The sequence below is a fragment of the Thalia democratica genome, chromosome 5 (genome assembly GCF_965202585.1).
Source record: "Thalia democratica chromosome 5, ktThaDemo2.hap1.1, whole genome shotgun sequence".
Lineage (NCBI taxonomy): Eukaryota > Metazoa > Chordata > Thaliacea > Salpida > Salpidae > Thalia > Thalia democratica.
In genome coordinates this window covers 46,324,329-46,468,507 of record NC_139169.1, presented here as the reverse complement: position 1 = coordinate 46,468,507, position 144,179 = coordinate 46,324,329, and the positions used below count along the sequence as shown (strand labels likewise).

The 144,179-nt window shown below is 25.1% G+C and overlaps 7 protein-coding genes across 12 annotated transcripts in view; 2 read left to right on the top strand and 5 right to left on the bottom strand.

The window, feature by feature from the left end:
* LOC145835843 (smad nuclear-interacting protein 1-like) overlaps nt 1-7,325 on the top strand; it is an 11,848-nt gene extending 4,523 nt beyond the window's left edge. The window contains exons 2-7 of the mRNA XM_082943578.1: nt 2,379-2,557; nt 3,655-3,723; nt 4,144-4,316; nt 4,567-4,679; nt 6,444-6,557; nt 6,778-7,325. Coding sequence (XP_082799704.1) covers nt 2,379-2,557; nt 3,655-3,723; nt 4,144-4,316; nt 4,567-4,679; nt 6,444-6,557; nt 6,778-6,907 — 778 coding nt within the window. The 3' untranslated portion in view covers nt 6,908-7,325. The remainder of the gene's footprint in view (nt 1-2,378; nt 2,558-3,654; nt 3,724-4,143; nt 4,317-4,566; nt 4,680-6,443; nt 6,558-6,777) is intronic.
* A 6,692-nt stretch (nt 7,326-14,017) lies between these two features.
* On the bottom strand, nt 14,018-24,875 carry LOC145835527 (ankyrin repeat and SAM domain-containing protein 3-like). The gene is made up of 14 exons (XM_082943171.1): nt 24,745-24,875; nt 23,737-23,821; nt 23,383-23,581; nt 23,021-23,142; nt 22,316-22,397; nt 22,029-22,152; nt 20,398-20,529; nt 19,677-19,744; nt 19,324-19,448; nt 18,956-19,106; nt 16,624-16,796; nt 16,080-16,155; nt 15,330-15,397; nt 14,018-15,013 (listed from the first exon to the last, which is right to left on the bottom strand). The coding sequence occupies exons 1-14, from the start codon at nt 24,818-24,820 to the stop codon at nt 14,905-14,907; spliced, it is 1,590 nt and encodes a 529-aa protein (XP_082799297.1). The 5' UTR covers nt 24,821-24,875; the 3' UTR covers nt 14,018-14,904.
* A 20,345-nt stretch (nt 24,876-45,220) lies between these two features.
* Nucleotides 45,221-51,813, bottom strand: LOC145836015 (ferroptosis suppressor protein 1-like). Its single transcript, XM_082943800.1, has 8 exons — nt 51,568-51,813; nt 50,908-51,026; nt 48,754-48,879; nt 48,170-48,262; nt 47,837-47,945; nt 47,040-47,192; nt 45,783-45,983; nt 45,221-45,682 (listed from the first exon to the last, which is right to left on the bottom strand). Exons 1-8 carry the CDS (start codon nt 51,728-51,730, stop codon nt 45,528-45,530), a joined length of 1,119 nt encoding a protein of 372 aa, XP_082799926.1. The 5' UTR covers nt 51,731-51,813; the 3' UTR covers nt 45,221-45,527.
* A 2,938-nt stretch (nt 51,814-54,751) lies between these two features.
* On the bottom strand, nt 54,752-61,497 carry LOC145837066 (uncharacterized). 2 transcript variants are annotated; one of them, XM_082944832.1, is made up of 6 exons: nt 61,453-61,497; nt 60,865-60,960; nt 56,732-56,856; nt 56,522-56,677; nt 55,384-55,528; nt 54,752-55,099 (listed from the first exon to the last, which is right to left on the bottom strand). In XM_082944832.1, exons 2-6 carry the CDS (start codon nt 60,953-60,955, stop codon nt 54,951-54,953), a joined length of 666 nt encoding a protein of 221 aa, XP_082800958.1. In that variant the 5' UTR covers nt 60,956-60,960; nt 61,453-61,497; the 3' UTR covers nt 54,752-54,950. The 2 variants fall into 2 exon arrangements, with proteins under 2 accessions (XP_082800958.1, XP_082800959.1); XM_082944833.1 differs by having other exon boundaries at nt 56,732-56,853; nt 61,453-61,495.
* A 16,159-nt stretch (nt 61,498-77,656) lies between these two features.
* On the bottom strand, nt 77,657-82,453 carry LOC145835822 (uncharacterized). Its single transcript, XM_082943552.1, has 10 exons — nt 82,306-82,453; nt 81,175-81,281; nt 80,858-80,966; nt 80,383-80,571; nt 79,943-80,131; nt 79,455-79,612; nt 78,854-78,953; nt 78,571-78,667; nt 78,190-78,254; nt 77,657-78,045 (listed from the first exon to the last, which is right to left on the bottom strand). Exons 1-10 carry the CDS (start codon nt 82,358-82,360, stop codon nt 77,789-77,791), a joined length of 1,326 nt encoding a protein of 441 aa, XP_082799678.1. The 5' UTR covers nt 82,361-82,453; the 3' UTR covers nt 77,657-77,788.
* A 511-nt stretch (nt 82,454-82,964) lies between these two features.
* Nucleotides 82,965-140,072, bottom strand: LOC145835821 (uncharacterized). 5 transcript variants are annotated; one of them, XM_082943549.1, is made up of 34 exons: nt 138,877-140,072; nt 137,638-137,765; nt 134,519-134,619; nt 132,673-132,798; nt 128,605-128,772; nt 128,025-128,186; nt 119,497-119,577; nt 118,022-118,180; nt 117,046-117,225; nt 115,037-115,078; nt 113,848-113,925; nt 113,473-113,580; nt 113,099-113,266; nt 112,934-113,029; nt 112,164-112,232; nt 109,672-109,761; nt 108,923-109,234; nt 108,681-108,746; nt 106,743-106,962; nt 104,896-104,997; nt 104,228-104,335; nt 102,227-102,356; nt 101,591-101,775; nt 97,648-97,771; nt 96,558-96,614; nt 94,201-94,404; nt 92,593-92,739; nt 89,497-89,581; nt 89,040-89,192; nt 87,075-87,288; nt 86,659-86,800; nt 83,896-84,023; nt 83,553-83,819; nt 82,965-83,150 (listed from the first exon to the last, which is right to left on the bottom strand). In XM_082943549.1, exons 3-34 carry the CDS (start codon nt 134,616-134,618, stop codon nt 83,048-83,050), a joined length of 4,374 nt encoding a protein of 1,457 aa, XP_082799675.1. In that variant the 5' UTR covers nt 134,619; nt 137,638-137,765; nt 138,877-140,072; the 3' UTR covers nt 82,965-83,047. The 5 variants fall into 5 exon arrangements, 4 of the variants coding, with proteins under 4 accessions (XP_082799675.1, XP_082799673.1, XP_082799676.1 ...); XM_082943547.1 differs by lacking the exons at nt 137,638-137,765; nt 138,877-140,072 and adding an exon at nt 132,880-132,981 and having other exon boundaries at nt 134,519-135,042; XM_082943550.1 differs by lacking the exons at nt 108,923-109,234; nt 137,638-137,765; nt 138,877-140,072 and adding an exon at nt 132,880-132,981 and having other exon boundaries at nt 134,519-135,041.
* On the top strand, nt 136,975-141,607 carry LOC145835823 (uncharacterized). The gene is made up of 4 exons (XM_082943553.1): nt 136,975-137,567; nt 137,660-137,783; nt 139,498-139,965; nt 141,362-141,607. The coding sequence occupies exons 1-4, from the start codon at nt 137,487-137,489 to the stop codon at nt 141,418-141,420; spliced, it is 732 nt and encodes a 243-aa protein (XP_082799679.1). The 5' UTR covers nt 136,975-137,486; the 3' UTR covers nt 141,421-141,607.
* Nucleotides 141,608-144,179: the final 2,572 nt, after the last annotated feature.

Below are 144,179 nucleotides of genomic sequence, written 5' to 3'. Positions count from 1 at the left end.
TTGAACAAAGCCAATCTTTTTCCTGAAAATATTTTCCTGAAAATATTTTTCCTTAAAACTTTTTATATATTTTTTCCCATTAATTGAAGAAGGTTTACTTAACTGAATCATTAGTGTTGGCCTCCCTCGTAACTTGACATTCAATTTTTCCTGCTTACAAAACCTGTAAAAATTAAGTGCTTTTAATTTCTCAACTGTCATTGGTTCAGTTAAACTAAAACCACTCATTTTTTCTACAATACAATCTGTCTAAAATATAAATAAATAGTTTATTTAATATTTCATTATGATGTTGTTTGAAACTTGACTATCAAACATGATACTCTGAAATTAGCTCTTAGGGTTAAAATATATCTAAACATACATTGCTACCATGTCAATTTAAAAAAAACTGTCCTGAGTGACCTTTAACTGTCTGAAAAATCCTATTTTTTTCTATATCATTGAAATAAGACTAGCTTTTCAAATTTATCAATATTTTTTTTACAAAATTGGTTATAAAATAAAAATTTATTAAAACTAGCCAGCAAAATCTCGTTCAAATCTAGAAAAACATCTGTTCTGACATTATTAACAAACCTAAAAATGTCCTTAGTTTTTCATAGATAAAATAAAACTATACTGAGTCAGCCTGAGTTCAAAAATAAAACTCTAAATATCCTAGAGTTATCCAGGATACTTTGAGTGTGTGGTAACAATGTACAATTTAAATCTTTCAACTTTGCTAAAAAATGCAATAAAAACCTTAAATAAGGTAAGCATTTATAAAATCTTTAAAAAATAAAGTTCTAAAATACAATAAAAAAAGCTGCAATTTGTTTATACTAATCTTGATAAAATAAAAACTTAAACTAACCTAAGCATTAATACTTTAAAACAAGTTTTAAATAAAAAATAAAGTTCTAAAATAAATAAAAAACTATAATTTGTTGTTCAATTCTGGAAAAATTCTTGAATAATTCTTGAAAAATGTGTATATTATTGAATTTTTCAGTGTGTTTTCTTGTTGCAAGCTATTTGTCTTATTTTGTTAATTTTCTGATTTAATAGATTCTAATCTTCTTGATAAAACTTCAGGAAATGATATTATCATCACTGTTTCAAAAGCTATTCATTTTTGTATATTTTTCAACCACAGGGATTTAATCTTAAAATATTCAACTCAGAGAGTCAATTTGATTTGAACAAAAGTTAATTCTTCATGTTAGTTTACTTTGAGGTTCATCTACTTTAAAATTCATATTGTTATATATCTTCTATCTGTATTTGCTCTTTTGTAACACAAAAAAAAGTAAATTTCAAAAAATGTTAAGTTCTTTTTGACTCACCACAAACATTTCAAAAGTATGAGATCCTCTCTCACACTTACTTTTTTTATTCTCTCACATCATTTAAACCAAATCTACAGCTTCTAAATGGATTTTTTTTACAATAATTTGCTATTTGATAACAGAAATCTACACAAAGCAATTTGTATACAATTTAGATGTATTCAATTTGTTCAATATTTACGACACTAAAAGTGTTAGAGAGTACAGTAAATGTATTATCTCTCAAGAGTTCAAAACTAAGTATAAACGAATACTGAAAGCTAAAGAAACAAGGTCTTAAAAGCTGAATAATCGAAACAAAAGCAAGTTTTTTTGCACGAATGTTTATGTTTCTGTAGATTTGCAGAAACCTACCAAGCTACGTGTCTGGTGCTTACTATATGATTTCTACATTATTTATTTTGCTTATAAAATTTCATTCAATTATTTTAGTACAATTTTTAAAAGTATGTGACTCATTAAGATATTTCCATCAAGTCCGCCCTGCCTAAATTTTTTTGGTAAATCCGGCCTGACCTACTTAAACTAGTTTATATTGTTTGAACTAAACTGAAAAAAAAAATCATTTTGAAACTGATAATGTTATTGTTTAAAAATATTGTGTTACTGATATGATATTAATAAAACTAATGTTTTATTTTCATAATTATTTTAATAACTTAAAATATTTACTTTTTGTAAAGATCTGTTTTGTAGAAATAGTTTATAAGTTTTAGAACTTATCATAAGTAAAAGAATATACTTTATTATAAATCTAATTATTAATAAATATTACACTGTAGTTTTTTTAAATTCAGATTTTCCTTAGTTGTTTTACTAAGATATTTTTTTCATGAAATATACTTAAATAAATATAACTTAAGTTAACATGTAGTTAGTAGTTGAATTTTCAAAATACTGTTTCAATAACATATCCTGTAACATGTTTATTCTAGCAATAAATTTATCTTAAACCTAACTATATCTTCAGTTTAAAGGTTATAACTTTTTTGAAAGTATGAAATAGTTAATTTATACGCTCTTGAATAATTATCATTTGAATTTCAGACGTAAAAAATCTAATAGACATAGATCAAGGTCGCGGGAGAGAGATCTTGCGAGGAACAAAAAAGAGTATCGGTCGTCAAACAGACATGATAGATCAACACACAGAAGAGAAGTTGAAATAAAAAGAGAGGAAGATTTTGATAGGAGACAAGAGGAAGCAAGAAGAAAAAGATTAGATGGTTTGTATTTGTAGCTAGTTTTTTATTACTTTAAAGATGGATAATAATCTAAATTCATTTATGTAATTAAATACTTTTATGTTAAAAGTTAATGCGCTTATTTCTAAATGTGGTTAAAAGTTAGTTGTTAACCTAAAAAACAGCTAATTTAGAACAGAACTAAAAATAAGTAAGATATTTGTAATTTAAATTGTATAATATATACTATATACCAGGGTTTGGCAGCCTTTTAAGTCGCAAACCAAACTAGAAAAAGTTGCTCGCTGGACGCAATTATTATTGTAGTAATCTTCATAAAATAATGTATTTTTAAATCAAAAGTGTGATTATATGATTGTAAATAGTAATTATCGATAAAAATGTTAGTTGAAAGTTTTGACCACAAATTTTTTTTATTGCTTAAAAAAGTATTTTACAGCAGGTTTTTGTTTTAAAAACTGCTGGTTAAAAAATAAGGCATGGACGATGGACATGCTTTCACCTAATGCAGTAGAATTATGTTCAAGCATATTTGTTATAAAAGTTTAAAAGTATGCTCATTTTCGCTTTCAAGCTAATTTATGTTTATTTAGTTCACAACTGCTTATCTATATAAAGGGTTGCCAGAAAAATTGGAAACTCTGTAAAACCATGAATTTGACAATTTAGGCTAAAAACCTGGAATTTAAGAAATTTAGAAAAAAATCTTGAAAAACCTGTTAATTTCTACATGTTAATTAGAAAAATTTTGATTTGACACAAAGTATCTACCATTTAGATAATATTTTTTTGTCATAATCAAAATTTTTTTTAAATAAAAAATATAATTGAATTAGCTTTACAGTATCTTTTTAATGTTTTTATACTATTTAACACAGTTTTTTACCTTAAACTTTTTTTAAAAACTAAAAATATACTCAAAAATGTCTACTTTAAAAAACCTGGAGGAAATTTATGCCAAAAACATTTATCAACACTGTATATAATCTTAGTAATTATTTCAAAACTATTATGGCCTGCAAAAGACTTTTTTTAGTAAATCTGGATATTTATCATAAGATGCTGCTAACTTTTTGAAGTGTAGCTTTAAGTTCTTAAACTAAATTGCTTCTAAACAGCTCAAAACCAAAGGGACCAAGATAACCGAGATCGTAGTGGAGCTGATAAATTCAAACAAGCTATAAAAGGTAGGATATAATAAAAGTCTATTATAGGTTTGGAACTGGTATGTTAACATCTACACTTTAGTTGCTTAGTTTTCAAACTTATTAAAAAATTGTTGCATGTTTAATTAATTTATATATATTATATCTATGGAAACTATATATTACGTCTATGGAAACTTTACTTGTGTATCTATTTTGAACTCAATGAATTTACTTTTTCGCACTAAACCTTTTTAAACGCATGATTAGGGGTTTGTCGTAAAACATTGTAATGTTATAAAACGAAGAAAACTTGCATAAGATCCATACTTCTAATAAGTTAACGTGTATTTTCCTCAACTTGTAGTCATTCGTCTTTTTGTTTATATACAACTTTTTCGATTAAAAGAAAAAACCATTATTAAACTGAACGCTTTTATATGATAATTTATATGACAACAGAAGAGAAGAAGCCTGTGGAGAAAGAAAAGGCAAACTTGGGATTGAGTGGCAACCTAACAGCTGACACCAACACTTACAAAGGCGTAGTCATCAAGTACAACGAGCCTCCGGAGGCTGCAATGACCAAGAAAAAGTGGAGATTGTACCCTTTCAAAGGCGAAGAACAGTTAAAAGTTTGTTCAGTTTTGATTTCAACTGAAGTACTTCAAACGAAGTAATAAATGTAATTGTTTCTCTAGACTCAAATAAATTATAAGTAATTATTATAGTTTAAATTAAGCATTTAAATAAAAAAAGTTTAATTTAGCTCTTTTATTGTAGATTAATTTATTGTATAACAAATTTTTTATTACCTTAAAATAACCCAAAATAATAATTGCAACTCTCCTTGTAAATAATAAAAATATTTATTATTTTTTTCAGATACTTCACATGCACCGGCAAAGTGCATACTTGATGGGCAAAAATTATAGAATTTGCGACATTCCAATCGTTCACCCGTCAATTAGTAAACAACATGCTGTTTTTCAATACAGGTTTTTATTTTTTTTTTTGAAGAATAAGTACAAACGCTAGGTTTTTTTAAGGTATATAAAAATGTTTCATAATTGTGTTATTATTTATTTATTGTGTTATTATAGTTTCTTTGTGACTCTACATAAAGCTTAAAAATGAATAATTAAAAATTTATAGGTATTAAGCAAAAATTTGAGACAACACTCATTCAAAATCATTTTTATTGAGCAAACAAGTAGAATATATTTCAGCTTAGCCTTATCAACTATATTTTTTAGCAACTGTTTTTAAGATTATTTGCTAACAAAAGGAATTCGTTATTTAAAGAGCAAGGTTCTTTACGGCAATTACAAAGTTTATCTTTTATGGTGCTTTTATCGTCTATATTGGTTTTGTTTAATGATATTTTGTTTTATATTCAGAAGTAAAATATTAGCTCACAACAACAAAATATTAAACAAAAGCAATATAGACGATAAAAGCACCATAAAAGATAAACTTTGTAATTGCCGTAAAGAACCTTGCTCTTTAAATAACGAATGCCTAGTGTCAAATATAATTTATAAAGCAACAGTAACATCAAATAAAACAACAAAGCAGTATATAGGATCGACAGGAAATACCTTTAAACAAAGATACAGAAACCACAAACCATCATTCAACAATATTAACAAAAGACACACAACAGAACTAGCGAATTACATATGGAACTTAAAAGATAACAATACAGACTACAAAATTAAATGGGAAATATTAAACAGGACAAAATTAAAATTCAATACTAAATTCGGCTGCAAACTTTGTAACTTAAAAAAAATAGAAATCGAAAAATAAGATAAGAACGTAACACTAAACAAGAAAAGCGAAAGACAAAACATATGCATCCATTATCAAAAATACTTTTTTAACAAAATTAAAACCAACTAAATATTAAAACAAAATAAAATCGAAGCGGCAAACACGAGTATTTTATAACATTTTTCCCAACAATCTAAAAAATTTATTCTAATAGCTTAAATCATTTTTCCAAAATAACCTTTTTAAACTTTCCTAAAAAGCATAAAATAACATTCACAGCGTATTATTTCAAATTCAGCTAATCGTACAATAAACTGTACCATTACTTCGTCACAATTATTATAGTAATTTTAAAATCAATTTCTGTTCACTATTATAATAAACTGTAACTTACTGACGATCACAAGAAATTTTACATTTCAATGTGCGAAACAGCTGTTTAAATTATAGTTTTTATATAATTAAATAAATAGTTATATATATATATTTATAATATTAAAAAAACAACTAATTTTCAAATCGTTTACTTAGTTTCGATGCTTTATGCATCTCCTCAGAACGAATAAAGTTATATATTATATATATATTTGGTATAAAGATCTTGTTCAAAGTTGTAATTAGACTTTTATTTCTCTAAATATTTTTTAGTTCACATTATTTAAAGTATCAAATTGTTTTCCACTTGAACTTAAATTATTATCAAGTTTTATTTACTCCAAGTCATTTATAAAAGTAACTTATATTTTGTAGTAGTGTTTTGTGGTTCTTTTTTCGTCTAATAACATGGTAGGGGTTCAAATATGATGAGTAGTACCAATAAATTAAGTGTACCAACATCCATACCTACACTTGAGTTATTTTGTTTTCATTTTCATATTCTAAATGTTTTTGAAAAAATTCGGCTTTCTAAATAACAGACTTGAAAACTGTTATTAGTGAAAAATGTTTTATTACTGTATAGTTTAATTTTTTAAACAACGCAACAGAGCAGTGGAGAAACAAATACGAGGTGCGATGAAACGAGTCGTCAGACCTTATATTATTGACCTTAACAGCGCAAACGGTACCACTCTCAACGGCGAAAAAATACAACCGCAGAAGTGAGTTTTCAGAAGTGTAGTTTTTACTAAAACCATATTAATTTAATAAAATCTATTGTAGTGAATTTTTATGTCATATTAACAGCAAAATATATATTTTTTTTAAAGTTTTTATTTTTCTATTGATAATCAAGTCTTAAGTTTTAATTGTTTTAAGTATCTATTATAATTAAATGAAGCAGAATGTATTACCAGCATTGTTAATCGACTAATTTTGTAGGTACTATGAATTAAAAGAGAAAGATTGCCTCAAATTTGCCTTTTCAAGTCGAGAGTATATTCTATTGCATGACAAAACAGACACTAGTCAATATGATGAATCATCGGATGAAACATCAGATTCTGACTAAATAGAAAGATTTATTTTATTTTCAAGTTTGTTATACAAATATCAGGGTTGCCTGGAAAAACCTGGAATTTTTGTCATCATCAATTTTTTTTTTATTAAAAAGAAAGTAGCTTTACAGTATCTTTTCAATGTTTTTATACTATTTAACACAGTTTCTTACCTTAACTTAATTTTAAACTAAAAATCGACCCAAAAATGTGTACTTTTAAAAACCTGGAGGAAATTTTGAAAATTTAAAGAAAATTTGCCAAAAGCATTTGGCAACCCCGAAATATGTATGTTTTTATTTTATTGCTTGCTTATTTTCAACCACAAGCTTAAAAGATTAGTTAAATGCGCCAATTTTTTATTATTTAAATAATTTCTTGAAAAACTACTTTTAATAAACAGACTAAAAAAAATTGTACTCTTATTTTTGTTCTGCTAATGTAGTTATGTTTTTTTTGTGATTAGAAATATTTTTTATCAGCTTAAAACAGTGCAAGATTTATTTTATTTAAACTACTTATTTTTCATTAAAAAAAAAGATTTAAGTTATATAAATAATTTTTGTAATTTTAATATTTTTAAATATCTGTATAAAAGTTTTTGGTTAGATATTTTACTATATTTTTCAGGCCAATGTGTAAGAAGAGTAGTTAATACTAACGAAAAAATTATAGTCTAACTTGCTAAACATTAGACCAGACTATGATCAGTTCTCGTCACATGTATTTTATATTTTGACTAAGAAAAAAAAAGTAGTTGATTAATATTGTTACCTAATGTAAAATTTAATTCTGTCAAGTTCACGTTGTGTTGAAAGTTAAAATTACTTTTTAAGCTAGGTATATGTTTTAAAAAATGAATAGCTATTTGTTAAAAACGTGTCCAAAGAGAGTATTTAAATAATTTTCGTTAATTATGTAATAAACAGTTTTAGTTTACAGTAGATATATTATTAATTTCATAAATCGTATTAAATCTTGATGAATGAGGATCTATAATTAACAAAGCTACATGTAGTAATTTAATAACGGCATATTACAGTTTATGATAAGACAACTTTTTGTGGTTTTATTATATTTACTGCAAGGACTTATTTTAAGGTGATTGTAGATTTTTAGGATAGCAAACATTAAAATTTTAATTAATTTTGGTGTTCGATCAATAAACGTCTGATGACTACAAAATAAAGTTATTACTCCGGTGGAGTACTAACTTTAAAGTTAAAATACGCCTAGCTGTATTCCTTTTGTTAAGCATATTGTTTATTGAAGTATTTTAGATCTAAATATTAGAACTATAAATGTTTATTAAGCTTTTTGACAAAATATTTCAAAGGTAGTAAAAGAAACCTAAAAAATAAAAATAAATTAGAGTATACGTTTTCTTCAAACATAGTAATAGGTTAAGATTTAAAGAATATTTTATTCTTATCACTAACATTTAAAATTAATCAAGCGTTTTAAGTTTTTAATGAAACCGTATTATTTTTTTGAAAACTACACTTGTTATCTTATTTTATTTTTATTTAAACTTGTTTTATATCTGAAAGCTTTATTTTTAAATTTAAAAGCTATAGCTTTTTGAAAACAAAAGCTGTTAGTCTCAACAAGCATAAGAAAAAAACATGAACGCCATTTAGTATTGTCAATCAACTTGGTGGAAGAAAAACTTTTACACTTGCACTCATGTTAAGTGGTTGTTAGGTGTGATAATTCTAGGATTATTCATTTTAAAATACCAAAATTTATAATAAAAGTTTGTTCTAAAAGACTCTTGAATAATTAATTGTAAAAAAATGACAGAGTTTAGTCATTACAGAACTATTCAGAAAAGCACGGCATCACTTTAGCACAGAGTGACAATTTAGCACGGTGTAACACTTAAGCACAGAGCGACATTTTAGAACAGAGCGTCACTTTAGACCGGAGTGACACTTTAGAATAGAGCGTCTTTTTAGAACATAGTGACATTTTATCACATAAATTATTTTTTTTTTCCATGCTTGAAAATTTTTTTTAAATGTATTATGTTTAAAAATCATGAAATAGGGGTAGGGAGTACTTGGGTGATGTTTGCTAGATTTATGAGTCCATATGATTTGGATGTGTTTTTGCTTAATTAAAAAGAATTTGAAAAAAAAAGTTTGCCGCCTAAAAAACTAATTTCACCCCCAAAAATCACAAACTTTTTGATTTTTTGACTTGAACAGTAATAAAATCACTTATACATGTCCTAGACTTATAATTTATGTCTTAAATAAAAGCTTATACTTATTGACATATATTTAAAGACATATTAACTGTTTCTGATGTATTATGACATCAGTAGTATCTTTCTGCCTAGCTGACTCGACTAATTTTATATTTTAAATTAAAAAACTAAAAGTAGAACGGCAAAAGAACTTGCTTTTTATATTAGAAAAAAAAGTACGATTTTACAGACAAAATTTGTATATTTAGTGTAATAATGACGTCATAATACAACAAAAGCAGTTGAAATGTCGTTAATTTATGCATATAATTATAAGCTTTCATTTAAAATATGAATTATAAGTCTAGGACATGTATAAGTGATTTTATTACTGTTTAAGTCGAAAAATAAAAAAAATATGTGATTTTTAGGGTTTAAATCAGTTTTTTTGGGCAGCAACTTTATTTTTGGTAAGATTAGAATTTTTTTAGATTCTTTTAAAGTAAGCAAAAACACATCCGAATCATATGTACTTATTTGAATTTTACAATATGACAAAAAAAAATGTGCTGTAATCCCTACCCCTACATTTTACAGACAAATTTTGCACATTAAGGGTGAACATGACGTCATAATACATTAAAAGCAGTGAATATGTCTTTAAATATATTTCAATAAGTATAAGCTTTCATTTAACACATAAATTATAAGTCTAAAACATGTATAAGTGATTTTATTACTGTTTTAAGTCAAAATATCGAAAAGTTTGTGATTTTTGGGGGTGAAACTAGTTTTTTTTAGGCGGCAAACTTTTTTTTTGAATAAATTTTTTTTTTCAGATTCTTCTTAATAAAGCAAAAGCACATCCAAATAATATGAACTTGAATGATTATTACAATATGATCGAAAAATGTGCTGTACTCCCTACTTAAGTCAGCAGATACTGATGGCTCAGTATCTGCAAGACCCGTTAACTTATTTTTTTGTCATAAGTCCTTCTTAGTCTTAATCATTTCTAAAAGTATAGTAATCACTTAAATAGTAGCTTGAATTAAAAACAACTGGTTATAAGTTACACAGCACAATTTAATATACAAAATTTAATAACAAATGTAATTTAAAAAATACGTATTAACTCAAGTGAAATTGTACAAAAAGTTAATGAACCTAAAGAATAATTTGATATTTTGGTACTTTCTTTAATAAGCAACAAAGTTTAATCTATAATTTGGCACTTTCTTTTATAGCAACAAATTTACAAAAGTCCAAACGCTTAACTGAATTCCACTCAGAGATTCAATTCAAAGGTGGATGTGCTGTCATCAATCAGAGTTCATCAATAACTGAACGTTGCTACAACAAAAATAGCATTTTGTATTAAAAATTGGTCGTTAAGCAAACGTTATATTGCTTTAATAAATTTAAACTTCTCAGTGTTTACAACTACTTAATTTGTAAACTTATTCACTATTATTACAACGCAGGGACAAATAGTGATTTCAGTACACTACCTCTACATTAAAAAGAACTGTGCAACATGTAAACTAAAAGTTAACAAGCTTTGAGTAAGTTACAAGTTTAAGCTTTAGTTAAAACAAAAGTTAACTTACAAACTTTATTAATACATTTTACTATATAATTCTAAATGAAAATATTTTGATACTTTTAGTTTAAAGTTTTCGAAATAAAATTATTTTTATAAAGCTAGGAATGTATTCAAGCTTTAGGATTCTTAAACTTGTTTTAGAAGGATTAAACTAATTTTAATAAGGTTAAACTTTAAGCGTAAATTTTAAATAAAATGTGAGATATATAAAGCTTGAAAACTTAATTGAATCATTTAGAAAATACATATAGCTTAGAACATCAAAATGCATAAAGATTTTAAGTTCCTCTTATTTTTACTTGCACGCATCTCGCAACTTTTTTTATGGTTATCTAGGTGTTAAAAAAATATACTACAATACAAGGGTAAATAAAATTAATTCAAAAACTTTTCTACCTGTTTACCTTTTTATTATTTCTATTGTTTCAAAACTTAAAGAAACAATTTAATTTAAAGTGCTACTAGTAAAAACTTTATTTATAACTTTTATTAAGACGATACTTTCAGAAGTGTTAGAACAATTTTTTACTTTTATTTGTTTACTTAATAACTATAAACTAATTACAAATTATTTAAATGACCATTTTAAAGAATTTATGATTATTCCCTGCAAAAATTCCGCCGTGCCAAAATGACACTACGTGCTAAAGTGACGCCGTGCTTTTCTGACACCTACCCTTACAAAACAGTACACAAACAAAAAAAAAATTTAAATGAAAGTTAACAACACTTTGTAAAACTTAAGAAGCAATATCAATGAGAAAACGTTAGAGAATATCTTTTAGAATTTTAAACTAAAATTTTTAAGAAAGAAAAGCTCAAACCCAAAAAAAAAAAATTAACAAACAAAATGTGACTATTAATTTAGTGTTAAGTTTACATGAGTATAAAAGTTTTAAGTAAAAGCTAATCGAAAATAGAAACTAAGTCATTTTAGTTTTTTTTTTAATAATTTATATAGAAAGCTAAAATATAAAGTGCAATAGTTAAAAACTATGCGCTATCTATTTACAAAACAAAATTTAATTTATAGCCAGTAAAAACGTTAATAAAAGACGTAATTTTTTTAAATTAATTTCTCCATAACAAATGATTTAGTATGTTAAAATATTTTTAAAATTAATTTTTATCATCAACTACAGCTATAATTTAACTACTCAATTTTTTAATAACTTTAAAACACAAATTATTATTTTTTAATTAAAGAATAAAATACCTGTCTCAGAAACTAAGAATAAAACCTCAAAAGCATTATTAAACTAAATTTTTCAAGAAGTAAAAAAAAAATGTTATTGAAACTGCTTGATATATAATTTCTTTAAACAAATAACTTATATAATTGTAAATAATTATCCAAATAAAAAAGTAGTTAAATTAGAACAAATTGTCTATTAAAGCTATAAGGATAAGAATTTAAAAACTTTTGAACTACATTTTTATGTAAAAAAGCACTAACTAAAATTAGCAAAACATTTTATGAAAACAAAATTTTACTGAAATTAATAACTTTAAAAATATTTAAAAATATCCATTTATCAAATGAATAGAATACATTATTAATAAAAAGAATGAATTATAAAAACATAATAACACAAATCGTTTCTCCCTGTTCGGAGTTTACATAAACAAACTTGAAAGTCCATCATTTAGGCCTTTAAAACTAAGACTCAATTTATGAGCTTTTTTGATAACTCAGTAAAATTTTGTGCTTTTTGAAGCTTTAGTTTTATCTGCAAAAGTAAAAATTCAGAGGTTTCTATTCTAGTGACTGGTGGAAAAATATCTTAAAAAACTACTTATAAACTTTTGACAAATACTTTAACATTTTTTGAACATATTGCATTTATGTAATATAACAAGTTGTAGAAACTTAGTAAAATAAATGTTTGAGTGCTTAGGCAGTCAGATTAAGAGAAAATTAAGTAAGTATTCTTATGAAAGATGAGACAAATCAAAGTGTTATACAAACAAAGGTATATTAAGATCTTAAAGAAATTACATTTAATACGTATTTAAAAGTTTTCAAAATATTTTAATTTAACTCAAAATAAACAATTTTAAAAGTTGAAGTTTCGTTGAATAAAAGTTACTTTGGGTCTAGCATGAAAATAAATGTATCCTTAAACCATGGAGGTAAAAAATTATATTACCAACAAATACACAACTAAATTTTATTTTCACATCAAGCTTTAATTAATGAGAGTTAAAATGCTCTTTTTTAACTTATTTATCAAATTTATAAAGAAGCACAAAACTTCCGAGTAACAATAAATGTAAAGCACTGATTGTAGCTTGCGAATTTTGTTTAAATCGTAAAGTTGAGCAATTTGACAAAAACTAATTTCACTTAGTTAAAAAAATATTTTCCAATTTATTTATAAGCAAAATAAGTGTCAATTTATTACAGTTAAAAAGACTTATATACAATCATTAACCAATAATTCTTGCTCATACATCAATGCCGCTGACAAGGCCAATACACAATCAGGAAAAACGCCTGAGTTGTTATAAACTAGCATGAGTTAATAGTAATTTTAAGATGTAGTTCTAAGATAAAAAAGCAATATTATATATATTTTCTTAATTGGGTTAAAAAAGCTAAATAGTGGATTGTTAATAAAGAAACATATAGCAATTAAAACTAATAAGATTTTTTGGTAACACTGCTTTCATTTTAACGTACTAAAAAAGAGAAGAAACATTTGAAGTATATAAAAAAAAACGAGCTTGAAAAGGGTATTCAAGGTCAAATTTTACAGATTTATCTTAAATTTTTGACTTTAGCGGGCCAGAACCAATTAAAAGTATTCCGGTACACGGGTCTCATGTTGCTCACCCTAACCATTTGGTATAAGAAAATATTTAATTTAAACTATCGTTTATTTGTTAGGATTATTATTGCTGTAAGTAAAAAACAACTTTCAACAGTAAATTTAAAATAAGTCTTTAATAAAAGAGCTTAACGATTTTTATTATTATATATACCAAACTATTTTAGCTTGGTTTAGTAACTATAAACGGAAGGTACATTTCAAGGTAAAATTTATTTTATTTAACTGATAGAGTTTACAAATATTTCCAAAACGATATTTTAAAGTAAAGGTACAAAAAACTAAAGGCATTTGTATTTTATTACGATAGAAACTAGGACGGTAAAAAAAAACAATATTATAAATTTAGTACTTTCAGTACAACAATCAAAACTAAATGTGAAATCTATTTATTTACCTGTTTGATATTTCTCATATTTGGGCAGCTTATATTAAACAATACATAAAAAGTGTATTTTCAAATCAAGTTTATGATGAAAAAGCAAAGCAGTTAGAGTTAAAACATGAAAATTAATAAATGAAAAATAAAAACTTAATTGTATTAAGAAGAAATTTAAAATTAGCTTTCATAATAGTTTAAAAAACATCTAACACCTATTTTGCTATGTATAAACTACTGTTTCATTTTTAGGAAGTTAAGTAAAATATAAAATGGTTAATAAAGATTATGTTTAAAAACAAGTTAAATCAAAATCTATATCTTTTTAAATACTAATTATGTACTATTTGAAATTTTTTTATAATTTTTTCAAAAGTACTTACAGATTAGTAAGACAAAGTATGTAGTTTCAATTTCAGCTTTTGTTAAAGTAAACCGTTAAAAAAAAGTATACATGATAATTTTTTAAACGAAATAAATGACTAACTGCATTTAAAGTGACATAAAATATACTATTACTAAAAAACAAGAAAAATATTATATGTAAAACCAAAATTTTTATTTTAATATTACATTAAATAACTTTTTAAGTTTTGATAAAATTATTTTTTTTAAAGAATGAATTAAGACAATAATTATACAATTAAACAAAAGTGATCAATCTTAATATGTGCAACATATATTTTCCGGAAATAAAAATAAACCGATAAGTGGCATGTAACGTTGTGTAAAAATTTGTATGAGCGAAAACGATTGTCTTACAAACATTTTGGCCGAACCGTAGGAATTGATTAACTTTTTACAGTAACTAAAAATGACAGTACACTAGAGGGAAGACTTATCAAACTAAGAAAATCTAACTTAATAAGAAAAGTAATTTCTAAAATTTGTAAATCTAAATTGAATGAGACAAAAGAGCAAAGTATTATTACAATTTAACAATAAAGCATTGTAGCAAAGCAGCTATTAATAGCAATACATTATATAAACATCTTTTTCTAAGCTTAGTTTCTTTTACTGCTAGAAACAGAATTTTGTTGGTTGTTTTCATTTTTTATACTCACTTGAGACTTTGATTTGTCGCAAATTGACCTCAGTTCTCTTAATTGGTCACTACAATAAACATTATCAAATTAATTGAAAGGGTTACATAACTTATTGATAAATATATGCAAATATTTATAAAGATCTTGAACTAATCTATTCTTTAAAATTTTAAGCCTCAAATAAACCAAACATATATTTTTTTTTATGATTAAAACTTAGCAATTTTAAAAAAATCTTTATTTTTTAGTTTTCATAACTTTGCAACTAACACTTTGTACATTATATTTTCATTCAATCAACAATTTTTATAAGTCCTACTTACACCTTTTACAGTTTATATTTTAATAACAGTAAAAGAAGCAATTTTAGAAAAAAAACTTACTTTGTGCTTTTAGACAACATTCCAAGTTCTCTGAGAGTTGCTGAATTTACTGTTGCTGAGTTTTGATTCTGAAAAAAAGAGGGAAATTGAAAATTAAAATCTTTTACACTTTTTTGTGTTCAATAAATTTTTACTTACTAAAGCTATCATATGTTAAATGTAATTTACAACTTACAAACGCTTTTTGTGGACAATAGAAAATAATTAAGTTCTACAAAAAAAATGTTGGTCAGCAAAAATAATAAATCTCTAAGTATTTTTGGTTTTAACCATGTATATTTTTTACACTAATTGGAAACAAGTTTATTTGATGCAATAGTGTAAAATTTATTTATAACTTATCATTGTATAATTTAATATCATAAAAGTTTTAACTTAATGTAATAACTTGTTACATGGATCCAAATACTAAATAATAGAAAATATAAGAGCATTACTTAAATTAAAACCAATTTTTATAGAATTAAATATATTTACTTGAAAATAAAACTATTGTAAATAATTAAAAAATTTTAATTTCAAAGAATTAGGAGCTAACAAAAACTATAAAAAAAAAGTAAAGCTCTAAATAAATTTTACTTAGAGTTTTTTTAAAACATTTGTAAATAAAAACTTAACAACAAAATTTTCCAACTGTTTTTATGCAAAATTAGTGATCGTTTAATACTATATCAGGATAATATATGCTAAAAAGAAAAGTTTTAAAAAACTGATTTAAGCAGCATTAGAGGAATCTAATAATTCACTTACTTTTGTAGGAGGTATGAACCTGTAGTTTTGATTACCCAAATGCATTTTTTCAAAGTGTTTTGTAAAACTTTGGGCTCTGAAAATATAAAAACTTTACTTAAATTATTGACAACAAAATTCATACCTAAAAATAATATATCAAATGTGTTAATATGCTTTTATATTTACTATTAAGTATAATTTAAGATTATCTTTTTCACGGAAAAAGTACTTATTTTTTAATTAATAAAAGAGTTTTGCACAGACTTTAATTAAAAATTTATTAACAAAATAAAAGTTTAGTTTTTAGAAGTCAGGTACTTATATTTAAATTTTTTTTTTTTAATTTTCTTTAACCGAATTCTTATAGAAAAGCTCTTTTTAGCCGATGAAATCAAGAAAAATTCAAAACTAGTTAAAAACATTAAGTATTCTTTCCAACAAAACCTCATTGATAAAGATTTATGGATTTCACTACTTGACAAATTAAGATATTTAGAGTATTTAAGTAACATTGATAAAAAAGTTAAAAAACATGATAAATCGTAGTAATAATGTAACAAACGTGAGGTCATCAACGATGTTGGCGAGATGATGACCTCCTTGCTGCAGTTTGTCGCAACATCCGCATATTTTGCTGATGACGTGTTTGTGCTCCATCAGCAGCCCCTCCGTCACCTTCCTCAGTTGCCTCTCCTGCCCGTACATCTGCTTCAGTTCGTAGCTCTCTTCCTCCATCTACCGATAAAAAAAAACACAATGAATATTTGAAATTAAGACAACTAGTTTTTTTTTGAGATTTAGTTAATTATTTAATACCTAGTTCGTTATTTAGTAAACAAATTAAAAAAATACTAAAATTATCACTAAAAGATAACGTAATTAAAATAAGATAAACAACTTTAAAAAGTCAAATTTACAATATGAAACAAGTTAAATTAAAAAAATAAAGGTTAATCAGCCTGGATATATCTTAATTTATTTGTGCCTTTTTTTAATATCTGTTGAAGCGAATTCAATCCAAATTCAATAACTCTGTGCTAAATTAAAGAAAAGACAAACTAAAGTTTTTGACTGCTTGCTAATGATGTGTTGTAGATATTTATATACTATCTATACTAATCAATAACAACAAATAGCAATAAAATAAAACCAAGTACAAACAAAGCAAAAAATAAGTTGACTTGTACATAAGTTGTTTCAAAATAGGCTAACTAAAACTATTCATTTTTATTTAAAACATAATGTGTTTTTTTGTGTGATTCTTTAAAAATTTTGCTATGTACTTTATTTTGTTCTGAAGATACGTGTTTAACGTTGAAACTAAGTAAACGATACGAAAATTAGTTGTTTTTTGTATTATAAACAAATTAAATACTTTATTTACGACCAGGTTTCGGTGACAAAAATTTCGACCTCTTCAAGTAAAATAAAACAGTAAACTGTAAACTTTAATACTAAAAATTAACTAGTTAACATATCTAAATAGTTTTACAATTAAGAGAAATAAGACCATCGTAAAAGGTTTGTATTTTAAGTATACTATTACTAACTATAAATAACAAAACTACTAGCAAAAACATTAGAATAACTATTTCTAGAATCAAGCTTTTTGTAGAACTTTAAGATTTTTGTGAAAAAAGCTATAAAAAGTATTTAAATTAAATAAAAACATTATTAAGTTATTAGAAAAAGCAAGCACACATATTTTGTTTTGTTGAAAACGATTTTTTTTTATAATACATAAATTGTATTAAAACTTTGTTGTATTACTTTATATAAATTGTTAATTACCACCCAAATCACACTTATGACCAATTGTTGTCAAGTAAAATTTACAAACTTTCGAAAAAATAATCGCTCATAAAATATGAAGCTAGGAACAATAAAGTGTTTAAAGTCATAAACTATACGTTTCACACTTGACCGATACTGAAAGTAAATTGAATACTTTCCTAAAAAACATTATCATGCACAATTTAAACTTTACTTATCGCGATGCTATATTACGATTTTTATAGAAATATAAAGGTAACAATAATAAGAAACATTTATAAACTTTAATGAACTGTAAATTTTTGTCTAACATATTTTTAATTCACTATAGAAATTCATAATGTACTTTTAGATATTACTATGACATTTTAAATCACAGACAGTAATTTTTAAGCATTTTTTTCTAAATAAGAAAGTACCATTAATAACGCGTGATTGGCTGATACATGTGCCTAAAATCATTCTAAAAGTAAGTGTACCAAGTGTGTACAACTCACACTTTTTTAATGACGACTAAAAATTGGGTAGCTTCAAATTTCCACTACTGTTTTTGAATTACTTAAAAATTATGCAACTAATTTGCATACTTGCTGAGTCAGCGATTTTTTTGTTTATTTTAATAATAAAACTTAAACTTTTGAGTTATTTTTTTTTTATGTTTGGGTAAGGTGGGTTAGGGTTAAGGGTATAAATATAAAAAAAAATTAAAAAAAGCTTTAAAAATATTTCGCTGACTCAGCAAATATGCAAATTAGTTGCATGATTTTCAAGTAATTCAAAAACAGTAGTGGAAATTTGAAGCTCCCCCTAAAAATTTAAGAATCAAATTATAAATTAAAAAACTAACTCGTAAAAGAAACTTTGTTTGATTTAAAAAATATTTAATTAGAGACAGAATAATAATATAAAATGAAAACCACATTAATACAAAAGAATCTGAGTTTTAAATTATATAACAATTTTAAAAACAAAAGAGTATCTTATTACATGTACTAACGATTAAAAAACAGGTAGAATATAAAACTTCATAGACTTAATAGCAACATTCATAAAATAAATACAAAAAAAAAAACACTTAGGTATTTTACAGCTAAAAAGTAAAAAAATCATGCATAACTAACTTCTTTCATGCGTTCCTGCAGTTTCGCTAGCTTGGAATTGACTGCATCGGCGTAAGACATTTCAGGAGTGTTGCTAGAAACCACAACATTTCTAATCTCACTCACACTTCTAGTGATTGCTGACATCATTTTTCTTCTCGGTCCAAATAGACTAAAAATATGAGTGATGCCAAATTTTAAATTAGACACACACATTTTTTAAGAAAAGTCAGTATTAATTATTATATAAAGTATATTACATACAGGTTTAAAGTTATTCGCTAATAAAAGCTAAAAGTTCAATTTGATTCAATACAAAATTATTAAACATAAAAAAATACTTCTGACTTTCGCTTTTCAATTAAAGAATTTAAGAAAAAAAAACTAACGTAATTCCAACTTCTTTCAACTCAGGTTCAGTCAATGTGAGAAATACGTGCAGATCGATTCCTTGCTTATCGAAAACACTTAAATATTTCACGCAATCGATTTGTTTCAACAAAGTCTCCAAATTCTATTGAAATGCATTTTACGTAATCTTATTCAGCACAAAACAGATGGTGCTGAATTCACTTATCGATTTAGATAAGCGTGTAAGAGTATATTAGATTACTTAAGTACAAACACATTTGTCAAAGATTTAAAAAATGAATTTATTATAAAAAAATTGTAAATTTTTACAAAACATTTACGCACCATAAAAAAAAAATAAAAAAATAAATTAATATTTTGTAAAACGAACTTTTGGTCCGGTCCATTTAGCTTGTTGTTGAACATGTTCTACATTTGATTGTGGGTTATCTTGTAAAACTAAATAAAATATCGAGTAGAAAGCAAGTTTGAGAATACTTTAATACTACAAACATAAATTAATTTACTTCTTAAAAACTTCTAAATACTAAGTTTAACTTTTTTAATAATTTAAATAATATAAACTTATAATACTTAGCTTAAGAAAATTAGTAAATTATTTTCAGGTTTTTAAAAATACCAAGACTAATGCTAGACTTTTAACGTTGAATTGCTTAAAAAGTTATAAACTTCAAAAAGTAACTATGGAAGTTAAAATAATCCTTTATAATAACAATATACAACAGTAAGTATAAACCTCACAAAAGAACAATAAAAAACACCAGGTCGTCTTAACAAAACTACCTTGAAGCTAAGCACGTTTTATCATTACAAGCAACTTTTAATAATTTAAGCTCATTCAGTAGCTAACTCTATAAACTTTTCTTGGCATTCTTAGGTATTTAAAAATTAAATACATTTAATTATTGATTTGGTTGATTGTTGACTAATTTATCTATAATACCTAGAACGGTAACTTAAAAACAATGTGAAAATAAAGAATTAAAAAAAAAAAGTTTTAAAATAGTTTTTAGTTTTGAACATAATATACAAAAAAATCTAGATAAAGCTAAATGCAGAAATCATTGATACATTTATAAACTGTTACTTACAGACAGGAACATTGTTGTTGTTGTTTACATGCGGCCTTCCATCGCTACCGAGACCTGTCATTTGTGCGAACGCTTTGGGACCAGCAAGTATTGATGGGCCGCCACTGCTGTTGCACTTCTGGTCCGATTTGTCTGTTTGATGGTTTGAATTAAAATAAATTGCTAATTGATGCATATTTGCTAAATATGAAAAATCTTTTATTTTTTTATTTTTGGAACAAGACGATTGTTGCAGAGATATGCAAGAAACTTGTTGTTTATTCTAGGACAATGTAAAGTGCGTTTTCAGTTACTAAGTATTTATGGTTTCAAAGTAATAAATTATTTTTTTTCGACTTAAGTTTACTTTCACGCCAAAAGTGGAAAAGCAATCAATCATTTTATTTATTTCAGCTTTGTACACATTTCAAACAATTTTTTTTGGTTGATATTGAAAAAAAAACTATTTTTAGGAACTCAAATAATTATCTACAGAAGTCTATGCATAACTGTAAAACAACAACAGAGATAAAATAAAAGTATATATTTATTAAAAAATAAACGATTAAGTGTGAAAATAAATAAAATATTGATATAGTTTAAAGCAACCTAATTACTAACGAAAATCTTTGAAGTAAAACATTTTAACAAATTTAAGAATAAAATATAAGTATTTTGACCACGTATTAAAACTTAATAACCAGTAGTTCTCAAAACAAATAATAAGTTTAAATCAGCTAAATTCTTTAGGTTAAAATGTAATAAATTTATTTATTAACAATTAGGAAAAACTAATATAGATATAAAACAAAATCAAATAAATTTAAAGTTTCGTGTATAAACCGCAACAAACGATTGTTAAAACCTTTATGAAGTCAAAAACAATCGGCAAATTTGTTGCAAAATCATAAAAAGTTTTTCAAGTGTACGTTCCCAAATAAACACTCAGAAATTTTACGTCATAATGCGAAAGTGAATTGCGCGGAAGCACCAATGTTTAAGTGGAATTATGTAGCATTTTGTTTTCACTAATTGACCACTTCATGCTTATTCCCCTAAATTGTAAACCAGCACAAGTATTTTTTTATAGCTTGCATTTCAAATACTTAACTGTAAACTCATAATTGCCCTCTACATGTTCTAAACTTTAAAAAACATGCATGTTTTATTTTTAGATAAAAAAAGTCTTAACAAAATTAAAAAATTGTAATTTAACATTTTCATACAAATGTTTTTTTAACCGTTCATTAAGTCCACAACTACTCTTACATTGAACTTATGCTGTAACAAGTTGCCAGTTAAATGAAAAACTTAAATGAATAACAACAAAACTGTTAAATTTCTAAAACTTATATTTTTCTTCAAATGTCAGAAAATATCAATTGAAAAAAAGTAGTAAACTTAAAATAAGTTCAAATAGAGACATACTTAAAAAATTAGGTATGAAACAAACAACACTAAATATGCTTTAAAATTTTACTTTAATAAAATTTTTAAATATTTGGTAACTCTTATAAAACTTTATTTGAAATAGGCTATCTACTATTCAAAACTGAAATACTTAACAAAATTTACAATATAATTTGTAAAGTTTTATTACAAAAAATGGTTATCATAACTTCTAGCATGCTTGAACAAAAGAAAAAACTAACAGTTACTAGCCAAGTTAGCCTTCTTTGCATTTTCAATTATCTGTGCAATTTGCACATGACCATACTCCATAGCAAGAGAAATTGCATCATCTCCTTGTTTGTCCTTTGTTTCTGGATTTGATCCCTTAAAAAGAAGACACTATTTAGAAGAAGACCAGCTTAATAAAAAAAAACTGTTTAAGTGCCAAGACTTTATTCAGATTGCTGTTTTTACTTACTCTGTATATCAAACTTAATTTTTTTTTTAAACTCATGCTTTATGGCTATATACAAACAAAGAAGCAAACATTTTTAAGCAGCTGCTTAACGACGAGTTCGTGACCTGAAGCTGCAGCTTCCATCAACGGTGTCAGCCCTTGCGAAGGTTCTCTGTTAATGATTACAAAAAGTAAAATATTTTTTTAGTTGTTTATTATACATTAAAAATTATCACTTTTTTTAATTTAGAGCACAAAGTAAATAAAAAAATTCATGTTGCAATGATACTTTCGACTTATATGTACATTGAATTTTGTTTTTAATATTAGTTTAAATTTTTATCTAAATACTTAAAAATTATCTTTTATAAGAAATATTTTACAACTTTTTCATAGTTTAAAAGTATGTACTAACTAAATAAATCTGAGCATCCTGTGAAAATAGCCTTATCTAGTTTTTTTAATGAAGCAATAAATATAAATTTCTTAAGCAAGAATACAACATGAGCTCAATCAAATCATTTATAGATTTTAGAAAACTTTTAGATAAAATTGTAACTTTTATAAAACTTTACCTTAAATTATTGAAAATCAACTATAACTAGTTTAATAATAGGTAAGTGATTCAAAAATATTACTTTGCTTAAAAATAAGTTTTGCAAGTTATCAAATATTTGATCTTAATTTACATTTCATAGACAGGTACCAAAAGTAATTTCAGTTTGTTTACAAAAAAAAAACAGTAACGTGAACTTTTAATTGATACTAATTTAATGATAGTAAACAGGGACAAACTTGATGTGAACATTAGCACCAAATTGAAGGAGAAGGGAAGTTGCTTGTTGGTGTCCTGCAGATGCAGCATGGAACAACGCAGACCATCCATGGTTATCCACTGACTCTATGTCCCCCTTATACTGTTTTGAAAATTACAATAAATATAAAAACAAACCAAAATTTTACATCCATCTAAAAATTCTTAATTTGTTAGTTGTAGTGTAACTTTTAATTGCAGACTAGCCTATTTAAATACATTTCATTGTGTAAGCATCCTTTTTTACCTTAGTCATTATTTTTATTAGATTTTTTTAATATAAAGTTTTCCTTTAAAATTTATATTGTAACTTTTTCCTCATTTTTTCTTAAAAAAATCAAACTTTTGCGAGCAACTTGATAACAGGATCATTTCCACACATAGAAGCAAGTGTTAATGGGTTGTAACCACGTGGAGTCTTCACACCAGTGTCAGCTCCTATGGAAATGAGAGTGGCAACAGTGTCATGATGACCCATGTAAGCAGCATACTGAAGTGCGGTCCAACCACTGCTGTTCTTGTTGTTAACTTTCACTTGCTTCCTAAGTAAAAATATTTTTACTATATTACTTTTAAAGTTTTTACTTAAAAGTGTGTATATTTATTGAATAAAACATATAGGTGGATATAAGTTTGACAGAAGAAAAGTTATAACAAACACATATATAAAACTAATTATCTTTCAAATAAAATAAACCTGTCTAAACAGCATTTTACAATTTCAGTTTCTCCTAATGATGCTGCAGTAAAAAAGTCCAAAGGCTGAGTTACATACTTTGAATCTGTAATAAAATTTAAGATATAAACATGTGTCTAGACAAAAAATTTTAGTATACAAAAATATATAAAATGTATATACTAAATAAACTGTTCTTATTTTTATACATAAATAAATAAAAAAATATAATACAGTAAAACTAAAACTAGCTAGTAATACTTTCTGTGATACATCAATTTAAATAATAATATTTTTTAAAATTTAATAAACCAATAAATAACTGATTTTTTAAACAAACTATTCAACAAGAATTTTTCGAAATAAGTAATAATATATGTGTATTTACAGAACATTACTTGAATTTAGCATTATAGTGCTGTTTTTATAAGAGCTTATTTATTATAACAGAGAAAAATTTATCTAAAATAAAAGCAAGCTGTATATACATATCTTTCAAGTGTAATTAAAGTATAAACATTAATTTAAATATTAACAAAAAAAATCATAACACAAATGAAATATATTTTTATATTGGTTACCTGTAAATAAACAATTAAAAAATATATAAGACTATGTATCAAGAAAAATTACACATAAAAATCTAAAACAAAACTGTAAATAAAAAATAGGACAAACATTTTCATTATTAGAAAAAAAGGTAATTGCTCTGTTAACTAGTTTTATAAAATTGATTATAAATAACTTACTCTAATAAGGCATTTAATTACTAAAGAGCTACTAAAAAACAACCAAAAACTAGTTTTGAAAGGATTTGAAGATAAATAAAAATAAAAAGCTATTTAAAAAAAACCAAAGACTTACAAAAAATGTTAGACAACTTAATTTTATACAATAGTATTTATCTATAAATATATATAACTTTTATCTAAAACAAAATCTTTCAAAAATTTAAAAGTATTTTGATAAGAACTTTAATTTTAATATCATTTGAATAAACAAGGAAAAATAGTTTTTAATAAAATTTACCATGTTCCAATGTAAAACTGTCCCAAATGGAAAGGTCGTGATTAAATATTTGAGACTCATCAAAAAATCCATTCATGATTCCAAACAAGTAGATAATTAGTTTATTTACTATTTTACTCTAACATTTCTCTATTTTTAAAAATATTAAAATGTAGTAAAGTTTATACTCAAGTGAATATATTAAAATAGAGTTTATTTTTATTAACTTTTATTTTATTGCTGTTTGTATAACTAAATAAAAAGCTAACAAGTTCATTCTTCCTTTTACAGAAGTTACCAAGTTTAATCTTTCATTACCATCTGAGTTGATGAAGATCACAGTAAACCACACTTGTTTGTTTTTATCATTTTAACAAGTCATGATATTTAAAAAAAAAATTCTAATCAAAATCCCTAGCACAAGACTTGGGAAAAACTTATTTAAGTATTTTGGTTGGTCAAAAGTTTTGGACTAGTTTTCTAAAGAATTTCTTTTGAACTTCTAAAATATATCTTTAAATATTGTTAAAAATTATCATAATATATGAGTTTGGAATTCTTCTGATTGTATTCTAGTTCAATGTTTTGATTTTGCTAGCTTTAGTTGGGTAAAAATTGTTAGGTACCAGGGTTGAAACTAAAAAAAGTAATTTCAGTCAGCATGAGTTTTTTAACATCTTCAAAAAACTTTCAAAACCAGTGTGTGTATAATATATTTTAGTGTGCACAGGTAATACCCAACGTAAAACAATACACTTAAATATATGCATATTATTTTTATTTTGTTTTTCATAGTATTTAACAAGTTTTTGTAGTGCAAATAAAAAGGAAACTATATTTTTACTGAAAAAAAAAAAAAATTAAATTATCTACTATGCGCAAAACTTTTATCAGTTATTTACTGTGCAACACAAGTTATATTGATTCATTCACAGAGTTTCTTACCGTGCTGAAAATCACTGCTTACACAACTTACGTAAGCTTATTTTTAAATAACTAAGAACAGGAATGTTTTTATTTAATGTTTACAAAATGCTATGAAAAATGGCTTTGTTATAAATAAGTAGAGCTATTAAAATTCACAAACATAAAAGAGTACAACTTAAGTTAATTAGAACGTAAAAATATATTTAATTCATGTCTAGTATTACTAAAAACTATTTCTAGTTTAACAATAAACTAGCAAGAGTTCTTTTTAAACTTTTGAAATCAGACTGAGTTTCCCAAAGAAAAAAAAAGCCTAACTTTTATTGAACTTCAAAAAGTCTGAGTTATCCTGAGTGTTTGGCAACCATGTATTGCTAAATTTTAAACTAGTTTTAAGCAGAAACTACCTTTTAGACAGCTTATAAATTTTCATCATTGATTAGACATTCATACTAACAAAAACTTATTGTAATAACAGTATGCTATTTTCAGTAATTATTTAGCACTTTCTGATTTAAATATTTTATATGACAAGTGATTCTGAAATCACTTTAGTGGTTGTGACCACATTAGTTGGATTGTTAGTGTACTTTTTAGTTGCTGCCTCAGTAAACACTTGATTGGGAATTTTGATTTAGACTTTTCTCACACTTTGTGGTTTCCAATATTGTGAATTTAACCTTGTGAGTATTTAAAAATGAAAAGCAACCAAGGATTTTTTTAATTTTGGGTAAATAATTGGTAATCATTAAAAGAAAAGGTAAAATTAAACATGATAAACCTTGCTTGTTTTACTTTTGTATAACATTTGTTTTTGAAAACAAAATGTAAATACTCTAGTATTTTCACTAAAATGAAATTATGACCCTTAAGCTTTTATACTGAAGTATGTTTAAAACTTAAAAGAGTTAGATTAAGAGATCAATATTAAACAATTACTCTCTAGATCAGAAATTTAAAAAAAAATTTGTTCAATAAATGTATATTTTCTTAAATTCTATCAAAGTTGTTAATTGAAAAGAGCTCAATTCTAACTTGCAATCAACTCCCAGCAATAAATTTGGAGAACCGCTTAAGGACCAAGGATAAGGGTTATGGATAATGGTGATAGTAAACAAAAAAAAATATATAAAAAGGTTTATAAAACACTTTAAAAATTAAAAAAAAAAAAATTGGTGATAATTGAGCAGGTGAGAAATGGATAATTACCTAGTATGATGTTGCACCAATATCAAGTTAAAATTAGGTTAAAATTGAAACTTGATGTCTTTTTTGACCTTAATTTTAGGCTATGAATCAATGTTTTAAGCCTAATATGTTTAGTCTAGAAATATTCTTTGTTTTATACTAACTATGTAAATATAAAAAAAGAATTAATTAGTATATTAAAAACTAAAACAGCTAAAATACTTAATATCTTCTATTTTACAGTATTGTAGTCAATACAAAGTATTGCATTGATATAATTGTTTTATATTATCAAACATAAGCGATTAAATATTTATGAGCTATTAGCTATTGATAAGTAAGTTTAATTCTATTTATTTGTTTGTATAAGATTGATTTACAGCCCAAAATTATAGTTAAAAAGGACATCACAACAAATATTATAAAATTTTAGTTTGATATTGGTGATAAATTTAAATGAGAAAAAATAATATAAAATTTAAAAAAAGTCTGTTTAAAAATTTGGATACTACTATCAATTTATCTTAACTAAAAATTAAACTAAAATGATAAGTCTATAAAACAAAAAGTTGAACAATTCCTTTTGTATATTCTTAAAGTTAAATAACGAATAGTTCATGTAAAACTTTGTATAGTTTTATTAACAGTTATTTTTTTAAATTTTTGTTTTACAGTAGTTATGTTTGTAGTTTTATGAACCATTGATAATATAATTCAGTTTATTTAGCTTGTTTATCTACAAGTTTTCGCCTGAATGATTTTACTACATACACTCTTCATATTCTAGGTATTTTGTATTAGCTAAGTAACGCGGTGGCTGCAGACTTAAGGTCGCTTCTGATTGGCTAATATTTTACTTAATTTTATTCGAAGTTTTAAGAAATCAAACTTTTTCTTTCGATTTACTTTTTTTTATAATTGGGTAAGGAGGGTTAGAGACAAGGTTATAGTATAGAAAATAGATGCTCTTAATATTCTGCTGTTTTATCACTTTACCTCATTCGCATCACTTGCATAAGTTTGCATAAGTTTGCATAATGTAATATAAAAAAAAAACTAAAGTCTTACAACTGCAACTGACTCGCTAAGTTACTTGTTAAAAAACGGTGCGAATGCGGAACTATATATCTTCACACAAATAACATAAAAAAATTAACCAAAACTAGGCAGAGTATCAATCAACTAATGCATATCAAAATCAGATTTTGTAATTATTGTTTAGATTTTCTTTTATTTGGTACAATTTATTTCGTTTATATTATAGTTTATTGAACAACAAAAAAGTACGCTCAAAGCATTTGGTCCTAGGACCTGGTGCTTGAAAAAATCTTTCGGTTACTGAGTTCCGCACCATTTGGATACCTTTTAACGTCTTGTCCAGGACATATATAGTTTTTCTATGGCTTTAATAAACTATTCCAGTTATATGTAGGTAGACTTTTGGCATAACCTAATGTATTGTTAAATTAATTTTAAGTTGAAATAGATAAGTAGTTTATATTTTTCGAAAACAACACTTTTTTTTTCTAGAAAAACAAACGTTTTCGAAATTTACTTAAAATAAAATCAGTGGTTTACTTAATAAATAGAAGTATGAAAGTCAATACACAAAGCTGGTTTATATTAAAAATAAACTTTAACTTAAATTTTTTATTTCAAAGCTCTATATTTTTTGAGATAGAACATATTTAAGATGAAATAAATAAGTTTGTACCGTGATGTGAATGAGATTACATTATAAGACAATAAAATTCTTAACGTTTTGTAAAAATTAGTAATAAATATATAAAAGAAAAACTAAACAGCGCTGTGCTGGCAGCTTGATAAAACAATAAGAAAATTAAAAAGAAAGTTGTTAATATAGTTTTCTACAAAAATTACTGATGACTGATAAATAATTCTTTAATTTTTAGTTGTTTTATTTTTTTGGAGATACTTTGTAGACAGTCCTGGACAAGACATTAAACTGTATCCGTAGTATATTATTCGATAACTAAAAAGATTTTTTGTAAATCAGGTCTTTGAACTAAACTTTTTAGTGCTTTTTTAGTCGTTCAATAAACAACTATCTATATATAAAACAAATATTTAAAACATTTTTTATATTAAATTAAACTATTAAAATAAAATAAATTATAAAACATTGATAAACTTTTGCTAAAATATATAAGTTATTCATAGCTATAAAAGTAAGTGAATTTTTTTTTAGTGTACATTATCGTAACAAATTAAAGTTTCAAATGATTAGATTTAGAACTTAAATTTTTAAAAAGTTTAAAATAAATACTAAATTCTACAAATGCAAACGTTTCAAAAAATTTTTTGCCAAAATTATAAATTTTTTATAAAACAAATTAGTTTTGTACAGCTTAAAGTTTTTTATCTATGCCAAATACCACCGTTTTTTTTAATATAAACTAATATAAATAAATCAACAAACAAAATCAGAACTTAATAATCAATGGAAATTTTTAGTATCTATTTTGTAAACTAACATGCTTTACTTTTCCAATTCTTATAAAACTTTCCTATAAAAAAGCTCAATATTTTTTTTTCAGCTTTAAACAAATTTTTAATTAAGATAGCTTTGAGCCTATTTTCAATGATTAAAAAAGTTATAAAAAAAAAGTTAATAACAATAAAGTGATATCCATACTGTAAAATATGATTTTATTTTAGTTGTTTGAGTATCTCAGTACGTCCTGGACAAGATGTTAAAAGGTATCCAAATGATTTGCGTTTCGAAAGCCGATAGGCCCTTCGTGCACCAGGTCCTAGGACAGAATATTTTAAGTGCTTATTATTGTCGTTCAATAAACAATAACAATATTAAAATAAGTTTGACACAGTTGTACGAAATTACTACTTTGCGGAGTTTACTACTCTTAAAATTAGAATAAATATAAAGAACACTTATAACTGTGAAAGTTATAGTTATAACTAACAATCTGTAAAACTACACTGAAAGTATCAGCATACTTAGATAATATAAAACATAGAAACAGTGTAAAAAATATTTATTAATGAAGAGATTATTTATTAATAGTATGTATTAAAAAAATTATAGTAGAAAGATCAACACTGTCAAACATAATTACAAGTTTTGCGTATTTTAAATCAGTAAAACAGAGACACAATAGAAGTATAATAAGTTAGAATGATATAAATGTTAGTTATTATAAAAAAAAATTTTAACACTTAAGTAAGATTCTACTTACTAAGGTGTGTAGCTCAATGACATAGATAAAGTCTATTTTTCACTCCAGGTCGTTATTAAATCCATTTTTATGTAGGTCGATTTCTTATTATGTTCAAAAAACTAAACTAATACACATTTATTAAAAAAAATTATTATACTTAAGTTACTTTTTTCATTAGTATAATTTTTATTTGTGTTGATTAAAACTTTCTCTGTAAACTTAAAGTAATGTTTTATAAACGATAAAATAGACTCAGGTTTTTTTAATTGGCAAAGTACAAATTGAATAAATATTTTAGTATTTTTTGTAAAGATTATAAATATTATTGATATAGAGGTAATAAGTAACTTTTTTATTTTATAACAGAAATTATACTGTTGTTGAAAAAAAGATACGATTTTATAAGTATTAAATCAACTATTTGGACTCAATTAATTTGTTTCAGTAACAAAGTTTCTCTGATTCACGAAATTAGAAAACTAATTAGCTTCTACTTTAGAAAAAAGCATCAAAACAAAAGTAGTGTTAAGATGTACATAAATAAATGTATAAAAAATATATAAGTCGTGTCTTTTGTTCAGAAGTAACTTATTTTCTCGGTTAAATTAATGCTTTTCTCAAACATCATATTTGATAGTCTTATTTTGCAAAATTTGTGGTGTATTCAAATTGTAAAAAAACATACTCTTTCTACTTTAAGACTTTAAAGATAAAAGTACTTCCACAAGTACACAATGGGTCCACAACGAAAAATAATAAAAACAGAACTTGTCTTTACATATTTGTAGCAAAAAAACTGTCTATAGCAATAATAATGACAGTTTGCGCGATTTGAAAAGTTTTCGCATAAAACAAAACATAAAAAAATCATAAAATTATATGACTTAAAAAATAAACTATTTGAACATTATCTCTAACTAAAGATGTTAATTCTTATTTTTTGGTTTTATAATTGTTTTCAAAAAATTGTTATTGAGTTTAACTAACAAAAGAAATCAAATGATTGTTTAGAAAAATCTGCAACTTTTAATTCCACAACATACAAGTTTTAAACGCTTTCAGGTTCAAAACCCGTCTTTAATAAACTATCAATAAACTAATAGAACTAAAATACATATATGCAACTAAGTTAAATATAGTTTTAAGTACATAGTCGAAATTTTTTCAATTTTACCTACAAACGGTCGCTTCAGTACTTTGTACTTAATTCCGCTTAGGTAGATTTCAACAGCGGTTTTTAGCAACTATGCCTTCCTGATGAGTCCTAATTAGGACGGAACTGGTCGTAGGTTGTTTCGGATGCGGTTGTAGTTTGTGATGTGGTAAATTTAATTTTTATTAACGTAACACTAAAAAAATTCATCTATCAATATTTATTCAATTTTTTTTTTTAAATATCAATTTAATTTGTAATATAATAAATTTAATAAATTTGAAAAAATTGTTTTGGCGCACTAAAGAATTAAATAAAAATAGTTTTTGACTTTTTTTTCTAATATCATTTTAACATAAATACCTAAATTATATGATGTGTTTAAAACTTTTTAATGGATACAAAGTTAGTTAAAGTTTTTTACAAGGTTTCTTACTTAAAACCTAATACTTAATAATAAATAAAATCTAATGCAGACTTGCCAAAGGTTTTTTCTAAGTTTCTTCCAGGTTTTCTGAATTTCTTCCAGGTTTTTAGAAAACAAGTTTTTTTGGTCCATTTTTAGTAAGTTAAAGTTAAGTTAAAGACCTGTCTTAGTATAACAACATTGAAATGATATTGTAAAGCTACTTTAAATGTGTTTTTTAATAAATGAAAATTTAATAATAAAAGTTTTTTTTTTATCTTTCTGTTAAATTTTTTGTACTAGATTGAAATTTTGTTACTTTACATGTAGAAAAAATTTTAAAATTCTAAATTTTCCTGGTTATTTAGTTATTTTTGTTCGAAATTCCAAGTTTTTTCTAAAGTTTCTCAATTTCCGGGTTTTTTATGCCAATATTTGTCAAATTACAGGATTTTCCAGGATTCCAGGTTTTTTTGTAACCCTGCTATAGTTTTTGTAACTTATAAAAAAAAAATTGTAACAGTATAATTTTTATATTCCGTTCAAGATAAAAATTCTGAACTTATGAATTTAAAAGAAGAACTATAACAAAAATTACTTAAATAAAAATAAATTTTAAGTAAACATTTGTAAACGAGTATACTTTCGTTAATAGAAAATAATTAATTACAATGACTTCAAGTAACTTAAACGAAATCTAATTGTTTATATATATATATATATATAAGATGTAACGTTATAAGGCGTTAAATCCTGGAGATCCTGATAAGCTAAGCTTATCGGAATGTATATCACAGATGTTCTTGTGCTAAAACTTTATTTCAACTAACGGCGTTTCACTGCTCTCAAATAAATTTAAGAACAGATCTACGGAGTCTCAAAAAGCTCTAAGAATATTCTTAGAGCTTTTTGAGACTCCGTAGATCTGTTCTTAAATTTATTTGAGAGCAGTGAAACGCCGTTAGTTGAAATAAAGTTTTAGCACAAGAACATCTGTGATATATATATATATATAAAATAAGGTTAATGTTTAAACTTAAACACTTTCAACTGAGCCCACTTGAAGGGCTTTTAAATAATTTATTCAAATGGCGATTTGAAAAATTCTGGAACATATGTTTCACAAAGCTTTAATTTTTCATAAAGCTTTGATGAATGAATCAACAGCCGTTATGTATGCGTTAAAAAAGGAAGGTTGTTTAAATAAGAGAAGCGAATTTATATCGTCTTGTCGACATATAAAAAAGCTTCTCTTAAAACACAACAAATTTTGAAGCATTTTATAGTCAATTAACTGTTGTTTTCGTTAATTTTAGTTGTTTGATTAGTTAGAAGGTAGATCGATTTTTGTACTGAATATTTGTAATGTACAATATTACGTCATACTGTTTTTTGTTTTTTTGCATAACTTTTGTATCTTTGTTTAGTACAGTGCTTTTTATTTTGAATTTAACTGGCTGATGATCAAAGCTTTATGAAAAATTAAAGCTTTGTGAAACATATGTTCTAGAATTTTTAAAATCGCCATTTGAATAAATTATATATATATATATATATATATATATATATATAGTGTAATTGCTTTTATAATTAGTATATGATCTTCTTTTAATAAAAATAAATGCTTAGAAGTTAAATAAAGATTTTGTTTAAATGACATACTTGTTTTCAAACCTTTAATTTAGTACTAAAAATGGTCAAGCAAGTTCAGACTTTAACCAAAAGTAAATTTGTGAAACAAAAAAGAACTTTTTTTAATACAAGAAATTATCTAATTCATACTATTTGTAAGTTTTATTGGTAAAACTTTCAAAGAAAATCGTATAAACTATTAAAAATGAATACTTTATAAGTTTTTATAAATAAGTTAAAACAGTGTAATTCAAATTTAACTGGATTTAAACACAAATATAAATACTAGGGTTGGAAATAAAGTATAAAATGAAGCTTAAAGTGAATGAATTGGTTTTAGTTTACAGTGCATAAATTAGTTGTAGTGAAAACCTTTATTATATATACGTTTTGAATTATTTTACAAACAAGTAGTGTTGTAACGTTAGGATTTTTTTCCTAAAAGGACAAAATAATCATAAAACTTTAGGTATAACGTATGTCTTCTGTTTGAGTTTTTTGAGTTTGTGTTTCAGAGTAAATTTAGGTTGAACTGCAAGAAGGAACTGTAATAAAAAAACAACTGTGAGTCTTATTTGTTCTCCTTTCCTTACACTTTATTATTTGCAACCTTGTAGTCAATTTGTTTGATAATAAATTTAGTAATTTTGTAAAATTTATTCGTCTTTTTTAGTAGTATTTCAGTGATATTAAAGGTTTAAGTTTTCTGTAATTATTAATTGTTATTCAAAATAGTTGGTGTAGCAATTGATTAAGTCATATTGTTTTTTTTATTAATCCTGATAAGGGAAATAGCAGTATTTAAGCTAGAATTTAAGTTAAGTTGAGCTACTTGGTAATTTTATAGTTGTATATAAGTTATTAGTGATAGTTAAGGTTTAAGTTTTCTGCACTTATTTACTAATACTAACAATTATTTGAAATAATCGGTGTAATAATTGTTATTGATATTCATATAGTTTTTTATACTCATCCTCATATTGAAAATTAAATCCTCATATTGATACTTATATTGTCATTATTATATTTGTTATTCTCCTACGTAAGATTTTATATTAAGATGAGGCGCATAAGTAAACGCAAAGCAGAGAAGAAAACTAGCCAAACCCTTGCGATTAATAGGGTTGCAAGTGACTAGGGCTGTGCTACCAGGCCCTCCGAGCGGACAGTGTTTCTCAAAGTGTGCACGGGTTATATTTTAATTATATGGTTATAATATATTATTACCTAAAACTAAACTATGTTTTATACAGATACTTTATTTAAACTATGTTATTTTAAGCACTTTATATTTAATTAATCTGTAAAACTTGTTTTTATTAATAACTACAATAAAAAGGTAGTTTTTTAAAAAACTAACATGTTAGCGATGATCTATTGTGAACTGATTTTTTACTTTGATTACCTACTGTGCAGTTTTTAAACAGTCCGATAACTGTTTGCAAGGGTATAAAATACGATCAACATGCATAGTTTAATAACGTATAGACAGAATAACTACAAATATAAAAGCTAGTATGTCCCACTTTTTTAAACGATACTACCTTTAAATTTGATACAAAAATAGAAATTTTATAAAAAAATCAGCTTTTGTATTTATAATAAACATAAAGATTTGAACGTACCACTCCAATCACAGAACAAAAGCTTTTTGGCTGCGACTGACTGACGAGTTTCAATGAGAACAAAACCCGGGTCTCAGTCTACTGAAAGCTTGTGGTCTGATGATTGAAAACGTATGATCAAACATTTAATGACTTGAGCTTGTCTCACAGTATACGTAAGTCCAGACTCTATTAGACTTTGGCCGATGTTTTCTTTGATTATACATTTCAAATGATGTAAAAATTTTCATGATTATCCGAAAAATGGGAGATTAATTAAATGTTGAGGTTAAAAATTTGAGCAGGTAGTAAAAAATAAGCTTTAAGTAAAAAAAGGATGTCCAGCATTTCACACAAAAATATTAAATCGTAACCAGGCAATTAAAAAGTATGTGATAAATCTGTTTATGACGTCAGTTCAAAGATTTCATTTAACATTTGTTCTAAAATGCAAAACATAATCAAACAGTAAACATCTTGTATACGCATACTTTTTGTTTCAGAGAAAAAAATGTTAGATTATTTCAATTCCACAAGAAGAGCGAACTAAGTACTAGCAAGAATCGCAAAAACAGCGTTTGCATGTGAGGAAACAAAACCATTCGTTTGTAATGTTAGGCTTATTCGAAAAAGTACAAAAAAGTTACTTATTTCTAAGAACGCTAAAATTAAAAGATATTACGTAACGATGGATAAGTTTTGTTGTTTTTTGAAGACACTTTTTTATATGGCAGATTTGAATGATAGGGCTTGAGTTGACATTATATGTATTGAAAGTAACATGTTAAGGCTTCAGAGAACTGCTATCTTGTAAATACTGTTTATCTCTCTTTATTATCTTTAATTGAAGTTTACATTTCTAATTTGTTTAATAATAAAATTTAGTAAAAATTAGTTGTTTAAAATATACTAGTGATTTATTTAGTATATCAGTGGTAGTTTAAGTTATCTGTATTTATATATAATTGTTTAAAATTGTTAGATCCTGTTAAATGTTCATATTATTATTAGTATTTGTTATTGTTATTGATTCCATATATTTATATTCCCTATGTTGATATGCATATTTGATATTCTGATATTCTAATATTGCCTAATATTGTAAGTAACAGTATTTTAAGATGATCTCAAGTTACTCAGAGGCAGTATCTGTTCCGTTGTGGCTGCCAGGCCCCGCAAACGGACATGGTGACCCGTACCAAACACTTGGCAACAATGTCATTGTGGAACACGACAACCCATTAGCAACTGACCACAAAATAGCTACAAGAGACACTTCTTTAGCAATAGAGCAGGGATGGGATCTTGAGAGAACAAAACAGAGGAGCAAACAGTTTGAAAGGTTAGTAAATGAGAAGGCATTTGAGATCAAGATGGCAAAGCAGGAGCAGAAGCAACTAGAAAAACTTATCTTAGAAAAAGAGGAGACAAGGCGTGAGCAGGAACGGTTTGAACGTCAAAACCAAGAAGTTGAGTTGATGCGTGAGCTCATGAAAGCAAGGCGAGAGGCAGAGGCACTTGAATCTCAACTACGACTTGCTAGATTGGATCAGGAGCTTCAGGAGGTGAAGAACAGGGTTAACAGACTGAAAGCTACACTCCCAGCAGTGAGAGGAAGAGTGATTGGGGGTTACCCATCTCACACTAAAGCTGTTTACTCAATAATTAAGACCACCCCCAGACAGCTAAACCCAAACGCCAGTTGCTACATCAAAAAACCAACCCTACCTACCCAAACAATCGTATCAGAAATATTATTGCCAGTTAAAAGATTAGATTTTTCCAATGTACCAGATGAGAAATCAGTTAAACCCGGAAGTTCAATTAAGGAAAATGAAATTTTTAGGGCATAGGAGCTGCCAAAGGAAACGGTGTCCAAGATTTGTACAAAGAGGAACCACAGTGACATCCAAAGGGCAAAGGTCTTGCCAAGGAATGTTAAACTTGGAAGTTCAATTAAGGAAAATTACATTTTTAGGGCAGAGGAGCTGCCAAAGAAAACGGTGTCCAATAGTTTTACAAAGAGGAACCACAGTGACATCCAGAGGGCAAAGGTCTTGCCAAGGAATGTTAAACCTGGAAGTTCAATTAAGGAAAATGACATTTTTAGGGCAGAGGAGCTACCAAAGAAAACGGTGTCCAATAGTTTTACAAAGAGGAAGCACAGTGACATCCAGAGGGCAAAGGTCTTGCCAAGGAATGTTAAACCTGGAAGTTCAATTAAGGAAAATGACATTGTTATTGCAAAGGAGCTGCGAAAGGAAACAGTGTCCAAGATTTCTACAAAGAGGAACCACAGTGACATCCAAAGGGCAAAAATTTCACCAAGAATAGAGACTTCAGCGTCGTGCACAAAAAAAAAAATGCAAGTGGTGGATAAGGAGTTTTCACCAATAGCAAAAGTTGTTAGCAAGCCTAATCTTGAAATTATGGTTGAAAAGCAAAATGTGAGAAAGTATTTAAGTTGGTTTACCTTTCACATATGGCCATACATAATTAAAGATGTATCTGATGTAAATAAAGCTTCATTCTCCATTTTTCACAAATGGCGGCACAAATAATCTACACTGATTAAATATTAGGAAGATCGTACATTAATTATTGTAACTAGTAACTTCTTTATTTAATTCTTATTATTATTAACTAAAATTAAAGTACAGTAATAGTATTATATTACATTGCTAGCAAACTAAAAATAATTATTATATTGTTATATATAATAGTTCTAATAACTAGTAATTTTTCTATGTTAACTATGGGGTTTCTTGTTTTATTGTGTTTTTTTTAGTTCATTCATTTTCCTACAATTTTAATAAATAAAAAGGATTAATAAATAGATAATAAATTTAAAATAAAATGCATAAAAAGACACTTGGTATTTTTGTTGGTAAATAGTAGTTTGTTGAAGTCCCTATTTTCTTCAGAGTGTTGTCTGAATTAGATGAATAGATATTCTTTGGTGGAAATTTTTTTTTTTTTTTTTTCTCAATTTTTCTGCAGTAGGCTTTGGCCTGCTGGTATATATATACTTTTTTGTGGTTTTTTGATTCAATGGGTTTGTTTTTTCTGTTTTTGTTTTCTTTTTAAACAGTTTTATCAATAGCAGTTCTTCAACTGGTTGAAAGTTGTCACTGACAGCCACTGAAAAATAACAGTAGCAGTTGCATTTCATTAAGAGTTCAACAGTAGGAGGGAGCAGCATGTTGTCACAAATAGCCACTGCAAGATGACGGTGGCAGTCACATTTCATCAGCGAGTCGACAGTATGCTGAAACAATTCTTTGTCACAGCAAGCCACTGCAAGATGACAGTAGCAGTTGCATCTCATCAACTGTCAGGAAGCAGTCCACTGTAAAACGATGGCAGCAGTCCAATACTCCAAACTATCAGCACAGCCGGAGACAATCAGGCTAAGACCGTGGAGATGGCCTGTGGAGGAGCAACAATGTTGGAGCCAGCAGCGAGTTACTGATCTGAGGAGGAGAGTCAGTGAAATGGCGTTTGGGAAATCCTGATTGGCTGCAGGATTTGGTGACATTTTGTAAGTTTAACACTGTAAATTAAAGATATTACTAATTTTTTTTTTTTTTTGCTGAAATTTTTTTTATTAAAATGTATAAAACTGAATTTTTATGCTTTAATTTCTTTATTTTGAGTTTACACCTAACATATTACTTTAAAATTTTGAAACATAAAATTGGTAAATAACAATTCATTAATATTTTTGTGTAAAGTAATATTTTTTTTAGTTTTAAATTCAAATTCACTGTTTCAATAGAGATTTTAGTGTTAATAAAGATTATCTTGAAACTATCTTTTATTATAGTTTAGTTGTTTAATTGCATTTAACACACCAAATTTTCTATATTTTAAGTTTTTATTTTTGAAGTAAGTGTTAAAATTTACTCCAATTTTTTAGGTACATAACAGCAATGTATTCCTATTTATTTTTGTTTACTTCGCAATTAAATTGATTGACTGCACCACATATTTTTTGTTGTTGGATTAAAATTGTTATAAAATTTTTGTTTCAAATGTAAATTCTAATTTTTTTATGCTTTCATTTTTTTTTAGAGTTTAATCTTACTTCAATTTTTTGTACTTAAAAGCAATGTATTCCTTTTTATTTACTTTTGCAATTTAATGATTAAACACACTTCATGCTTTTTTTTTTTTTTTTAGTATAAATATATATATTTTTTTTTTTGGTGCTAGTGATCATATTTTTACTTTTTTGTTTGAAGTGTTTGCTGTATAGAGAGTTCAAAATTTTTTGTTGCTTTAGAGTTTTTTTTAATTTTGAAAGGTGTACCAGATTAACACACATTTTAAAGTTTTTTTTTTCTTATTAATTTAAACCTTCTGGTTGATACTGAAATGTTTTAGGAAACCCTAGCAGTAATTCTAAAATAGACTTTTAAGGAAAGATAGTGTAATGTTAGGCTTATTCGAAAAAGTACAAAAAAGTTACTTATTTCTAAGAACGCTAAAATTAAAAGATATTACGTAACAATGGATAAGTTTTGTTGTTTTTTGAAGACACTTTTTTATATGGCAGATTTGAATGATAGGGCTTGAGTTGACATTATATGTATTGAAAGTAACATGTTAAGGCTTCAGAGAACTGCTATCTTGTAAATACTGTTTATCTCTCTTTATTATCTTTAATTGAAGTTTACATTTCTAATTTGTTTAATAATAAAATTTAGTAAAAATTAGTTGTTTAAAATATACTAGTGATTTATTTAGTATATCAGTGGTAGTTTAAGTTATCTGTATTTATATATAATTGTTTAAAATTGTTAGATCCTGTTAAATGTTCACATTATTATTAGTATTTGTTATTGTTATTGATTCCATATATTTATATTCCCTATGTTGATATGCATATTTGATATTCTGATATTCTAATATTGCCTAATATTGTAAGTAAAAGTATTTTAAGATGATCTCAAGTTACTCAGAGGCAGTATCTGTTCCGTTGTGGCTGCCAGGCCCCGCAAACGGACACGTTGAATGCCAAGGAAATTCTTCTAGTTCAGATTCTGGGAAGATTATTTTGAGGTTAAGCAAGTTGAATAGTACTAAGTGGAAAGTCTGTGCTCCGTTAGATTCCAAGAAAACTGGAAGTTTGGATGGAAATATCATCACTTTAGATGATATTTCTAATCATTTTGGTAAAAGCAGCAAAGTAAAGATAGCTAAGAAAAGAAAACTTAATGATGAGAAATTCCAAGTTCAAAAAGGTAGAACAGATGACGCTAAAATTCCTTACAAAAAGTGTCGCGTTGATATAAAAATAAAAAGTCTAGCAATAAAGGAGATGTTAGCGTCAACTGTGAGTTGAAAAATTCAATTAGAAGGTCAAAAAGGTTGGTGACAAAAGCTGAAAACAAACAAAAGGTCGAAAATAGTGCTAAAACTAACTTCAATAGTTCAGCAACTGTCAGTCATTTTAAGAGAAAAAACTCAAATAAACATCAGAGTTATTTGAAAGCGAATCCTCAGAAACGAATTCAATACTAAAGATCGAGTTCGAATATTTCAAGTTAGTTTAACTTGTTTTATTGTAATTTATTAGTTTGTTAAATAAAAATTATCTAATTGTAAATTTTTAAACTTTTAAATGATAATAAAAAAATTAAAAATTTATATATGATAAACAAAAACAAATTATACAGTAATCTTCCTTTATTCTACCAACATATGTTTCTGTGTGTCAACGAATTAACACACTTCAACTGGATTGTTAATGGGAAAGATAACAACCAAGTTGAAGTGTGTTGATTCGTTGACACACAGAAACATATGTTGGTAGAATAAAGGAAGATTACTGTATAATTTGTTTTTATTTATATTCCAGTGAAGTTACTTCACTAGGATCTTTTGTTAGCAAACAATTAAAACTATATTTTGAACAGTTATATGATAAATAACTATGTAAAATAAAATAGTTAAAAACTTTTTGAATGTACTTAATGTAGTAGAACAGTAAAAAGCTTAAAACTTATTAAAATAAATGTAATATTTTTTTGTTTTACATAATTTAAATTAAAAAAAAAAATTCATAAAATACAAATAACTTAATACTCTAGATATGTTTGTACATTATAGCGGGTTTACAACTAATTACTACTATATATAATATAAGTAAAAACATTTTTAATAACTTCTACAAATTTTTATTTGTTTTTTTATTATTTCAAATAGTTTTTACATCTCTAAAGGTCTTTAAATACCGTAGTTTTTTATTTTTACTCAGTAATCCTGTATAATAAGAACATGAAATAATCTAATAATTTTAAGATCTATCTTTCATTTAGTTGAAAGTTGACTACAAAATTTATATTTTACCAAGCAATTTAACCTCAAATTACTTTTAAAATAGATATAAATAATTTTCAGCTACTTTCACTAAAATAATTACTTTAAAACTGTATTGTTTTTTAGTTAGTATATCAACTAAAAGAGATAATGTTTTCAAGTAATAGTAGCTTAAGTTATAATTAAATATTAAAATTAAATTTGTTTTTCAACTTATTTTTTTGTTAGTTAAAAGAACAATAAATATTTTTACCTTAATTATGACTGTTCAAAATATAGGTTTAATCGTTTGCTAACAAAAGATCCTAGTGAAGTAATTTCCCTGGAACATAAATAAAAACAAATTGTACAGTAATCTTCCTTTATGGTACCAACATATGTTTCTGTGTGTCAACGAATCAACACACTTCAACTGGGTTGTTAATGGAAAATTAACGTTTTCTTTCCATTAACAACCCAGTTGAAGTGTGTTGATTCGTTGATACACAGAAACATATGTTGATACAATAAAGGAAGATTACTGTACAATTTGTTTTTATTTTATACCTTAATTATATTAACTTGTTCGTTTATTCTTAAGTAATAACTAGTTATTACTTTTTTACTTAAAGTTCTGTAAAACTAAAACTAATCTTAATTGAGAACGTGTAGCATTATTCATATATAATAATATTCAAAATGTTTGAAGTTTACATAGTTCAACTATTCAAACTTATGAAAGTGGATATAGTTTTTAATATAAAATCAGTGCGGAATATTAAAATAACTTAGAGTTTGAGTTGAATATTATTAAGTTTGATCCAGAAAAAGTGAATTGATTTTTTTTAAATAAAAATGAATTAATCTTTTAGACGTGTTCATTTGTTAATCAAAGTCTTTAGTAATTAGGGTTTAAATGGTATTATATATAAGTATTTTTTTTTCAACTCTTTTTCTCATGAACTTTTTTTTTTTACTTTTAGATTATCAAGAAAATGGTTTTTAACCATACTAAAGCCAATTAAAGAATTTGAGGTAATTTTTTAGATTTATTACTACTTAATGTAAAAACGGTTTTATATATACAAACGATGATTTAACTTTCAAACTTTAAACTTTTTTTTACTTGTAGGACATAAAACGTTTGTGATTTAACTTTTTTATTTTCAAAGCTTTCATCAAAAGTTTTTTACTAAATATTTGACCACAGTAGCCTTTTAAAACAACTTAAAAAACAAAAATTACTCTTAATGACTACTTCTACATTGTAGTAGTTTCACTAGAGTAAAAAAAAAGTAAGCAACTTAAGTAACCATTGAGAGAAATAAACTAAGGTGCTGTTTTTATTTTGATAACATTAACATTTATGAAAAGTAATTTACAGATTTTGTAAGAATTGAATTTAAACTTAGTGAAGTAGCAAAAAAAAGAAAAAACAGAGACTCAAGAAACAATTTTTACGCCTTTATTGTCTTACTGTTTTTATTTTACTGGAAATTTTGTATAATAAATTTTTTTAATGCTAACAACATTGTTTTTATTTTGATGAGTATACTATAGTTTTTTTTTTTTTAATTAATACAATTTTTGAAACTTTTACATAAATAATTTACTTTTGCTGTATTATTATTTTTTGAGTAATTTGTAAGATAGTTTAATTTTTAACAATATTTATACGATAACTAACTTAAAGTTTAAGTGTTTAATTGAATTAATTAATTGCATTTATAATTAACAAACTAAAACAAAAGTAATTGTAGTTTAAATTTCGTTTAATCTTAAATCATAACAAATCTTATTCGATAAAATAGACATATTTTTATATATTTACTTGTTTACCAATGAGTGTAAACCAGGGTTTCCCAAACTTTTTTGCTAATGGCCCTCTTTAAAGAGTTTGAAAAAGTTATGGCCCCCTTCAACATATAGATTACTCATAAACTACAATAAAATACACATTAGACCTTTTTTTTTTTTTTTTTTTTATGCTCTTCATCTAAAACTCAAGAATATCTAGTGTAAGTTTCTAAACTGCCATAAAATACACATAAGACTTTTTTTTCTTTTTTTGCTCTTCATCTGCAACTCAAGAATATCTAGTGTAAGTTTCAAGTTATGGCCTCATGGCCCCCCTGTGGCTCCTTTACTGCTCATGGCCCCCCCTCTTCCCCCTTTGCTGCTCATGGCCCCCTAGGGGGCCACTTGGCCCACTTAGGGAAACCCTGGTGTAAACCAACTCTTATTTTTAAGATCAAGTAATCTTTCTGAAACAAAATAAAACAAGTTTTATCGGTTACATGACATTAAAGGGCTAAAACTTAGAATTTAATAAATATTTAGAAAAAAAAAAGCCTATGTAAGTCTAATTAATACCTACAAACGCTTTTTTTTTTATTTTTGCAAAAAAAAAATTATTAAAAATTAGTTTTATTAAATACTAAAAATTATGACAATTTAAAACTTAGTATAGTCATATCTCAATTTTTTTTAAAGGAATAAAGATTGTATGTAGGCATTAATTATATCTACATACGCATTTTACATTTTTTAATAAATATATTACTTTTTAAAGAATTTGGTTAGTCGTTTACCCATTTTATCTATATATGAAAGTAATTAACTTGGTTTTAAGTAAAAAAGGTAAGATATTAGCCAAAAAATTAGCTCGAAAAAACACAAGTTATAATTATAACAAAACACTGACCAGTACTTATTTCGGCCATCATCAAAAAAAATGAGATGCTTATTTTTGATTTAGTTGCATAAATGTGTTTTAATTCTATTAGTTTATTGAAGACGGGTTTTGAACCTGAAAGCGTTTAAAACTTGTATGTTGTCCAATAAAAAGCTGTAAACTTATCAAAACAATCATTTTGTTTTATTTAAACATTGATGCCGTAGAATAATTACAAACAAATAATAGCCTGTGTCCTGGACTGATATAAGCATTGTATTTAGTATATAAATGTTGTCTGAGTTTAATTGTTAGTTAAAAAACTTTTTTTGCATAATCAAAAAAAGAATTCGTTTTGTTGTCCTAAACCTCGTAAACATTTGAAGATTGTGAAAAAATTGCAAATTCTAAGTGTTTAGAAGGATTTATAAATACTTTTTATATACTAAGTTTTATTACTTATTAACAGTTAAAGCGATTACGGCCCACTGAGGTGCATTCTGACAAACGAGTACTTTATTTTTTATCAATGTTCATAAAAGTGTGTTTAGTATGCTTTCCACCTTTTAAACTACTTCCTGTTGACCCAACATAGAATGTTTACTGATCCTTTTGTTTAAACTAAATATAAAGATTTTTATTAACAAACACTTTTTGTTATATATATTGTTTATATGTTTCACAACATTGAAAACCTTAAGCAGGTTTTGTACTTTGCTATTGGTAGGTTTAGTTGATTTTAAAGAACTATTTACGGTTATATAAATATGCTTGTATTAAAACTGGCTTAATATAATACTTACATAATTGTCATTACTTATGTATTTTTTAGTGACATACTAACTTTTGTAAAAAAAATGCTGTAAAACATTTTGCCTAAATACTATCATTTTATTTTCAGTAGTACTAGAAACTTAAACTTTCTATAAAATATTGATAGTTTTTATAAAACCTTCTAACTTAGTAATAAAAAAAACATTTCTCGTTTCTAGGTCAAAACTTTTATTTTGGTTTTAAAAGAAACAACTAATAAAAAAAAATCAATTATGTTTCACACTTTGAGAAAATTGAGATTTATTTTCATTAAATTTAAATGTGGAAAACTTTAGACATTTAAATACAAGGTTAAGTTAAAAAGGAATATAACTATTTAAATTTATAAAGTCATGATAGTTTAATAGTTTAAAACATGGAATAATATAAAATAATTAATTTGTTACCTCAAACTGTTAAACTTAGCTTTGTTTAATTTTGCAATTATGTATTTTTATTCTTCTAAAAACTTTTTTTTTGTCTTTTCTAAAATAAAATAATTAATAAACTTTTAAATAAAATAAACTTATAAAAACTATTTACAAAAAATACATTAATCAAAAAACGTATAAAAATCTTATAAATAAATATGTACTTTTTGTGTTCTAAACTAGACTACCATAATAAAATTTTAAATGATTATAGTATATTGTTAAAAGTTTCTTATAGTTTTTTCTTAAACTAAAAACAATAAGTTTAGTTAGTTTTATTGAATTCTTTCGCTTGCATTCTAATTTGAAACTAGTTTTTTTTTGGTGCAATTTACATTTCTTAGTTATAAAAAAAAATTAAACAAATGTATATTAATACATTGTCACATTATACTTCTTAGAATTTTTTGTCACTTTTAGACTATAATTTCTCTAAAAGGTTTAATGTGCTGTAAATTTTATTTTAAAGTGTTTTACTCGGGAACAGATAGTCCCAAATCAGACCAAGTTTGTGCAGTGAAAAGTCCTTCACTTTTGAACTGCTTAGTGACCTCATCCCCTTGAACTTGCCCATTCCAGAATGTAACTCCTCCATTTCTACCAAGGGGAAGAACCATAACAGGGTTTCCTTGAAAATGTATAGTTATTAAAAACAATCAACTGTAAGTTCTAGTGATGTAACAAAAAACATAGCTAAGTTATTTTAAATAAGTTTACAGAAAACAAACCAGTAACATAGTCGCTCAATGGACTCCCTTCAATTTCATTCACCATATTGTTGAAAACAAGATTTGCATGAAGCTTTGCTGTATAAGCCATTTTTTCTTCATTTATATTATTTACATCACCTATAGCGTAAACAGAGTCAAACCCAGCTACTTTCAGCTTTGAGTTTACGCTTATAATTCCATTTTCAGAAATTGAACTTCCTTTAAAAAAATAACTTAATATAAACTGCCTTTTAATTAGAAATAATTCCAAACACAGAATATATCTCATGATTGAATTTAACAATACTTCAATGAAACAAGACTTTACCACTTGACCTCAACAATAGTCTATATGACATTCTGTGACCTAGTTTTGTCCTCATGAAAACTCAACAGGCAGACTTAGTCGCGATGTTGTATCAGTGAAAACTAAACGTTGTTAAGTACTTTCTAGCTAAATTGTATTCGTTTGTGGGTATAGTCAAATTATTAACGCAACTTAATCATTCACCACTCAACTTCGAAGACATTGTAATGTGAGATTAAAGTTTACGCTTTTTTATTCAGTTAACTAATAAGTATTTCGGCTAGCTTTAACTTATGAGATTTTACGCCATCATCCAATAAGCTCTAGAGTGCACTGTTCGACTTTAATTCTTCTATTGAAACCGAGAATGTTTAAGACGTTCAGTTAGAACATTTTAGTTGCATCAAGCTTTTGTCTGTACCCACAAACTAACGCTTCAGTGCGAAAGTATATAATCATAAATTATTTTTGACTGATACAACAGCTGTTCGTAGCTATGTCTGCCTGAAAAGTGTTAATAAACAAAACCAGGCTCAGAATGTAACATGGACTATTGTTGATGGTCGAACGGTGCATTCTTGTGTTTGTTGAAGGATGCTGTGACATTTCAGCCAAGTAATTACTATTTGAGGTTAAATTTGAATAAGAAAAAACATGTAACTTATACGAACTTTAACGAAAAACTTGCAAAATATACATTCTTGAAAAATTTAAATCTCATGAGCTATCTAAATGATTAATTAAATTATTTAACATTTTATATATATTTTAAGCTGCTGTAAGTACACACTTGGTATGAAATTTATAAGTTAACTATTTGTAATTAATAGCTTTAAGACGACAAACTTATAAACACTACTGAATTATTTTACGGTTTAGAAAAAAATTAAAACGTTATTATTTTTAAAATCTAAACAAATCTAGACTGAACTAAAGTTTAGCAATAACTTTTAAGTGGAAATTCAAACCTAGAACTGGTTGTAAAAATTGGGTGTTCAACGTATTTCCAATACAAGGAATTATAAGATCTACTTTAAATTCTAGTCCTTTTTTTGTTTTTGCTCTTTGATTTTTTTCATAAGTGTTAAGTTTGAGCTCATCCATATTTATAACTTTATCTTCTGCAATAGATACTTTAATTTTTGTTTGAACTCTATTCATTTGTCATAAAGAGTTTTGATAAGAATTTAAACCTTGTCTCAGTTTGCAAAAAATTTTTCTAGTTAAATGTTTTTAAATTACATACTATTTTTTAAACTTAGATATATTCCAATTGAGTTGGTTTTTGAATTAAAATTTTCGTAATGATTTGTAAACAAATATAAATTGTATGTATTCTGGAAAATTTTTTAAATTTTATTAGTAACATATACTTTTATTTATATTTTTAAAGTTCATGACAGGTGAAGTTTTGGCAATTCTAAAACTTTTAGCAATATATTAATATGTTTAATGAAAAATGACGTGTCAAGTCGATTAAGCACTAAAATTACCTTTAACACTACTTAAAATTTTCTTTTTATCGTAAAAATTAAGTTGAGCAAAATAAAATTATGTTAGATGAGTAATAAAAAACCTATAAATATTTTTATTTTGCTGTACAAGCGTTCGTATTTCAATAATTTAAAATTATGAAAAATAACTAATAGAAAACTTAAAACATATTAATCTGCAAGTTTGAACTAAAAGAAACCATGCTATGTCACTTTTTTCATATGTCACTTACATATGATAAAAAGAAAAAAAAAAGAGAAAAAAAAGCTACCCAAAATCAGCTTTATTTTGCGATCAGAAAGTGCCTGATTTACTTTAGTTTGGAATTCTTCACTACAGCGGTTTGTGACTACGTAGCTTTGTGAGTTAATGACAGTGATCTGTGCATATCAATATTTTTTAAGCAACTGAATAGTACAACAAGAGTACAAGTTAATACAACAGACAACAAATAATATTTTTTTTTATTAGATAAATTTTAATGATATATTTAATTTCAATTAAAACTTTATAAATAACTTAAGCCCTTTTTTTTGATAAAACATTTATATAGATTTGTTTAGTAGTACAACTTAATATACAATATCATTAACTACACTCGTACATTTTTTTGAGAAAACTCGTTTCTGATTTCACCAGCCATTTCAAGACCTACCGCACCACCTCCTACAATTAACACATCTCTTGAAACTTCAATCTATTTATTTACGAATTTTATCAATAGTTTCTGTTAAAACTTGATTAACTTAAATTTACAACTAAAACAAGTCAAAGTATTTCATTAAAATATTTTTTATGCATTATTATGAGTTAGTTATCCAATAAAATACAATTTTAATATTGTTAGAATTCTATCTATATAGAACCCGTAAAAACCTCATAAAACTTATAATTACATTTTTCTAATTCTTGTAAAACAAAACTAAGTATTAGCTTGACTATGGTTTTTTAAACTCATAATTTTTATGGTTATTACTAGAAAGGTTATAAGTAAACAAAACTGTAATATACATAAGCATTTTACACGTAACTGCATTAAATTACAAAGTTTGGTTAGATTATGAAAAAAATTTAAGGTCTTTTTTATAGTAGTTTTTAACCTATAAAATTTTGAAAAAGTTGAAGAGCTTTAAGGTAAAACAAAAATTCATAATCTTAAAATGCCAGTTTTTTACTATTTTTAACTACCTGTTTAAAAAAGTCGCTATACATTTTGCACCCATCTTCTTTGCTGCATCTTTCATTTCTACTAATAATCTTCCCTGGAAAAGGTGAAGAACCACCTACTGCTATCACAAGTTTAGTGAAGAAAACCTGTTTTTTTATTACTTTTTTTATTAAAATAACTATACAATAGTTTCTAAAAAGGCTTTTTGTAAACATTGAAAATTTTGTAAGCTTTAGTTTTGTATACCTAAACACAATTTGTTTTTTTCTTGAAAGTTTTCTTACTAAAAGTTAGTTTTAAAAATAAGTTTTAAGAGTAAATAAGAAAGTTTGTTTTATTAAAAATGCATAAAGCTAAGCAGCTTGATGATCGTTTTATGATCATCATAGTAATAAATCGTTCTTTTTTTTTAATTTTCAGAGAAAAAGATAGCAACTGACTAATAAGTTTTAAACCAAAGTTATAAGATCAGTCCAGTAAAGTCTTGTAATCTAATAACTTTTTTGTTATGGTCAAAACTCGTGAAAGTTTCTGGATATATTTTTTATTTTTTTTACTAAAGACTTTATAATGTTTATAAACATAATATTCAGTAATTTTCCTTTTCATATTAGTATTCAAATTCTAAACATCTAAATCAGGGTTTCCTAAAGTGGACCATATGGCCCCCTTGGGAGCAATTTTAGAAAATTAAAGGGGCCATAAGGCCATAGTTTGAAAATTGTACTAGATATTCTGGAGTTGATAATGAAGAACAAAAAAAAAATGTCTAAGGTGTATTTAAGGGTAGTTTTTTAACTTACACAACAAATAACTGGATAATTAAAATTTACGCTAGATATTAAAAAACAGTTTTGAAGCTAACACTATATATTAAGGGAATATTTGAAACTTATACTACATCAAGCCTTCCCTGTGAGGCCATTTTAGAACGTTAAGGTGCCATAATTAAAAACTAACACTAGCTGATAGTTGATATAGTTGATAGAGAGCAAAAAAGGTCCTACGTCATAGAAGGGACCATTGCTTTTTTAAATTCTTCAAAGGGGCCTTATAAAAAAAGTTTAGGAAATTCTAATCTAAATTCTAAAAAGCAGTTTCTATAGTTAATCACGTCGTCATGATACTAATTTTGTTACAAACATTGACTCTGAAATATCAATATCGGTGACTCAAAATTTATTAGTTGAACTAATTCTAAATGTTAGCTTTAAAGTGTATGTATAAAATAAACATCGCCCTTGTATAAAATAAATTTAGCTAAATAATTAAAATTCAACAGTATCTTGTACAGTTATTTTATAAAATAGTTGGTACTATCATCACTACATTTTTTAACAAATAGGGCAATATTCCAATCCTTTAAAACCATCTAAAGTATTCTGAAACGGGTCTGTTAAATAGAATTTAGAAAACTACTTTTGTTTTACAATTAAACTATTTTCTGTGTTTACAAAAATTAATTTCACACACACTGGTTTTAGTATTAACTATGGACAGCAAGAATGTGTGGCAATCTCAGTAGCAAAAAACTAGCTTTTCTTATAAAAATAAGAAAAAACAATAAAAATGATAAAAAAGCAACCAAAAAACTTAGCATTGCTTTAAATTAATGCTAAAAAGATTCGACAATAACAATATTAGACTCCAATTAAATCATCTTTCCGTATGTTAAAAAAATTGTATTAGAAATGCTTTATTTCATATTTATTTGTTAAAATATTTTAGTATTTTTTACTACAGTATTTTTTTAATCAAACTAAAAAAATTGAAAAGTTAACTTATTTTTCAATAAAATGAAGGCAAATTCAAGGATACTTTATAACTTTTAGTCGCTCCCTCTTTTGTTTCTATAACTATTTTTTTCTCATTGTGTTTTAAAGTCACGCAAAAAGAAGGTGATAGCCTTGGTATGTATTAGTAATATAATTTCACTTTGTATTTCATTAAGTAAAATTTTTGTTTTATATAGACTTTAATTAATTTTGGAACTCAAAAAACCTATAATTATTCTGTGTTTTTGATTAAACTTTTAAGATTGAAAAACAAGAACACATTTAAAGTTATTAAAGTTTATATAATACTTTAGCTTTAGATATATAAAGAAAAAAACAAAGTGTACATTCTAAAATACTTAATTTAAACAACATTAGTGGTTAATATTTCAAAATTACATTTTTTCCGTTGGAAAGTATAACTTTTTTGTTTTCTAAGTTTACATTTTTAACTTTTCCTCTCACAAAAGAATCGCCTAAAACCTTTTGATAGGGAATAAACATCTTTTCAGCATAATCTGTAAGTAAACATATTAATATATTAAAAATATTTATTTTCTCATCTTCAAATACGTATCATAACATTTTTTGATGTATCATTAAAATTTAAGCTATTATTTTTTTTATGTAAAGAGTTCTTTACTTTTTTTAACTAATTATTGTTTTTGTTCTTTATGTTTAACATAAAAAGCTTATGAAAAATTATATAACAGAAGATAAAGTATAAGAAGTATTTTTAAGAAAATGATTTATTAAGTTTTAGAGTCACTATGAAAAAATATTCCACTAACAAAGCATATACTTTAAATTTTATTACCATTCAAATACTTAAAGTTTTGCTACTGACTTTTTAGTATATTGTAAAGCGTTTGACCACTTAAAAAAAAACCTAGCCATTTAAATAAAGATCTAAGACGAAAAAAACATAAAGAAGTTTAGTATTAACACAAAAACACATAAATACAAGGTTTTTAAGCAATATTTTATAACACGTAGGTAATTTTTTGATTTCAACATAGAAGCAAGGAGTTAATATATAAAACAAAATATATAAAATACCTGGCATGACAGACGATCTTAAAGCAGCAACATAGTGAACCATAGAATCTTTTAGATCAACGAGTGTAACCTTGCAAACATGGTTGCTTTTGATTTTGTGAGCTAGCAGTAAACCACCGTAACCGCCTCCTATTATTACAACGTGAGTATTTTCACACTTCATTGCAGTTTTTGTTTTATAACAAAAAATGCTTAGCTTGCTTTCAAACTTTTACTATAATAATTTTTTTTAAGTTGTATCGTTTTATATCTATAAATAAAAAACTTTTTGTAAAAACATTTGTACATTCAAACATTATTTTAAAATGTAATATGCAATAAATTTGTAGGTTTTTCATAACTATCTTTTGATTTTTGTAATTATTAATGCAGAAGAAAAATCACAGATAAAAAACTGATTCCTGTGTCCTGTACTGATTTAAGAAATTTTATATCAATCTTGTCTACATTCAAACATCAAAGTTGCTGTAACTAATTCATTTGTTTTATGTGAAAGTTTACATCTAGCCAAACTTTATTTAGCACCAGCTTGAAATTACTATTAATTTTAAAATAAAAATACGTAGTGTAAATAACAAAAAGGTGTTATTACAGTTATTTTTCTTTTAGTCTATCAACTAAAATCTAACTATTTCTTACAACAAAGGCTTTGGTTTAAAATATTCTAAAAATGCTTTACAAAGTAAAATGTTATAGCACATTGCACTAAAACGGAAATAACGCATAAAGTTACAGTTAACATCTACTGTACTCTAATAGTGCTGTAATAGCTTCCAAAGTTTACTGTAACTTTTGCTATATTTTGGGTTTAAAAATATAGTAAAAGTCTTCAAATAAATTTTAAACTTGTCGCAATTTTACTATCAAAAACTGTTATTGATAGCGTGTGTAGTATTATTAAGAGAATAAAATATTTAAGCTTCATTTACTTCTCATTAAACATGATTAATTCTCTCATTTACAAAAAATCTCGTTTAAATTGCGCTCTAGAAAAATTATTGTTTTTAGAAATTAAACAAGTGTTTCTTTAAAAGCGCACATGTGCACTGCACACTAGTGTGCTCAGGTTTTTATTTTTATTTTTAAGTAATTTAAGTTGTATCAAGCTTTTATTTAACTTTTTTTCATAAAAAATTTATAACATTAATACAAATGCTGTTGAAGTAATTTTTTACTATTTTTGTATTAGTTTCGTAGAATAATATTTGCTTAATGATTAAAGTTGATAAATGAATTTATTTTAATAAACAATTCTTACAAAATTTAAATGTGCTCTGTTAATTTTTTATTACAACAAATAGACATTAAGTTTCAAACACAATGGTATATTAAATTTATTCTGTACAAAAATGACTTTAAATATGACTTAGAAATAAAACAATTTTACAGTTAATCTATATTAGATTTTATATAATAGATTGAGTAAACTAATATTTCATATAGTGATCTAAAAGAGATTTTAGTTGCTTGTTAAATCTGAAGAATGTTTAAACAAATAAATTAATAATATTGTGAACCAAAAATAATAGATAAAAATAAATAAAACAAAATACTAAAAATCGTTAGTATTGTTGGTAAAATGAAAATAAAATTACTTGGATTTGGTTTGTAACTAATATCTAAAATTGTTTGTTTAAGGTAATGCTAATATAAATTGAAAAAATACAGAACAATATTATATAGTAAATACATATACTTTATAGTTTATAGTATACATAAATATAAAATATACAATTTACAGAAATTCAAAACTAGGCTAAAATCTTTGTTTTTTTTCTAATGTTGTAATGTTTATAATTTATTTACAAACTTATAATAAATTAAATCTCAAGATTAAAAGTATACAGAAGTATGGTTATTACTGTCGTATTAATAGTTACTATAAAATATTAATAATAACCTTAGCCATCACCTTATAAAAAAGTGATAGACGTTAGATACAAACCAATCTAAGTAACTTTTTTTAACCTTTAATAGCAACGATTTATGCTTTTTTAGTTTATTTGTTTTATTTTATTAGTACAATTTATTAATACATTTAACTTGTTTGTTTAAACATTTTTCAAATTTAATTGACAAAAAATATCTCATATAGATCACTATAGGAGTAAAATACTGTATTGCTTTTGATAATCAGTTAAATAAACTCAAACTTGTTTTCTTTATATGTATTGTACATTTGTTAGTTACTGTTTATTGTTAAGTTTAGAAACAAATTAAAATGCCATCTTATATTCAAAACTTTATAGACTATAAAGCAGTATGTAGTGGTGTTTGTTAAGGGTTTATGTAAAGGTTTCGAAGACGAAGGTACTTTTCAATAAAACTGTATTGTGAAATTTTTGTTTCAGTTACTTTATAAATATTTTATAATTAACGTTGGTTCACGTTTTGAATGATTGTTTAAAAACATTCAGACTAGACTAGTTTACTAAAGAATTAAAAATAATACATTCGGAATCTTTTGCAAAAAGAATTCTTAATATTTATCTTTTAACAACTAAGTTTTAGATTGAGATCTTTTGTTTTTGACTTTAAATTTACTATAAAAATTATTGATGTTTAAGCTGTTTTACTGTAAAATTAGAAAAAAAAGCTAAGGCTAACATTTTAAGTTTGAAAATGCTACTAATAAAAGTAAATTTGTCTATTTTTTGCAAGTGAAGTTATATGTTTCTATTTTTCTAAATTAAAACTATCCCGTTAAGTAATTAAAGTAAGAATATAAGAACGAAATACTTATTTAGAACAGAAATAACTTTTAATACTATTATCAGTGTTAATAAAATTTACAAAACACTAATAAATAAATTACAAATAAGTCTTTTACCTAAATTACTTAACAGTAAGTAATATGTGCTTTAATTTAAAGAAATGTATCGAACGCTAGCAAACTAGTAGAAAAAAGTACTGAAAAATAAAAAAATATCAATTTTTGACAAAACTGTTCTCAAAAACTACTAGTTTAATTGGTTAAATTGAATTCAGACTTTAACAAAAGTCTTTAAAAGTTTGTAAAAGTAAATTTTTTCAACTGCCAATAACTTTATATAAGAATGAGCCTACTTTTTAATTTAAACAAACGTCCTTACTGATTAAAAAAAATGCTGTAAATTAGTATTTACTTTAAAACGAATTTGTTTTACGTCGAAATAAATCTACACATAGGTAATTTGTGTTATAGTTTATTTGTGTAAAAAGTAGAACAAAAAGTAAATTTCTGTTGAAATTGAAATATATATTTTGAAAACAGTTTAAAAATACCTTTAAAGTTAAGATTTTAACATTTCTATTAGTAATTTAGAAAATTGGTATTAAACAAAAGACAAAAACTCATTTTTTAATCGAATAAATACAACAAAAAACCCATAATAATATAATGTTTAAGCAATATGAATAAAAGGAGGTACTTTTGTTTCATATTGACGAGCTGTGTTCCACCATTCTATAACGTCATTAAACTTGCCTCCAGCTCTGACCAATCCCAACCGGTAGGTAAGATCCGTATTTAAAAGACCGTAAAACTTTGCACCTTAAGTTTTTTAATCAATGCAAAAAATCAATAACTACAAAATAAACAAAAATAAACTTTATACAAAAGTTTCAGCTTAGTTAGTATTACTTTCAAAAAACTTTGTGTTTAAGTTGAAGTACTTAAAGGTATAAGTTTTTTAATACTTACTAATGAATTTTTTGATACTACTTTTAACAGAAGTTTATAAGTTAAAGAAATACTTAGTACTTATCATCAATATAAACTGACAACAACTATTTATTATAATCAATCGATTATATTTATACTAGCTTTCAACAAACTTTGTCGCGCAATGTTAGCTTTTACATTCCAAGACAATTTTAGTTGAACGGCAATTAGAGCGCTAGTTATTGCAGCTGATGCAGCTGGTATGGCAGTCTTTGCTGTGTCTGACAAGTTGTTGCCCATTATTATCAACAGAAGTGCCTTTAGGTTTTTGAATGACTTTTAGAACAGCAAATACTTATAACAGCTATTTAGAACGGTAATTGTTAAAATGTCTTATTGTAACAATTTACAATCGGTCTAGTTGTATATTTTATCTATGATGGATGATCAATTGCTAAAAATTATAAAGACTATAAGTTGCAAAAAGTATTAATGTTTTTCTTTGTTTTATATTATATAACATGCTGAAAAAATAAATAATGCCAGTTTTTAACAACAGTTACAACCAATGAAGTGTTCTACTAGCAAATGATGGTAGTTTTAATCTAATAAACAGTATTTTTAAAAGTTTAATCGAAAACAAACTATCAAAGTTCTAAAAAAGTTACTAAAAATCTTATGAACTTTTATAAAATTAAAATTTCTAAAAAAAAATTTTTTTGAGTTATGAAAGTCAAACTTCATAATTCATTAAAAAAGAGTTTAATTAGTCTTTTTATATACAATTTAAGTATATTGTAGTTTTAATTATGAAATAAAATTATGGTTGAAAAAGACTTTAAATTATAACATTTTATGTTAAAAATATTATGATTATAGTGTCAATTTTACGATGATTGGGTTATAATATTGTTTTTAGCAATGTATATTAAACATTTTTAAACCCTTCAAATTTAAGAATCATTGTTTCATTTTACGTAATTTGATTTATCGATAATTGCAAGTAATTTATTGAGATTTTAAGTTAGTTTTATATAAATATTAGCAATCAAAAATATTTTGTTTTTTGAACTTGAATTTTTTCTATTTTAAACTATTTTTAAGTGTAATTGGGACTCTTTAAAATAATATTATATATAAATTAACAAACCGCAATAGCTTAGCATAAACAACTAAATTTACTAGCTTTTTATTTTCTAATATTAAAATATTTTAGAATAATTTTTTAATTTAAAGATATAACCTAGACTCTTATTTATATTAGTACCGCAATATTTCATTTATTAAGTTTTTAAAAACTTTCAGACTTACTTGAACTAGTTGAATAATAATAACTGTGATAGTTACAACAAAATTAGCCCAATCAAGAACTCTTGCCTTTTTTTCCCAATTGTTGAATTTAGTTTGGAACCTTTGATTTAAATCTTCAAAAATTTTCTCTTGATTAATGTCTTCCGGGTTTCTAACCTGAGGTACATTAAGCTTTTTTTTTGTAGAAAAATTAAATACACAAAAACTAACTTCAATATTCTCAACTGTAAAAGGTGGAGACTGAATATCTGTTATAGTTGTAGGGCTATCAATATCAGCAACATTTTCTACGTTGTCATTAGCTTCTAAATTTGCACCACTATTTCTTTCTCCTACTTAAATTTGTCATTTGTTAACTGTGATAACAATGTCTATATGCAAAAAATATTCATCTAACATTAAAAAATTATTAAAAGAAAAACTTATTCTTTACAAAAAAAGCAAGAAAAATATATCATTCTCCAAAGACTATAAAATTAAATCAAAAGAATATGAATTAGCTTTTAAAAATAACATTTTGGAATATGAGAAATCCTTCTGCACTAACCCAAATTTAAAAAAGTTTTATAGCTACGTTAAATCTAAAATTAAACTAAACACTTCATTGCCTCCCTTATTTGATCACCATAAAAGTAAAACAGTAATTTCAGATTTTGAAAGAGCCACACTCTTCAATAAAAATTTTCAAAACGTATTTAAACAAAGTCAAAATTATCAAAGTTTTAAGCAACCTAAAAAAACATGCAGTAAAATGAAAAGTTTTATTTTAAGTTCTGAAGATATTAACACATCGACGAAGCACCTTAAAGATAAAATTATTAGAACGCTAGAGAAAACTCCACCTTATTTTATTAAGCATGTTATTCCATCATTAGTTTTTCCTTTATTATTAATTTTTAATTGCTCCCTAGCATTGTCAGAAAAACCTAAACAATGGAAAACATCTTATGTAATTCCAGTATGCAAAAAAGGTATCAAACACGACCCATTAAATTATAGGCCAATATCCTTAACCAGTACGTTTTCCCGAATTTTTGAACACATTATTTCGCAAAAAATATTTAACCACCTCTTCGACTTTAATTTATTAACACCAAAACAGTTTGGCTTTGTTCCCCACCGATCATCAGGAATTCAACTATTAACATGTTTACATACTTGGCTAATAACTTACTTAAACAATGAATCAGTCACAGTGGTCTATACTGACATCAAAAAAGCTTTTGACTCTGTGTCACACATTAGATTATTAAAAATTATGACTCAATATGGTTTTGATGATAACTTAGTGAATTGGTTAAGCGAATTTTTAAATAGTAGGACACAAAGTGTACTCATTAACAACACATTATCAGATCCTCTGAAAATTCACAGTGGAGTACCACAAGGTGGAGTCACTGGTCCTCTTCTCTTTTTAATTGACATCAACGATATCACTTTTTATACTCAAATTCAAAGCGAAATAAGTCTATTTGCAGATGACGCAAAAGTATTTAGCAAGTCAGAAACTTCTCTACAAATAACATTAGATAATATTCACGAATGACTAAAAACAAGAAAACTTGATTTAAATCCAAAAAAATGCCAAGTTCTAACCATCAATAAAAATAAACCCTTCCCTATTAACCTTTTAATTAATAAAACTAAAATACGAACAGTAAAATCTTTTAAAGACTTAGGAATACATATATCTGAAAATCTAAAATGGAACGAACATATAAGTTATTTATATAAAATTGCTCAAAACTCATCATATCAAATACTTAAAAGTTTTAAGACCAGTTCTGCTAGTATTCTTACTAAATTATTTAAAATCTACGTTCGCCCTAAACTCGAATACAATACCCCAATATGGTCACCCTATTTAAAAAAAGACATTATTAGGATTGAGTCTGTGCAGAGAAATTTTACCCGTTTTGTTTGTATTAGATGCAACATTTCAAATACCTCATACAAAGATAGATTGGTGAAACTCAGATTGGTGTCTCTAGAGTATAGAAGATGGCAGTTTGACTTGATAACACTTTTTAAAATTGTTAATGGTAAATATAAAGAATTTTTCAATCAGTTTTTTGTTTTTTCTCAGACCAATTATAATTTGAGAGGGAATGATAAAAAATAAAATGTAAATATAATTTTAATAAAAGTCAGTGGCAAAATTCTTTTTTCTGCAGAACAATAAATATGTGGAATAAGTTACCGCAGGATGTGGTTTCGTGTGGGAGGGTGGAACAATTTCGATTAAAACTAAAAAAATCGATTTAAATAATATAAACACAAGTAAAATACAGTGATTAACGAATACAAATTAATTATAAAATATTAGTATCACTAAGATTAATTTTTCTTCCTTACGCCTTCCCCCTACAGATTATAAGTTTTTATATATAATTTTTGTAAATGTGTAATCTTTTTTAGTGTATGCATAAGGTTTTATATGAGAATTTATTTCGTTTTGTTCTATGTGCATACTAAGTTATTATTTATCATACAGGACCATTTGTTTGTAATTTTTTTACTGTGTTATTTTTAGATTTTAATTTTCATTGAATGTAATTTGTTTGTTTCTTTTTTCGTGTGTTTTGTTTAAGCGGCTCATGTTTTAATGCCCGAGTCCATCTTTGCACAATAAACTCCAATAATAATAATAATAATAATAATAATAATAATAATAATAATAATAATAATAATAATAATAATAATAATAATAATAATAATAATAATAATAATAATAATAATAATAATAATGTTAATAATAATAATAATATTAATAATAATAATAATAATAATAATAATAATAATAATAATAATAATAGTAATAATACTAATAATAATAATAATAATAATAATAATAATAATAATAATAATAATAATAATAATAATAATAATAATAATAATATAAAGGTATTTCAAAACCTTTTTAGTTAAAAATGTTATGGTTATACACATTTTTTGTTAAAAAGCTTAAACAATATTTTGAAATAAAAGTATTAAAAATTGATAAGAAATTAATTTTTTACACTTATAATACAGCTTTGTATAACAAAATAATATAAACATAAGGAAATCAACAAACACAGTTTTTGTGAACGTTTTGACACTTTTAAATTTAAGCAGCACCTCATCAGAAACAATAATTTATTGTCAAACTAATGCTGCAAGACATATTAAATAAGTGAAATTTCAAGTTGATAAAAATTTATAAAAGTTTTATCAACTTACAGATGATTCTCATGTATAAACTAGCTGAATTAAATAAAAATAATGAGCTCAAAATCAAACAAGTAAAAACAAGGATATTTTAAAAAAGTTTTTTTTTTCATTTTTTTTTTTTATTATAAACTAAAACACTAATAAAACAATTAATAAGATTTTTTTTAATAGAAATTAATAAGAAGCATGAAAGAAAACTAAATTAAAATAATGTAAACCTAGTAAAAAATTTAGTTTACATAAAAGCTTTGTATCTTACTTACACTCTAGCAAAAAAAAAATCTAAATTTTACAATTTCCTTCAAAATTTTTCAACGAGATTAAAATATTTAAAGAAGTCTTAACTTATATAGAGTGTGAGTATTAGTTTAAAGGGTTAACAAGATGTAGTTGAGAATGACTCAATGACTGAGAGGTATGTTTGTACACCAGATCCTTAGACCACGTTTTTTAGCATTTCGTTTTTGTGTAAGTTTAACTTAACTTATAGTCTATGGTTTAGATCTTCATGAGTACACCATTTTACTTATTCGTTTGTACGCCGCACAATGATCATTTTGTAGTATTATACCGTATAAACTTTTTTTTTTCAATCATTGGTGGTTGATTAATTGATACCTCGCAAAAGTTTCAACATAATTGCTTCATACAGTAGTGTGAGTTCATCAACAGACCGAGTATATTAAGACTCCGAGTTCTTGAAACTTTTTGTCAATAAAAAAGAACAATAAGTTTTTACACTTATATAAAAGCACATCAATAAGACAACATTTTTTCTAACCTATCATACTTGCTCTTAGACTTAAATATTATTACTACGTCTCAATGACAATAAGTAAATAATAAATATCTAGTTATCCAATAAATTTCTTGTTATTGATAAGATACTGGTTTAAAATAAACACTTATCGAAACGGTCAAAAAAGTAGTGTTTGTTTTGTCCAAAGTAAAAAGTCTCATCTTAATAAAACATAAAAGAACAATAAAGCCAGTTTTTATTTTTAAGTTACATATTGATAAACAAACAAACTAATTAAAATCTAACTTCAGCAACTACAAAAAAAAAACATCACAAATTAAAGATTGTGTAAATTAATAGTTTTGCTCAACCTACAAAAAAAAAGTTTTACTTGTTATAGTAGTTGGTTTCATTTTATCTATATTACTGCTGTTATGATCCTCCTTTTCAGTTGAAGACATGCTAAATGCTTCGTTATTCATGGTAACTAAAAGAATAAATTAGCATAGGTCTAATACTGTTTTTAAAGGTTTTACAAAGACAAATTTTTTGTTTATTTTTATATTTTTACTATTTAAAATATGCTAAAAGTACTAATAGCGAAAGATAATATTTTATTTACTAATAAAACATTAATTCCTTGCTAAAACAATAAATTCTTGCACTACTTTTACTCATAAAACATATCTAAAGCTTTTATAGCACGTAATACGTAGTGTGACGCTTTTAAGTTTTGGATATTCTTATATCCGTATTTAGCAAAGAAAAAATGTTTAAATTCTACTTAACTCAATGTATTTTAAAATTTATATGTTTAAAATCATACTTTAGTATTAAGATACAAACATATTTTTACGATAATTATAATTTAGAGTTTGTAACAAATAAACTAAATAGTAAAACATTAATAATTTATATTTAAACAATTCCAAACAATCATTAATTTTATTTAGTATTAAAGTTTATGAAAATAAGTCACTTTAGCTGTGTAGCTTTGCTGTTTTTGAAATAACAATCACTTATAGATGTTTTAGCGAACTAGACTTAAACTAAGTATTAAAACAAACAAGACCAGTAGTTGTATCTTTGTAACTATTTGTAAAACTATAAAATTTACTACATGAATCATTATTGTATGACGTAACTAAGTTAATTATTTATTTTCTAGAATTAAAAAATACTTAATAAATAGATATATAAATACTAATACTTAGTTGGTGGTATAAAAAATTGAGTTTTTTTTTGACTTTTAGACACTAGACATAAAATATTTTAGTTTCTGAAAATACTTTTTTATAAAACTATTAAAACTTTCAATAGCTAACTATATTATTTTTAGTATTTATAGTACATCAAACACGTTATTTGTTTAAAACAGATAAGTGCTTTTACATCATAATATTACTTAAGCTACTTACTATATGGTTTAGTTTACAATCAAAATTTTAAGTGCTATAACGTTTATTTATCTTTTTAGTGCTGTATAGTTACTTGAGTAAGTTTTTTGTGTAATTATTATTTAATATATTAAGTTTATGATTAGTGCAAAAAACTAAAAAAAAAACAACATGTTACTGTAGACTGTATACTTTAGTTATTAAATTTTAATCAAAAATTGGTTGATTGGATGCATCTACAATTACTAACTGTATTAATGTTAAGATGTTTTAGATTTAAAAATAGCGTAGTTTCATAGATTATTTTTACAATAGAATAAAAATACGAATAAAATTTGTGAAATATTTTACGTAGTAAGTTATTTATATCAAAAATAAACTTAGAATAGTACAAGTTTTTTTTAAATAGTATAAAATTTTTTTAATAAATATGTTAAGCTGTCTGCTTTAAAATTATTTTAAAAAACTTAAGAGGTTAGTATAAAGCTTACTTATTTTTTTAGAGAATACATTTTGTCGTACTTTTGTTATGCTTTTATAAAGTTTTTTAGAAGGTAGTAAAAGTGAAGTTGTTAAATCTATCTGCACTAATTTCTTCAAATGGTTCAAAAATTAGGTATGTTATAACTACTGTTATTAAATCTGAAAATTTTCTCTAATATACTAACCACAAGTGACTAAACTCATACCACATTTTGTTCAGTTTATTAGCTTCTTTACTTTTTTGTATTGATACAGTGTTCCAATTTTACAATGTTTAACTATTACAATTTAAATTGTTTTAATTTTGTTTATTTAAATTGAAAACAGCTTTTGGCTTAGAAAATGCATTAATAAATAAAGCTAGATTAATTATAGTAAAGCTTTTTGAAAACATGAGTAGTACTTAAAAATTCTAGATAAGAAAAGTTGTGGGCATGATTTAAAACATTAACAACAATTTTTAGTGATATTACCTCACTTATCAGACCAAAGTCTCTACAGACTAAGATCTGGGTTTTGTTCTTATTTGAAACAGTCGTAAAAAAATAAATTTGTTTTTGTCAGCCTAAAATTAATTACAACTAAGATATTGTTTTCTAATCTGGTCACAAATGAACGTGTCAGCTGTCTTGCTAATAGAAAATTGTGACTTACGTTGTAAAGTAGATAAAAAACCTGAAATCATTGATCTTATTAACAAAAAATAGCTTCGTGTAAAAACAAAATGTATGCAAGTATATTGACGACTTTAGCTTGCTTTCTTCCGTTTTGACCTAGTGACGAGTATTAATAAAAACAAAACCCCTATCTTATTCTACAGTGACCTTTGATCTGACGATCAACGTAATACAATCAAAACTTTTCGTTAACAAATTTTAAGCTTGTTTAACGGCACATGAAAATCCAGACTTTGGACCAGATGACTTTTGCTGATGTATTATTTTAGAAAATTTATATAAAACACACTGAAGTAAGTAACACTTTAAATGTGCGTCTTTCTAGTTAAAGTAGAACCCACAGAAGTATTTTTGTATCCACGTGAACAATAGAGTTTTAAATGAAAGCTTATTAAAGTATCAAGAACTTGTTAATAAAATGTATGTTGTTGCTTTTTTTAATCATTTGACGCCTATAGTACAATATATATTGAAATAATAATGGCTTAATTTTCCCTCAAAGTTTTAAATTAAAAAAAAATGTTTCGTCTCTTACTAAATAGTTTCTTCAAAAAGTTTTTATATAAAAATTTCATTTAAAACTATCATGACAATAGCAAATAAAACTAACTATTTATATACTTTTAGTAATTAAGTTTTAAAACTAAGAACATAATATTGATATATTTTTAGTTTGTACAAGTCGAATCGAATCAACTGTTGTCTTTTTTTTTTACTGAAACGTCAAAAAAATAATTTATGTTGATCATTTTTAAATATTGTACTGAAATGTTGTTTATAATTTTTATATTCTCGTTTAAATATTTAGTAAAAAAATTCTTATCCTAAAATTTAGTTGTTATAAAAACATTACAATGACGGTTTTTTTTTGTACAGCGTCAATGTTGGTCGAGTTGTCTTTTTTACACGGAAATAATTTTGCATGGAGAGTCACTTATGTACATATGTCACTTTTCCACGAGTCGTCGTTTTTGTATGGAGTCAGATTTTCACAAGCTGTTATTTTTAAATGGTGTTACTTTTGCACGAAGGATCACTTATACACAAAGCGTCATTTTTGCACGCTTGACGTTGTGTAATTAAAATAAAATTTAGTTAACGTAAATAATTGCAAAAAAAATTAAAATAGTGATAATTTCAAGTAATTTTTACTAAATTAAAAGCTTGCTTAATAAAAAAAAAACAAACAAGGATTAGTGTTTAACTTTACTTAATAAAAACAAAACAAAACTTCAATATAAAGTCAAAATAAGTTAGAAATATAAAAAAATACACCTAAATAAATTAAAACAAAAATTTGTTAAAACTGTATTTAGTTTAAAAATAACTGAGTTTATTCAAAAATATATTTTAAACAGAATTGATTGAAATTTATTGAAAAATTATTAAAAACTATACACGATTCGAGAAAAATGTTTTAAATTATGTTACTGGTCATTTTAGAACAACTTTCCCTACGATATTCATTGTTTGTCTACTATTAGGTAAGTTTCCACACTGTCATTTTTGCTGTTAAACTCAACGTCTTTTTTGAAAGACAGTGTGATGAGATTACAACTCATCATTATGACACTAAATGTAATACAGCTTTATTAAAATCTTTCAGTCAGAATATAACTAAAAAGTCGGATACAGTAGAAACTTAATTTTATTATTTAAAGCAAGAAAATTATAGTTTATATACGGTAAAAGTTATAACCAATTTAATTTAATTTAAATGACATTGTAGAAATTTTGTGAAAGGCAGCAATATCCTACCGATACCTAATCTATAACATAGATCGAAAAGCTGCTGCCCACTGGCATGTTTTGTATAAATGTGATGTAACCCGAGAAAGTTAAATCTGCGGTTTGTAAAGTTTTGAAATTACATTATTCTGGGACTTGAACTGAAAAGTAAAAAAAAAAAGATCTCAGGTACAATTGAAGGTATTTAAAAAAAAGTTTTTTTAGACGTTTTAACTAAAAAACTTAAACTAAAGCTGTGGCCTAAGTTTTTATTTTCAAAATTTGGTCTCATCTACTAAATGCCTGCTGACCCCTGACCAATACTTTCGGATAATATTGTGTCCAGGAGAAAAATTTGTCTCATTTTCAATCTTTACAGTCAAGCAATGAGTCAGTCAGAAAAGTAAATCGACAATTTTCTTATAAACATATGTTTTTTAAACGTATCTTAAGTTAGTATATTTAATCTTTAAAATCCTACTATTATCGGAAAACGTACATAATATTCAGTTTAGTTTAAGTATTTTTAGAGACCTAGTATCCGTTTTACTTTAACATGTCTTACTTTAACATTATTAAAAACGATTGAATGAAATATTTTAACTTATATAATAAACTATATACATCAAAAAGCCTTTGCTACGCCGTTCAAAAGTAACTACTCGTGCAAAAAAGGATTATCGTGCATTTCTGAGACCTACCCTATAATTACATGCTAAGAGCTATTCTAAATTCGTAATTACTATTAAGTCAGTAACACTTAAATAACTTTCTATTATAAAAAAACTACACGCTAAAAATATAAACTTTAAGCATACTAAAAAAGTTAAACTTGGCAAAATTTTTCTACCTAAAAATTATAAATTCACATCGTATTAGTCAACAAAAATTTTCACGTTTTTATAGAAACAGTCGTTAACCGAAAGGTTCTTTGCACCAGGTCCTAGGACCAAATATTTTGAGAGTCTTCTTCTGTCATTCAATAAAATATAATAGTATTACAGTGCTACTTAAGTTTTTTCAAACCGTTGCCTTAAAAAAATGTTAAATGGTGCACAGTAGTTTACTACATTTGTATAGATTAAATTGTTAAAATTAGAGTGTAGCTATGTTTACTTGTACTGGCAAATACACAGTGATTAAACCAGAATAATTTTTTTTTTCAATAGTTGATTGGTTTGTCTGTACAAAGCAAAAAAAACACATTATTCGTACCGTTGTAGTCATGATAGCCAACTACTTACACTTATTTCATTTTAAGTTGTTTTTATCTGAATTATAAAATTCTTTTTTAAATAGCAAGTTGTTTGAAAACTTAACTTTGTTAAAATGAAAGTTCTACTTATGTTATACCATGCATGTTATCAAAAAAAATTAAATAAAACTTTTAAAACATAATAAAACCCAAGTTTATTTTTTCTCTTAAATACACCAAAAAAAGGTCCGCTTAATAACGTTCTCCTAAAGTTTAAATAAAATTAATATGATTTTATTCTAATAATGGCTTGTTTCTACTAATTTCTAAAATAGTTATCTATTTATTTCTTTAACTTCGCTATAGTTTCGTTTTTAAGTTTTTTAAGTATACTTTATCCTTTGTCTAAAGTTTTTTTGTTTCTAATAAGTTTATACAACGCGTAATCTTTAGTAGTTTTTATTTTTACTTAAGTTTTTCGAGATTTTTAGTTTAAAAACTAAATAAAAACTCAATTAAATAACATAATTTTTTTTTTAATACATTAAAGTCAGCTTTTTTTGATCATTATATTTTAGAAAGTTTGTGTTGTAGTAAACAAATAATTCAACTCTATATGTTTCATTCAACTAAATACGACATAAACTAACTTTTTTTAAATTTCAAAATTGATAAATTAATGAAATAAAAATAAATAAAGAGATCTCAACTACTAGAGGAGAAATAAATATATTAATTGTAAATAGTTTTAAGTCACTGATATTTACAAACTGAAGGTATTTAAAAAACTTGGTATATACTCTAATTACTAATTAGCATAGAATTTTCTCTAATACGATATAAAACTTCTTGTTTTGTAACTAGATAACAAAACCCTTGAACTTATTTTGCGTAATTGGGTATTATATGTTAGTTTTTCTTTGATTTATAGCAGTTTTATAAATCATACTTAACTTACCAAAACTTGTTTTAATAACTAACTTTTTTTTTATGAAAAGTAATTATTTAATTGTCAATAAGAGCATATCTCTTTGCATTTAAGTCAGTACTATTTTATGACCAACTTTGTATTTGTTGTTAGTCAAAGTTATTATTTTTTTTCGATATTTTCATTTTATTTCATTAATTTATCAACTTTGAAACTTAAAAAAAGTCAGTTTAACATTAAATTCTTACTTATTTTAACATTAAAGCATTTTAAAACTTTCACTTTTAAGCTACAAAACAAAACTTTTATTAAAACTATCTTAATTATTGAGAGAATAAAAACAATAACAGCTTAAAAGGTCTGATTGTTGACATTTAACATCTATCCTTTGTATATATTTAATTTTTTATAGTAATAAATTGTTCTAGCATGCATAAAATTAGTCATAAAGCTTAAGGATTCGTTAGAAAATAAATTTTGTTTACTTTATGACATTAATGCAAAAATTTAAATATAAAAAAGAGCAAAAATAGTAAGTAGTAGAAATGTATAGTTGATCTAAAAACAGCATATATTGCAAGCTAGAGATTTAAAATATTTTAAGAATTTGTACAATACTTTAGAAGTTACCAGACACTACATATCATACATATTAACTGTAAACTATATTATTTAGAAATAGAAGTGAGACTTATCTATAGCTGTTTAATCATCTTGATGAGATCTACATGTTACATCATGTAAGTTTATTAGATGAGATACTGTGTATAATTTCTTTAAATTAAAATTTTTTCTTAGTAATTTTCTAATATAGTGATAAAGAAGTCATTTTACAGCAGGGGTCGGCAACACGTGACCGGCGAGCCAACTGCGGTCCTCGAAGAGTATATCAGCTGCCCGCGAGCATGTTAATCTGGCACGTCAAGCTTGCTTTTGCTAGTGACCACGTTCATATGTTTTAACAAAGCAGACTTACTTTCTTGTCCTCAATAGAGTTTCAGTAGAGTGCTTTTCTCTGAAAGAAATGCAGTTTTCACTGTGTTTAATAAAGTAATACTTATTTACAATCCATAAAGCAGTCATTATTTTCCATTAGGGAAAGAACATATGTTTAAAAAAAACTACTGAAAATAACTTTTAATATCTTTTTTTTTGTCTTTTTTGTGACTCAGTATATTTTTATACCTTCTTTTATAGTTAGTAGTTAGTTTATGTTAATTTATTGAAAACATTTTTTATAAATTTTTGTTGTGTACAATAAATTTATTGTTAATAAACATTAAATTTCTACTATACTATTACATTTTTGTAGTAGATTTATACTAGATAGGGTTATCAAATATCTAGATTAGTTTAAAGTTTTTAAAGCACTAGAATACTTTAAATTACTTATTTTTATTTTTTTGGAAATCAGTCTTGCTTAAAACTTTTATATTGCAACAATAAAACTAATTTTCAATAAGTTCTTTATTTTGAAAAACTTTTATAAATTTTAATGTTTTATAACCAAGTAGTTAAGTAATCACAATAAAAATAATGGTATTAGTACTTGATTTGCATTGTTTATTTTAACTAGACTTAATGAAATTTGTTTACAATTTTAAGTATTCAGGTTAGACTACTTAGGGTAACTTTCTTGTCTCATAATGTTACCCTGTTTGAAAAATAATCAGCTGTCTGAAAAGTATAAACGTAAATTGTCGATGCGAGCCTTTTTTTATAATAATAAATTAAATAAATTTCAGTTTAATTATCTATTTTGGTTTATAGATTTCAAATTTTCTAAATTTATCTAAAATTGAAAGTTATTAAACATTAAGTAGGAAAGCAATATTTTAAAGTTATAAAAAGATATATTAAAAGGAGATTGATGAGGACAATTGAAAAAATTAGCCTAAAATTACCTTTTAAGCTCGTTTGTTTCGGTGATAGTTAATTTACTAAGCATAAAAGTGTTAGTTTATAAGGTAGATAGTGAGTTCATTAAGACTTAAATCGCAATTTAATAATTAAACCCTCTATGTATGTTTAAAATTCAGACTGACTCATGTATCATACTGATTAAAGTTAAAACTTAACAAAATAAAAACTCTAATTAAAACTAAAATTTAGCCGGCTTTGCTAAAATGTACCTAAAACGTTTCAAATTCAAAATTTAGCTCGCGAGTACTTCCAGCCTGCCGACCACTGTTGTACACAACAGTAGTTAAAAACGGTGTATGGATTTTTTTTTGTTTCAATAAAAATGCAAAGTATTTGACGTTATTTTTTATATAAATTTTGTACCCCATAAAATCACTTTTCAATATTTTTCTATTCAAAACTTTACTTAATAAAAAAGGGTTTATTTGAAAGTAGTGATGTACCGGACCCGGATCCGGACTTTTTTTTCAAACTAGAATCCGGCCGGAACCGGATCCGGACTTTTTTTTCAAATTAGAGTCCGGCCGGATCCGGATATCAGACAAAAATGGCAATATCCGGCCGGACCCGGACCCGGGTAGTGAGTCCGGTACATCACTATTTGAAAGCTAATTTTGGTATAAAGTTTGTTAATTTTTTAAATATTGACATAATAACAAGTCTCCCTAAAAATAGTAGAACCAAATTATAGTTTTATTTTGTGAAAACATAATATTTAAATAATTTATTGGGTAACTTATATTGCGTTACGCCGTTTTCCTGCAGAGCAGTTCATCAGACGCAACATAATATTTTTAATTCTATTATCACAGGAGTCAGCAAATTGCAGCCCGCGAGGTAAATTTAGTTAAAATGATAATTTTTTTAAACATTATTTTTGTAGTACAAACCTTGCACATAGATATTTAATTTAGTTTTAACAGGTACTATTTACTAATGCTCTGTTATTGCTTCTTTTATTGCATTTTTTTAAGAATTTTATTTTTAGGTTGATTACTACAAACATTTTAAATAACTGTAACCCGCGTAAGACTTTTTTCTATACTGTGCTGCCCGCAAGCAACTTTTTTTAGAAACATTTTATCCCGTTTGATATAATAGGCTGCTAACCCCTGTAGTAGTACGAAGTTTAAAATAACTTTTTCATATCAAAAAGTTATTTATTCTTTAATGTTATTTTAGATTGATTAAAAAAATGAAAATTTTCACAAATTATTTAATTATGACGTGTTAGTTTTTAACTTTGATTTTTAATTTAATATCGTTAAAAATACTTATAAATCATACTTAAACCGTTGGTGGAATAGTGAGTATTTTTAGAAAAAGTTGAAAAATGAAAAAGCAGCTCCAAAGAAAAAAGTCTAAACTTTTTGAGCTAAAAAAACATCTCGAAAGCTTACAAGTTAGTTTAATAAATCTTATCTAATACCTTCAGAATATATTTAAGAAATTTTCATTAAAAAATCAAGCTATTATACTTAGATTTTATCTTAACCAAAAAGTTTATACAAGTATGCTTCCAAGTTGTTTAATATAACTAGTAAATAAAATAATTTTTTATGAATATAATCTTATTTAAATATTGAAAGAAATGGGTCTGATGACTACCAGTATATTCCACATAAGTTGTAAGTTTATTCTCTAAAACAATTAAAAAACTATTTGTTATTCTTTATAATTCCTTTTTATTCAAAAGAATAGGAAGTTGGTTTAATTTTAATTATGACATTTATAATTAGTCTTTCATAAAAACAGCTTTCAGATTACATATTAACAGGAGTTATTTTGATAGTCCTGTTAGCTTTGTATATTTTTCAGGCGAAATTCGCTGAGGAAAAGCAGAGAAAAGACAAGGAAACCGAGAAACTGATAGAGGAGAACAGCAGGATGCATAGGAAGTTCGAGGCGGACCTGAAGAAGGACACGGATCTGATCAGGCACCTGGAAGAGGTCATGTCGAGGATTGACGACGACGAGGTGGACAGGTTCGAGAGGCAGAACGAGGACATGGTGCGGGAGCGCGAGAACCTGACCCGGGAAAACGAGGAGCTGAAGAAGGAAGTGGCTCTGAAGGAGGAAGAAAGTAAAAAACAAACGGACGCAGTTGATGGTCTGAAGAAAGAAAATGAGAGTTATAAGACGGAATCTGTTAAGGTAAATGAGGTAAATGACGATCTTCAGAAGCAGATATCTGATATTAACAAGCACCAGGAAGTTCTGGTGAAGAAATTTGATTTTTTGGAGAAGAACTTTAAAATTATCAACGACGAAAGGCAAGACCTGATGGAAAAAGTGCAAAAACTAGAAATTGAAAATTTTCATTTGCAAAGGTCGGTTACTGAAAATGGATTAAAAAAGTCGTTGTTGGCGGAAAAGAATAAAAGTTTAGAGCTGATGGTAAAACAAAACGACTTTCTCAAAGAAAGAATAACCGAAACGAATTCTAAGGTGGAGTTTCACGACTATAGAATTAAAGATGTTTTGAAACAATTAATATAAACTGCAGTTGTTATTGCTCCGCTGCTATTAATACTATAAAATAAAAAGCAGAACAAATTTGTTTATTAATTAATACGCCAAAATCCATTTACGTGTTTCTGTTTTTTTTTTTGTTTTGTAATTAATTTAAAGCTGAAAAAAAAACAAGTAAGTTTAGAGATTCCTGTATATGAAAAGTCCAAAAAAATTTAAACTGACCAAAAAACTGTTATTGATTATTAGCAAGTTTTTTTGAACTAGTTACAACTTGTTTTCGAAACCAAATTATTCTGAGTTAGATTTAAAAAATCCAATTTTAAACAACAAATTACAAAAAAATTGTTTGTTAATTTTGTTTTAATTTCCTAGTTATCTACTGCTAAGTTTTAAAGAAATGAAAAAGTTACCAAAGACTTTTTTCTCTTAAGTTGTTTTGTGTAAAAAAGTCACATAAACTAAGCAAAATACTTTTATTTAAAAATGGAGTTAATCATTGTTTTAAAAAAAATAGTAATTAAAAAGTTATGTATATTTTAAATTAAATTCTATCTATCTTATATTCTTTGATTTTTTTTTAATTTAGGCCCGCAAGCTACTTTTTCAAGAAAAATTGGCCCGTTTCTTATAGAAGGCTGCTGTATTGTTTCGTACAGAGCTTAAATAAACATTTTCATTTAAAAAGGTTTATGTTTCTTTAAAATTAGTGAAAACTTAAAACAATTTACTTTACTATGACGTTTTGGTTTTTTTAGCTGGACTTTTTGTAATTTAGTATTTTTATTTAAATACTTATATTATACTAAGGGGGTATTTTTATTTAAAATAATTAGTGTAGTAATTGTCATTGATATTCAGATTGATGTTCATATTGCTATTTATATTTATCCTCGTATTCATATTCATCCTTATATAGATATTCATTTTGTCATTCTAATATTTGTTATTCTGTAAGTAAAAGTTAATATATAAGATGAATGAGAGACACACAAGTAAGTACAAAGCAGAAAATAAAACTAGGCAGAGCCTTGCGACTATTTGGGTCGCAAGTGACTCCAAGGCTGTTCCGCTGGGGCTACCAGGCCCTCCGAGCGGACAAGCGTTCTACTAATTTCACCGCTTAAACTTAAAAAGTTTACAAGAAGGATTGTCTATTTATTATTTCTAACTAGTTTTTTACTGATTTATTAAACTTTTTTTTTCAGTTTTCGTTGTGTACAATTAACTTATTATTATTGAACTATATTAATTGTGTATTATATTATTACATTTTTGTACTAGTTTTATACTAAACAGGGTTGTAAAATATTTAGGTTAGTTTAACATTTTTGAATAACTATTAACTAGTATACTTAAAATTAGTTGACAAATTTTTATATCTTCTAGCCAAGTAGTTAAGTAATTATGTGATCACAATAATAACAATGGTATTTATTAATACCAATTGGTATTTTGGTTTTTATTAATAGTTAGCATTGTTCATTTTAATTAGCCTTTATGAACTTTGTTTTTGTTTTTAAAGTTCTCAACTAAGATTATTTAGGCTAACTTTCTTGTTTCACAATGTGGGACTGTTTGAAAATAAACAGCTGACTAAAAGTTTAAACGTAAATATTTTAAGTTTGCCAATTTTTTTTTATAACAGAAGTAAATTTTTTATTGTCAATTTATTTGTTTTATTGACTTTTAAGACTGAAGTTTTATCAAATATTGAAAGTTATTAAACATTAAGTAGAAAAAGAATATAATCAAGTTAAAAAAAGATTTATTAAAAAGAGATTGATAAGGACAATTAAAAAAAATGGTCTAAATTACTTTTTAAGCTCATTTGTTTTGGTGCTACTGCTAGGTGACAATTAAGTAGTTAAATAGTAGATTAACTATTAAATAGTAAATTAATTAATTTTGTTTACTAGACAGATAGTGAGTTCATTAAAAATTAAATCGTAATTTTACTTTTCAATAATTAAACCCTCTATATATATTTGAAACCCATACTGACTCATTTACCATACTGATTTAAACTAAATTTTAAAAATTTAAATGTGTGACTAAAACTAAAACTGCGGCCCGCAAAAAAGTTAAATTTAGAAATTTGGCCCGCGAGTACCTCCCACCTAACCGACTCGGTAGGCTTGAGATACTCGCGTTAAACCGACCCCTGCTTAGCAGTTTTAGCAGTAATTCTGTAAAAATTATAATGTTTTTAAAAATTGTTTGTGTCATAGTTTCTTGCATATCACTTTATAAATTATACATTATTTTATTCACAAGAAAGTATCTACGTTAACGGATATTTTTAAGCTTCATATTTAAGCCGTTTTTTTATATTAAAACAATATTTTTAAAAGACTTTTTTATCCGATCATTACTAACTAGATTTATTATTATTATTTTATTCACAATTAAAACAATTAGTAAAATTAACTTATTTTAGATATTTAATTAAACATTAATTTTATTTTTCCAAATAAACATATTTTCTATTTCCAACATTTGTAAATCGCATTCAGTTTAAAAAACGACAAGTATGATGTAAAGTTTACACCAGTAACTATCCTGAATGTGATCTGAAATATATTCGTCTTTTATTTTTATAAATGTACTAATATACCTTTATATAAGCTATAGATAAAATTATTTTATTTTTCTACATTGTCAATTCATAAGTCTTTTTTTTATTCAAAAAATATTTTGAAAAGCTCAATTAAAAAATAAAGGCAATTTAAAAATACAAATATAAAAAAGAACTGCAGGACTTAAAAAATTAGGTCATAAAAGCATTTGTATCAAAAACAATGATGTAAGTCAAAATTATTACCTACATTTCTCGGACATTGGATAAAAGATTGGGTAATTCGATACGCTACTTATAAGACTTTTTGATAACAGAAGGTAGCTAAGTGGTGTTAAATGAAAAAGAACACTCGATAAGGGTAACTTTATCTTAAAAAGACCTAAATTTTGAAGAGCTGCATGCAGTTATTAATCAATCCAAAGAAATGAAAACTAATGTAAAATAAAATACAAAATTATATAAAAAAGTTAAGCAAATAAAATTAAAACTTAAACTTTTAAACTGTAAGATTAGGTTAAAACTAAAAAAAATATTAAAAGTAAGTGTTTATTTCACATAAAAAAGTTTCGTTTGATATGTATATATGTAATAAAAATTACATTTTAACTTTTCAAGAAGCAATTTATAACAAAAGACTAAAAAGTACAACTATTTCTATAATCAATGACTGCACAATTTAAAAAAGTCTTTAAACACTGAAGTTAAAACAAATTACGAAACAACAAAACTCGTTTTCTTAATAGAAGTAAAAACTGAAAAAAACGATGTTTTTTATCAGTCAAAGTAGTAAAGTTAAATAGTAAATTATCAGACTACTTTTTTATAAAATTTGTTTTTTAGTTAGATTTTGTTTACACCAAAATATTTTTATTTGAAAGTTTTTGCTGTAGAAAAAGTTTAAGCACACAGAAAGTTTAGTTTGTTAGTTTTTATTTTGTCAATTTAAGAAACATAACTTACAACTACACAAAACGACTTGTACCGAAACAAAAAAAGTGAAATTAGAATAATAAAACGTTTCATTGACTTTTGAAAAGTATTTCTATCTAGCAGATCTAAAACTCTATAACATTGTTGTAAATCTTTGTTAGCTCATGGTAAAACTTTGACTAAATTAGAACCAACTATTATTGTGTATTTATTAGCTTAAAAGTATTTTCGATAGTATTTAAATTATTTTAAGCAAAATTGTTTTAAAAATACTTTAAAGTTGTTACTGACATAATTTTATAAAATCAAAATTTAAACTCAAATTACATTCTTTCTTTTTAAATTTTTTAAAAATGCCACATGTGATAATTTTAAGCATTTTAATAAATAGAATATAAGAAAGTTCTGCTTTAATTGTAAACGGTTAATCTTTTAATAAAAACTGTAAACTTATTAAACTAACAAAATCGTTTATAAAACAATAGTTTAAGCTTTGTTACTTTAAAATTCAACAAAAACATAAGTTTTAAAAAGTATACAAAGTTTACTTTAGCGTACCTTAAAATTCATAGCTATATTTTAATAACCTACAATGCTATCACTTGATGTATTTATAAAAAAAATATTGTTTTTAATTTGGAACTGTTAACGTTTTGTCAAAATACTTTGAAAGTTAAAATTTGGTATCGACTGTTGTAACTTTATGTATGTTTTTTTTTTAAGTAAAGCTTTTCTTAAGCAGTTAATTTTTAAATTTAAATAAGTATCTAAATATCTACCAAAACAAGATATATATATAAGGTGTTCATCTTTTGTTGAAAAATTATTACTGCTGCACTTTTATTTATAGAATGGTTAAAATAATTGTCGCAGACAAAAAAAACTTTTATGAAATAATGTTTGGTCATGTTTAAGTTTAAAAATATTTTCTTCACATATTAAAAATCATTTATTTGTTATTTTTTTAGGAAATAAAAATATTTTTCTTATAATGTAAATGATAATTGTTTTTGTAGTAAAAAGCGCTAAGTATCTTTGTAGTTTAATAATATTCTATTGTTTTCTTTCTTAAGTTTTATTTTTGATATTTCAAAACTACATTGTCTAAACAACTAATAACTGACTTACTTTATCTTTTACATGCCATTTGATGCTTATCTCTGTATAAATTAAATTTGATTGATTGCTTTTGCGTTAGGACTGATATATAAACTATTTAAACCGAGTCTTTTATTTTTATATAATGTATTTTAGTTTTGTACAATTCAAATTTTAAAATGGTCCTAATTTAGTCAAACGTTCTTAATATTAGTTGTTATTACTAGACGCAAATGTAAGCTTTTCTTGTTAGTAAACAATAATCTACTCATGATGAAACTTTTGATATAATTTTTTTAAGTACAGTAAAATGCAAACCAAGTACACACTTCAAACACAGCACAAAAGTGCGTACCTAGGAAATTATGGTCTTTAACTAGCCTAATACAAACATGTTAAAAGCCACTTAAGTTTACAAATAAAAATCTCAAAAAACAAATACTTTCATCATTAAAACAATTAATATTTGTTGAACGTTTAAAAAGTCTCTAGTATTAATTTAAATAATGCTTTTATACTATAGTTCTAATTTATTGAACGACAAAAAAAGACACTCAAAATATCTGGTCGTAGGACCTGGTGCACAAAGAACCTTTCGGTTATCGAGTCGCACACCACGGATACCTTTTAACGTCTTGTCCAGGACTTATATACTATATGTATGTATTTATGTAGTTTATATTCAGCCTACTTTTATTTAATCTATCTTGTATTTCTTTATACCTTTAAAACTTATATAGTACACATATTTATGTAATTACTAGTTCTAAATAAATAAGTATTTATGAAATATTGATCATACTTTTGTTTATTTTAAAACGCTAGTTTAGGGTTCTAAAACCTAAAAAAGCAACAAAAAATGTCTCTTAAACCAAAACGACAAGCCACACTAACAGAAATGTTTTAAAAGGCATCTAACTCTAAATAAATCTCAAATGCAATGTTCTTTATTTTCACTTGTATCGCTTTTTTATACAAATTTTACATTTATGTTTCAATCATCGAGTATTCAAATGTCAATTGCAATGTTTTTTAATTTCGTTTATATCTCTTTTTTATACGCTTTTTACATTTATGATACTTTCATAGGGTAAAACGTCAATTTTACTCTTCATTATTTTTGTTTATCTAAATTTTGTATGAATTTTTAAGTGGTTTTATTCATAACTTGTAATAATAAAATATGCAAATTTAAATTTCACGGTTCGTTATTTTCTTAAATAAATTAATTGTAACATATTTGTTTTAAATATTGGAATTGATAGACAGTTGTAAGTTTTTTTTTTCTGGTTCCTTTAGTTTGAAACTATTTTAACTTTATACAGTAAACTTTATCTTTAAATATAATGCTTTGATATTAGTAGTTTAAGGTTCTTTTTTAACTTCAAGCCTCATAAAATTGCACTTTGAATACAGCGTTTTTCGGCTAAAAAGTGCGTACCATACCGGCAGTTCGTACCTAGCAAGTGCATACCTAGTTGGCAGGTTACTGTGGTAAATATATGAATTATAGCATACATACTTGTAGGTATAAACTATCTAATATTTTATTTTTATTTTTACACCTTTAGTTTTTTTTAACATAGTAGTATTATTAAGTTTTAAACTCTAAGATTTTCAAAATTAACAACATTATATACGATTTAGTTACAATACTTTACTGTTATGAAATAAATTTTATTTAAAACATTAAATAATTTTTTTACTTAAAACTGATTAGTAAGGTCAAGATAAAACCTAGAAAAAAAATTTAAATATGATTTATAAAAAATACCACAAAAGCTTATTAATACTATTTTATTTACTCAATGTAATATTAGTAAGGTAGTGCACTTTATACAAAACCTAAGTGACAAAGTTATTGAGACGTAAACTTAAAAATATGCATCTGTCGCCTCCGCAATTATGGTTTAAAAAGCATTGTAGCGGCTTTCCACGAGTAAAAGTCGCGATGAATTCGTTGATCCCGCCAACTGATTCCTTCCTTGTCAATAAAACTTCCTGAAGCTCCTGAGTGTTGCCTCCCGGTCAGGTGCGTCAGGAAGCACGACCTGAACCACCATCCTCCCTTGTTGTACGCGCAGTTTTGGAAGAGGTGGCCGTCGACATCCCGGTCGATTGTGCTGAAGCCGAAGCCGTTGTGATAACTTAACGAATCCCCTTGAAAACAGTTTTAAGATCTCAGCTCGTTTTACAAGTGTTGAAATTGTTTGGCAATCAAAGTATTTATTGCTATTTCAAGTTTAAAAGTTACATATTATTTAAAACCTGTCGAAGTTTTACAAAATGTTTTAATGAACTTACTTATGTTACCTTGGTATCCATATACATACAACCTGTAATAACTTGGGGAATCTATCTTGAATGAACTGTTGTAAAAAATAGTTTTACTTTTTCTACTCAGTGAGCTAACTGTACGAAAATTTAAGCTATAGTTAATAATAGTTACGGCAACTATATTTACAACAAGTGTTAAGGTATAACTATAGAGTAACTAAAGAGACTTTAATTACCGACTACTTTTAAATCAATTATCAGAAAAAAAAACTTTAAATAATAATTTATTACTAATTTTATGTATTATAAAAGCAAACATAATTTGTATTTATTGCTATTTAACATACAACGCTTTATATTTCAATCACTGCACACAAGTTTTAAATGATAAAAACTGTATAAAGCTACCTGTAAGAAGCATAGTAATTTTTGTTGCTATGATCTTGCAACTCGACTCGAAGTTTATAAGGTTTATTTTTTGTCAGAACATGAGCCAGTCCAAGTCCTGTATTATGCTTTGTTGAAAACCATTAATAAAGTTTATATTATGCCTTTACAGTTATTATTTAGAGTTTTTTTCTACATTATTCTTAATTAAAAATACTATTTTTAGCTATTAATATATTACTCATTTAAAAACTTTAATGACTTAATTTCAGTTATTTTAAGATAAAAGAGTTAACTTTCTTACCGAGCCAAAAGTCTCTGTTTTGGTCACCAAATCCTTTTTCATAACTAGCTAAGTCTCGTTTAAAATTTTCACTTCCTCCAACAAATCTCTTTATGAGTACCTTTGATTTTATTATCTTTTGAATAAGTATTAGTAAAATAAGAGTATTATTTTTAACGTTCAAGCATATTTCAAGCACATTAAAATTTTTAAACGTAGAATAAAACTAAAAATAAATAAAAATGTTCTAAATAAAATAAAATGTTAAATGTTTTTACCAAAACCAAACTAGATAATATTAATAATGGTGCTAATTTGATTTTTTAATAAACAATAAATTGTTAATAGACAAGAAGTAGAATAACAACTCAGCTGTTTTTTTAAACACATTTTGCATTTATTAAGCAATTGAACTCGCATTGTATCTCAAATAACACGAAAAACAAAAACAATTAGTGAGGTATTAAAAAATTTTCAACAGTTTTTATTGACTATCGTTTCCTTATTTTTGCAACTACGGGTGTTTATTTTTTTAAGGTCGAAGTTTAGATAAGTACAGTTTTTCAATTTTTGTTGGTCACTGTTGTAACTGTTTGAAAATAAAATGCAAAATGAAACTCACAAAATATGTCTGACCGTCCGAACCTTTTTGTGCAGGAATGACGATTTTTCCTTGTTGATTTAAGTACCTTGTAAATACGCAGTTGTCTTCTTCGTTAGCATATAATACCGGATTTACGAGATCAGTTGATGCATAAACTCCACGATCAGAAGGCAATCCTTACATCAAAACTTATTGATATAATTATCTATTTAAGTTTGTTCAAAATGTAACTTTTCTGAATATAATAATTCTTAAGTTATCCCGAGACGTAAAAAAAAGTATCTCAAAAAAAATTACTAAAAAAGTAAAAACAGGCCCAACTAAAATTTTAGCATCCAGGTAGTAAATACTGTCAAGTAAAATTTTTTTTTCCTTATTAGAAAATTGATTATAAAAAAATCTTTTTAGCTGATTTGTTTTACAAAAAAGATAAAAACTAGATCTTAGGCTTACTTATTCTTAAAGTTATTAGTAAGTTGTTACAAAAATGAACTTAAATTTCTTACTGGGGCAACAAACTATTTTTTGGCTTCCAATGTTAACGTCCGGAGTTAGTGAACCATCCGAGCAAGTTCTAGTCAGTCTACCAGATGCAAAGTATCCATCAAAACATTTAAAAGTTACTTCTTCTTTATGAGAAACATAAGGCTTACTTGTTAAAGCAACCCCGTTTTCAATATCAGGAACTTTGCAGTCTTAATTAAATTTAATATGGTTTTTAGTTACCTACGGTCAAATTTTTTTTTAAAGTTTTATAACAATCTTTAAAAAGCTTAAAACTTAACTTGATTTGGATTTTGATACTTCATAAAAAATATTGCAAGTGAATATGTAAAAAGCTACTTGATAGTCACGAAATAGGTTTAGTGCCTATTGAAAATATTTTGATAACTATATGGAAAAAATAACCTTGGTCGTACTTTTATAAAGTTTCGTATAAAACAACCTGGAACGCATTTAAAAGAGCTGTCTGGAATGAGTCTTCCGTAAGTTGTACACTTTTTGGTACTTACTCCTTGCTTTGAATAGCCTTCATCGCAAAAATAGTTCATTTCCTCACCAATTTTAAAGTATTTTATATTGTAATATCTTGTTTCTCGAATGTAACCATTTTGAGGACTCGTTGGAGAACAATCTACACACCAAAACGTTAAAGTCTCAAAAATTATAATAAAATTATATATAAAGAGTATTTGAAACTTCGTTAATAAGTAATTTATGTTTTACAATCGAAACTTTGTCAAAGTCAAATTTAGTAATACCAAAATTTAATGTTATTTCATGCGTTAAAATTATATTTGAAATATAAACACTTAATTTTTTAATAAAACTAAAACTATAACAAAAACCATGTATTTTACAATTTTGAATATGATAAATTTTTGCATGTTAAATTAGAAAGTGACATTTTATAACAAAACCTCTTAAAGCTGCAGCTAATCTAGACTTTACTTCTTCTTCAACCTGCTTTTCAAGTTTTTCTTCTACCAACTTGTCTAGGTTAGAGTTGATATAGTTCCATAATTCTTTCTACAGTTTTTGTGCATTTTATTTAAGTTTATCAAACAAGTTTACAGTTAATAATATTTTTATTTTGCAATATCCAGACTTTATGTTTAATAAGTGCAAATGATTACTAAAAACAGTTTGTCTGCTTAACATACGGTTAAACAGCTTCTTATAAAATCACTATAAAAACATCGTTAAATATATTTTACGGTTAATAATACAAACAAACAGGGGAACTAAAATCTGGAGGATCTTGATCCTCAATGTGCTCTTCCCAGGTTTCTCTTTTACTTCGCTCCAAAAATGAATTTGCTTCCTCAGCCTCAATTAAGATATCTAAAGTGTAAATCTCAAGCAAATTAAATAATTTTAAATCTTTTTATAGTAATTTTAGCTACTACTTTTACAGTCAAAAATCCCGAAAAAGTTAAACGATGTTGCTTAAGATAACTATAGCAGTGAGAAAAAAGATTTTTAAAGTATTATTGAAGATAGTCTAGAAACTTTTTTGTTTTTCAAACTATCATCTAACCTTTAAATAATTTTTCCTTTATTTTTAAGAAATGCTTTTTGTTATTAGTAAAACGTACATGAAAAACGTTTAAAACGTAATAAGATTTAAAGCTGTTTACTTTCTATATTTTAAATTGTATGTAATTAAGGATTGCCAAAACATTTTTTTAAGTTTTACTAATTTCTTCCAAATTAAAAAAAAAAACTAAATAGTACAGTAACATTGAAATAATACTCTTAGCTACTTTAAACGTGCTTTTCCGAAAAAAAATATAAGCTTTTATGTGGTCGAAATTTCATTACTTTAAATGTAAAAATAGTTTTCGATTCGAGGATTTTTTCAAAGTTTCTTAAATTCCAGGTTAATTGCCTAAAATGTCAGATTTTTTTTAACCCTAATGACTGTACTTTTATATCATATACTAGTAGTTTTATAGCATCAAAAAACATAACATTATTAAACGATTTAATTTAAAACATAATTCCTTCAGGTTCTAAACACGTTATTTTGAACAAAGAATAAACAACATCTAAATTATACTATTATACGCACAATGCAGATGTTAAATAGTCTCTAAAATGGTTTATAAATTTTTAAAAGTTACTTTAATTATCAAGACTATAAAATATAACGTTAATAGAACTATTTTTTATTTTAGCGTTTTATAAAAAGTCGTGTGCACATGTAAAAATTAGCAATAATATTTTTGGTTCTTTACCCATTCACACTAGTCTGTATTTCTCATATATATTAAATAAAAATAATTGGTTTAATAACTACAGTAACTTGTTAGAAAATTAATTCTAAATAAAGTACTAAAACCTGCTGTTTGCAAGTTGCACTAACCTGCACAAACAAAAGTTATAGAACTAAAAAGAAGCAATAAACAAAACGACTTCATACCAGATTAATCTCAAATAACTTCTTTGATACTTTTAAAACACTGCTATATACTTTTCCAAGCTAATTCGGCTTATAAAAGTATGAAAATTGACGTATAAGTCCAGATGAAATATTGCCTTGAGCTAAACACTTTGTTTGTAAAAAATGTTTTACTGTGATATTTTAAAAAGTAGCACGCGACCATTACTTAATAGTTCGATAAAAAATTTTGCTGACTTTAATAGATATCTAACATAACTGTTTTAGGGTCTTAGCCAATTTGATCTTAGTACTATAGATCGCAAATGAACAACTTATAACAAAAAAAATTATTTAAACTGTATATAACAGCTTATCATACTAAACTTTCGTTACAACAAAACAGGCTGATTTTGTTAAGAATTTTTACATACAGTTTGTAAAAACGCATGACATTAGCTATCATAAAGCATCAACACTTTTATTTGTAAACTTTAGGAATTAATGAAAAATATTTTTAAACTTATCGACTATTTTCTTTACTTGTTGAATAAACAAATTCTTACGTAAAAGTGGAGAAAAAACTGTAAAATAAATAACTTATTATGGTGCTCGACAATTTTATTTTGAAATATATGTAACAATACACGGCATAAAAATTTTATTTGGCGTAGTTGATTACGCTTAGTAATAAAAATTGCATATCAAAAAAAGTTTACAAAACAAATTAAAAAGGTTTCAAAAACATCGGTTTTCGTTTTTCGTCCTCAGAATTCACGCTGGAGTACATTGAAATAATTGATGTTGAAGTATTCAAACACTTTCCTGACCTAAAAAAAATAGCTCATTAATCAAAAACCGAATATTAAGTTTAAAAAGATAAAAAGAAATTAAAAGTTAATAAACAAGTTAATAATAGAATAAATTCGAATCAAAGGCAAATGATGGGTTTCCTAAAGTGTCCTTTTTATTAAAAACATTTAATTTAGAATTGCAATAGCTATTGTATATTTATTTATGTTTTAAAACGAATTAAAAGAGGTATCATAATTATTTAAAATGCTTGTTATTTTAAATCGATTGCGCTTTAGCACAAAAACTTTATTAAGTAATTTAAAAAATAAATTTAAATATTGTTACAATGCAATAGTTCAATAAGTTTTGAGAAATATCTTATAGAAATACATGAACAGGTTTTATTTATTTCAAAGTAATAATAAACTTAAAATCACTTTGATTTATCAGCCAACTTTTTCGTAATTTTTGATGAACTTTCGCTCACTGATGACTTTGGGTCACAATCGGCTTTGGGTGACGTCACGATTGAATTCATAATCGGAGGCAGAGAAGCAATGACCCAGCTTGTGCGAGATTGCCGCAGATGACTCACTGGAGGCCCGACAAAAATTCCGGGATTTCCCCGCTCGTCCACACCCGCCCCTCCCATTTCTCCACCCCAATGAGTTCTGAAACCGGTCTTTCCCCGACTGGGTTGAAACCTAGACACATTTTAAAGTTGTGAGAATTCACATGACAAAATAAATTATCAACAATCGAAGAAAGTCTGTGTCAAACCTAAAATCATCTGGCAGGTAGTTGTTATCCATCTTGCAAATTTCGACTTGCTTTTTGAAGTCGGACTGTGCTGTTCCGTACCCGTTGAATATGTTGTTCGCAAACACTAACTTCTTGTTTTTGTATATCTAATTTTTTAATTAGGTTAAATTGTAATTAAGTCGAGTAAAAAACTATAGCAGTTAAAAAACAACACTGCAAGTGATATTGTTGTTCATTTTTTTACACAAAAAACAAATACAATAACAAAAACACGACTCAAATCTTTGCTTATATCAAGTTTCAGAAAACTACGGTCCGCGGCCAGTTGTAACGTACAAAAAAAACTTATGACCCGTAAACTCGTTTTTATCTGAAAACAACTAATGTAATTTCAGGAAGTTTAATTTTTAATAGTAAAATATACAATGTTTGCTTGTGCGTGTTGTCTGTTAAATGTTTACTTTTATTAAATATATGCCCGTATATACACTTTTACTATATCTTAATGTTTTTTTGAAATACCATGGCCAAAGAAGAAATTTTTTCCTGTAAATTTATGCCTACTAGTCATAAAAGACTTAAATTTTCCTCAATCACATTAACGGCAAGCGAAATAATTAATAGTTCATTATTAATATAAATTAATTAATCAAATTAAATAACTTTTTGTTATTAGTCCTTTTAATTTTCTTTGATGAACATTACAATAAAATTTCACTTAACCTTTTTTATACTGGTATTTAATTTGATTAGTAAGAGAAGCATCTAAAATTTAAAGGTAACTAAAATGTTTTATTGTTTTTATAAGAACTTTTTTAGCATTTACTATCTTTTTACTGGGAACTGGTCTAAATTGCACGAAGACAAAAATGCGTGAAGTTACTAAATTACACGAGAAAAAAATTGCGCGAGTGCACAAAATTGCACGAAGCCAAATTTGCACCAAGACAAAATTGCACGAGGCTACAAAATTGCACAAAGAAAATTCTGCACCAAGGGTCAATTTTGCACGAGTTACATTCTTGAACGTGAGTAAAAAAAAAGAAATAAATAAACATAAAAAAATGCTATTAAGTAATTTAATAAAAAAAAGAGAAACAAAGTTACTGACCGAGGGTAAGGGGTTACAGTGATAGTAAAAAAAATATATAAGTTAAAAAAATAATAATAATTAAATTAAAATAAAACATTGTTATTTTTTTTAAATTACTAACCGAGGGTAAGTGTTAAGGGTAACAGTGATAGTAAAAAAAAACTAAATTAAAAAAAAAAACTAAGATAAAAATAGTTAATAAAAAAGTAAAAATAATAACTTAAGCCGTGCAAAAATATCTCCTATCAAAATCGTCTTTGCGCAGAAATAACCCTTCGAGGAAAAGTATCTACGTGCAATTTTATCCGCTCGTGCAAAAGTATCTTCGTGCAATTTTGTGAACATGTACAATTTAGACAGCTACCCCTTTTTACTAGGTATTCATTGCAATAATAATAGTAATAATAATAATAATAATAAAAATGCTACTTTTATAATAAGGGTTGCCATAAAATATTTAAAAAAAATCTAGTTTTTTGTAAGTACAAGTTTTTAATGTTTTAACTTTCTTAATTTAATCTTAACTTAATAATAAACAGTCTTATTGTGAGAATTTTAAAATTTTGTGTTAAAACGTTATTTTCTTAATATATAAGTCAGACATTGATTTATTTCTTCTTTTGGTAATAAAATTTATATAAAGAATTATTTCTTTTGTTGCAAGGAACATTTCCTAAAAAATTTGAGGTTAATAGCTTGAAAAAAAGGAGCATAAAATAGATTTTTAGTGAAATTTAAATTTTTGAGTAAACTAACAGTGAAAAAATTGCGGCCTATACGTTTGAATAGGAAGCTTTTTTTCAAATGACTTTATCTCAAAAGTTATTTTTTTTTACTTTATAAAAACTGACTTATTATAGTTTATACTTTAAGCTTTAATATAAGAGTCAATGTTAACTTTTGTAAAAAAAAGGTCTAAAATAATTTTTTAACAATTTATATATACTTTTTTTTCCTTTTTGTTTTTTCTTAAAAAAATTTTTACAGCGAAACGTAGTAAGTCAATAAAGTTTTTGCGTACATAAACGGTTGTTTGGATTTTCCAATTGGCTCTGCTTGTTTGGGTCCCTAAGATTTAGCGCCCTTTTACGTTATATCTTATATTTTAAGAATTCAACTTTTACCTTTTAACATTACATAGTAATTTTGTAAATTTAAAAAATTAAAACAATGCCTAAATTTAGAATCATTTCACTGTGAGCTAGTTTCAGAGTTTTCGTTAATATCAATTTTAAACAGGGTTGCCAAAAGTGTTTGAGAAAGTTTTTCCAGGTTTTAAACGTACAAGTTTTTTGGTCTATTTTTAGTTTAAAATTAAGTTTGAAGTAAAAAATGTTTAAAATAGTATAACAACATTGATAAGAAACTGTAAAGCTACTTTAGATATGTTGTTTAATTAAAAAAAAAATTAATAGTTACATAAAAACTAATCTATATGATAAGTTTTTTGTGTTAAATCAAAATTTCATTACTTTAAATGTCAAAATTGTTTAAAACTTCAGGTTTTTCATGGTTTTATAGCCTAAACTGTCAAATTCAAGGTTTTTCCAGGATTCCTGGTTTTTTGGAAACCCTTTTTAAAGTCAATTTAACCAGACTATTTCAAAAACGACTTTGTTCAACCGTTTTGTTTATACTTGTTTTATTTATTTATTTTATGAAACCAAGTATTTTTGATACAAACCAACCATAGTCATGCCAGGAACAACATTGTGTCTGTCTAACAAAAGAGGGCTTCTTCTGTTGGCAGTTTGGTTGGCAGTGGCAATGTCGTATATGAACAGTCTATAGTCGTCTTTGTAACTTTGTAGGCACGGTATTGCTCTGTTTCTATATAATATGACGTTGAAAAAATTATATCTAAAAAACAGTTTGCTACTCAATACACACCAATAAACAGTACTAAAACAGACAACTTTCTTTCAAATCGCAATGAATGGTTTATTTACGTTTTTTAACACAATTTGTCTGCATGAAACTAAAAATTTTATTCTAACTAGGTTATTATACAAAGTTTAATCAAAATTTTAACAAATTTCATTACCGAATAAAACAAAGGGTCAAAAACGGTTCAAAAAATAATATACACTTAAATTATACAAACTTGTTGGCAGTTGCGTGTAGTTTTTGTAACATTTCTTCGTAAAGGCAACATTTCGGGTAAATTGAATTTGTCAGGTAAACTATGATCAGCTGATGCGGTGGTACCACCTTCTGAATGAAATAATCAAACTCGAGATCGTGGATGATCGGAACTTTGGTTTTGTGACATCTGCATCTGAGAAGGTGCTGACAGTTCATTCGCTTGTTGTTTGTTACTACAAGGATATGCCATAGTCTTAGTATCGAAAAAGGGCTTTCTCAGTGTTAAACATTTTTGATAAAAAAAAACTTAAGTTAAGGAAAGTAAAACTTTCTTAAAAAATGAGAAAAAATAGTTATCTTTATGAACCCAATGGACCCAAATCGCGCTCAACTACAGTTAGAGATTATCGAGTTTGAAATAGAATAAAAAATACATTTTCAACAACTATAATGAGGTTTCCAAAAAAATTATTAAAATAGTACTCAAAATTAAAAATATTCTAACTAGAGTAAAAGTTATCAGACATGAAGTAGTGTATATAATCTGTAGAGTGTTTTTTTTTTGAAAGCTGTGCACAGTAAATAATTTAAAAACAAACTCTGTGCACACTAGACTATTAAAAACATAAGTTATAACAAAAAATATCTTTCTATGCTTTCAGTGTCATAATTAACGTAAAAAACTGTTTATTATGTTTTTTCAAATCTAAAAGACAAAACAAGCGTAATTTACAGAATACTTATTTATAATTAGAATAGAATTTAATAAATTTTCTGTGCTAGTAAAATAAATTGCATGCGCACTATTTTACAGTGGAGCAAATAGTGACAATTTTTTAGTCATATACCTGAGTTACATGACAATTCTAATTCAAACAATTAAAGTTCAAAAAATTCAAATTCTTATGAAAAAATTTAAGAAACCACATCTTAAAAAATGATCTTAGTCAAAAAAATATACAAAATGTTCTTGTAGGTTTAATCAAGATTATAATGGTAAATAAAACTAAAAACATACTTATTAAAAAGAAAATAATTTATAAATTTCAAAAACAGTCATAGTTTTAAAAATGTTATTGACCATACCACAAAAATACTTTATGTTTGAAAAAAAAGTACTTGTAGGTCTAATTAAGAAGGTAAAAACAGCAGATAAAATTGATACAGGGTTGCCACTCGTTTTTTCAAATTTTTTTCTAGGTTTTTAAAAATACACATTTTTTGGTCTATTTTAGTTTAAAGTTACGTTTAAGGTAAGAAACTGTGTTAAATAAGATAAAAACTTTAAAAGATACTGTAAAGCTACTTTAAATAAGTTTTTTACTAAAATAAATGTTTGATGATGACAAAAATTTTTTATTTATATGATAGAATTTCTGAGTCAAATCAAAATTTCACTACTGAACATGTGAAAATTATTAAAATTCCAGATTTTTTTAGTGATTTTTCTTCAAAATTCCAGGTTTTTTTGCCTAAATTGTCAAATTCCAGGTTTTTCAAGGTTTCCAGGTAAAGTAGCAACCCTGTTGCTAACAAAATTTTATTTAAACTTGAATAGATAATTCACTACAACTCAGATTTATTAAAATTTAAAATGTAGTGCACTCATATTACCGTTTATTTGCAATTTTTGAGGTTTACGAGGAAATTAAGTTTACAAAAATACATTTTTTAGTATCATTATTTTAGGTTGTTTTGTAAAAAAGAGTAGGTTTAAGTTATTTATAAATGTTAATAAATAAAGACTAAAAATATATCTATAAAGCTATGAAAAAAGAAAGAAAAATAACTTGTTGCTTATAATTAAATGAAAAAACTGTATAAGTTTTAAAACCGCTAGAACTAAGGAAGCTTTATAATGGCTCGACTTTGAAAACAAATTTATAGTCCGAACGAAAACTGTGGTCAAAACGCAACTGTGAGTACAAGAAATAAAAAAATTTAAAGTAACCAAAGGAAAAATTATATTTTACTAAAAGCATACCAATATTTTCGATTTCTGCCCTGGTGGAAATAGGACACATTTGTTGGTTTGATATGAGTGTCATCCATTTATTTTTGCGTCTATTTTCAGTTTTGTGGATCCTAGCAAAAATAGATTCAAGACTTTCTTTGGAATCTTCATCATTTAATTTTGCTAAAATAAAAAAACAACTTATTTAAAAGTTTTGTTTTTATAAAGCTTTGCAATTGTAATTGTCACTTTCTAAAAAACCTTACACATAACTATTATTTAAAAAACTATTTTGGTAGCATAAACTAGAAAATGTTGCTTTGTTTGTAAATATAAATAAATCGTACTTTTTCATAACAAGTATTTTAAAACTCATCTTGTTTTTAAAATTTATAAAAAAATAATGTATTTACAAACTATAGTTGAATGAATAAACTCTGTCTTTGAAGTTAGCTAATTTGTTTATGTAAATAAAACTAAAAATAACTAGATTTCTTTTTCGATTTGCTTTTTTTATCTTTTTCGCTTTGGCCTAAACTTGATTGAGAATTTTCGGGGTACAAAAAATCCATCTAAAAATTTAAAATTGTTTAATTAAGCTTCAATAAATTCTATTGTAAAAGTATAAACTTAAAAAAACACTGCTTGAAAACAAAAGAATAAAATACTAGTAAAATGACTAAAAATATTGTTATTTATCGAGTGATATTTAAAATAAAACTTTGAAATTTAAAAAAAAGCAAAAACAAAGTTTGTTAATCATTATCTGAATTAGACTTTGAACTATGTTTAAATTTAACTGTAAATAAAATTTAACTTTAATAATGTATTTTTAATATAAAAAAGGCACAAAACTAAAAAAAATATTAGCTGAAAAGTAATGATACAAAATTGACTAACACAAATGATTTTAAAAAACACAAGTATTCATTAAAAAAATTACTAAGTCTCAGATTTACTAAACGGTTGAACTTGCTAACTTAAAACAGCCTAAAGAATAAAATAATAATTGAGTAAAATATTTTTAGAAAAAATATCAATATGTACGTAAACAAAAACCTAAACGGTTCAAAAACTAGATGATTAATACTTCAGCTTAAGGCAATTAGTTAAACTAGTGTAAACCTACAAATTTTAACTAAGCTTTGAAGCATAAACAGAAAAAAAAATAGTTGAAACCCAGCAGGGGTAGAACGACTTAAAAATAATAACAACACTAGTTCCTATGAGAAAGATTTTAAGATGAACTTTGGGATACTTTACCTAGAATACAAAAAAAATTGTTTAATATTTTTGGTATAAAGAGTTTTATAGAAAAAATTACTAAAAACATTTAACAGGATTTTTTTCTACTCACTTAAGATATTTTTTTCTCAAAGAATTCAAACTTTTATAAAATATTTCTTGGATGAATAAGAAATTGAAAGGAACTGCTGCATAAAAAAATAAGTATTTAAGAATAAAACTTTCAAAAAGGTATGTTATCGTATACATATGTTTTAATACTAATATTTTTTTTATATTAACTTATTGCGGAAATTTGAATTTAAAAAGAACAGAAAATATGTTTCATAAAAACAATAAAATAGTTTTTGATCATCATATTCAAGTAGGCTCTGTGGAAGGTGATTTTGTTTATATAATCACAATATTTTATATATATACTGCTTTTTAAACAAAAAAATATACTTAAAAAACCGTCCTATATTTTTATCATGTAAAAAAAATTGTACTGAAAATCTGAAATTAAGGAAGTGTAGAGTTTGTTAACGGAAAAATATTTTTTGTTATTTGAGATAGCTCCTTTCGTAGGAAATATATTAAGCTACCCGACATAATTAAAATAAATATTTTACTGTAAAAGTATTTAAATTAACTTTCTAAAAATAACCTCGTTAATTACAGGATTTCCACATCTAAACCAAAAACACTATTGTTATTTAGTAAAAAATAGTGATTTTATGTATAAGCTAAAATCACAAATACCATAAAGTTATTGTTTTTTTTTTCTACAAATTTAAGATTAAAGGTTATATGTTTTTGCACTCAATGTTTGAAAAAAACTAAAAATTAACATTTAAAAAATTCAACATGAACACAAGGAAGAATTTACTAAAAGAACAAAGACTATATTTAAAAACGAGAAATACTCTGCAGAACTAAAACTAAACCAAAAAACAACAAAACATTTTATTTATGTAGCTTGGAAAAATACAAATTGAAAAAAATAAAAAGAAATATCGTTAAACAAAAGAAAAGAAGACAGCAACCCAAGTCTTCATAATTAAAATATGTATTAAAAAAACATTAAACAATAACAACAATAGCAAGAAAATAAAACTAAAAATAAGAACAAACAAAACAAAAAATAATTTTACTTGAATTTTTTTTTTTTAAATAAGTACAAAAGTTGTTTTTAAGATTAGCTACCTAAATTTATTAGAATTTATTTGACACGTAATAATGTGTATTTTTGTTATTCTTTAAAAAGATTTGCTATAAAATTAATTATTGTTCTGATGATATGCTTGAAGCATAAAAACTGCAGTAAACAAATCGAAATTAGTTGTTTTTGTATTATTAACAAAATAAAGAATCCATTTACATCAGTAATCTGATTCTTCTCTTTATATATATATACACCTTTTATTTTGCTATTCTGATTATCAGCTACTATTCGAACTACCGCTTTTGAAAATTCTATTATCAAATATTTTTTTATTGCAATTTAGAACTTGAATTTAGAAAATTTTTATATAGTTTTTTGATTATACTCAAGCTATTGCAAACCTTAAAATTTTCTAAATAAGTCTAGATAGACAAAAAGCGCAGATTTTAACAAAGTAATTGAGTTTCAAAAAACTATTTACTTAAATAACGCTAAAACTTGAACAATTGAAGCTTTTACACATACAGGGTTCCACTTGTTTTTTTAAAAATTTTTCCAAATTTCTTCCAGGTTTTTAAAAGTACACATTTATGGGTCTATTTTTAGTTAAAAGTTAAGTCTAAGGTAAGAAACTGTGTTAAATAGTATAAAAACATTTAAAAGATAATGTAAAGCTACTTTAAATATATTTTTTAATAAAAAAAAAACTTAATGATAACAAAAAATTTTTATTTATATGATAGATTTTTTTAAGTCAAATCGAAATTTTACTACTGAACATGTGAAAATTGTTAAAATTCCAGGTTTTTTTAGTGATTTTTGTTCACAATTCCAGGTTTTTCTAGGTTTTTTTCAAAATTTCTCAAATTCCAGGTTTTTTCAGGTTATTTTTGCCTAAATTGTCGATATCCAGGTTTTTCAAGGTTTCCAGGTAAAGTGGCAACCCTGCACATAATAAAACAAAAGATTGACTGAACATCAAAATAATTTATAGTTTTATTTAAAATTACTTTTATGTCGAATATTTTAAAAAGAGAAAAATTAGTCGAGTTTTCCAAAATTACAAAACTAGTAAGAGTGAGCGGCGATATCAAAACAACAATAATAACATACATGATCTTATATTGTTAATATACGTACTTTTAATTGCACATTACCCTGATTGAAATTGCTAAAAAGCTGACACAAACAAACCTCCTCGACTTTTGCAGTATGCGAAATAGGAGCGGAAGGACATCTGTATGATTGCAGTTGTATTGTAGAATCATTTTCCCGGTAGTTAATTATTTTGTAATTTTCCAAATCCTTTGCACTGTTCACTCTTCTGAAAGGACTGCGAATCTTTTGAAAATATGTTTTAATTTGTAACTCCTTATTTTATTCTTTATTGGTTTTTGAATGAGGGAGTAAATATAAACTTTAAAATGTACATACTTTAATTTTTTACTTCTTTATTATAAACTAAAATTTTAAGCATACACCATTTTAACAAAACTACTTTTAGTATGTAAAGTATTTAAATTATAGAGAACGTATTGAAACTTTTTTTAAATTAATAAAAGTAGTTTGAAAGTTAATCAATATATTTTTTTTTAGTTATAACAATATATTACAAAGCCAAAATTGAAGAAACGTAAAAATGCAATTTAATTTTCTCTGACTTTCTTTGAAAAATCAAAAATAAAATTTTGTATGCTTATTTGAACTTCTGAGTGAGTTTATGATTTTCTGCTTTTAACCATAATTATTACTTGAGTGAATTTAATTTAAGTAAAAAAATAATGTTATTTTTGTAAAATTCAGAAATCAATATATTTATTTCACGCCTTATATTTCGTTGTGTAATCGTATGACACTAAATATTTAAGACTTGTAACCTGTAATTAAACATTAAATGGCTAAAGCTTATTTATATTCACGAATATTTCTTTTAGTTTCGAAATCTGTTTTTAAAACTTGACTAAAAATATTATTTTGAAGATTTTTGTCAGGTTTTGGGCAATTTTTGTTCTGCCAAAAATAAAGTATACAAAATGTATCAATATCGGGTTACAAATTTGATATACCTTTTACTTATCAAGTTATTTTAAAATAAGAAATCGCAGAAAAAATTATAACAAAAAAGTTCCAAAATTTATAACAACTATAGATGTTTAAAGTAATTTATGATATAATTTACTGACTTAAAAACATGTCTTCTATAACTTTTTATCTATACTGATCATTTGGAAAACTCTAAATAAAAACAAAAAAAGTTGTATACACAATATTTAAGAATTTTAAATTTAGTCCGTTAATACAATAACAAAATTAAAAGCTTTTCATAAACTAAAATTCAATTGACAACCATTTTAGTTATAATTTATCATTTTAATGTAAAACTATTGGATATAGTACACTTTCAGTAGTTGTAAAAACGAGTAATTTAACTATATCTAGCTATTAGCAAAGTACATTTTAAGTCTTTTCTACACTATTCAGTAGCTTTCTACTAATTTATACGTTAATTATTAATTAATTTACACTTAAATTTAAAGTAAATCTTTAAACATATAATACTTTTAACACAGCTCCAATTTTCAAAATATAACAGTGTTACAAAACTAGCAGCACCAATTTAACTTCTATACGTATATTTTGAAGTCACATTTTATAGAAATAAAGGTTGTACGTTACGAAACACAAACACTAGTGTTTTTTTAAATTTATTTCACAGATGATAAAAATCATAAACCATTTTACTATCGTAAATTTTTGAACCTTAGTTTCAGTGATTAGACTAAACGGAACGTAAAAACGTACTTTTGGAGTGGAAGTGATGTTTTTGAGATGAGGCGAAGACATTTTAAAAGTGTCTCTATAGAAATCCATCCATTTATCGACTACCCTTCTTGCTTGATTGCGCATATCGGCTAATTCGTCCAAACTGGGTTGGTCTAACTCAAATCTCTTCGTTGTACTGAACTTCAACTCTTTTTTAATTTCTTCAAATTTCGACTTTCTTCCCTATTTTTATTTTTATAAGTATAAACAGCCAGATCAAGAAAACCATAAATATTTTTGAGATCTTAAATAAAAAAACAAATTTTTTTTAAATAAATTTTATATAAGCCAAGTATAAAAAATAAAATAAAATTATTTTTATTAATTTCTCAATCTCAAAATAAAGTTTTTTTTTTTCTAACATATGCATTTGTATTATACTCAACATAAATACTATTCATTGTCTTTAAAACCTTTACATCAGGGTTTCCCAAACTTTTTTTTCAAATTGCCCACTTTAAAAAATTAAAAAAGCTATTGCCCCAAAAAAACCTAAGTTTTTATTTTTATTTTTGCTCTTCATCTGCAACTCCAAAATATCTAGTACAAGTTTCAAAATTACTAATACTAATAAAAACACCTAAGACCTTTTTTTTGCTCTTCATCTGCAACTCAAGAATGTCTAGTCTAGATTTAAAAATTTTTAAATTGCCCCCCAACTTACTAAAATTGCCTCAGGGGCGATATAGCCCACTTTGGGAAACCCTGCTTTACATAAATCACTAGTTTAAAGCTTCATTAATGTTTTCATTTAGTTGTTCATCAGAAAAGGTTTGCTAAAGCCTAAACTAGTAAGTATGGTATAAAAGTTTGTTAAAATTGTTAAAAATAGTTACGTAAAAAAGAAATATGTAAAACAAGTCCGTTATAAGATTATAATTTTTAAATTTAGTCATTTTCTACCGACTAAAAGATAAGTTTAAAATAGAATTGTTAGACTTGAAAAATTTGAAGTTATTGAATATTCACTTTAAAACTGAGTTTAAAAGTAAAGATTACAAAAACACACACTGTTTATACAGTTATACACATATAGTTGTTTATATATTATTGCCGTTTTTCGCTCAAGATAAATTTTGAATCTGCTATTGATGTAGTTATCAGCACAACGAGGATTGTTGAGAAAGTTTTCATGAATGGATGATTGTTCATATTTGTGATTATCGTCAAAAATAAACCTTTTTAGCTTTTGTGATACATGCTGTTCTCGTCTGATATAGAAACGTATACATGGAATTTTAGCAATGAAAACTAAAAACGTTGCGTTGATTAATTCGTGTGCAGTTGTAGCATCAGCAACTGTTCCATTAATCGGACAGTTAGTGTGATAAACAAAACGTAACGAAACACAATTAAGCTTGATTTAATAGCTAGTGAAGCTCGTCTTGTTCACCTTATTGAGTTATCACCCATGTAAGAATGACTGTGGTATACTGGGCAAGGATGTTGACCAAAAACAAGTAAACTATTCACCTTGGTCATAGTTGCTTTAGTTGTCTGCGTAATAACTTTTAAAGAATAGCCTATAGATGAGAAAATTTTGCAAGTATTATCAACTTTTTGTAAAAAAAAAACAAATTGTGCAGATTTTAAGTGCCGTGTTTGAAATGCATTGGAAAGTCTTTAAACTTTATATAGTTGGCCAAAAGGAATTCTAAAAATGTAATTTACTAGCAGATTTAAAATTTTACCTAGAGCGAGAAACACTTACCGCTTCTCAGTTCTAGAAACCCCATTCACAAGAACTCCGGCCAACAGTCTACAAACAACTAAATAAGTATAAAAAGTATGTTTTTGGAATAAATTAGTTTTAAATTTAGTATCAAAGTACATCTATCATAACCTTAAATTTTTTAAGTCTATCAAAATCTTTCTTAAACTTAACTTTAAATTGGTAAAGAAAAACTAAATTCAAAGCTAGAATCTGAACACAAACTTGTTTTACATTTGACTTTTTATGGTGTAAACACTTTTAACAAACTTAAAAATTAATAAATTAAAAAATTCAGTGATCTATGTATAATTTTTTAAACAAAATTTAGTACTAAGAAAAGACTTCATTGTCGATTATACCTTTTCTTTAAAGCCCTATTTAGATACGTGTTTAAAAAACATTTAATTATATTTTTTACCTTTTTTTTTTAATCTATTCAGGCTATAATAAGATATATTGTTGCATTAAAAAAAAACACAATATTAACTTCGTATGTAAATTTAATTTAAACTGATTATTTTTTATCTAAAACTGTTATAGCTACCTGCAACTAAGCAAGTTAACTAAGTTAAGCAAAGTTAAATATTGTTAAATTTAATTAAAAAAAGTATTTTGTACTAACTGTTTTTTTCATGGCGGACTTGATTTTTCTTTTTCTTTTTGTCTGCTTTTCTGTTGACTGTAGAAATGATATGTAGATAAGATTTTAGATACTATCTATCTTTATATAAAAATAATTTTGATTTTTCATTACATAAACTAGTTTGAATAATATGTTTATACCAATATAAGTTTTAAAGGTACCACCAAGATTAAAACTTGGCCCTCCTGTTTCTTTATAGGCGCTTAACCAACTAAGTCATAGCGCCACACGATCAAAAAAAATTATTTGAAAAAAGAAAGTTATTCGGGCTTATTCAAATGTAATTTAGCTTAAGACAATTATACTAAAATTGTTATTTGTATTGATTCTAGTATCAAAAATTAAAAATTAAGTCTTAAATCAAAAATTCATCTTTATAAACATTAAGTATACAGGGTTGCCACTCGTTTTTTCAAATTTTTTCAAGGTTTTCCAAATTTCTTCAAGGTTTCTAAAAGTACACTTTTTTGGGTTAATTTTTAGTTTTAAGTTAATTTCTATTTAAGAAAATGTGTTAAATAGTATAAAGATATTAAGATACTGTTAAGTTACATTAAATGTGTTTTATATTAAAAAAATTTTGATGATGACAAAAAATCTTAATTATATAATAGATTTTTTGTGTCAAATCAAATTTTACAACTGAAAATGTTAAAATTATTAAAAACTCCAGGTTTTTTCAAAACTTCTCGAATTCCAGGTTTTTCCAGGTTATTTTAGCTTAAATTGTCAAATTCCAGGTTTTTCCGGGTTTCCAGGTAAAGTGGCAACCCTGGTATAGTAAATTAACTGTTTACTTTTTCAAAATTTAAAACATCCTATTTTTTCCGTAACATATTTTCTTTAATTAAAATTCATTCAAGTATGATTTTATAGTAGTAATAATACTACTGAGCACAACTCACTTTTTAACGTTTTACTACAAAATTTTACTAAATTACTAATCAAAAATATATAAAATAGCTCAAACAAGACTGATCGTTATTTTGTGACACTAATTCTTTACTTAAACAAATTTACAGGGTGTTTGAGAGAAAACTATATTTTGAAATTTAGTTTAAAGGCTCACTTTATTTTCTTGTTTCAAATTTGCATGAGAACCAATTTGAATTTTAACGCATTCCCTTTCACAAGTGAAAAACAACACAATATCATGCTTGCCAGATATTTTGAAGTGCATTTCCTTATTCAACCTTCATATTAAACACTGATTAAGTAATTATAGTTTTATATTTTAATATATGACCAGTGTCATGTTCTAATTAAACTTGATACTGCTGTGGTTTTATAGTTACGAAAAAACTAATTAAACTATATGAGTAAACTAATAAACAAAAATTTATATTCAAAAATTTAGTTGATATGCAATTTATACTCTAAAGTTTATTTTAGTATTCTACATACTTCTCATTGTCATTTTACTTCGGACTAATGCATTAATCAAACCATTTTTTTTAATTATTCGGTTGTGCTTGTTTTATCTTAATTTTTATTTTTGGAATATTCAAGGATTTATTTTTAAAATCTTGAATACTACTTTTTGAAATTTCATTATTTTCTACAAAGACATTTTTCTATTAAATTTACTTGCAATAATTTTTCAAAAACTTTTAAATCAAAAATAATAAAACTTACTAATATGAAGAGAAATTGAACAATTATTTTTGTAAGTGTAGAGTTTTAAGTACATCACTAAGGCAAACATTTAAAATAAAATAAAAACATGTACACATACATCATATTAATCAGTATGAATATGACTTAGAGCAGTTTTTACCAAAGTAGGCGCTATTGCGGTTTTGGGGATTTAAGTAATGGTAACGGACTAACGGTAGTACTTGAAAAACTTTTGGTTTGATTTTGAAGAACAATATTGATTTCTAGTAGAAGACGTTTTTGCCTTCCATAAAGAACCTTTTGAACTCAATAACTTGCAGAACATGGACGTGAGTTTTTCCCTAGTCCCTTGCATTTATATATATATATATATATAACTTGACATAAGTTATGGTAGCTTATCTGTGGTTTTTGTAAACTTTAGTTGTTTGATTAGTTAGATGAAACATCAATTTTTGCACCGAACATTTGTAATATTCAATTCTTACGTCTTAATGTTTTTTGTTTTTTTGTAGAACTTTTGCATCTCTGTTTACCAAAGTGCTTTTCATTTTAAATTGAACTAGCTGATGATTAAAGCATTTAGCTTATGAAAAATATGTACTAGAATTTTTAAAATCGTATTTTTCTAATGAACTCTATATATATATAAAATAAGGTTATTATTCAAATTTGAACACCTTCTTCTGAGACCACTTAAAGGGCTTTTAAATAATTTATTTAAATGCACGATTTTAAAAATACTGGAACTGTTACCTGCCGTATCTGTCCTGGTATCCATTTTCTTCTTATTCGAGCGAGTCGTGATTTGTTGTAATGACAATGTTTTAAATTTATTCTTATCCTTATTATGATTTTTAGACATATACAATTTTAATTGAAGTAGGGTTAAGCTAAAATATATATTTTTTTTAGTTATGAAATTTATTTACAAAATTATAAGAGAAATAAGTGCATGCAAAAACTACAACACGTGATTGAAAAGTACATACAATAGACTAACAGTTTTCTCAAATTTATACTAACTATCGCCAAACAATTGTAGTGAATTTCCGAACTCTTAGTTACTTATGCGTTGATAGCAACTAATGATTTAATATCTTGAGTGATTGATTCTCCACGACGTTAATTCCCACAGTTTATAACAATGTTCAGCGACGGATGGTTTTTAGAACTGCCTTTTTTAAGAAAACGCGCTGATTTTATACTAATTCAAACGAAGTTTTACTCCTTATATAAAAATATGTTTGTTTTTTTAATACTGGAAGCACGTCACGAAATCTGCGTAAAACATTTTACAACATCCGCTTTTAAACAAATTTATCGAGCGTTCACCACGACAGAACATATGTTTCATAAAGACAAAAAAGATTGTCTTTAATCTTCAGCCAGTTCAAATTTAAATTAAAATGCACTTTAGTAAAGATGCAAAAGTTTACAAAAACAATATGACATAAGAATTGAACATAGTACATTACAAATATTCAGTACAAAAATCGATCTACAATCTAACTAATAAAACAATTAAAATTTACAAAAACAACAGTTAAGTGACTATAAAATACTTCAAAATTTGTTGTATTTTAAGAGGAGCTTTTTCATATGTTGACAAGACGATATGAATTCACTCCTCTTATTTAAACAACCTTCCTTTTTTAACGCATACATAACGGCTGTTGATTCTTTTAAGCACAGCCTACAAACAGGGTTGTTACCATCTGCTATTGGCTGTGCTCTTTTCACCTCCCAAGTTAATTTAAAATCAATATATTTATTACGACATAAGAGAAAACCCAATTTATAAAACTTAAAACATTAAAAATTAATACTATAACAACCCTTTTATCCAAGTTAGAGTAAACTTTACAAACACTAAAGACTAGCTGAAATTATCTGATAATTCTGAGTAGCTTAAGAAAGAATCAAACTGTTAAAACTTAATAGCTAAGCGTAAAAAATATAGCAAAAATAGCATCTGTCAAGACAAAATGTTGTAGTTTGATAACTATTGGTAGTGGTAAAAGTAAAATTAAAGATTATTTGTTGCCTTATAATGCGCTATTATTTCCTAAACCTCGAAAACATCTAGACAACTCTTGTTTATTTTTGGATGTAAAAAAAAAATATTTTATGTTCTTAAAGACTTGGAAATATACATTTCTGAGAATTAATACCATCATATTAACTATATACACTGAAATACAGCAGTATCATCCTACCAAATACTGAAAAGTTTTAAACCTAATTCAATTACCACTTTGTCATAATTATTCATACTATATGTTCGTTCTAAGCTGTAGTTCAACACTCCACTTTGGTCCCCCTATCTTAAAAGGTTGTTAACAAAACTGAAACAACATTACGAAAAGTCTCACGTTTAATATTCAATCGTTGCAACATATCTAATATATCATTTAAAGCTAGATTTACTAAACTTGGCTCGAAGTCTATGGAATAAAGAAGATGGAATTATGATTTGATAACTCTTTTTAAAACTGTAAACATAAAGTATCTTTTGTCCATTTTTTTATTTTTCTCAATAAAAAATTATTACAAAGAAGCGATAAGAAAATAATATGCAAAAATGATTTTTCAAACAGCCAGTAGCAAAGTTCTTTTTCCATATTATAATAGATTTTGTGGTATAAATTACCAAATAAAGTAATTTTGTGTGAAACAGTAGATAATTTTCGTTAAAAACTTTAAAGATTCATCTAAAAATTTGTTAATAAAGTTCAGTAAATCAAAAAAAATCTTAACAACAAAAAAATTATCTATAAAAAACTTATTTTTATCTTTATTAACTATTGCTAATGTCTAAAAATATTACAAGTTATTTTTCCCTACGCCTCATCCTAAGAGTATTTAATAGCTTTATTAACTTAGTTTAAAACTTTTTTTTTTGAAATTTCAAGCATCTTAACCTTTTGACTAATTAACTTTGTAGTTTATTTAAATTAAATTTATTATATATCTAGATATAATACTTATAAATTAATTTTGCCTTAAAATGTTATGCTCGTTTTGTACAATAAGTTTAAATTAAATAAAAAACTATGTTTTGAGTTTTTCTTTTTGAGTATTTTATTTTGCATTTATGTCTTATCTTTGATGCCCGAGTCTAACGTTGCACAATAAACCACAATAACAAAAACATTAGTAATAATAAATTTATTAAAAAAAAACAAAAATACTTTGACATTTCACAAGAAAGGATTAAAAACTTAATTGTAAACAACAAAAATATAAAACAACTATTAATTTTTTTAAATATCTAAGATGGTTTATGGAAAAAAAATACAGTTTTTGTGCAATTACATATCAAAACAAACTTATTACGTATCTTTTAAAAATACTTAAATTGTTAATAAAAAATAATGATTAATATTGCTAACCTGTAAATCAGCGGTTTTTCCAACACTTGGTCGTTGTTAGCAGGCCATAGCCAACTTTTGTTCTCCTCTTTACCTTCACTAACAATTTTTTTATCATATGTTTCGTCATAAGGATCTTGTTTTATTAGACCGCCCTCTTCATTTAGTATGAGGCCGAGCGACCCGTTTTTGCGATAACAACAAGACTGTAAGAAAAATTCTGATTATACTGTTAATAGAAAAAAAAAACTACTTCTTAATTAACTACATAGTAAACTAAAAGTGATAAGACAAGTTAGATTTTTATTTATTTTATATGTAAACGTATAAAAACAAACAAACAGAACTAATTTTTTTGTGCATCATTTATGAACATATTTAAATAAGTACAGATACCCGTGGAAATAATTAAATGCTTTTCTAATTACTAAAAACAACTTATTTTGTTAAAAGCTAATAAATTTCTATAAACTATTTGCAAATCTATTAAATATTTTTTGAAAGTTCCGAAAATGAAAAAATGGAACTAATAAAAACAATATAAACAATAATTTGTAAAATAAACGAAAGCTTTTATTTTTTACTTAACAAATTTAAAACTTCAACGCAAAAAAAGCAGCTTACAAAATATTTTGTTACAAACAAAGCACCACAAACTTTTCCATTTGGAGAAAATGTAGCCAAACAAGTTCTTTGTTGGTCTCTATCAAAGCAGTTAACATACAATTGGTGAGGATTAGCAATCACAGGACTCGCAACTATTGCAACATTTTCACTTTTTGGGTAACTACATCATAAAACAGTTTTAATGCGTTAAAAAATGACTCTGATTTTTAAAAGTGTTACATTTTTTAAAAGTTTATAGGGTAATACAAATATATGCCTAGCAGAGGTATAACATTAGAAAGTAATAAAATAAAACAATTTTCAGCAAAAATTCTAAAATAGTATGTGAACAATGTAAAATCTGTAAGTTTCAAAAGGTGAAACCTCCATTAGACGATAGTTGCTTTATTACAAATTTTGAACATAATAATAAAATTAGTGTTAATTGACCACTATCTGATGATTTATATTTTTTGGAGGGGTAGCTGTCTAATTTGCACGAGGGGATAAAATTGGGGTGCACGACTATTCAAATTCGGACAACTCAAATTCTTGAAAAAATATTGAAACGGCCACAAATAAAAAAGTTATGTATATTTGTCAAAAACAAAAAATACATATGTAGGTTATATTAATATCTACAAGCCGTTTTTTTTTTCTTTTCGAAAAAAGTTAAACAATTTTTGAGATATGGCCTAAATAAAGTAAAAATACAGTTATTTTTAGTAATTTTAAAATATTTTGAAAAGTATTTAAGATTTTGCAAAAAAGAAATAGAGGCTTATAAATAATAATAAGATCTACATATGTATTTTTTTTTTTTAATTCAAAACACTTACTGAGATATAGTCTTTTAATTATTTTTTTAAGAATCTGAACTGTCGGAATTTGAGTTGTCCGTATTTAAATTGTCATGTAACCACAAAATTGCACGAGTGCACAAAATTGCGCGAATATACTTTTGCACGAGGGCATAAAATTACACGAAGATACTTTTGCGCGAAGACACTTTTGCACAAGCAGACAATTTTGCACTGGTTATTTTTTTTTACTATCACTGTTACCTCTAACCCTAACCATCGGTCATAAGTTTTTCATTTTTTTATTCATTTATTTTTACTATCATTGTTACCCCTAATCCTTGGTCAGTAATTTTTATTTCTTCTATTTTTTATTATATATGTTTTTTTCTATTTATGTTTTATTTAAATTTTTTTTCTGTATTTTTAAATCTCGTGCAAAAATGTAAATCGTGCAAAATTGACACTTGGTGCAAAATCGTCATCAAGCAATTTTTGTACTTCGTCAATTTTGTTCACTCGCGCAATTTTGTTCTCGTGCAATTTTGTTTTCGTGCAATTTTGTTTTCGTCCAATTTAGACCCGTTTCCGCTTTAAGAGTATGTTGTTTTGTATATAAATATTTTGATAGATCCAATCGCATTAATAAAAAAGAAAAACACACAATTATCAAACTTCGTTTGACAGAAGTTTAACTGGTATAGTAATAAATAAGAGATAAAACGGAAAACTTTCTGCAACAAATAAAATGTTATTTCGGTGAAGCGAAGAAGACTTGTCAAATTTTCAAGTTAAAGCGATTTAAATTGCAGCTAAAAAAAAAAAGTGACAACTTAATAGAAGACTACTTTTCATATTGTTAAGTACAAGGCAAATAGACGACATGAGATATAGCTTACCTTATTGAGACCCAATATTATTTCTGATCGCTAATAAAGTTATAAAACTTATTCATTTAAGTTTTTTTAGTAATACATTGATCTTTATAGTTTTTAGATAACAAACAACGTTAATAATTTTTTATTCGAATCCAACTTTTTTTTTTAAATACAAAGCAAAACAACTTCAACACTGGATATTAAACAAACATGAAACAAACAACATATTGTATCTGGTAGTGACCCTGATATCAACATTTTGCATTAAACAGTTAAACAACAACTCTAGTTGATTTCATGACAGAAAAGTTTATCGTAAGGAACAACAATTAAAAAATATAATATATAACACAGTTTAGTCAATATTAACTCACTGTACTGTAACTGAACCATCAGCTAATTGAATCATTAACTTGTCGCTGTTTTCTTCACTGGTCAATTTCAATAAATCAGACTTGTATGTTCCTTTACCTGGTTTTCTTCTAATATTTTTAATTCACTTTTATAAACTTATTTTACGAAACATTCTAAATTAAATAATAACTAAAATTCTTAAACATAAAATTTTAAACTTATTTATGTTATCAAAAGAAAATGATTAAAAAATCTTGCCATGAAAACTAATTATACAAAAAAACTAATGAACAATTACTATATTTATGTAAACAGAAAAATAAAAAATTGTAGTAAATAATGTTTGAGCTTTTACAAACACAAACTAAATTTAAAAACTTAAGACGCTCAAAAAAATTATAATACAAATAACAACTTTAAGATAAAACAATAAGTTACAAATATCTTTTAATTTAAAAACTTTTAGACATTTTTAGCAAGCTACATTTGTTAAAAAAATATGAAACCAAACAATTAAATTGCATAAAACATAAACATATTTTTTTCTTAAATGTTAAGGATCACTCTAAACTTGTTTAGCTATTTTTAGTTAAAAATAGTTAAAAATCAAATATGGGCACAACTTTTTAAATTTTTACAATAAGTTATATTGTAACTCTTAAAGCTTTACGAATAAATTGTGGCTTACTGGTAATATTTCATTAGTTGTTCCCTTCTACTATCGCCATAATACCGAACAAAAGTCTTTCTTGTGTGATTATTTTTCTTTGCTAACTCTTGTTCAAGCTCTCTAAAAAAGTTATTTGTAAAACTACAGTATAAAAAATCATAAAAAAAGACCTTAAAAAAATAAATATTTGTATAAGTATTTACCTAGTTTAACTATGTTTTGTATTACAGACTTTATCATTCTTGTAATTAGTTTGTGAATAAACTCAACCAAGAAAGATATATTTATTTAATATTGTAATTATAATTATATTAAAAAAATTAATTATTTTAATACCATCAATATATTCACTTGTATATTACAAAAATCATTAAATAACTACTTATCATTAAAGAACTTTTAAAATTTATCATAAAATATCTTTCGATTAATTTTTTTCAGAACTGTAAAATAGAACATAACAAAATACAAAAACTATTTTTATAAAAAACATTTCAACTATAAATCTGACACACTATTAATTAGCATGGTTGCCACTCATCTAGCTGAGAAAAATTTCCTGACTTTTCCTGACTTTTTCCTGACTTTTTACCAAAATTTTCCTGACTTTTCTAAATCAAACTCTTAAATTAAACTTAATCTAAAATACATAATCTAACACTTGAAACTATATAAAACTTTCAATCTAATTTAAATACAGGTTAAAAACAACAGTTTTTTGCTGAATTCTATCATCAAACTTCCAGTACATCACTTAAACCATCTGTGTATGATTGATGTTTGTAATAAACAGCTCTATCAGCAAAATACTTGTATTATTACCTTAAAAACACAGCTTGTCTGAAAAAAGACACAAATTTTTAGCATTTACTAGCATGAATGTATCTAGATAAACTAACGACATATAAGGAACTTTGTCATCTATATATTTTTCAAAAATATAAAGATGTAAAGTATACACATTAACTTGTTACATAAAATACTAAACTAACTGCTTAGTTATAAAGAACTCAATTATTTACTTAAACAAAAAACACTTTGATTCTAAAATTATGCTAGATAAACTTTTGTGTATATACCACAGTTTCACTATGGAAGTGTCCTTGCTAAAGACCATCAATACTAAAAATCTTACAAAATCTGCTTGTTCAAGTAGGGTACTTGTTTAATATGTTAATATAAAATTATTGCAATTTTATAAAGAATATTTTTCTAATTTATACCAGATGAAGGCATTGGAAATAAAATTAAATATTTTTGTAAATTTCTAGGAAAATTTTGGAATTTTTTTCTGACTTTAAAGGTCTTTTAATTGATTTTTACCATTTGAAGACTATGGAAAACAAGGAATTTTGTAAATTTAAACTGACAAAATCTGACTTTATTTTTTAAATTTTATCAAATTTCCTGACTTTTCCTGACTTTTTTTCAAAACCCCCCATTTTTTCCTGACTTTTCCTGACTTTTGTGATTTTTTTAAATTTTTCCTGACTTTTCCTGATTTCCTGACTTTTCCTGACCGAGTGGCAACCCTGAATTAGTTAGTATACAGCACTGAAGCATATTTTCTTTTTTGAAACTTATATGACTAGTTGTCATTCTTAAATTCACTAGATTGTTTCCTTATTTAAATTTTTTAATTATAACAACATGAACTTAAAGTTATCAAATTTAAGATAAACAATTAAATTGCATGATATAGAAACAAAACTTCTTCTAAAACGTTAAGGATCACTTTAACTGTATTTATCCTATCTATATTTAATTTAAAATGTTATCAATGTGGATACTTTTAGGATAATTTTCAAAAATTTAAAGTTTTAAAGAATTACTTGGTTTTATTCTAAAAAAAAACTGTGACAAACTTTTTCTTGACAAGTCCATTTATTTTTTCGGAGAGCCACCGAGCAACTTTTTTCTGCCTCTTTTGCACCTCTGCCTCCTTTTCTGAACTCGCTTTATTTTGTTCCGGCAGCACCCACAAACCCTTGCTTGCGTCCACCGGTGGTAATTTAACGTTTTCGGACAGCTTCTTGCCATCCAGGGGATCTCTTGTGAGTGAGAAGTTTATGGAAGATCGAGTAACTGTTAATAACTTGCATAGTAATAAAAATTACAAAATCGGAATACTTAGTACTAAAAATTAAAAAAAAAAGTTATGTAAACGAAGTACAGTAGGTTGTATAAAAAACAATACTTGTTGCAAACTAAACTTGTTGCAAAAGTAAGTAAATTTTACTTAATAAAATTTTGCTTGTTTTCCTGTGTTTAACTTTTAATACCTTATTAGCTACATACTAACTTTAAAGACTTATAGTAGAAGCAGCTCCCCTACAGCGCTAATACTTAATTTATATTTAATTAATTTTAAAGATACTTATTAGTTTTTAGTTAACTAAAGGGTTTATTGTTCAACTAAACGCATTACAAAAGTTTAAACAACTCAACAGTAGCTCAATAAATATCTACAAAAAAGTTAAAAAAAGTATAACTAGAGCTAAAATAATAGTTTCAAAGTCTTTTTCAATAGAGCTTTAAGATAAAAATAAATACAAAAATGTTAAAATAATATTGAAAAATTAAAAATAATATTTATAAAACAACATTTTTATACAAAGTAAGTGTTCTTTAAAAAATATAACTCCAAAAATCAAATAAAAAGTAATAATTTATATCTAAAAAAGAGTTTAAATTATTTTTCTAAAAATCAAAATTTAACTAAATTTACTAGTTCAGGCCAATTCAGACTACGAATATTGAAATTGTTATAATAACTTTAAGGGGTTAGACCTCAAAAAAAAAATTCAAGAAAATGAAAATTGTATATTAAGTTATAATCTTTAAGATTATGATAGTAAAAAGCATTTTAGAAATATATATTCAATAGAGAAAATATAAAAACATCAAAAAAATCATACTTTAGTGAGCTTAAAACTTCTTTTTCACACGTAAATTTTAAAAAATTTGAAGATAAAAACTATTACAGACGGTTTAATTAATAAGATTATGATATTTAGAAAAAAAGAAAATTAAGGATATAATTTACAATAAATCAAAATTTGAATAATTGCGCAATTAGTTTTGTTGACTACAACTTTAAATTTATATTTCTAAAGTTCATCCCTAACAAGGTATGTGGAAGCCAACATCAAAATTTAAGATAAATATAGTATAGTATAAAAAAATACTTGGTATAAGATTATTCATTCAGACTTAACAATAAGTTTTGAGTATATATTTTTTTTCAGAATTTAGTAAAAACTACTATCAAGCTTTGTCCTTGGTGAGCATTAGTAACTTTTCTAAAATTAAAATTTTAGCATATTTTTTGTAATGAACAAGGTTGCCAAAAGGTTCTTTATAAATATTTCTCAGATTTTCTGATTTCTTCCGCGTTTTTGAAAGTACAAGTTTTTTTTTACATTTTTAGTATAAAATCAAATTTAAGGTAAAAAACTGTCTTAGATAGTATAAATATATTGGAAAGATACTGTAATGATACTTTAAGTGTTTTTTTGATAAATATAACTCTTAATGATACAAAAAAACTATATTATGTTTAATACATTTTTCATGTTTTTAAGAATTTTATTATTTTCGAGATTTTAAGCGATTTTTGTTCAACACCAGGTTCTTCAAGTTTTTATTTTTTCAAAATTTCTCAAATTCCAGGTTTTTCTATGATTCCAGGTTTTTTGGCTTGATTGAACTTAACTTAAAAAATTTGTTTAAAAATAAGTATCTGTTAAATAGAAATATATTGTAATTTTTTTAAATATTTTAATTTATAATATTTTTCTTACCGTCATTGCTTCTACTACGAAACGATGATATCATAGAAAGTTTACGAAATGATCTTTGGGTTGCATCTGTAAAAAATGCACAAGTTATTTTTTTGCTATATTTATCGTAAAAACTAAGCTGTATTTCTGAACTTATAACTAACATAACATTAACCTCTTGAAACATATATCAAAGAACAACTACCAAGAACTTTCTTAACAAAAAATATCTGTAAATGGTCTTAATCAAAAACGCAAACTGCCTCTATTAAAACTCTTTTTTGCTGTTGGGTAAGTATTTTTCTTTTCCCCTTTATCATTATGTTCTACAAACGCTTTTAAGTCGTACTTCACTGCCATATGGGCAACCTTTTTCACCATTTGCTTCTGCAAATTTCTGTAAAGCTTCTTATACTTCTGCACATAATACTCCGGCTTGCTCAATTTTGCGTAGGTCCTATTGATCCTGATGAAACTACTCTTGCGCCTTCTTTTCTTACTTTTTCGCTTTTTTTCTGTCGAGCTTTGCTCGACCGCCCATTTCTTTTTTAACTCGATTATTTTCTTATCTAAAACTGTTATTTAAGTTTATTACATATTTTGAAGTTTAGGAATTCAGTCAGTAAATATGTTTGTTTTGTTTAAATAAAGTAGCTTTTTTATTTATATCATTTACTAAATTCAATGGTATATTTTTAGTAAGTATATTAACTTAATGCTAATACTATATACAGTACCAAACTTTAATTACTTATAATAAACTTTTTTTTACGTACTTGGGAGTAAGCTAGATAATTCACTTAGTTTTATTAAAAAACATACATGAAATATACTTATTTTCTTTATTTACTTAGGGGTTGAAATAATTTTTTTGTAATTGTACTTTTTATTATATTTACAACTTTTCACAAGTGTATTTGTAAAACAAAACTACAAAAGGTAGTAATTTTTTTATTTAATTCCTGGTATGCAGATTATTTTAATAAACAGTTCATTTAATTTTGTTACGTACCACTAAAATTATTTATCAGCTCTTTACTTCCCATCTCCCTTGTATTAACATTTACCGTATCGTAGCTGTTTCTACTCTCGCTTTCTTTGACTGTTAAATATATATTAAAAATAACAACCAAAATAATAAAACAAGTTGCATAACACTGCAAAAAACAAAAACGCATAAATATTTTAATCAGAATCTTTTCATAAAAAAATCAGGCCCTATAACTATATGCCTAAGAAAAAAGTTAAAAACACTAACTGTTTATAAAATTTAACTTTTAAGACAAGAAATACATTACATTCTTAAAAACAAAAAGTCTTTCAAAACCATTTGCAACTTAAAATCGCTAAAACTTTCACCCTAATAAAAATAATATTTTTTAAATAGCTTTTCGAATTGTACTCAGACTGTTGCTCAAGATTAAATGAAATGTAGATTGTTTGGAAGAATATAAAATTTTAAACTGTTTATGACGTAAGTATAAAAGGCTATAAAAATGCAACCAGTATAAAATTCATTTCAAAAATAATTTATCGTCAATAAACCTATTTTTCTATATGCAGCTACTCGTGTGTTAATTTTTTTTTACTAATAACATCGATTCTAACAGGGTTGCCTAAGATTTTTTGAACATTTTTTCCAGGTTTTTGAATGAACAGTTTTTTTTTTGTACAAAACTAAATTTAAGGTTAAAAATGTCTTATATAGTATAAAAATATACTGTAATGTGTTTTGTAATAAAAATAAATAAATGATACAATTATATTCTATTGTAAATTATAGATTTTTTGTATATCAAAATCTCATTATTATACATGTAAAATTGCTTAAAATTCCAGGTTTTTCCAGGACTTTTGTTCAATATTCAAGGTTTTCCAGGATTCCAGGTTTTTTGGCAACCCTGTTATAAGCTATAGAGCTCACCTCAAGCACATCTCGTAAGAAATTTAGAATTATTCAAACAATAATATTAAATTAAGAAAATATTGATTGAGTTTTGACACGGTATACATTCATGCTCAAAAATAGTGTCTTTTTCTTTATAATCAGCAAATCTTCGAAACATTTGACGCAATGTCTCTTCAATGTAGGAGATGCTTTGGTCTACAGAGCAGATAACTTGAATATGACATTTACATCAAACATTTCTAAATACTTGCTATAATATTAGAGTAGTTATATCAATTTTTAGTGGGGTATGCTGGTATAAATTAAACATTGTGTTTTTTTAAAACAGTTTTTATTGGTTTTTGATTTCTTAACAAATAACTTCCTAAATAGATAGTTGTAAAATACGAACATTGATCGATGGATTTTCATCAATATTTTTTGGTTTGAAAGTTAAGTTGTTCATTTCATTGGTTTCAAAAAACAATATTTCAGTCCGTATAAGTTGTACGAACTAATAAAATTGTTTTTTCAAGGTTTATAGCTTTATAGCTTATAATCGATGCTAACCGTAAAAGAAAAACCGAAGTTAAACACACAAATAGTTGCAAATAGAAAGATAACTTAATTTATTACATATTTAAATTATTTTATTTAAAAATTTTAGTTTAAACTGCTTGTTTTCTTATAACTTTGTATCAATTTTAATATTATTCCAAACATTTTTACATATTATTTAACTTTGTCAAAGAATTCGTGTAAAACTCGAAATCTTTTAATATTAAAGTATTTTAAATAAAAATATAGTTATTTTATGTTTGAAATGGTTGTTGAATACAACAAAAACCATTCCGAAAATAGAACTATTGAATTTAATTGTTTCAAAATAAAGTTTTAAAATTTTTTAACTAAAATTTTAGTTGAAGATGAATTTTTCTATAGTTAACTACAAAGAATTAGGTTGTGGAATTTAATACAATTTAAGTTTTAGTTTTAAAAACAACTTAGTTCAAAAATTTATTAGAATTATTTTGAAGGAACGAGTCAAATATGCACGAAGGAAGACTTTTGCTTGACGGGGAATTTTAGCACAAAGACACTTTTGCACGAAAAATTGATAAATAAATTAGATAAATAAAAAAACAAAACATATATCAATAAAAATTAAAAAAAAAAAAAAAGTTACTGATCGAGGGTAAGGGTTAGTGGTAACAGTGAAAATAAGAAAATATTAAAAATAAAAAAAGTAGAAAAAATATAAAACAAATAAACAAACAAAAATTTTAAAAAGAAAGTTACTGACCGAGAGTATGGGTTAGGGGTAACAGTAATAAACAAAAATAATTAACAAAAATTATTAATTAAACTATTAAAATCAAGAGAATAAAAAATAAATTATAAAAAAAAATATATTTACCGACCGAGGGTGAGTATTAGGGGTAATAGTGATAGTATAAAAAAAAAATAATTAATTATGTCAATAAAATCAAATAATTATTAATTTTTTAACCGGTGCAAAAATGTCTTCGTGCATATTTGATCCTTCTTGATTTTAGACTCCTACCAATTTTAAACAATCAAAAGAAAAAACCCTTTAAAAACAAATATCGACTAACTCAAAGATACAGTACTTTCACCTTGTAATAAATCCAATATGCTTGCTTGAAAATCACTGTACTCTTTTTCTGTAAATTAAATATTTAGATCAGTAATTCTTAACATGGGGTAAACTTACCCCTAGGGATAAACTCTTTTGGTTTGGGGGGGAAAATTTTCTTTATTACAAGTTATGTAAATTAATGTTTATTTATTGTCTTTTTCATTTGAAAAAATAGTTTTCAACTGTAATTTTTAAATGTTAATTAAACTCTTTAAATTTATTACAACTTTTTGTAAATTTAACAAGCTGAAGCTTTAATAAAATCCTGTTTTATCAAAACTAATAAAAATTTATTCTGTTAGGGGTTGATTTAGTAATAACCATTTATAAAAGGGTAAATTGTGAAAAAAAAAGGTTAAGAACCGCTGATTTAGATAAACTTGAAAGTTTTGATATAAAACGTAGTTAAAAAAATTCTTTTTTTTTCGAGTATATAAAGAGAGAGCTTATATTTTTAACTACAACCAAATTAATATCTTATCTTTATAACAACTAAAATAATTTGTATAAACTTTATAGGTAAAAACTAAGTAAGAATATTGTTTGCAAACACATATACTAGTAGCATAAAAATGTTAGTAACATCTTTAATATCAAACTTACTTCAAAAATATAGTTTTTGTAATAACAAAATCTAATTATTTTAACTATTACATTAAATTATTAGAAGAACTAACTTTAGACCAACTATTTTAAATTTAAATTTTTATATAAAGCTTCTATTACCAGCTTCGACAGACTGTATTACACCACCATATATTTTCAAATGACTTTCTTTTTTTTCGTGACTGTTTTGTAGTGCCTGTAGAGATCTTATTTGCTCTGTTAGAATTTGGTCGTTTAATAACAGAAGTCTACAATTTGAAAAAAAAAAAAGAGGTTATATCTCACTTCTAAGTTCTACAGACTTTTTTCGCCAAGATTTAGCTTCTATCATTAGATTTTGATCATTGCTGGCTTTATTTGCAGCTAAGAAAACATTTTTCAAATCTTCTTTAGCAACATCGAAACTTTTTTTATTGTGATAGGTCCGTCTTTTTACAGGTTTTTCATCTTGGACTGTATATAAACATATATTTTTTGATCACTCTTTATAAATAAAAAAAGTATAACTTAATGGTGACAAATTATATACACCTAAATATTATTTTTTACAAATATCTAATTATATAAAAACACTAATTCAAATACTTGATTAACATATAAATAAACTTTCAATTTTAAATATGAAAGTTTTACAGGTTATAATAGAGGCTGAAAAAGACCTGTGTACACCAGCGGAACAGAATCTCTTCTAGCATCTATTTCGTCGTATAATGGCATGGATATTGAAGGTTTTAGAGGCGATTGCTCGTTATTTAATCCAAGGAAATCTAGATTTAGTAAGAAAAATTAAACTGTCAATTTTAACTTTTTTATGCTAGTTAGACAACTTCACAGAGTAAAAATGGTTAATAGAGTTAAAAAGTTTTCCTTTTTGAAATTATAAATTTAGTATAACAAATAGTTAAAGGAACTAAAGTTACTTTAAATTAATAATAAAAATCAAAAATACAAAATCCAGAAATTTTTATACTAAATAAAACTTAAAAAGCATACTATTCATTTTTTCTTTTAAGTGTTCGACTATAAAAACTTACTTTTTCCTTGAGACTTTTTAGTATTTCTTTCAAAATAACGATTTAGCACATGTGGAGTTGACCTCGATACAAATACTTCTGCATTTTAAATATTTTGTTAAAATCTTTCATAAAAACTTTAATTAAATACAAAGACATAATGTTCAAAAACATTTAATCAAAATAATATTATACATTATAAAAATATGATAAAGCAATAAAAATAGACCTTAAGTATTTTCATACAATAACATTTTAATAAATTTGTGACTAAAAAGTAATATATCAAACAAACCTTATACATACTTAGGGTAAAATAGTGAAACTCTCCTCTTATATAAATATGAGTGTGTTTTAGGTAGTTGAAATATTAAATTAAATGCAACTGGTATGAAATTTAATGTTATATCTTTTTTTAGTGTTCTTCTAACAAAGTTATACTTATTTCAATTTTTAAACAATTCTGATGGACTATGTGTGGCTTTTTGAGTTTTTAAAAAAAGGAAACCAAGACAAAAGTATTCTATTTTGTTACTAAAACTGTTATAATTTTGGCATCGCATACTTTTATTAAAAGATTTTTCAAATATAACTTATTTATGTTTGCCGACAGGAAATATTTGTGTTTAAATTTAATATAATTAAGAATTAGTAAGACATGAAGCAAAGAACATTAAGAAAAAATTCTCTAAATTTTACATTATCTAAAAATATTACAACTTTTTTCTAACTAGGTTACATTCTTGCGTTTAAGATAGGTGTAATACTTTTTGGTATTGCATGCTATTGAAATTATATGAAGATGACTAATTTTCATTCATAAAGTCTATTATTCAAAAACAATATGGACAACATATGCTTTAAAGCAGCGGTTCTTAATCTTTTTTTCGTTTTTTACTCCTTTTTGGAAGATTATTACCAAATTTACCCTCAATATACAAAATATTATTTAATTTGAGGAAAAATGATAGATTTTTTGAACTTAAAGGTTATTAAATCTAAAAAATAGTAAAATTTAAAGAGTTTATTTAATTTTAAAAAAATTACAGTTACACATTAACTTATAAATTAAAATAACAATTAAAATCATTGATTTTAAAAACTTGTAATAACGAAAATTTACCCCTAATACAAGTTAATTTACCCCCAGGGGTAAATTTAGCTTAAGAATAGCTGCTTTAAAGAGTGCAGAAACTAGATATAGACTAACCATGATTGCTGATGACTTTATGCTGATTTGGTGTTTTGATTTCTAAAAATGTATATGTCATTCAAAAAAAAACAATCAAAACTTTATTATACAGAGTTGCCAAAGGTTCTTTGAAATTTTTTCTGCAGGTATGCTGAAATTCTTCAAAATACTTTTTTAATAAGTTTTTTGAATAATTTTTAGTAAAAAAATTAATTGGAGGTAAAAAACTGACTTAAATAGTATTACAATAAGGAAAAGATAGTGTAAAACTATTGATACAAAAAAAAATTGATAGATTTCTCGTATTTTAACGAAATTTCATTACTCTAAATGTAAAAAATAGTTTAAAACTTCAGGTGTATCCAGGTGTTTTAGTGATTTTTGTTCAAAATTTCAGGTTATTCAAGGTTTCTTTTTGCCTAAATTGTCAAATTCAAGGTTTTTTGACAACCCTGATTTAACGTTCTTAAAAACATATGAAACTTTTTGTACACACATTTTATTATTTGATTTTGCAAACTTTTTTCTACTACAGTTCGAACTTTAAAATTTTGTATAAATTCAATAATAGTTCAGTTATGCTTATTAATTAAAACGTTTGTTAAAAACTAGTATATAGTTATTGCTACTAAATATGCAAATTAAATCTATTAAGGACATAGGGGAGGTCCAACTTGTTTTTTACGAGTTGATCTTACTTTGTAGAGTTTTAACTGAGCTATCAAAAATTTTTAGCCGGTTAAAAAATTAAAAGCAACTTTTGAGATATAAGTGATCAAAGCCGGCAAGTTTAATAGGTTCATATGGAAGGCGCAAACCAAAAACGCGAAAAAGGACTTTTTCACTAAAAATATTTCTTCTCCTTCATTTATTGACCTATCTTCTTCAAATTTTCACATAAAGTTCACTACTACTATCTAAATCAATTCAAAAGAGTATTTTTATAACTTTGAAATATAAAAAAATATATTAAACAAACCGGAAACAGGTCAAATATGCACAAAGACATTTTTGCACGAAGGGACACTTTTTCACGAAGACATTTTTGTACGGAGGGTCACTTTTGCACGAAGGATCATTTTAGCACAAGAGTAAAAAATAAATACAACGATAAAATTAAAAAAAAAATTAAGAATAAAACTAGAAAACTAACAAAGAGATAAACTAATAGATAAACAAAAGAGAAGAAAAATAATTTACTGACCGAGGGTAAGGGTTAGGGGTAACGATGAGAATAAAAATAAAACAAACAAAACTAATAAAACTTATTAAGAAAAAAACAAGAAAATAAAAAAAACAAAAACAAATTTTTAAAAACAAAAAAAAAGTTACTGAACGAGGCTAAGGTCTAGGAGTAACAGTAATAGTAAAAATAAAAAATAATAAAATAATTAATCAATAGAAATAAAATAATGAGCCAACAAAAAAAGTAGAAAGAAAGTTACCGACCGAGGGTAAGGGGTTACAGTGAGTGATAGTAATAATAAAAAATCAAATCCTATAAAAAAGTTTAAGAAATTTCAAAAGTATCTTCCTCCAAAAGTTTCTTTGTGCAAAAGTGACCCCTTGTGTAAAATTGACGCCATGCAAAAGTGACCCTTCGTGAAAAACTGTCTCTTTTTGCATATTCGACACCTACCCAAAAAAAACCACATATTTTTTATAATCTAAAATATCAGTTTTAAAATATTTTTTTAAATCGCAACATTCACAGTTTTATAAATTAAAAAAACTTTTCCTAAAAATTTTAGGTCTCTAGCTAAAAAAATAGAAAAAATATATTTTTAGTGAATTTTTCAAACTTCCGAGAAAATTGACTATAAAAAAATTGCGGTCTATACGTTCGTATAGAATTTTTTATAAAAACACCTATTTCTCAAAAACTAACTAATTCTTCTATATTTTATAAATTTGACATATAGTTTATACTTTGACCAATCTTAAGTTTAGTAAAAAAATGTTGAACCCCCCCCCATGCCCTTTAGTAAAAAAAACTTTAAGATTACTAATAGTCAAACAAATGTAACCATCAACAACTAATAATGGTAAGTTCTGCGAGGACTTTTCTCCAATTGAAAGACTTTTGCGACCATAAGACTTTTGCGATCCAACCTTATCTAAGGTAATTATAGGATTCTTAGTCTTTGACCTAGAACTGACAACTTTTTCACCTTTTTTTAACGTTTTCAAGACATCCTCAGCAATTTCTATACAAAATAAAAACATACACTTCAATGAGTTTTTAAGATTGTTTTTATAAGAACTTCTGCTTAAAATATAATTTTAATACTGTTAACTAAAAGGTTTTAAGTTGCACCATTATTTTTACTAGACTATTTGTCGTACAATAGCTGCTTTAACAAAAATGTTATTCGAGAAAAACAACTTTTACTTTTTGAATTAAATTAAGTATATATTTATTATATGATTATATAAAAACAATAGGTTTATAAGACCGTTTCGTATATGAGATATATAAGCTCATAAACAACAGTAAAGCTAAAGTTTATAAACAATGTTTATCAGAAATTTAGAATTTGAAAATTATTATATTAACTTAAATGAACTACAACGTAGTAATCATGAAGGTTTTCTTACAGTAAGTTAAGTTTGAAAAATACGCTGATCTTGTTAGTTTAAGAATTTATGCACTTTGAAAAGTTTGGAAAAGTTTTATTAGAAAAACAATAAATTTAGCTCAATTTCAATTTGTCAAGCACTATCGACTATAACTTTAAAAAAAAAACTATTAATATATATGTATATATATATATATTGCTGTTCAAAATTATTAATTGCTAACACGTTTGTTAAAAGAGATTCAAACAAAACAGGTTTATTGGAAAATCACAATAACAACAATTTGAAAAGTATTTGCTTTATTAAAGTGACATACGTTTCTCTGTGTTAAACTATATAGTTTCACGGAGTTTTTCATGGAGCTTTGTAAGTACTTAAATATTAAACAGAATAAAAAAAACTAATTTTTATCAAAATAAGTACCTTTCATTGATTTTTTTCTAGAACTTTTCTTTTTTGATATTTCAATCGCAGAAGACTGATCATTAGAAACACTTTTAATTATTTTATGTCTTTTATGCTTCTTACGTTTTTTTCTTTTAGTTTTATTAATGTGGTCGAATTCTTCGGCCGAAGAATGCCCTATAATAATTCATGGTTTAAATATACAACTTTAACTTATGACTAACAAAAAAACGTTTAATTATTTTACAGGATGGCCACAGATTTTTGAGAAATTTCTTCCAGGTTTTCTGAATTTCTTTTAAATTTTTGAAAGTACACGTTTTTGGTTCTAATTAAGTTTAAGGTAAAAAACTGTGTTAAGTAGTATAACAACATTGAAAAGGTACCGCAAAGATACTTTTAAATGTGTTTAAAAAAAATTTAGTGATGACAAAAAAAATTCATGTATATTGTAGATTATCATAGATATAGATTATGATAGACGATAGATTATGATAGATAAAAATGTATCTATATGATAGATTTTTTGTGTGAATACGAAATTTTCTCACTTAAAATGTAAAAATTGTTCCAGGTTTTTTAGTTATTTCTGTTCAAAATTTCAGGTTTTGCCAGTTTTTTTTCAATTTCTCAAATTTAAGTTTTTCCAGGGTTCCAGATTTAGTAGCCACCCTGGCTTCATTTTTAATTTGTTGCATAAACCAGTGACAAACTTTTTAAAAGCTGTGCACTGAAAAAAAATCCTGTTCACAAGAGTATGTTAGGTAAATAACATTTTTTTACAAAACTACTATAACTATTAGGGTGCTTATAAAAAGTCCGAACTTTAAGTTTTCAAGTAGGAAAAAATATATTTGACAAATATAACAAAAAACTATTGTGCAAAATTTTAGCAGATTTGAAAAAGAAAAATTTACAGAGTTTTTTTTTTTCTTTCTGAAAGAACCCGAATGTAAACTGCATGGGACCATAAAAATGCGACCTCCACCTTATTTTAGCTTGAATTTGTTTTGTATGAAGCAATTACCACTAAAACATATTTTGCAGAACTTAAGGCGATTTTAATAAAGTTTCACGGAAACATTTCTTCTTTTTTTTTTTTGAAAAAATTATATAAAATATTGAAAAGTTTATAAAAATTACATAAAATAAAGAAAAGCCTTTGTGAAACTTTCTCGAATTCGTATTAAATTCTGCACTATGTATTTTTGTGATATTGGCCACTAAAAAATTCTTGAGCCTCTGCACAATTTAAATTTATAATAACTGTGTAGTTTAGATTATATCAAAGAAGTTAAGAAAAAAATATTCAACTAATTTTAGAACAGATTTCTTTATATATCTAAGGTTAAGTTAAAACTTAAAACGATCATCAATAAATATTTAAATATTAGCTATAAAAATGTTAAAACCATTTTTGTAGTTATTTAAATAAAGTCTTATTTGGTAAAAACAAATAACTACAGTCAAATGATAAATTAAAGTAAACTAACTGGTAATAGATAAACATTCGTCACTTTTTACATCATCTTGTCTGTGAAATCTTAACCTGCGTTCTCTTACCATTGCAGAACCTGAAACATTGTCATAAAAATGCTGTATACCATAATAATAGAATAACACAAATATTCTCAATCTAAAACTATCTCGTTAAAAAGCTCATCTAGTACATAGCTCAATATAAGAAAGATAGAAACAAATTATTGTTATAAAATAACTATCACAATATAGATATATAATTTATTAAGAAAATTCGATTTGAAAAAAACCAGAACATTCGTTTCATAAAAACAATAAAATTGTTTTTAATCATCAGCTGTAGGTTTGAAATGAGTTGCACTTTGCTAAACAATGATACAAAAGTTATACAAAAAAATAGAAAAAACACTTTAAAGTGATTATCAATTATTGTACAGTACAAATATTCATTGCAAAAATTAATCTCCCACCTAAACCAGGGTTTTCCAAACTTTTTTCATAAGGCCCCTTTTAAAGAAATTAAAAAAGCTATGGCCCCCTCCAACAAGATTACTCAAAAAACCCCTAAGACCTTTTTTTTGCTTTTCATCTGCAACTCAATAATATCTAGTGTAAGTTTCAAATAATGACCTCATGGCCCCCTGAATATCTGTCATGACACACTTTTGGAAACCTTGATCTAAACCAGGGGTCGGCAAACTGCTGTCCGCGAAGGATAAATTTTCGGCCCGCCAGCACGTTATTTTTTTGAATGGAATGCGGCCCGCGAAAGAAAATTTTGCGGCCCGCGACCACGTAAATGTGGCCCGCTGAGCAAAAATATTTTTTAAGTTAAACTTGTTTGATTAATTTAGTTTTAAGTTCCTGTATAATACTTTAAAACAATTAAAAGACTTTACTGATTTAGCTTAAAATGTGAAAAAGACAGGTTAGCATTGCACCAGGTTTTTTTCTCAATTTTATAGTAAATTTCTTCTTACAACAGCAAATTATTTTCTGACAAAATAATGTAAAATTTGCGTTGAATAAGTAAGATAGTTATATAATACCTATTTGTAAACACTAAATGCAAATGATTTCCATTCCGTACAAAAGTAAGCACAGTAATTAACTAAATGTTATTTCTTTACAGTTTAGTTTTTTAACTTTTTTTTGTACCTAAGTTTCTATTACAGATGCTTTGTTACTGAATGTTATATTCTAGTGTGCAAAAAACATTAAAAGTAACATAATAACAATGACAAGAAATAAGGTTAACTTTATTTTGGTTTTGACATCTTTGATTTTTAAGAAGATTTCTTTGCATTTTAAATTAATTCCTATTCACACCAATGTACAAAGATGCTCATATTTTAAACCACTTTTTATTTAATACTTAACGAGATAAAATTTAGTTTAAGCATAATTTTCTATCATTATTGTTTCTACATGTAATATCTAAGTGTGTACAGACACATTTAAAACTAAATATATGACATAAACTAAAAAGGTTTTTAACAGGTATACTTTTTGATTTTTTAAACAATGTTTTTTGACAACATAAGTTAATTTTTATGCGTTGCATACTAATATAAACAGTTGGTGATTTTTGGAACTACCTATTTAATACAAATTAGATTGAGAAGTGGTAATTTATTAAGTTTGCACATTTGTAATCAAAATAGTTTAAATAAGATCAAATAAATAAATAAAAATTGTCACACACTCAGACTATGACTATTTGAAGACTTCAAATCTCAGGCCAGTTTAGTGATTTTTCAGTTTTTGCCTTGAATTGCTTTTTGTATGCTAAAATATCAAGCTTTTTTTGGTCACTCTGACTGACTTTTTTTGCTTTAAAGAGTGGTAAATTAAATTCATGATGTATGTTATGTTCAATGCACAGTGTTGGTTTAAATTAAAATATGTTTTAAATTTTAAGTCTTGCAGCTGATATAATTTGAATTGATATTATTTATTTAAATTGTATACATTTAAGTCTGAACAATTAGCGTTGCCAAAAAATCCAGGAAAAGCTTGGAACTTGACAATTTATACTTAAAAAATATGTAGAAGCCTTGAATTTGAGAATTATCGAAAAAAAACCTGAAAATTTAAACAATTTTTACATGTAAAGTAATGAAATTTCGATTTGACACAAAAATCTACCACATAAGTATTTTTTATTCAAAAACACATTTAAAGTAGCTTAAGTGTATTTTTTAAATTTTTCTATATTATTTAAGCAGTTTTTTTTAACTTTAACTTAATTATATACTAAAAATAGAAGCAAACTGTTGTACTTTTTAAAATTTTATGTTGGTGCATTGCACTTTTGCTTTTAAAGTGTCTTTACCTATTGTTGTGCTTTGTATTCGAACTAAACCTAGAAATTCTTCTAAAATGTCAAAATTATTAAAACACCTGTAATAAAAATTCTAAAATGAAAAATATCTGTTGTATCAGTTCAAACATCTTAACAGATTAATTTAAGTCCATATTTGGTTTATGCGACTTTATAATCTTCAGACTTTTCCTAAACACGACTTCATGTTGATATAGAAGAAATAAACAAAAATATTTTATTAACCCCAACATAAATTATTAAAATAAGTTTTCAACTCTAAACGATATATTTTTTAGTAATTAATTTTGCTACATTATAACTTGCCTTAATAGTTTTTTTCTGATCAGTCTGTAGTTACTAAAAATAATCATGTGCGTTATTGTAACTGACATAAGCAATTTTTTTTTCGTTTTTCGCAATAACTCGAACTCTAACGTATTATAGTTCTTGAAGCTCATCTTATAACTTACATTTGCTCTTTTTAAATACAAAATTTTAATGCAGATAAAGAATTGCGATAATACTCAATAAAAGATAGGTTTTCTAATTCTTTAATAGCTTAATATTTTTTATACAATTGTTAAAAATGTTTGAAATAATTATCCATTCAAGCTGAATAAAAATATTTCTTTTTAGTTATTTAATTAATTCACTGTTAATATACTTCGGTATTTCTTTATTTTGTGAACCTTTTTTTAAACAGGGCTGGCAAACAGGGCTAGTTTAAATAATTTATAAAATTCAGACTCGGTTAAAGCTGTTTAAGAAATTTTTATAAAACTTAGGAGTATCTAAAACTTTTGTTTCAAACGCTTTGAATAAGTCTTCGAATTCTCAGAATAATTTTTATGACTGTAGTGTAGTTTACTAATTGTAATTTTTTTTGTCTATTTACATATTGTGCTTTTTTATAAAATGATATATTAGTTATGTATTTAAGCTTGATTAATAGAAAGTTTCAACTATTTTATCTTTTAGTAAACTTTTGATATAATTCAGACACTTTTGCTTTTGAAGTGACAACCGTGTAAAAGACTAATTAATTACTTATAAGGTATTTTATTAAAGTATTCCAACATTAAATATGTTTAAAAATTTGATTTAGGATATCTAGAGTAAAAATAGGTATTAATTTTATTTAATTAACTAATTACTGAATTTTCTAAAGAATGCAAACTATTTAAGACGTAAAAATTTTTTTTAAAGTTTAAAATTTTTTTAGTATGAAAAAGGGGTTCATAATATAAAAAATGTATGAAAGTGACCCATAAATGTTTTTCAAGCTTGGTTTTTATAGAGAGTTAGGTTGTAAGTAAAAAATAAAAAATATTTTATCAAATTTAACTTATTAAGTGTTTAAGAAAGTACTTATTTTATTAAGACTTAAGTATATTAAACAATGTAAATTCTACTCAAACAGATATTTATATATTAAATAGGCATACTATGTGTAGCTAAAATTCATTTAAAGTAATAAAGTGAACAAATGTAAAACTATCCCTAGTGTGACCAAAACTAAATCCAAAAGATTATTCAATATCACTAAAATTAAAACTGTGGCCCGCGAAGATTTTAAAAACTTGAAATTTGGCCCGCGAGCACCAACTGCCTGCCGACCTCTGATCTAAACAAACAACTAAAATTCACAAAACTATAACCAAGTGACTATGAAGTATTTTAAAACTTATTGTATCTTAAGAGGATGTTTTTCATATGTCGACAAGGCGATATGAATTCACTCCTCATATTTAAGGAACCCTCTTTTTGCAACACATACACAACGGCCGTTGATTCTTTTAAGCACAGCCTACAAACAGGGTTATTACCATCTGCTACTGGCTGTGCTCTTTTTATCTTAAGTTATTCTAAAATCAATGTTTTTGCGCTTTAGGTCGCAAACGTATATAAAGTGCTCAGTCTCATTTTAATATACACTACCATTAAAAAAAAATTTATGTAATCATATTACATAGTTGAGCTTCATATTCAGGTAGTCAGTTGTCATCATTGGTAATTCAACAGTAATTCGTAACCCAATACGTTGAAAAACAGTTGAAAAAGACAACTGACTACCTGGATGTGAAGCTAAACTTGTATGATCACTTCTATATGCCTTATAAAAAGCATAACGCAAAAATTATGTATATTAATAAATGTTCTAGCCACCCAAAAAAGTATCATAAAAGAAGTACCAAATATAATCAATCAACGTATAAATAAAAGATCAAGTAACGAAGAAAATTTTTCAAAGACAAAACACGATTACGAATTAATAATGAAAAACGCGGTTACAATGATAAACTTTATTTTGAAACTACGGAGCAAAAAACTAAAACAAATAATTAAAATAAAAGAAAACGAAATATAATTTGGTATATATAGTTCAGTTAAAACAAATATCGGCAGAGAATTTATAAAACTAGTAAAAAAACATTTCAACAAAAATAATCCATTATCAAAAATCTTCAACAGACATAATATGCGAATTAGTTATTCATGTACGGCGAATTTGGAGAGACTAATTAAGTCACATAATCAAAAGATATAAAAAAAAAGTAATCTAATCCGGAATCAATGTAATTGCGCTGGTGACTGCAAATATAATTTGAAAGGGGGCAATTGCCGTTTGGAGAACAATATTTACAAGGCAACAAATAACTCTGACCCCTGAACTGAAAAAAATTCTTCATCGGCTTATGCTCAACTCAGTTCAGATTCCGATATGCTAATCATAAAGAATATTTTAAAGGTGGTGTATATGAAAATGAAACTGAGCTTTCGAAGTACGTTTGCGACCTAAAGCGCAAAAACATTTAATTTGAAATATCTTGGGAGGTGATAAAAAGAGCACAGCCAATTGCAGATGGTAATAACCCTGTTTGTAGGCTGTGCTTAAAAGAATCAACAGCCGTTGTGTATGCGTTGAAAAAAGAGGGTTTAGAAAAGCTCCTCTTAAAATAGAATTAATTTAAAATTACTTCATAGTCAATTAATTGTAGTTTTGTTTAGATTATAATCGTTTGTTTACATAAAATATTAATTTTTGCACTAAATATTCATGCTGTACAACATTCAATAACTACGTCATAATGTTTTTTAGTTTTTTTGTATAACTTTTGTATCATTGTTTAGCAAAGTGTCATTCATTTCAAACCTACAGCTGAAGATTAAAATCAACTTCATTGTTTTTATAATGTTATAGTTTTTTCAAATCGAATTTTCCTATTAAATTAGAATTAAATATATGTATAAGTAAAGTTACACAAAAATAAACTTTTCTGGAACAACTGTTTCTGCGTTCAACACGCGTGTCAGCCAACTACTATTTTATTCAATTAAATGCAAACTTCTTAGTACAGTAACAAAATTATAAAAATTAGATATTACGTAAGTTAAAACCTACAAAGAGATAAACTTTTAGTGAATTAATACTGAAACTTCCATTTACATAGTAACAACTTCATGTCATTGTTAGTTTTAAAAACTAAGACTCCTAAAATCTTAAAAACAAAACGAATTTGTTGTTTGTTTACAAACATCAGTTTCTGAATATATTTTTTTTAAATCATGAAATTTTGAATCTTTAGAATGCTTTGCATTGTATATTTTAACTTTTTTGTATTAAATCAGTAAGCGTATTTTTAGATTAGTGTGCTTTAAATTGATAAAAAGATTTTTGAAGATTAACAAGAAAACCTACTAACTAAAAACCTCTTAGCAGAGATATACTTATATATCATAGCAAAATGACCAAATTATAAATTAAATAATAAAACTTTTTTTTCTTTTTTTTTTGGAACATAATTAAGAAACTTTTCTGTATACGCTTATCAACTACTACTGTATACAATTAAAATAAAAGTATAATAATATTAACATTTTAAAAGGTTAATAAATGAGTTTAAATTAATATGTAGAATCAATACAGTATGTAAAGAAATTACTAAAACTTTATAAATAAGAATTTAAAAATTAAAACTAAATAAGTAGAGACTTGATACCTAAAAACAATACAATAAAAAATATACATATTACAAACACGTTTTAAATACAATTTAAAAAAACTATACCAAATTTGTATAAACTGTAGGTATAGAAATTTAGTCAAAGAGTATTTTTTAAATTAAAACTAAATAGTGTAAAACATTTTTATTGTAGTTTTCTTTAAAAATATCAAGTCTATATTTAATTTATTTAGCTTTGGTTTTAAAAGTATTGTTTACACAAATTCATCAACTTATTAACCATTCTGTATTGACTTCAAACATTCATTTAATTATTATATATCATTTATCAACCTTTAATTTAAATGTTAATATTATTATCATTTAAGTTTAATTATATACATACAGTGGTAGTTGATAAGCGTATACTGAAAAATTTTCTAACAAAATTCAAATAAAAATTTAAAAAAATATTAGTCTTTAGTTTCTATTATTGTACGCAAAGAAAGTAATTTATAGTTTTTCCTTAATTTAGTGATTTAGTTGAAATTATTTTAAGATAGGTGTCACATTTGCATGGATTGTTACTTTTTACAGTTTGTTGCTTTTGGGCGATTTTAAGGTATCTGGATTTAAAACAGCTAACTCTCAATGTTAATCAATCGTCATGCCAGAAATACATACTTAACAAAAGTTGCTAAATATTTTTTTTAATTTCCAGGTTTTCTAAATTTATTTCCAGTTTTTGAAAGTAAAGCTTTTTTTGTCAGATTTTAGTATAAAATTAAGTTTAAGATAAAACATGGTCTTCAATAGTTTAAGAATATTAAAAAGATACTGCAAAGGTACTTTGAAAGTGTTATATAACAAATATAAAATGTTACAACAAAAACTACTGCATATGGTATATAGTTTCGTACCAAATCAAAATTTTATCATTCTACAAGTAAAAATTGTTTAAAATTCAAGTTTTTTTTGTAATTTTTGTCAAAATTTAACCTTTTTCTAGTTTTTTTTTTCAAACTCCAGGTTGTTTACACTTTGCCTAAATTGTTAAATTTTAGGTTTTTCCAGGATTCCAGTTTTTTTTGCAATCATGCTTTAGTAAGCACAAAAAAAATTCTTTGAAAAAATTATACATTTTAAGAATCGAGATATAATTAGTATAAAACTTCATTCAACAAGAAAATTAAGTCAAATTAACTTTTATTTAAATATTACACATTTTGTTAATTTAAAGTTACTGTGAATTAATTTACTTTTTAACTATTTTCTACAACGTTTATTTCAGTTCCAGCTATAACCCTGATCATTAGCAAAATCTAAATACCCTTAAAGTAGGGGTGGACAACGTACTGCCAGCGGGCCAGATCCGGCCCGCAGAGTGAAAATGTTTGGCTCCCTAACGTTTTTAAAGTTTCAATGCAATCCGGCCCGCAGATGAAAATTATTGGCCCACAAAGGTGTTATTACAAAAATATTATAAAACTTAGTATCATAATTTTACAAAAAGAAAACTGTAAGAATTTGACTTTAGAAAACATATTTAAAAATTGAATTTTAATTTATGTATAGTGATAAAAATACCATTTTGTCTTTGCATTTTGTTTTGTTCAAAATCAGTGGTAATATCTTTATTTATATTGAATTAAATATCGTTGTATAATATGAAATGAAATATTATTAATATATTAGTCCAGCACAAGGATGCTGAAAATAGATGATTCCAAAAGCTTAATAAAAGTTGTAAGTTTTAGCTTATAATGTTACACTCGAGTAATTTTTTGTAATCAAATTTTTGTATTTATAAAACTAGTATTAATTCGGTCAAAGTTTATAATTAACATAGAATTCTAAATACTTAATAAACATTAATTTAAAATTTCATATTTGATAATTTTCTATGAAAAATGGACATCCTGCCGGATCAATTTTATTTCTAGAGATCCCACTGGATCTTATTTAAAAATTAGTACCCGGTTGGATCCGGATAATATTTTTAAGTTAGGATCCGGATCTAAAAAGGCATTATGCGGTAGATCCTTTATTTAAAATGCTCCCGCCCGACAAGGACTGAAATTTTTTGGTTCCGGCCCGCCAATCAAAAACGTTGACCACCCCTACCTTAAAGCGTATTCAAACTTTTATAAGTAATAAGGAAACTTTTATCTAAAACATTTATGGTTTTATGCTGTTGTCTGTTTAAAAAGAAAATTACAAAGACTAAGAACAAAAACTATGGTAAATATAACCTGTACACACAACTTCTTACTTTGATTTTTGGCAATACGTGCAATTCTTTTTTGTTTTTTAATTCTTTTCAGATGCTTGTAATACAAACTTGAAAATCCTGGTTCGTTCATCAACTTTGCCAGTTTTGCTTTTCTTTTTATCAGTTCAGCCTCTTCTGGACTTAATATTGTTGCATTTTTTCCTGGTTAATAATTTTCATGATGAGTGTTAATTCCTTTACAATATAACATTTATTCTATATGATTTAATTGATTAAACAAGTATATGTTATTTTTTTAAATTATCTAGCTTTCAAGTATTATAAAGAATTTTAAATCTAACTAAAAACTTTATAAGCTCATGATATACTATAAAATATTCAATTTATAAAATTGTGAACTGGAAAACATTTTAAAAATGTAATAGACATAACAAGTTTTTATAAACAACCATTATGTTTCAACTCATTTATTAACTGAATGCAGCAGAGAACAATACACTTATGTTTTTTAATTACTTTACTAAAAATGAAAACAACAAACTTACAACATTTATTATCTACTTCATTGTGTCTACATCAATAGATTTAAACTATACACTGTAAATACACTGTAACCCACTTCTATTAAAATTATCTTGTTCTTCTCTGACCATGTTAATAATTTCTGAATGAGTGGCATGTAACATTCTCAATCTACTGTTTTCGTCATCACTATCATCTTCATCATCATCATCATACCATTCTGTTTTAACCTTTTCATGATAAGAATTCTCTTGGTTGTTTGATTCTAAAATATATACAAATTTACAATATTAAATTAGTAAGACTTTTGATTCTTTTTTTTTTTCAAGTACATTTATAAATTAATATTTTTTTAAAGGCTAAGGTCAAAACATTTAAAAAATCAATTTCAATATATTGATTCTTTTTATTAGCTACTTAATTTTTTATATAAAAAAAGCAAAAGGAGTTAAGGTTCATTGAAAAGTTACCTTTATCTAAAATTTATAAGCAATCTTTCTTAAAATTTTACAGCTTTCTCTCAACAAACTCTTTAAATTAATTGTAAATTTGAAATATCAAAAATAAGTCACTTAATTTAAAAAAGGTAATTATTATCTTATCTTCTAAACTCTTATTTATAATAAGTATAATACACAAAAGTTTATACACAGTATAGAGATTTAATGAGAATTTTCGTTATCTGAATAGAAAAGTCATTATTTAGATATATTTTTTAACTGTTCAAAATATAGTTTTAATTGTTTGCTAATAAAAGATCCTAGTAAAGTAACTTCACTGGAATATAAATAAAAACAAATTATACAGTAATCTTCCTTTATTCTACCAACATATGTTTCTGTGTGTCAACGAATCAACACACTTCAACTGGGTTCTGTAAAAAAATAGGTTCTGTAAAAAAATAATTACTGTAATGAGAGAATAGAAGCATAGAATAAATTAGGTGTATATATGTTTTCATTAAAATAAGATATATTCTACAGATAATAGTTATTAATAGGTGAAATACTTAACATTAAATCCGACTGTTATAAAATTATATGATATTTGTAATTATTAAGTCCAAAATAAATAAGTAAGCTAAATTACACAACAAAATATAATATAAACAAACAACTTACGTTAATAGGAAAGATAACTAAATCAAAATTCACGGTTGTTAACTAACGAAAAAAATACATTTTTACAACCAATAATTACGTCACAATGTAAATGAGGCCACCTAAACTATTCAATTTGTACTGCAAGAATATTAATTTTGTTTTTATGTAATCCATTCTGAACAAAAATAAAACATTAACCATCAGTTAGTAAATCAATAAAATTCAATAAAACTTAACGGCGCTGAAGGCAATAAAAGTCACAGAAACTCGGTGTAACATGTATATTATATATTGAATGTTAGTAATGGTTGAATCAAAGTTATATAGAATTAGGAAGCATATTTAGTTCAAATGTAAAAATCAAAGAGTGAAAAATTAAACTTTAAGGAAAAAAATTAAACTTTAAGGAAAAACAAAGCACAAAAAAAATTATTATTACTAGGCTTACAATGTACTGACCGATAATTAATTTACAGCGACATACATAAAATCATAGTGACCTGAATTAAATATATATTGTATTTTATAATTAATAAAATAATTAATTGGTAAAGTAGGAGTCGGCTGTTTAATTTAAATATCCCTTACAGATATTTTATATATTTAATAAGTAAATTGTGTTATATGTGAAAGTTAAAATGTAAAACAACAAGGTAGTCATATGCTAAGTATAAACCTGCAGTAAAAAACCTACTAGCTCTCTTGGGCGTAGTAGGTAAAAAAGCACGGTTTATCTGTGATTTGAATACAGGCTTCCAATTAAACTTGGAACTTAACATATAAAGGTGTGAAGAATTATAGTCGGAGGGTAAAGTGAATATATGAAATTTCAGAGAATAGAAAGTGACTTGTGTGAAATAGATATAAATAATAAATGAATAAAACTATATGTTACTTAGGATATATAATTATATTAATATAAGTTAAGTGAATGTGTGTGTGTATGTGGAAGGTGAATGAAAAGTATGAAAGGTGAGAAGGCGCCAAGGTGTTATTTGAAGAAGAATATTATTTTTTTACAGAACCCAGTTGAAGTGTGTTGATTCGTTGACACACAGAAACATATGTTGGTAGAATAAAGGAAGATTACTGTATAATTTGATATATTTTTTAATTATTTGTGAGTATTAAAAAATTAAATAAAAAATTTCAGACCAAAAATTTTTAAAAACTAGCTACATCTAGAGTTCTCATAGGTTTCTTGAAAAAAAATTTCAGGTTTTTGAAAGTACAAGTGTTTTTATCTATTTTTAGTGAAAAATTAAAACTGAAGTAAAAAACTGTCTTAAATAGTATAAAAATATTAAGAAGATGCGATAATGCTATTTTAAATTTATTTTATAATAAATAGTATTGCTTATGATATATTTTGGTATCTAATCTAAAGTTCATTATTTTGTATGTAAAAACTGTTTAAAATTACAGGTTTTTTCAAAATTTCTCAAAATCCTAGTTTTCTAGTTTTTTTGCCTAAATTTTGAAATTCCAGATTTTTCTAGGGTGGTGCTAGTTTTTATGGCAACCCTGTTGCATATGAAAGTTTAAATATATTATTTTATTTCTACAAAACATATAGTTTATATTTTATACTAGTGACCTGCTTAATCCTAATTTAGAAAAATTATCTGGATCCAACCAGATACTAATTCAACGTTGCCACTCTTTTATTCAAAAAAAACTGGCCTGAGTAACCAAAAACTGTTCTGAGTGACCTTAAACCAGCCTGAGCCATCCTGAGTTTTTCAAATCCTTAAAAAAATATTTTCACTTTTCAAAACTAATAAAAATCAAGTTCTACAACAAAACTGATTATAAAAATAAGAAAATATTGAAAACATAATCATTCATAATTTAGAAAATATATATCATGAGTTTTTAAAATTCTTTAAACTATACTGAGTTTTTTATGAAAATACAAAACTATCATGTGTCAGTCTGAGTTTTAAAAAAAATTAAAACATCTTGAGTCATCCTGAGCTGTTCTAAGTTATTCTGATATTAGAAAAAAATTAAATATATTGAGTTATCCTGAGTGTCCTGAGTATGTGGTAACCCTGCTAGTTTGAAAATAAGGGCTTAATGTTATAAATTCAATAGATCACTGATTTTACTTTACTTGTTTGAGCTCTTTCCAGTCTTAATACCTAAGTTATTATTTTGATTTGAAATTTTAGAACAGTGATCTTCACAGGGTGAGCCCATGCACACTAGTATGCACAAGATTTTTCAGGTGCAAAAAATTCATTTTAAACTTACACTAGATATTTTTAAGTTTATGATGAAAAGAAAAAAAATAGGTCTTAGGCATATTTAAGGGGAGTTTTGATACGTACATAAAATATTTTAGAGTTTATGATGAAAAATAAAATAAAAAAATGTCTTAGGCATATTTGAGGGAAGTGTAAAATTTACACTAGATATTACATAACTTTTTTTTAACAATCTACACTTTTGGAGAGGTTTGATCTTGGGGTACACAGAACTCAATATTTTAGGCTTGTTTGCACATATTTCAATTACAGTGAAAACCTTTTTTGTTCATTTTAAAAACAAAGTTTAGTTTGAACAATACCAATGGAATCATTTTTTAACATGTAAAAAACAAAAATTTTTTCAACGTCTTTAATAAATGGGTAGTAGTATAATACTTAATTATTATGTGTAAGCTTGTATTCTAATTACACTACAAACAACTTAAGGTCTTTATAATTAAAATTCGGCCAAATCCTTTTTTTAATATTAAGATCCGGTCAGATCCTAATTTTATGGATCTGGTAGATTGCTACTTTAAACTTTTATTTAAAAAATTATTTTAGTTTAAATGACCTGCCAGTAAAGGTAAACTAACTTTAATTAACATTTTTTTGACTTTTAATAAATATTTTTGTTTAAATTAAATGGAGGTGTAATGTTATAACTGAATAATTTTTAAAAAATTTAATTTAAAGAAATAATACTTTTTTTGACATCAAATATAAACTTTATAGTAAAAATATTAAATCTAAGTATAATTAAGTTAGTAATTATCAAGTGCTTATAATTATAAAATCATAAAAACTAACCAAAAATAATTCTTTCTCGCTTTAAATCTTTCCATGATATATAATCATATTTTTTTTCAGATTCTTCTTTTTTATTTTTCTTTGTCATAGAATTGTATATAATTTTGGTTTTCTTTGTTACTTTTACTATAAAATTACTTGGCATTAAACAAGTATAAACAAGCTCCAAACATATTTTAATAAGTTAAACATAATTTATTAATTTACTGCTTTGTTCTTTGTACATTTCTTTCAAATGAGGCTTTAATTTTTCATAAACAGCAACTTGTTTGATTTCATTTTTTGTTTCAATAAAATCATCAGGTAGGTCTAAATTCAATGTTTTTAATAAGAAAAATATTAAACATACAAACTTTCTCAACTAAAAAAAATATAAATAAAATCAAGTCTGTTTATGTTGAAGTTTTTTCATTAAGTAATTAAGTATTTATTTTTAAATGTCAAGTAATTATTTTTAATTGTATATTTTAGCTAGTAAAAACGTAAATTATAAATTTTCCAAACAGGAAACAGATGATGTTTGTATAATATAGGTGGGAGCCATTTAAAGTAACCCAAGTTTTATAGTTTTTTTTAAGTATGCAGTTATGTTTGATTTCTAAAATAAACTGAAGTAAACATTCAAGTTATGAAAAATAGCTACATTAAGGTAGTTGATGTTGCTCCGCAACCCTTGTGAGATTTGATTACTAATTGACACTGGTTTCTAAATAAAAAACTCTTAGTAGTAGTAGTATATTTTGCTAAAAAGTCAATAAAGCTATTGTGAGTTAAATGTTAAGTATTACTTATTTAACAATTCTCCAACCTAAAATATTTAGTGGCTAGCTTTTGGAGTGAGACAACGCAACCAAAAATTTTTTGTGATCTTAAAATGCAATTTGGAACTATTTTAGAAGGTAATGAAAAAAAAAATTTTAATACATCCCCCTATAAGTAAACTAATAAAAATTTTATGAGGAAGTCAACAAGTAATAATTAATGCCATATTAGTGTACATAATTTCAACTGAACTAATTTTAAGGATTTTACTTAGGAAATACTTAACTTTTTTATTAATGGTAAAAAATATCAGTCTCAAACTCAACCTTTTCAACTATAGATGTTTTCTAAAATACTGTTTTTATTATCTTGGCAGAGTATTAATAACATATTAGTATCATAAGATTATGAAACCAATATTGGAAGTAAAAAAAACTAAGTTCTTATAAATCTTTTGTACATAAACAATATTTTAACTTGTACAGTACGGCTGATTATGTATTTATCACACTTATTCAGCAGGTTTTTTATTAAGTAAAGAACAATTTAAAAAACTAAAAACAAAATTAACTGTTAGTGATCATATAAAACACATATAAACTTAAACAAAACTTTAAAAAAAGTATTTTATATAAAGCATTTTACGTAACACAATCATTGAGTCTAGAGCTGATTTATTTTTTTTTTAAACTAAACTTTTTTCATGCTTAAAATTAGTATATAAATGCAAAAATAGTTTGCAATGATTTATTTACACAATTTTTTTTTTGAGGTCTTTTGTATTTTACAGTTATAAAACATTTCATTGAAATAAAACATACTGACTTATACATAAACTAGCCTTGGTTTAGGAATACTTTTGAACTATTTTTATATATAATCAATTAAAGCTTTATTCAAACTCTTTTACTTGTTTCTAGTTACTTAAAACAAATTATATATTTTTATTAATTTTTTTTTTTAATTTTTACAAACAAATATGTAAAAAGATAAACTTGTAATTTGCAGTATAATAAGAGTCATTTTTTTTTTTAGGTAGAAATATTAAGGTTTTTTTATAGTATAGTATATCAAGAAAAAATACCTTCTTCATATTGTTCAATGTCTTCTACTTTATACAGTTTTATTGGATGCTTATAAAGTTGATGTATGTGGTCAAATGATGTCCAGCGAGAGACTTCCATGCTAATTTTAACACAAACCTAGTACTTCTTTTTTACAGTATTTTAATTGAACAGTTAATAGTTGTAACATATTTATAATGTATAATATAAACTGTAGTGTTGCAGGCAGAGATGCTAAATCGCAGAGCACAAAATCCCCGCAGTAGAATAAAAAATAAAAAGCATGGCAATAGAATTAAAATTTCTTATGAAAGCAAAAGCTGTATTTTACAAGTTGAGAACATAAAAGTTTCATATATTCAATTACACCAACATATTTAAAAGCATATTGTTTTTATAAGTATGAATGCCTTAAATGTAAGTTTATGTTTTTTATTTTCATAAGGTTAATTTTATTCACTTTATTGTTAATTTAATCATAACTACCTATTAACCTTGTAGTAGTAGGTAATGTTTGGTTAGAAAAATTAAAGAAAAGTATCTTCCACTTATTTAAATGGTTAATAAACTAAAAACATTGTAGCTTTGGAACTAATCGATGTTAAATTAATTTATTATTTGATTTTTTTTTCCAAAAATTAGATGCAATAGACAAATTATTTTTTCTTATATCCTACTTTTATCAAATTATTTGAATTTTTAAACTTAAAAATAAAGTTTGATTAATATAACTTTTTAAGATTCATTATAAATTATTTTATTAAGACATAGATTTCACTTAAAAGTAATTTGAATATAATTTATTATTTTTGTTTACAAACTTGAAACTACTATTTGCTTAGATTAAATCTATTTAAAATTTTTAATGTGACAAATTTATTGAGTCTTTTTTTATTATAATTAGGTAGTTTATCTAAAAAAAATATTATACTTGAAAGTTTTAGTGTACAACTCAAGGTTTTTAAAACTAGTTTTGTAAATTAAGCACAGTTGAAACAAGGTCAGGAAAAGTCAAAAAACTCAGGAAAAGCAGAAAAAAAAGATAAATAACAAGAATAGTAAGGTTTTTTTTTTAAACAGTCAGGAAGTTTGACTAAATATTAAAAAATACCAGATTTTGTCAGTTTAAATTCACTGAATTCCTTATATTCAAAAACAAGTCTTTGAATGGTAAAAAATTAATTTAAATTCTTCAAAGTGTGATTAAAATTGAAAAAATTTCCAAGAATTTTACAAAATTACTTAATGCCTTCATCTGGTAAAATTAAATGAATATCCTTTATAAAACTGCAAAATGTTTCTATTAAAATTTTTTTAAACTATCCTACTAAAACAAACAGTTTTTGTAAGCAGTTTGATAATCTGTAGCATTTTTTAGTAAAACAATGATAATACACATAAGTTTGTTTATCTAGCATATGTTAGAATTGAATTGTTTTTTGTTTAAGTAAATAAATAATTTCATTCTAATTAAACACTAGGTTTAGTGTTTTGGGTAATAAGTTTATGTTTATAATTTACCTCATTATAATTTTTTCAAAATTGTTTAAATTTTTAAAATAAATTATAAAAGAGGTGAACTTCATGGTTAAGTTTAATTATTTATAGTTTATTGTAGAATAGTTGTTTTTTAATATTTTTTTCATAAATAAGGGTAAAATATTTACTGCTAATTTTATAAATATTGATAAACTGAAATATAAAATTGAAGGCTTTATTAATTCCAAGTGTTTGAATATGTATTATATTATTTGTTTAAATTGATAATTTGATTTAGAAAAGTCAGGAAAATTGTAATAAAAAGTCAGGAAATTGTTTAAAGAGTGGATAATAACTATAGGGTTAATATTTTACCTAGAAATTAAAAATTTTGTACTTTGACAAATAAGGCAATTAAAACCTTAGCAAAGCTGAAATTAGATATAATTTAAAAAAAACCTACATTTTTTAACAATAAACCTAAAAAACCTGAAATTCTTAACAAGTTTACATAGTTCGGTAATAAAATTTAACTTGATTCAAAAATATTTCATATAAATAAGTTTTTTTTTATCAAAAAAAAAAACTTTTTTTCATAAAACGCATTTCAATAAACTTAAGTATTTTTCAATGGCTTATGCTATCAGGGTTGCCACTTTACCTGGAAATCTGTTTTTACCTGGAAACCTGATACTTAACAACTAAGGCAAAAAAAAACCTGGAATTTGAGAAATTTTTAACCAAAGACTTAGAAAAACATTCAGTTTTTAACAATTTCAGCATGTTAAGTAGTACAATTTTAACTTGACACAAAAAAACTATCATATAAATAAGATTTCAATTAAAATTTTTTAGTTATAATACACATTTTAATTAACTTTATAGTACATATACAATGTTTTTTTATTATTTAACACAGTTTTTTATATTAGACATAACTTTAAACTGAAAATAAACCAAAATACATGTAATTTTAAAAGCCTTGTAAAGATTTGAAAAACCAGGAAAAATTTATAAACATGAGTGGCAACCTTGTACTATTCCAAACAGTTTATTACAATAAATTTAACTTTAAACTAAAGCTAGACTCTAAAATGTGTATTTTTGAAGATTTTTTGAAATCATGTAAAAAATTTTAATAAAAATCAGGTGGCTATTCTCAGGGTTGCCACATAGTCAGGAAAATTCAGGAAATCAGGAAAAACTAAGAAAAATGACAAAAGTCAGGAAAATTCAGGTCAAAATGGGGGGTTTTTGAAAAAATTCAGGAAAAATTCAGGAAAAAAATTTATAAAAACCTCAGATATTGTCAGTTCAAATTTATTTATTTCCTTTTATTTCAAAGCCTTCGATTAGTGAAAAATTAATTAAAAATTCTTTAAAGTCAGACTAAAATTGCAAAATGTTCCTTAAATTTTACAAAATTACTTAATTTTCAATGCCTTTTTTAGTAAAATTATAGTAAAAAGTCAGAAAAATCTTGAAAAAAGTCAGGAAAACTTTAGTAAAATGTCAGGAAAAAGTCAGGAAAAGTCAGGAAAAATTTCTCAGCTTGACTTGTGGCAACCATGCTATTCTGTAGTAGTTAAGGTAAGTCTCTAATGGTTTTTTTTTTCTTGGATTTACAAATAGTTATTAAGTTACACACTAAACACATTACTTTAGCAGTTACATTTTCGTAGGTAACAATCGTTGAAATTATATTAGATGAAATTCCAGACCAAGAAGATTTACCAACTTTAGATTTTCCACCACCTAAAAAGATGAGGTACCAGAAATCTTGGGAATCTGTTTATGAGTTAAAAGGTTTTTTTATCTCTAACAATTTGTAGTATTTAAGAATACACATTTGAGTATTTCAATTTTGAATTCAACAACAATTTTTTTTTAATACTGAGCTTTTTTATTAAATATTATAAAGGAAAGTTCTCATGTTTTTATTGAATTAAATTAATTTTTCCATTGTAATTTTTGAAAAAAAAATAATTTTTAAATAGTTTTTAAAGTATTTTTTGTAATTTTATTTCAATAATACACAAAAAATTTTATCATCTAAAGTCAAAAATTCCAATTCACTTTTTACCTAAAAATTAACATTTTGTTTTAATAATTTAATAATTAACAATACTTTAGCATGACATTTTTTTTACTTTAGTACTAACCTTTGACTACTTTATTAAAATAAATATACTTAAAATACATTTTATAATAACAACACACAAATTAAACTGTTAATTTTATTATAAAATTAAAACCAAAATTTGTTAGTATAAAACAAAGTTCGCTTCATAGACAAAAATTGAATTTATAATTTTATTATTTAAGTAAAATGGTTCATAGAGGCCATAAGGCGGTGAGATGGGCAAATTATTTATTTACAACAATTTTTTGGTTTTACACCTTACAAATTATCATGATTTTTGTTTGTTAAACAAAAAAAAAAATTTTAATTTTTGTCATAAAATACATTTATTTGAATATTAAAAACATTTTTCTGACAAATGGTTTGTGGTAATATCAAGAATTCTTTATAAAATTTTTTAGTATATTGCTTTCAATTACAAAAAGAAAATTTTTATTTACTATTTTATAAATGCTAAGAAGATTAGCTTTGACTGATTTAATTACTAGACAGATCTACTTAGTTTTTTTATTTCAAAAAAGAATTATTTCACTGCATTGATTAAATTTATATATAAATTTTTGATAAAAGTTGTGATATAAATAACAATTTTATTATAAGCAAATTTATTATTCCATTTGTAAGCTTAGATTTATAAGATAGATTTAACTAAAGCTTTTATTAATTGAGAATAAATAAATTAAAAAAAAATTGTTATTTATTGATCTTGTAGTAAAACAAAACTTTAAAAAGCACGTTTTAAAAGTAAATACATACTTAATTAGCTCAAGTTGAACTGTGATGCTTACATCAGGCTAGCCACTTTACCTGGAAGCCTATAATTTGTCAAATTAACCCAAAAAAAAAACCAGGAATGTTTGTATTTTTGAAAAAAAATCGGAAAAACTTCAAATTAAAAAAAAACCTGGAAATTTTAACATTTTAAGCATTGTCAGTAGTTAAATTTTCGATTTGACACAAAAATTTATAATATAAGTAATATTTTTTTTCTTCATCTAAAAATTTTTTATCTACCAACACATTTATTGTAAGTTTAAAGTATCTTTTTAATGTTGTCATACTGTTTAACACAGTATCTTACTTTGAACCTAATTTTCGACCAAATAAAGATTAAAAATGTGAACTTTTAAAATTCTGTAAGAATTTTGGAATACTTTGAAAAAAATTTGAAAATACAAGGCAACACTATTACATCTATTAAACTGTTTAGTTTATTGTGAAACGTTTTTGTTAAATCATTGAAATCTCAATTGTTCACTTATTAATAAAATAAATATTAGATACACAACTTATTTATAAACAAATATAAATAGTGTTTAATGTTTTATTAGTTATATCTGTTATGTCAACTATGTGTAATGCTGTTTTACTTATTAGATTGGATTGCTCCAACAAATTGTGAAACTAAAGCTTTTTGCAAGTGGTGCAATGTAGAACTACAAGCAAAAAAGAGCAACTTAAAAGTTCATTCTTATTCTGACCGACGTAAACGCGCATCTCCAGTCACAAATAACCACAACTCAATAAATCAGTTTAGGATGGAAAAATCTTTTAAACAGCAATTCAACAATTTCCTTAAAGAAAACGTACGCCAGACAGAAGTCCGGTTAGCATTGCAACAAGCTCTTCACGGGAACTTGCTAGCAGGCGAACACCAGATAGATGTCATGAAGACACTTGGGACAGCTCACGAATCAGCAACGCTTAAAAGGAGGAAAGCAAAAATGATTCTGTGCAATACTCTCGCACCAATTTGCAGAAGACTAATCATAACTGATTTTATGGTGAAGCATTGTTCTTTCTATCTGGATGAGAGTACAGATACTGCTGGACAAAGTTTTCTAGGTAAGAAAATAACTTTTAAGCTTTGTTAATTTAATTAAGTTTAAATTTGTTATTTATTTACATACATTCTGTTGAATATAAAAATATTTTAATACTAAAAGCTTATTAAATTTAAATTTCAAACATGAAATAAGCTTTAAACACATTGTTCTTTGTTTTATTTTTTTAATATAGATTAATTCTTGTAACACGTTAGCTGTAAAAGAAAATATTTTGTTATGCAATGAGTTGGACATTTTTAGATTACTCAGATGTAAGTAGGTTTAATGACAGTTAAAGGAAAAAGTTTTTATTTTACAGAATTTAATAGGTTAATAAATTAAAATTTACATAAAATTAAAGTTAGAATTACTATGATTTTTTTTAATAATTATACAGTAAACTCGTTCTAGTAAACTAAGTCAGTTTCATTTCTAACATATATTTGATTTTTGTGTTGACTTTTATTTAATAGTTTAAGAAATATGTCAAAATATTGTTGATTTTATTTTTCTAATAAGGAGAATGATTTAATTATTATAATATTTATTAAACAGCAAAAATTTTAATTAATAAAGAAAATAATGAATAAATTAGCAATTTGTTGCTTTAACGAGCAGGGTTGCCACTTCATCTAGAAACCAGGAAAAACATGGAGTTAAAATTTTAGGCATAAAAATACCTGGAATTTTGTACATAAATCTTTAAAAGACGTTGAAAAACCTGATATTTTCAATAATTTTTACTTGTATAGTAATAAAATTTGGATTTGAATAGAAAATTATACCCTATTTTTCAAAGTTTTTTGTCATCATCAATTTTTTTTTATTAATGAACCATTTATAAAGCAGCTTTAGTGTACCTTTTCCATGTTTTTATACTCTTTAATACAGTTTTAACATTAAACTTAACTATTAACTTTAAACAGACCTTAATATGTGTAATTTTAAAAACTTGGAAGAAATTTAGAAAACCTGGAAAAAATTTTAAAAATACCGAGTGGTTAACCGGAAGCAGTTTATGTTCAAATAATTATAACAGTTTTCCTTTTATATACAGCGGTTGTAATTACAATTAAAGCTATACTTTCTTAAACTTTTGTTCTACTACCTTCAGTTGTTTAACTAGAACAAAGTGGTAGTCCTTTAATTTCACAGATTTTATGTACTTAAAAGTTCGACTATATTTGGTATTTTTTAACTTTGAAAATTTGTTTTTGACTTTGTTTGTTGAATATTTTTATCATAAATATAATATTGGTAAAGTACAAAATTATAACTCAATGTATGGTTTATAAATTACTCTTTTTCATTCAAAGGTTCAATTCAAACATTAGTAATAAAAAATTCCTACAATTACTTTTTACATTCTTAAGCCAATTATTACCCAAAATTATAATAAATTCTATTTTTCTCAGATCAACCTGCAAAAGAATGGAGTTATGCTGTGACAAATTTCCACTTTCAGATACATTGATAGAAGAAGTTGGTAAGTCTAGTTTGTACAAACCAAGAAGCCAAGATGTCAATGAAATCTTGACAAACGAAGAGTACAGCAAATTTAAACCTTCAAATTTGACAATGTTTGCAGCAAACAATGTAATATAAAATTTCAACAAAATTTTTGCGTGTTAAAAAGCAGTTAATTTAAAAAAAAAAAAAAATGCTTTTCATTTAAAGTCAATTCACTATTTTAAAAACACTATTTATTTACTTGAGTGACTGTTAAAGCATTCTACTGTTTAAATTTGTTGTGACTGTATTTTATTCAAAAATTTCAAATTTGTTTATTTACAAAGTTTTGTACATTAATTGCTAAAATTTCTTAGACTATTTGTACTTTTTTACATATTTTGTAGTAACAATAATAAGTTCAATAATAATCCAACCGTTAATCGCGCTAATTTTTTATCATATGAGTATTATGCTAAATTTCCTTTGCCTAACAAACTTTAAAATTTCTCATTTTCTTAGTTTTTATTAAGTATTTTTTAATACTTAAAATTGTTATTTTAAATTTCCGTATTAACTTTTGTATTTTATAAAATTTTTATATAAAATTTTAGGTTTTTAAACAAAACATTTTTACTTCAATTCAGCTTTTTTTTTAAAGAATTTTCTTTATTTACCAATATAGATTTTTTTTTAATTGCCATAACTGCTAGTTATTGCAATACAAATTAGTTTAAGTCATAGTGCTGTAAACTGCCCTTATGTTATGCACTTGTTCTTTTATTAATAAACATATAAAATTAACCCAAGCTCTTTATATATATATCAAAAAAGTATGTAGAGTATATAGCTTGTATTAGTATAATATTTTGTAGTGTCGAAGGTTTATACAATTTTTTTAATTACAATATATCCTAGTTTTTATTTTTTCACAAACTTTGAAACTTGAATTAAATGAATAAACCTAGAAGTACATAAGCAACTTACAAAAATAAATTACTTTTTAGTTAACTATACTTACAAATTAAACATTGAAAATGGTTTAAAACTTAAAGATAAATGAAATAAGTAATACTAGTAACCTTTTAGATTTTTTTTCTCTTAAATAAAGTTTTATTTTATGAAACAAATTTAAGTAGTTTAACATGAATTCCTTTAAATGTACAATTTCAGTCTTTGCTTTATATCATAGTCATTATTATCTAATAAAATATCTTTTCACTAAGTTAACATTTTTAGCTGCGAATATTCTTACTGCAAAAGCTTTAGTATAATTAGATTGTTATAAAACTTATAGCAGAAAATATTTTTAATTTAGTTTAAAAAAGTAAATTAAGCTTAAATCTTTAACAAACCAGTTAAACTGACCTTATTTTTTTTCATTTAATAAAAATTTAAGGTATATAAACAAATTAATTTTTGATAAAAATTTTCATAAGAAAAAAAAATGTTAAAATAAGTAAGTAAATTGTAAATAAAACACTTATGTAGTTTTTCACTTTAATAAAATTTTTGCAGGAACAAAAAAAAATTTTGACTTTAAGAAATATAAGACAAGACGTGAAAGTTAGTTAAAACTTAAAAAATTAACATGCATTATTAAAGTTTTAAAATTAAGTGAATTACTCAAGCGTACGATTTTGGCTTATAAATTTCTTTTTTCTTCTAGCTCTCTCACTTTTGCGCTAAAACTTTGCGTCTAAAGTTCTTAAATGAAGAGAATAACTCGAGCGCGCTCCAGCGTACCACTCACTTTTCACTTTACTTTCTTTTATTTCTCCAAATTTCTCTCAATTTACTATAGAGCTTTAAAGCGCGTGTTTACAATTAAAACAGCTGTATTTAACTGCCATCTTGATTATACCATGTCTGGTTGCAGGTTATAAATTTAAAATCTAAATTTGTTTGTAAGAAAAAACATATGAAAAATAAATTATTTGTAACAAAGTAGTTTTGTACTTTTTTTAAACTAATTTACATAGTAATTTAAAAAATATTTTTGACTATTTTAGTTTGAAACTTCTTTATAAAATCATAGAGTAGATTAGCTTTAGACTTCTAGAGCTCATGCTGCTCCAAAAAAGTCTTTACTTTTATTTTATTGACTGTTTTATTTCTTAGGTTTAAAAGTTAAGACTATAAAAAAAGACTATTAGCACGTAACATATTGTAAAAACATGTAGTGTACGACTCAATAACCAAAACTTTCTTCGTACACGTCCTTAGACCAAATTTTTTATGCGCTATTTTATTGTTCAACAAACAATATTTTTAAGTATTATAACTTTAAAATGTTGTTTTTATTCCAAAAATATAACTTACTTATGTGCAAGATTTTTTTTATAATAATGTCTAGTATAGTAAAGCAAATTTAGTTGTTTAAAATTTAGTTGTTTGCTAATTCAATGTTAGATTAACATTAACAAAAAATTATTTGATATTAAAAACAACATCTAGATCTACATAGCAAACAAAATTCTTTAAAGTCTATCTCTTTCGACGTTTTTTGTAAAAACAAAGTCAAAATCTTTTAAATGTGTTTCTTAAGTCATTTAATAAGGTCTAAACTCTAAACTAAGGATTTTTTTATAAAAAAAAAATTTATAAATAAAAATTGTTTATGTAATTTAAAAAAGAACAATTCTTTACAATTTTTTTTATATTGCATAAAACATTTCCTATAAACTTTAAATATTTATTTTTAAGACGTAGGAAGAAGAATATCTTTTGTGATTTTTATTTATTCACCGATTTAGTTTTCTCCTCCTTCAAGGTACCTTTTGA

What these genes read in the sequence shown, in the direction of transcription:
- LOC145835822 (XM_082943552.1), bottom strand. Translation starts at nt 82,360, where the DNA reads ATGAAGTCGTTTTGTTTATTGCTTCTTTTTAGTTCTATAACTTTTGTT. An exon ending in CTCCAGATTTTAGTTCCCCT is followed by an intron (nt 80,967 to 81,174) that starts GTTTGTTTGTAT and finishes CAAAAACTGTAG; the next exon opens with AAAGAATTATGGAACTATAT. An exon ending in CGGACGGTCAGACATATTTT is followed by an intron (nt 78,954 to 79,454) that starts GTGAGTTTCATT and finishes ATAAAATCAAAG; the next exon opens with GTACTCATAAAGAGATTTGT.
- LOC145835527 (XM_082943171.1), bottom strand. Translation starts at nt 24,820, where the DNA reads ATGAATGGATTTTTTGATGAGTCTCAAATATTTAATCACGACCTTTCC. An exon ending in AACATCGTTGATGACCTCAC is followed by an intron (nt 16,156 to 16,623) that starts GTTTGTTACATT and finishes TTATATTTTCAG; the next exon opens with AGCCCAAAGTTTTACAAAAC. An exon ending in ATGTTGTCTAAAAGCACAAA is followed by an intron (nt 15,014 to 15,329) that starts GTAAGTTTTTTT and finishes TGTTTATTGTAG; the next exon opens with TGACCAATTAAGAGAACTGA.
- LOC145835821 (XM_082943547.1), bottom strand. Translation starts at nt 134,618, where the DNA reads ATGGAAGTCTCTCGCTGGACATCATTTGACCACATACATCAACTTTAT. An exon ending in ACCATTATTAGTTGTTGATG is followed by an intron (nt 115,079 to 117,045) that starts GTTACATTTGTT and finishes ATACATTTTTAG; the next exon opens with AAATCAAAACACCAAATCAG. An exon ending in TGTTCCGCTGGTGTACACAG is followed by an intron (nt 113,267 to 113,472) that starts GTCTTTTTCAGC and finishes GTTTATATACAG; the next exon opens with TCCAAGATGAAAAACCTGTA.
- LOC145836015 (XM_082943800.1), bottom strand. Translation starts at nt 51,730, where the DNA reads ATGAAGTGTGAAAATACTCACGTTGTAATAATAGGAGGCGGTTACGGT. An exon ending in AAGATCGTCTGTCATGCCAG is followed by an intron (nt 51,027 to 51,567) that starts GTATTTTATATA and finishes GTTTACTTACAG; the next exon opens with ATTATGCTGAAAAGATGTTT. An exon ending in TACTTTCCAACGGAAAAAAT is followed by an intron (nt 48,880 to 50,907) that starts GTAATTTTGAAA and finishes ATAAAAAAACAG; the next exon opens with GTTTTCTTCACTAAACTTGT.
- LOC145835823 (XM_082943553.1), top strand. Translation starts at nt 137,487, where the DNA reads ATGTCAGGAAAAAGTCAGGAAAAGTCAGGAAAAATTTCTCAGCTTGAC. An exon ending in ATCTGTTTATGAGTTAAAAG is followed by an intron (nt 137,784 to 139,497) that starts GTTTTTTTATCT and finishes TTTACTTATTAG; the next exon opens with ATTGGATTGCTCCAACAAAT. An exon ending in TGCTGGACAAAGTTTTCTAG is followed by an intron (nt 139,966 to 141,361) that starts GTAAGAAAATAA and finishes TATTTTTCTCAG; the next exon opens with ATCAACCTGCAAAAGAATGG.
- LOC145837066 (XM_082944832.1), bottom strand. Translation starts at nt 60,955, where the DNA reads ATGAATAACGAAGCATTTAGCATGTCTTCAACTGAAAAGGAGGATCAT. An exon ending in GAAACCAACTACTATAACAA is followed by an intron (nt 56,857 to 60,864) that starts GTAAAACTTTTT and finishes GACAAATTTAAG; the next exon opens with TAGGAGAAAGAAATAGTGGT. An exon ending in TTATTATTCAACTAGTTCAA is followed by an intron (nt 55,529 to 56,521) that starts GTAAGTCTGAAA and finishes AAAAACCTAAAG; the next exon opens with GCACTTCTGTTGATAATAAT.